This window comes from Nicotiana tomentosiformis, chromosome 9 (assembly GCF_000390325.3).
Source record: "Nicotiana tomentosiformis chromosome 9, ASM39032v3, whole genome shotgun sequence".
Lineage (NCBI taxonomy): Eukaryota > Viridiplantae > Streptophyta > Magnoliopsida > Solanales > Solanaceae > Nicotiana > Nicotiana tomentosiformis.
In genome coordinates, this window is record NC_090820.1 from 85875283 (window position 1) to 86018283 (window position 143001).

Consider the following 143001-nt stretch of genomic DNA (forward strand, 5'->3'; position numbering starts at 1 on the left):
TGGATTGTTATGCCGGATATCACCAAATTCTGATGGATAAAGAAGATGCAGAAAAGACCGCCTTCACAACTCCATGGGGAACTTATTGTTATAGGGTCATGCCATTCGGTTTGAAGAATGCAGGAGCAACTTACATGAGAGCCATGACTACCATATTCCATGACATGATGCATAAAGAGATTGAAGTGTACGTTGATGATGTGATCATTAAGTCGAGAACACAAGCTTACCATGTGCAAGACTTGAAAAAGTTCTTTGAAAGGCTACGAAGGTACAATCTCAAACTCAATCCAGCTAAATGTGCATTTGGAGTTCCTTCTGGGAAGCTTTTGGGTTTTATAGTTAGTCGAAGAGGCATTAAGTTAGATCCCTCCAAGATAAAGACCATTCGAGAGCTGCCTCCCCCGAAGAACAAAACAGAAGTCATGAGTTTACTCGGGAGGTTGAATTATATTAGCAGGTTCATCTCGTAGCTTACAACCAAATGTGAGCCTATTTTTAAGTTGTTGAAAAAGAACGCCGCTATCAAGTGGACAGATGAGTGCCAAGAAGCTTTTGCTAAGATCAAGGAATATTTGTCAAATCCCCCTGTTTTGGTCCCGCCAGAACCTGATAGGCCTCTGTTTTTATATCTGTCAGTAATGGATAGTTCCTTTGGTTGTGTTCTGGGTCAACATGATGCCACAGGCAAAAGGGAACACGCAATATATTATTTGGGCAAAAAGTTTACCACTTATGAGGCCAAATACACTCTTTTGGAAAAGACATGTTGTGCCTTAACCTGGGTCGCCCAGAAGCTTAGGTATTATCTTTTGGCCTATACAACTTACCTCATATCCCGAATGGATCCCCTGAAGTACATCTTTCAGAAGCCGATGCCAACAGGCAAATTGGCAAAGTGGCAAATCTTGCTCACAGAGTTTGATATTGTTTATATCACTCGCACTGCCATGAAGGCACACGTTTTGGCTGATCATCTGGCAGAAAACCCGGTTGATGATGAGTATGAATCTTTGAACACATATTTCCCAGATGAAGAGGTTAATTTAGTTGAAGAAGTAGTCCAAGATAACAGTCAAATCTGGAAACTATACTTTGACGGGGTTGTCAACATCAAAGGCATAGGGATTGGGAAAATTATAGTATCACCTACTGGGCAACATTACCCTGCTACGGCGCGACTTTGTTTTTTCTATACAAACAACACAGCAGAATATAAAGCTTGCATCATGGATCTGAACATGGCAATAAATCTAAATGTGCATGAACTGTTGGTGATGGGAGATTTAGATTTGCTTATTCGGCAGGCTCAAGGTGATTGGGAGACTCGAGACATCAAGCTCATTCCATATAGACAATGTGTGGAGGATCTTAGCAAAAGGTTCAAGTCCATCGAATTCATGTACATTCACAGGTTTCACAATGAATTAGCTGATGCCTTGGCCACCCTAGCCTCAATGCTTCCATATCCAGGTAATACTCACATTGACCCATTAGAAATTCAAATTCGGTATCAACATGGTTATTGCAATACAATTGAAGCAGAACCAGATGGTGCACCATGGTATCGTGATATTAAACAGTTTCTGAAAACAAGAGAATATTCGGAACATACTAACAGGGATCAAAAGAGAACTATCAGGCGACTCTCTAATGGTTTCTTTTTGAGTGGAGAAATCCTATACAAAAGAACTCTGGATTTGAATTTGTTGAGATGTGTGGATGCCAAAGAAGCTGAAATGATTATGAATGAGGTGCATTCGGGAGTTTGTGGTCCGCACATGAATGGATATGTTCTAGCAAAGAAAATCCTTCGGGCAGGATATTATTGGCTTACTATGGAACGAGATTGCTTTTGTTTTGTTTGCAAGTGCCACCAGTGTCAGATTCACAGTGATTTGATTCACTCGCCACCTTCAGAGTTGTATCCTATGTCGGCTCCTTGGCCTTTTGTTGCTTGGGGAATGGACGTCATTGGCCCAATCGAGCCAAAAGCTTCAAATGGGCACAGATTCATCTTGGTTGCATTTGATTACTTCACCAAATGGGTGGAAGCTATTACATTGAAAGCAGTTACTAAGAAAGCAGTAGTAGACTTTGTTCACTCCAACATCATCTGTCATTTCGGTATTCCAAAAACCATTATTATAGATAATGCTGCTAATTTGAATAGTTATATGATGAAGGAGGTATGTGAACAATTTAAAATTGAGCATCGCAATTCTACTCCTTACCATCCCAAAGCTAATGGAGCTGTTGAAGCTGTGAATAAGAACATCAAGAAGATTCTTAGGAAGATGATCCAAGGGTCTAGACAATGGCATGAGAAACTGCCTTTTGCTCTTTTGGGATACCGGACAACTGTCCGTACATCAGTTGGTGCAATTCCCTACTTATTGGTTTATGGAACTGAAGCGGTCATACCTGCTAAAATTGAGATTCCCTCTCTCCGAATCATTGTTGAAGCAGGGATTGAGAACACTGAATGGGTGAAGTCCCGATTGGAACAGTTGAATTTGATTGATGAAAAGCGTTTGGCGGCAGTTTGTTTTGGTCAGTAATACCAACAAAGAATGGCACGCGATTACAATAAGAAAGTGCGCCCAAGACAATTCGAGGTAAGACAACTTGTTTTGAAACGTATCTTTCCGCACCAGGAAGAAGCAAAAGGAAAGTTCGCCCCGAATTGGCAAGGTCCTTACCTCGTCAAGAAAGTATTGTCAAAAGGAGCTCTACACTTGGCAGATATAGAAGGAAAGGTGACTGATATATCCGTCAACACAGATGCGGTCAAGAGATACTATGTCTGACATGGCTCTGTTGGGGCATTCTTATATTTAGCATTCTCAGGTTAGGATGACAAAAGGCTATCATTCTCGCTACCCAAACACTGGTCAACCCTAGTTATCCCTTTGAAGCCTTGTTTATATTTCTTTGTTTTTCCCTCTTTTGGAACCAATGTATCTTAAAAAAAGAAGAAGAAGAAAAACAAAACAAAAATCAAAACAAGTTCAAGTTAATTGAACTACGTTCGACCTGATTCCGAAAGGATACGTAGGCAGCCTCACTATGGGGTTCGGTCACACCAAAACAAAAATCCACATTTTTCCAGTATTCAAAGAAACTGGGGCATGATTTTATTTTATTTTCGATGGTTGTTCCATCAAAATGGTTTCAAAAGTTGTAATTCAGTTGAATAGTTCTTTTTACCTTTCCCTGCTAAGACCTTCTGATCAACTTTCGAGAATGCTAAGTCAGTATACTACGGGTAATGCCTCAGCCATTGAAGAGATAAAAAATTAAATGAGAGAGTCTTATTAGTGAAAACCTTCGCGGGCACTATAAGGCAATAGTGAGTTGAGAGAAAGGCAAATGCGAGAGGTCAATTGGTGAAAACCCACAAAGGGCATCATTGATCGATTTAAGGCTTCGTACATCCCGACACAAGCATGGTTAAGACAAAGAACTCAGTTTCAAAGTAAAGATTACAAGAGATTTCGAGAATTACACGATTCAAACGGATCGGGCATCCAGTCCAAAGTGCATGTCATGTTCATTGAAGTCAGCATATTCCTCCAGATAAGTCCTTTCTTATTTTTTCCTCTTAAAGGGACACTTTCTGATTAAGTTGTAATACATTTGAGTCCTTTTCAGTCTAATTTTGTCAAAGCAAAGCAAAGAAAAGGCCACAAAATTGGTTACAGTTTCCCCATTATATAAAGCAAAGATAGCTGGGCATACACCGTATGGGCAAAGACATAAAGCCATCTGTGATTTTCCCTGGCGAGCAAAAGGCTTGAAGGACTGAATAATGCTTCAAGGTTCAACAAAAGTTACTCAGTTAAAAGTTATTTTTGGAGCAAGGTTGTTTGCATCATAAACACAAGTGGTGATAGGCACAAAATAGTCTGGTTTTGATGTTGAGAAAGAAGATCTCTAGAAAGTAAAGACAGAATCTCCCGGCGATTTGTACGACCATCGACAGAGTCAACTTTTCTAACAAGTGTAATGGACTCAAGGTCAAGTCACCCAATAAATCAAGGCAACAAACTGACCACCATTTTAAAAATAACAAATCTTTCTTTGTTCAGAACATGAACATAACAATTTTAGGAAACAGTTCGTGAAAAGACAAACACCACCAAGTGAAGTTCTCAAATACTTGATTTCCTTCCAATATACATGGAATCATGTTAATTTTAGTTTTATTATAGGGAATCAATACCCTATCTTCACCTCAGGGTACTACATCCCCTGGTTGCATTTCTTATTGCTAACATAGGGTACGTCGTTCCCTAGTAGCATCTTAGAGAGCCATATTCCTCATCTTTTTGCCAACATAGAGTACGACATTCCCTAGTAGCATCCCAGAGTGCCACATGCCTCATTTTTATTGCCAACATAGGGTACGACATTCCCTAGTAGCATCTCAAAACGCCATGAGCCTCATCTTATCACCAACACAGGGTACTATATCCCCTGGATGCATTACTTTCTCCCAATATAGGGTACAACATTCCTTAGTAGCATCCCAGAGTGCCGCGAGCCTCATTTTTACTGCCAACATAGGATACGACATTCCCTAGTAGAATCTCAGAACGCCATGAGCCTCATCTTATTTCCAACACAGGGTACTACATCCCATGTCTGCATTACTTTCTGCCAACATAGGGTACGACATTCCCTAGTAGCATCCTAGAGTGCTAAGAGCCTCACCTTATTGCAAATACTGGGTACTACATCCCTTGGCTGCCTTACTTTCTGCCAACATAGGGTACGACATTCCCTAGTAGCATCTCAGAGTGCCACGAGCCTCATCTTATTGTCAACATAGGGTACTACATCCCCCGGTTGCCTTCCTTCTTATTAACATAGGGTACGACATCCCCTATTATTAAAAAAAAAATGTGTCTTTTTTTAATTCTTTATTCTGCAATAGCAAATATAGTTTAATGAATTTTCAATAACTCACAAAAATTTCCTAGAGCAAACTGGGGCAGAAAAATTTTGTTCGTTTTGTTTGTTTTTGATGGTTTGCAGGTTTTTCTACAAAGTACGGATTTGATGTGCAAAAATAAGATTCCATCTCTCGCCAGAGAAAGTGAAACATTTGATCTCAATACCAGCCGAACCAGCTTTGACGTAATGCATGCTGAGACATAGGATTTCAATATCCATCTTTTTATCACCTGATCAATAAGCAGATCTGTGAGAATATTTCATAGTCTTTTACATTGAGAGCATCAAGTTTCAGTCTAAAGTCAATGGGGGAAGCAGGTCAAGAATCAAGACAAGATTCCAGATGGCATTTAGATAGAAATTTTGTAACTCCTAGATTTCAAGAGTATGTAATTTTCTTTTCATTTGATGTAATAGCAGAAACCGCAGATCGGAACCTCGACGGAACTTCGCTCGAATCTCCATCTAAGCATAATCTATCAGTCATTTTTTACTTGAACTACACGTGAACTGATTCCCTTATAACCCGGGATATGTAGGCTGCCTATAACCAAGGCTCGGTCGTACCTTTTTCTTTTATCTTCTTTTTTTTTTAAATAATAGTGAGGTCAAAAATCAGTCACCTTGTTCATTTTCTTTGCCTAAAAACTATTCATGTTTCCAAGCAAAGAGGGGCATGCTGTGAACAACTAATTTTTGACCACACCCAAATTCTATACTATTTTAATGTAAATATTTCTTTTAGGTCTAATCTTGATATTTTAAAACTTTATATCACTTTTAGTAGAGTTTATAAAAATACAAAAATATTCACACTTTTAGAATACAAAGTTTATTTCTATTTGTAAAGAGAAAAAGAAAATTTACAAACAAAAATATTTTATTTCTTTTAATTAGAATTTTAATAAGTAAATTATGGTATATTTTCTTAGTATTGTTTAAAGTACATGTAAATATTTAATGTTTCTATATTGTAAGAAATGTTGGTTAATCTTATTATATTTATAATTTAATTTATCTTTTAAAATATGAGGCAAAAAAAATAAGTAAAAAAATGAAGTTACGTTAAAAGAGATAAAGTTTGTTATCTCAAAACTTGATCTCAAAAATCTGATTTAACAGTCCCATTACCCACTCCCTTCATCTCTCTCACTCCACACTCCCGCTCCCTCACGTCATATGCACACACAATGCACGATCTCCATAATTCCCATTCAATTATCCATCACACAGTTAAAAAATATATGGAGTAATGTATAAATAATGGACCAAACACATTCAGAAAAAAGAAGGAAAAAAAAAAGGAAAAACGAGATTGAGAGCAATGTAAATGAAGGGAATCTAAAAAAAAATCAACATAGGGAAGGGAACACAAAAAAAGAGAGGAGAAAACCTAGCAGCTAGAGGAGAAACGGAGAGATGACAACAACTTCATGGGATAAAAATGCAGCAGCCACTGCTTCTTTTCTTTTTCCTTAACCTCGAGTTGAATCCGTTCGAGGTTGCTAATTTCGGTTCGAGTTCTGATCCGTAGCTTGCTTGAAGATTAATATTTTAGATCTTGTTTCACTGTACCTGTTGGGAAAACTATCAGCAATAAAGGTTCCATTCTTACCTCGTCAAGAAAGTATTGTCAAAAGGAGCTCTACACTTGGCAGATATAGAAGGAAAGGTGACTGATATATCCGTCTGTCGTAGAACATCAAGAAGACTTTGTTCACTCCAACATCATCTGGCACTTGGAAGCTATTACATTGAAAGCAGTTACCAAGAAAGCAGTAGTAGACTTTGTTCACTCCAACATCATCTGTCGTTTCAGTATTCCAAAAACCATTATTACAGATAATGCTGCTAATTTGAATAGTTATCTGATGAAGGAGGTATGTGAAAAATTTAAAATTGAGCATCGCAATTCTACTCCTTACCGTCCCAAAGCTAATGGAGCTATTGAGGCTGCGAATAAGAACATCAAGAAGATTCTTAGGAAGATGATCCAAGGGTCTAGACAATGGCATGAGAAACTGCCTTTTGCTCTTTTGAGATACCGGACAACTGTCCGTACATGAGTTGGCGCAGTGCCCTACTTATTGGTTTATGGAACTGAAGCAGTCATACCTGCTGAAATTGAGATTCCCTCTCTCCGTATCATTGTTGAAGCAGGGATTGAGGACACTGAATGGGTGAAATCCCGATTGGAACAGTTGAATTTGATTGATGAAAAACGTTTGGCGGCAGTTTGTTTTGGTCAGTTATACCAACAAAGAATGGCACGCGCTTACAATAAGAAAGTGCGCCCAAGACAATTCGAGGTAAGACAACTTGTTTTGAAACGTATCTTTCCGCACCAGGAAGAAGCAAAAGGAAGCGCGTCAACGCAGATGCGGTCAAGAGATACTATGTCTGACATGGCTTTGTTGGGGCATTCTTATATTTAGCATTCTCAGGTTGGGATGACGAAAGGCTATCATTCTCGCTCCCCAAACACTGGTCAACCCTAGTTATCCCTTTGAAGCCTTGTTTATATTTCTTTGTTTTTCCCTCTTTTGGAACCAATGTATCTTAAAAAAGAAGAAGAAGAAAAACAAAACAAAAATCAAAACAAGTTTAAGTTAATTGAACTACGTTCGACCTGATTCCGAAAGGATACGTAGGCAGCCTAACTATGGGGTTCGGTCACACCAAAACAAAAATCCACATTTTTCTAGTATTCAAAGAAACTGGGGCATGATTTTATTTTATTTTCGATGGTTGTTCCATCAAAATGGTTCCAAAAGTTGTAATTCAGTTGAATAGTTCTTTTTACCTTTCCCTGCTAAGACCTTCTGATCAACTTTTGAGAATGCTAAGTCAGTATACTACGGGTAATGCCTCAGCCATTGAAGAGAGAAAAAATTAAATGAGAGAGTCTTATTAGTGAAAACCTTCGCGGGCACTATAAGGCAATAGTGAGTTGAGAGAAAGGCAAATGCGAGAGGTCAATTGGTGAAAACCCACAAAGGGCATCATTGATCGATTTAAGGCTTCGTACATCCCGACACAAGCATGGTTAAGACAAAGAACTCAGTTTCAAAGTAAAGATTACAAGAGATTTTGAGAATTACACGGTTCAAACGGATCGGGCATCCAGTCCAAAGTGCATGTCATGTTCATTGAAGTCAGCATATTCCACCAGATAAGTCCTTTCTTATTTTTTTCTCTGAAAGGGACACTTTTTGATTAAGTTGTATTACATTTGAGTCCTTTTCAGTCTAATTTTGTCAAAGCAAAGCAAAGAAAAGGCCACAAAATTGGTTACAGTTTTCCCATTATATAAAGCAAAGATAGCTGGGCATACACCGTATGGGCAAAGACATAAAGCCATCTGTGATTTTCCCTGGCGAGCAAAAGGCTTGAAGGACTGAATAATGCTTCAAGGTTCAACAAAAGTTACTCAGTTAAAAGTTATTTTTGGAGCAAGGTTGTTTGCATCATAAACACAAGTGGTGATAGGCACAAAATAGTCTGGTTTTGATGTTGAGAAAGAAGATCTCTAGAAAGTAAAGACAGAATCTCCCGGCGATTTGTACGACCATCGACAGAGTCAACTTTTCTAACAAGTGTAATGGACTCAAAGTCAAGTCACCCAATAAATCAAGGCAACAAACTGACCACCATTTTAAAAATAACGAATCTTTCTTTGTTCAGAACAGGAACATAACAATTTTAGGAAATAGTTCGTGAAAAGACAAACACCACCAAGTGAAGTTCTCAAATACTTGATTTCCTTCCAATATACATGGAATCATGTTAATTTTAGTTTTATTATAGGGAATCAATACCCTATCTTCACCTCAGGGTACTACATCCCCTGGTTGCATTTCTTATTGCTAACATAGGGTACGTCGTTCCCTAGTAGCATCTCAGAGAGCCATATTCCTCATCTTTTTGCCAACATAGAGTACGACATTCCCTAGTAGCATCCCAGAGTGCCACATGCCTCATTTTTATTGCCAACATAGGGTACGACATTCCCTAGTAGCATCTCAAAACGCCATGAGCCTCATCTTATCACCAACACAGGGTACTATATCCCCTGGATGCATTACTTTCTCCCAATATAGGGTACAACATTCCTTAGTAGCATCCCAGAGTGCCGCGAGCCTCATTTTTACTGCCAACATAGGATACGACATTCCCTAGTAGAATCTCAGAACGCCATGAGCCTCATCTTATTTCCAACACAGGGTACTACATCCCATGTCTGCATTACTTTCTGCCAACATAGGGTACGACATTCCCTAGTAGCATCCTAGAGTGCCAAGAGCCTCACCTTATTGCAAATACTGGGTACTACATCCCCTGGCTGCCTTACTTTCTGCCAACATAGGGTACGACATTCCCTAGTAGTATCTCAGAGTGCCACAAGCCTCATCTTATTGTCAACATAGGGTACTACATCCCCCGATTGCCTTCCTTCTTATTAACATAGGGTACGACATCCCCTATTATTCAAAAAAAAATGTGTCTTTTTTTAATTCTTTATTCTGCAATAGCAAATATAGTTTAATAAATTTTCAATAACTCACAAAAATTTCCTAGAGCAAACTGGGGCAGAAAAATTTTGTTCGTTTTGTTTGTTTTTGATGGTTTGCAGGTTTTTCTACAAAGTACGGATTTGATGTGCAAAAATAAGATTCCATCTCTCGCCAGAGAAAGTGAAACGTTTGATCTCAATACCAGCCGAACCAGCTTTGACGTAATGCATGCTGAGACATAGGATTTCAATATCCATCTTTTTATCACCTGATCAATAAGCAGGCCTGTGAGAATATTTCATAGTCTTTTACATTGAGAGCATCAAGTTTCAGTCTAAAGTCAATGGGGGAAGCAGGTCAAGAATCAAGACAAGATTCCAGATGGCATTTAGATAGAAATTTTGTAACTCCTAAATTTCAAGAGTATGTAATTTTCTTTTCATTTGATGTAATAGCAGGAACCGTGGATCGGAACCTCGACGGAACTTCGCTCGACTCTCCATCTAAGCATAATCTATCAGTCATTTTTCACTTGAACTACACGTGAACTGATTCCCTTATAACCCGGGATATGTAGGCTGCCTATAACCAAGGCTCGGTCGCACCTTTTTCTTTTATCTTCTTTTCCTTTTTAAATAATAGTGAGGTCAAAAATCAGTCACCTTGTTCATTTTTTTTGCCTAATAACTATTCATGTTTCCAAGCAAAGAGAGGCATGCTGTGAACAACTAATTTTTGACCACACCCAAATTCTATACTATTTTAGTGTAAATATTTCTTTTAGGTCTAATCTTGATATTTTAAAACTTTATCTCACTTTTAGTAGAGTTTATAAAAATACAAAAATATTCACACTTTTAGAATACAAAGTTTATTTCTATTTGTAAAGAGAAAAAGAAAATTTACAAACAAAAATATTTTATTTCTTTTAATTAGAATTTTAATAAGTAAATTATGGTATATTTTCTCAGTATTGTTTAAAGTACATGTAAATATTTAGTGTTTCTATATTGTAAGAAATGTTGGTTAATCTTCTTATATTTATAATTTAATTTATCTTTTAAAATATGAGAACAAAAAAATAAGTAAAAAAAATGAAGTTACGTTAAAAGAGATAAAGTTTGTTATCTCAAAACTTGATCTCAAAAATCTGATTTAACAGTCCCATTACCCACTCCCTTCATCTCTCTCACTACACGCTCTCACTCCCTCAGGTCATATGCACACACAATGCACGATCTCCATAATTCCCATTCAATTATCCATCACACAGTTAAAAAATATATGGAGTAATGTATAAATAATGGACCAAACACATTCAGAAAAAAGAAGAAAAAAAAGGAAAAACGAGATTGAGAGCAATGTAAATGAAGGGAATCTAAAAAAAATCAACATAGGGAAGGGAACACAAAAAAAGAGAGGAGAAAACCTAGCAGCTAGAGGAAAAACGGAGAGAGGACAACAATTTCATGGGATAAAAACGCAGCAGCCACTGCTTCTTTTCTTTTTCCTTAACCTCGAGTTGAATCCGTTCGAGGTTGCTAATTTCGGTTCGAGTTCTGATCCGTAGCTTGCTTGAAGATTAATATTTTAGATCTTGTTTCACTGTACCTGTTGGGAAAACTATCAGCAATAAAGGTTCCATTCTTTCATACTCTATCTCTTTATTTTGTTCTTATCTGATGCTTGAATGAAAATGCTTGAACATTGTTTCATGTTTAATCATAGTGTATCGAGTTGAAATTTTATTTTAGTTACCTCTGTTTGGTTATCTAGACATTAAAATGAGAAGGTCGTTGGTATATTATTCAGTACTTATCATCATGATCTACTGGCTATTTGTCAATATGATTTTGTGCAATCAAGATTATACTATTAGCTTTGGTGTTAAATTGGCATATGTGTTGTAGATATAAGATAAGCTGACATGATTTTTTATATGTTTCAGCTTTGGTTTCCTTTAAGTTAAATGTTTGTTGTTTTCGACTTCTTTTCCTACGCTCATTGAATGATGTTTTGTTGCTTTGTGTGTTATCACTAATTTTAATTCATTATTCTCCATTGTTGTGCTTATATTTTTTAATGTTGTTTCAAATATATACTTCTGAGATAATATTTTGAGCCATGTGAAGTCGAGGGAACCGTTTGATTTATTAAGTTATGACATTTTTTAATAGTCTTCTTAATTCCAAGTAGTCAAATTTTACACCTCCTCTACAACTATTTCCATAAATCATGACCTCATAACGATCTCAAATTAGTTTAGGAAAATAACTCTAAATACACTAGAAAAAGTTTAGACGCACTTTTAATATTAGCCCATGTGTTCATGCCCGAACCTTCGATTGATATGCTTAAACAATAAAAGGATCATGTGCGCATTTCGCGTCTCGATACCTTTAAATTTAAAATAATTATGTTATAACCATGTGTATATTCCATACCTTGGTTTAACATTTAATTTTAAAGAAGTACCTTGTGTGCGTACCGCATCTTGGTGAACACAATTAATAAAATATAATTATTAATTAAGCGGTAATAAATAAGCCATAATCAATAAAATACAAGAATAGCTAAAAATTGATTTAAGCCTTACATTAGTCAATAAAGCGACCGTGCTAGAACCACGGGACTCGAGGAGTGCCTTACACCTTTCCCTCAGTTAATAGAATTTCTTACTCAGTCTTCTATTTTCATAGACCATAAATTAGGAGTCAAATCTTCCTTTTGATAAGGGATTCAATAAAAGGTGACTTGGAACACCAAAACTCAATTCCAAGTGGCGACTCTAAATAATAAATTATTCATTTTCAAAACGTCACTTTAATTGAAAAAACTCTTCTAACTCAGCCTCGTAATAAGGGTTGCGGGAAAATAGAGGTGTGACAGCTCTGGCGATTCTGCTGGGGATAACTACTAATAAGAATTCGAGCTTTATATATTGATTCTTGTTTGGGTTTTATCATGCTTTGGATATTATTGTGTTTGGAAGCCTAATGTACTATTTGTCACTTATTTACCGCTTTAATATTTATGTGAACTCTGATATAAATTGTATCATCTCTCGCACCCCTCCGAGTCTTCTCATAGGTAGTTATGTTGTGTTTGCCTACCAGCATCATAAAATATCTGTCTTGAGATAAAGCCAGTTAGCCTACCAGCTTCTGGTGAAGGATTTAGTCACACATGTTTAGGCGGGAGAGCCGTTAGCTAGCCAGTGCTGTTCTACTACTGGTGACGCTTGACGCTCCTCGGCTCGGGTCGTCCACCCGGGTAAGCCAGGTCTAGATACTATCTCCTTTAGGATTTGAAAACTTAGAAGAACAAGCCACCAACAATGAATATCTCTAGTAGGCTACGCTTTATTTGCATCATGTGTATTGGACTTAGCGGGACTCGGCACAGGGGCCGGGCCCGTCTAGGACAGGTATCAATTTTTCAGACCAACATGTTCATTTTTCTGTGCTACATGTAACATTATTTGATAGGCTTTACTGAAATATTGACCGGCTTTAGGATAGATTGATTGAATAGGGAAGAGAGAAAGAGAAAATTTCCTCAAAATTTTCATAAAAAAACCATTTTTTACAAAAATAAAATTTTAAAGGGTTCTAATGTGTAAAATCACAATTTTCAAAATAGTTTTTTATTTTATTTTATTTATTTAGACCGAACTACGCGGGTTTGATTCTCACCGGATGTGAGATACGTAGGCAACCTTCATCAGGTTCAACCCCCAAAAAACAAAAACAAAAGTGTCTATAGACTATTATTGTTTTTTTTCAAATAATAATAATAATAATAATAATAATAATAATAATAATAATAATAATAATATAGTCACTTTGTCAGTTTTATCTCTTTTGACTAGTTTTTTCCTTGCATCCGGTCCTTTTGTCGAAATAGCCTTGAAACCTTCCTTAGAAATGCGAAATGGCTGTTTTAACAAAAGAGGCCAGTTTTTTTTCTGTTCACTTGTTTTTAAGAAAAAATAGTCATTTTGAGCCTTTTCTTTTTTTAATTTCATGATTATTTTACTAATATAATTAATTTTTTTAGTCCCACAGTTTGGCTTTTATTTTTTTATTTTTATAGAGTCAAAACCCATGAAATCAGATTTTTTGTGTCAATAATATATTTGATTAAAGCCTAACCTCGTGTCTGGGTAAACAGGTACACCATGAGTGGGGAAAGAGGTAAATCTGAAAAGAGGCCCAGATCAGAAGGGATACCGAATTTTCTGATTGTCGATCAGATATCATAGTTGTTGTGGGATTGGTGGAGAGACTTTAAGGAATATGAGCGAAACCAAATAAAGAAGTACTTGGGACATTTGGTTCACATGATGATGATCAAGCCCAGTAGGGATGTGATCAAAGCTTTGATTCCGCATTGGGATCCTAAAAACAATGTGTTCCGTTTTACCGACTGTGAAATGACTCCGACCTTGGAGGAAATCGCCCATTTTCAGGGGTGGGGCCGCAATCTTCGCCGCCAAAGGCCCATAGTACCAAAAAATGTGAATGAGGGTAAGTTTCTGAAGCTCCTGAACATAAATTACGGACAATATGAAGGTTTAGGAGGCAAGTGGGTTAAGTTGGGATTTCTGTTTCACTTGTATGGCCTAGAATGCAATTTTGAAAGGAATGTGGGAAAATTGAAATCAAAAGAAAATAAGGAAACATGGAAGGTTCACAGAAGGTTTGCATTTATGGTTGCTTTTTTGGGGGCGCGTAGTTTTCCCGGAAAGGGAAGGACGCAATGACCTCCGCTTGGCAGGTGTAGTTGAGGCTCTGACTTCAGAAGGGGATGATTATACTTTGGTCCCTATGATTCTTTCTTGCATTTTTCTTGCTTTAACTAGATGTAAATTGGGCGCGCGAAACTTTGATGGTGCAATATTTTGCTACAGATATGGTTTTTGGAGCATTTTTATCGTCATCCTACGATCTTTGATTTTAGGGAGCTATGGCCTAATCATACTTATGATCACCAGAAAAGAATTAACGAATGTGACTTACCAGAAGGGATAGATGCCTGGAAAGAATTACTTCTTACTCTGTATGCCAAACGGATTACTTGGAATTACGATTGGTTTTCCTCTAAAGAGGTCATCTGTGAGTCTGCATACCATTCTTATTTGGTACTCATAGGATTGGATGGTGTTCAGCACTATGCTCCACTTCGGGTAATGCGCCAGTTTGCACGACTACAAGAGGTGCTACCAACACGAGATATGAGCAAGTTCTATTATGATTTTGGTAAAGATCAACCTCATGACGAAGAAGAAATTATAAAAATTTGGTATGCAAGTAAAGTCTCGGAGTTGAATGAGATGGTAGAAGACCGAGATCGTGGAGAGGTGATCCCTGAATATATTACCTAGTTTAATGATCCTTCGTTGTTTTGAGATAGGCCTGAGGGGTCGAACAGGAGGAGAAATGATCAAAGAACTATAGAAAGGCTGAAAGAGGAATTGGAGCATGCTCAGATGACCATAGCCAAACAACAGCCCAGCAGCAAGCCGGAGTCGCTCAGATTCGTTTAAATATTGAGAAAGATTATCGACTTGCCTTACGGGTCATGGATAAAGATCTAAAACATGCTAAAAATGAGGCGGCCCGCTTAGAAGAAGAACTGGCAAACACGATTGGTTTAGTTAGAAGAGTTGAGGCGAACAAAAATGCTGAAATACATAAGCTGCAAGAAGACTTGAGTATCATTGAAGAAGATGCGAACCAACAACAATTGGAGTTTGATCAGCAGAAAGCGCAGTTTGAAAGAGAAAGGGCCCACTGGATACGCTCAAAGGGTCGGCTTCATGCACAATTAGAAGAAATAAAAAGGCAGAAGAAGGGTCATCAACATGCAGATTTCGAGGCAGAGCGGCGCCAGTGGATGATTGAGAGAGGTGTGCTAAACCGTCGCATTGAAGAACATGAGGGATGGGAGGCTCAGATGGGGCACGCCCTCAATACTACCCAGATGTGGTTGCAGAATTGTCACGTGAATATGGGGCAAGCTAGAGAGCAAGTACTTCGATTGGAAGAAAAAGCAGCATATATTCATGATGATCATCGCCATCTAAACAATGAGAAAGTTGGTCAACAGGCACGTACCCTAGTCCCACAGTTGCCAGTGGTGTTTCAAAATTTGTACGAGACTTTGGGGGGAGAATGGAGGCCAAGAGATACAGATCATTGATGATATCAATTTAAGCAAGAAGACCATTGAAGACTAAAGTTTTAGAGCAATCAATTAGCTTTTAGTTTCATTTTCATTTATCACATTTTAATTTTATATTTGGAGTCTTTTATTCTTATCAATATTTATTTTATTCCAGTCATGTTCATGTCTTTAGAGTCAGTAGAGTCAGTTTCTATATATTTCCTTTTATCTCATTGTATATAAAAAAATAATTTGTTGAAAATGAATGAAAAATATTTTAGTCTGTTCTATTTTATTTTTTATTTTATTTTTTTTAAAAATAAAAAATAAAAAAATCAATATTGTTATTATTTCTCCCCTGAACTACGTAATGGTCTGATTCATGCGGCGTCATGATACATAGGCAATCCTCATCGGATGCGATCATAGCCATAATTAATCTTAAAAGAAATAAAAAAAAGAAAAAAAAGAAGAAAAAAGCGTTAAATTCAAGAGAAAATAAATCAATAAGCCGGGATGAAGCATAAAGCCTTCCAAGATCATTTTAGAAATGAAAATGGCATTAGGTGCATGACATATAATGTGTGATTAATATCTACAAAATGCCTAACTCTAACACGTTTGTTGTTTATCATTTTAAAAGATAAAGTAAAACATAGGTGGTTGGTTTGTGGTTTAAACTGGCGACTCACCCTTACAACACGAGATCAAAAGGAAAAAGTAGAATGGCAAACAACAGTGAGAATGAGTCAGATAATGATGATGTCCATGGACAATTGGTTGAACAAGGTTCGGGACTGGTTGAAGAAGTAAGAGTGTTGAAGCAACAATTAGCAGAAATGTACCATGCCTGGGTGAATGGACAAGCACCGCCCTCACTACCCATAGGGCCCTCGGATAATATTCATAATGAGTCAGTTGCCACTCAAGTGCCTATCTCCATAACAAGTAACCCATTATACCAACCTGGATTCAGTTCGAGCATTAACCTTCCCACTATCCCCAGTACCTCCATTCCACGTCCTCCAACCGCACCCCTCAGAAATGACCCACCTACTATACCCATTGTCCATACTTTCACTGTCCCTCAACCGGTTCTTGCTCAAAAGTCCAATAATGATCCACAACTGGATGCTCATGATGCCCAACATTACTCTCCAGAACTGACTTTAAAGGTTCCAGATTCATACAAGCATACTCCTCATAACGTGTTCCCAATTGAGATCGAAAAGCCCGAAAAGAATACGGAACAAGAGGAAATGACCAGAAAAATGAAGAGCTTGGAACAAACCATGAGAAACATACAGGGTTTGGGCGACCACAAGAGTGTTTCGTTTACTGATCTATGCATGTTTCCCCATGTTCATTTGCCACCCGACTTCAAGACCCCCAAGTTTGATAAGTATGATGGGCATGGTGATCCCGTTGCCCATTTGAAAAGGTATTGTAACCAATTAAGGGGAGCGAGAGGCAAAGAAGAATTGCTCATGGATTATTTTGGGGAAAGTTTGACAGGAATTTCTTCAGAGTGGTTCATAGATCAAGACATTTCTCACTGGCACGTTTGGAATGACATGGCTCAAGATTTTGTCCAACAGTTTCAGTACAACATTGATATAGTGCCAGACCGCTCCTCTCTCGTCAACATAAAGAAGAAACCAACAGAAAGCTTCAGAGAATATGCAATCAAGTGGAGAGAGCAGGCTGCTAGGGTCAAACCACCAATGAAAGAGGCAGAAATGATTGACTATTTTCTCCAAGCTCAGGATCCTGATTACCTCCATTACATGTTGGCCGCCATTGGTAAACCTTTCACTGAGGTGATTAAGATTGGTGAAATAGTTGAGAATGGCATGAAGTCGGGCAAAATTGTGAGTCAGGCAGCCTTTAAGGCGACCACACAAGCAATTCAAAGCGTGTCAGGCAGTTTCGGAAATCGAAAAAAGAAGGAGGAAGGATCCATGATGGCATCTGGGTTCGGGGGAGTTCAAAGAGGAATAGCTCCTTCTTACGTTCAATTCCAACAAGGACAATCCAATTCTCCTCAACATTATTATCCGCCTCAAGGTCCCCGATACTCAGTTCCCCTGCAACAATACACAGTGTTTAATGCTCAGGCTTACGCTAGGCCTCCCAATCACCAACAATGGCGGGCACCGATTCCACAAGGCTCCCGTCAACTCCGGCCGAATTTTCAGGCACCATATAATCCTCGTCCCCGACAAGAATATGTGAGAGAACAGGAGCCAAAGAAAGAGTTCACCCCAATTGGAGAATCGTATACAAGTCTATTTCGAAAGTTGATGCAGTTGAAGTTGATTGAACCTATTATGCCACGTTATGTGAATCCAAATTCAAAAGGTTTTGACTCAAATGCAAGATGTGAGTATCACTCTAACACCCAAGGGCATAGTACTGAAAACTGTTGGACATTAAAGAAAGCCATTGAAAATTTGATTGAAGCAAAGGCAATTGTGGTAACAAATAATGAGGATACTCCTAATATCACAAACAATCCGCTCCCAACTCATGATAATACACATTTTATTAGGATGATTTGTGATGATCGGGATTATAAGCAGTCTGGCAAGACAGAGATGGTTGTTAGAACCATAGGGCCAGAACTAAAAGTGATAGTGAGCCCGCCGCAATTGGCACTGTTGATGGTGAAAGGTGCGAGTTCTAGTTTGAACTTGGCATGTTCTGAAAAAACGATTCTCTATGTTCCTGGAAGCACAAAAAAGGTTGAGGTTCAATTGGGTGGGCCAAAACTTTACATCCCCGGGGGCATTCAAAAGATCATTTCGAATAATGGTTTGAGGAATATAATAGAGCCAGTCATGATCCGACCTGTTTCCCAACTCCTAGTGACAAACACAAAAGCTATTCCTTGGAATTATAACAAGACTGTCATGACTTACAAAGGAAAAGAGATAGTTGAAGAAACAGGTGAAATGGGGGGCTTGACCCGCTCTGGAAGGTGTTATTCACCAGAGGAATTGAGAAAAGCTAAGCAAGCCAGGGAAAGTCACTTGCCAGTGAAAGAACCCCCTGCAGAAAAAGAAGCAGAGGAATTCCTTAAGAAGATGAAAATGCAAGACTACTCAATCATTGACCAACTAAGGAAAACTCCTGCTCAGATATCTTTGTTATCTCATCTTTTGCATTCAGAAGAGCATCGTCGTATGTTGATCAAAACTCTGAACGAGGCATATGTCTCAGAAAAGACAACGGTGAATCAGCTAGAAAAAATAGCTGAAAGATTCTTTGAAGTAAATAGAATTACTTTCAGCGATGATGATTTGCCTGCGGAAGGGGCGGGCCGCAATAGAGCTTTGCATCTTATGGTCAAATGTGAAGGGAACTACGTAAAAGGAGTCATGATTGACGGAGGCTAAAGTGTAGATGTGTGTCCTTTTTCTACTCTACAACAGCTGAACATTGACATTAACAGAATTCGAACCAGTAATGTCAGCATCAGAGCTTTTGATGGTTCAAAAAAGACACTATTGGGGAAATCGAACTCACCATGACAATCGGCCCGATTGATTTTAACATTGTCTTTCAAGTGTTAGATATGGAAACTTCCTATAATTTTCTTTTGGGAAGGCCGTGGATCCATATGGCCAGAGCTGTACCATCCAACCTACATCAAATGGTCAAATTCGGGTGTGACGGGCAAGAAATTATTGTTCATGGGGAGGACGACTCATCCGTCTATAAAGACCCGTCCATTCCATATATCGAGGCCAAGGAAGGATGTGAATCCATCATATATCAAGCATTTGAGGTGTTTGAGGTGGACCAAGTGGAAGAAGGAAAACCAATTCTGCATCCCCGTCTTTCAGCCACATCTATTATGGTAGCTTTGCTGATGTTGAGGAACGGCTATGAACCAGGAAAAGGATTGGGATCCTCTCTACAAGGAATTGTGAACCCCATTGCTCCCTTTTCGAAGAAAGATACCTTTGGATTGGGCTTTAAACCAACATCAGCTAACATAGACAGAGCCAAGGCCCGCAAAAAGAATGGTTGGAATCTGTCCAAACCAATCCCTCACATTGCCTACTCTTTTGTCAGGCCATAATTTAAAGAAGTCCAAAATCCTTCTACTCAGGATGACATTGATGGAGTTTGCCAGGGTCTCAAGGAGATGTTCTATGAGATCAATATGGTTCAAGTTGGGGAGGGCCCTAGCCGAGCAAGTGTTCAGCTGATTGGTCCAGATACCTCGCTCAGCAACTAGGAAGCAACTCCTCTTCCCTTCAGGAAGGAGTCTTGGTAGCCTGTTTTGTTGTTTTTTTCTGTATTTGGATTATTTTAAGGGTTGTAATCCAGATATTTTAGTTTAATTGCTTTGCTGTGATGTTAACCCTTCTATCCTTTCAAATTTAATGAAATGAAGTTCCATTTTCGTAGTAAAATTCTATCTTTTTATTTCCCTATTTTTTGTTAATTTCTTATCATTTTCAGTTTCGATAATGCTGTCTTTAAAAACATGACATGCACGCGGAATTCATGCCCAGATCTTAAAAAGCTGTCTAATCTCGAAATAATGAATCAAGAAGTTGAGTATGACGAAGATGAGGCTTTTAGAGAAATAAAATGGGAATTGGATCAATTTGAGAATAAGCCTAAGCCTAACTTAAATGAAACTGAGGCAATTAACCTGGGAAGTCCTGAAGAAACCAGAGAAACAAAAATAAGCATTCATACTGAACAAAAGACGAGAGATGCCATAATTCAAGTTTTGTTCGAGTACAGAGATATATTTGCTTGGTCGTATGATGACATGCCGGGTTTGAGTGTCGATCTAGTGGTCCATAAACTTCCCACACATCCTAATTTTCCACCAATCCAGCAAAAACAAAGGAAGTTTAAGACAGATATGAGTGATAAGATTAAAGAAGAAATCACGAAGCAACTAAGTGCAAATGTGATCAGGGTCATCCAATACACTACATGGTTAGAAAATGTTGTGCCAGTGCCAAAGAAGGATGGGAAAATCAGAGTTTGTGTTGACTATAGGGATTTAAACAAAGCAAGTCCAAAGGACAACTTTCCCTTACCCAACATTCATATCCTTGTTGATAATTGTGCTAAACATGAAATCCAATCTTTTGTGGATTGTTATGCCGGATATCACCAAATTCTGATGGATAAAGAAGATGCAGAAAAGACCGCCTTCACAACTCCATGGGGAACTTATTGTTATAGGGTCATGCCATTCGGTTTGAAGAATGCAGGAGAAACTTACATGAGAGCCATGACTACCATATTCCATGACATGATGCATAAAGAGATTGAAGTGTACGTTGATGATGTGATCATTAAGTCGAGAACACAAGCTTACCATGTGCAAGACTTGAAAAAGTTCTTTGAAAGGCTATGAAGGTATAATCTCAAACTCAATCCAGCCAAATGTGCATTTGGAGTTCCTTCTGGGAAGCTTTTGGGTTTTATAGTTAGTCGAAGAGGCATTGAGTTAGATCCCTCCAAGATAAAGACCATTCGAGAGCTGCCTCCCCCGAAGAACAAAACAGAAGTCATGAGTTTACTCGGGAGGTTGAATTACATTAGCAGGTTCATCTCGTAGCTTACAACCAAATGTGAGCCTATTTTTAAGTTGTTGAAAAAGAACGCCGCTATCAAGTGGACAGATGAGTGCCAAGAAGCTTTTGATAAGATCAAGGAATATTTGTCAAATCCCCTTGTTTTGGTCCTGCCAGAACCTGATAGGCCTCCATTTTTATATCTGTCAGTAATGGATAGTTCCTTTGGTTGTGTTCTGGGTCAACATGATGCCACAGGCAAAAGGGAACAAGCAATATATTATTTGAGCAAAAAGTTCACCACTTATGAGGCCAAATACACTCTTTTGGAAAAGACATGTTGCGCCTTAACCTGGGTCGCTCAGAAGCTTAGGCATTATCTTTTGGCCTATACAACTTACCTCATATCCCGAATGGATCCCCTGAAGTACATCTTTCAGAAGCTGATGCCAACAGGCAAATTGGCAAAGTGGCAAATCTTGCTCACAGAGTTTGATATTGTTTATGTCACTCGCACTGCCATGAAGGCACAAGTTTTGGCTGATCATCTGGCAGAAAACCCGATTGATGATGAGTATGAATCTTTGAACACATATTTCCCAGATGAAGAGGTTAATTTAGTTGAAGAAGTAGTCCAAGATGACAGTCAAATTTGGAAACTATACTTTGATGGGGTTGTCAACATCAAAGGCATAGGGATTGGGACAATTCTGGTATCACCTACTGGGCAACATTACCCTGCTACGGCGCGACTTCATTTTTTCTGTACAAACAACACAGCAGAATATGAAGCTTGCATCATGGGTCTGAACATGGCAATAAATCTAAATGTGCATGAACTGTTAGTGATGGGAGATTTAGATTTGCTTTTTCGGCAGGCTCAAGGTGATTGGGAAACTCGAGACATCAAGCTCATTCCATATAGACAATGTGTGGAGGATCTTAGCAAAAGGTTCAAGTCCATCGAATTCATGTACATTCACAGGTTTCACAATGAATTAGCTGATGCCTTGGCCACCCTAGCCTCAATGCTTCCATATCCGGGTAATACTCACATTGACCCATTAGAAATTCAAATTCGGTATCAACATGGTTATTGCAATACAATTGAAGCAGAACCAGATGGTGAACCATGGTATCGTGATATTAAATAGTTTCTGAAAATAAGAGAATATTCGGAACATGCTAATAGGGATCAAAAGAGAACTATTAGGCGACTCTCTAATGGTTTCTTTTTGAGTGGGGAAATCCTATACAAAAGAACTCTGGATTTGAATTTGTTGAGATGTGTGGATGCCAAAGAAGCTAAAATGATTATGAATGAGGTGCATTCGGGAGTTTGTGGTCCGCACATGAATGGATATGTTCTAGCAAAGAAAATCCTTCGGGCAGGATATTATTGGCTTACTATGGAATGAGATTTCTTTCATTTTGTTTGCAAGTGCCACCAGTGTCAGATTCACAGTGATTTGATTCACTCGCCACCTTCAGAGATGTATCCTATGTCGGCTCCTTGGCCTTTTGTTGCTTAGGGAATGGACATCATTGGCCCAATCGAGCCAAAAGCTTCAAATGGGCATAGATTCATCTTGGTTGCAATTGATTACTTCACCAAATGGGTGGAAGCTATTACATTGAAAGCAGTAACCAAGAAAATAGTAGTAGACTTTGTTCACTCCAACATCATCTGTCGTTTCGGTATTCCAAAAACCATTATTACAGATAATGCTGCTAATTTGAATAGTTATCTGATGAAGGAGGTATGTGAACAATTTAAAATTGAGCATCGCAATTCTACTCCTTACCGTCCCAAAGCTAATGGAGCTATTAAAGCTGTGTATAAGAACATCAAGAAGATTCTTAGGAAGATGATCCAAGGGTCTAGACAATGGCATGAGAAACTGCCTTTTGCTCTTTTGGGATACCGGACAACTGTCCGTACATCAGTTGGTGCAACGCCCTACTTATTGATTTATGGAACTGAAGCGGTCATACCTGCTGAAATTGAGATTCCCTCTCTCCGTATCATTGTTGAAGTAGGGATTGAGGACGCTGAATGAGCTCTACACTTGGCAAAAGGAAAGTTCGCCCCGAATTGGCAAGGTCCTTACCTCATCAAGAAAGTATTGTCAAAAGGAGCTCTACACTTGGCAGATATAGAAGGAAAGGTGACTGATATATCCGTCAATGCAGATGCGGTCAAGAGATACTATGTCTGACATGGCTCTGTTGGGGCATTCTTATATTTAGCATTCTCAGGTTGGGATGACGAAAGGCTATCATTCTCGCTACCCAAACACTGGTCAACCCTAGTTATGCCTTTGAAGCCTTGTTTATATTTCTTTGTTTTTCCCTCTTTTGAAACCAATGTATCTTTAAAAAAAAAGAAGAAAAACAAAACAAAAATCAAAACAAGTTCAAGTTAATTGAACTACGTTCGACCTGATTCCGAAAGGATACGTAGACAGCCTCACTATGGGGTTCGGTCACACCAAAACAAAAATCCACATTTTTCCAGTATTCAAAGAAACTGGGCATGATTTTATTTTATTTTCGATGGTTGTTCCATCAAAATGGTTCCAAAAGTTGTAATTAAGTTGAATAGTTCTTTTTACCTTTCCCTGCAAAGACCTTCTGATCAACTTTTGAGAATGCTAAGTCAGTATACTACGGGTAATGCCTCAGCCATTGAAGAGAGAAAAAATTAAATGAGAGAGTCTTATTAGTGAAAACCTTCGCGGGCACTATAAGGCAATAGTGAGTTGAGAGAAAGGCAAATGCGAGAGGTCAATTGGTGAAAACCCACAAAGGGCATCATTGATCGATTTAAGGCTTCGTACATCCCGACACAAGCATGGTTAAGACAAAGAACTCAGTTTCAAAGTAAAGATTACAAGAGATTTCGAGAATTACACGGTTCAAACGGATCGGGCATCCACTCCAAAGTGCATGTCATGTTTATTGAAGTCAGCATGTACCTCCAGATAAGTCCTTTCTTATTTTTTTCTCTGAAAGGGACACTTTTTGATTAAGTTGTAATACATTTGAGTCCTTTTCAGTCTAATTTTGTCAAAGCAAAGCAAAGAAAAGGCCACAAAATTGGTTACAGTTTCCCCATTATATAAAGCAAAGATAGCTGGGCATACACCGTATGGGCAAAGACATAAAGCCATCTGTGATTTTCCCTGGCGAGAAAAAGGCTTTAAGGACTGAATAATGCTTCAAGGTTCAACAAAAGTTACTCAGTTAAAAGTTGTTTTTGGAGCAAGGTTGTTTGCATCATAAACACAAGTGGTGATAGGCACAAAATAGTCTGGTTTTGATGTTGAGAAAGAAGATCTCTAGAAAGTAAAGACAGAATCTCCCAGCGATTTGTACGACCATCGACAGAGTCAACTTTTCTAACAAGTGTAATGGACTCAAGGTCAAGTCACCCAATAAATCAAGGCCACAAACTGACCACCATTTTAAAAATAACGAATCTTTCTTTGTTCAGAACAGGAACATAACAATTTTAGGAAACAGTTCGTGAAAAGTCAAACACCACCAAGTGAAGTTCTCAAATACTTGATTTCCTTCCAATATACATGTAATCATGTTATTTTTAGTTTCATTATAGGGAATCAATACCCTATCTTCACCTCAGGGTACTACATCCCCTGGTTGCATTTCTTATTGCTAACATAGGGTACGTCGTTCCCTAGTAGCATCTCAGAGAGCCATATGCCTCATCTTTTTGCCAACATAGGGTACGACATTTCCTAGTAGCATCCCAGAGTGCCACGTGCCTCATTTTTATTGCCAACATAGGGTACGACATTCCCTAGTAGCATCTCAAAACGCCATGAGCCTCATCTTATTACCAACACAGGGTACTATATCCCCTGGATGCATTACTTTCTGCCAACATAGGGTACAACATTCCCTAGTAGCATCCCAGAGTACCGCGAGCCTCATTTTTACTGCCAACATAGGGTACGACATTCCCTAGTAGCATCTCAGAACGCCATGAGCCTCATCTTATTTCCAACATAGGGTACTACATCCCCTGTCTGCATTACTTTCTGCCAACATAGGGTACGACATTCCCTAGTAGCATCCTAGAGTGCCAAGAGCCTCACCTTATTGCAAATACTGGGTACTACATCCCCTGGCTGCCTTACTTTCTACCAACATAGGGTACGACATTCCCTAGTAGCATCTCAGAGTATCACGAGCCTCATCTTATTGTCAACATAGGATACTACATCCCCCGGTTGCCTTCCTTCTTATTAACATAGGGTACGACATCCCCTATAATTAAAAAAAATGTGTCTTTTTTTAATTCTATATTCTGCAATAGCAAATATAGTTTAATGAATTTTCAATAACTCACAAAAATTTCCTAGAGCAAACTGGGGCAGAAAAGTTTTGTTCGTTTTGTTTGTTTCTGATGGTTTGCAGGTTTTTCTACAAAGTACGGATTTGATGTGCAAAAATAAGATTCCATCTCTCGCCAGAGAAAGTGAAACATTTGATCTCAATACCAGCCGAACCAGCTTTGACGTAATGCATGCTGAGACATAGGATTTCAACATCCATCTTTTTATCACCTGATCAATAAGCAGGCCTGTGAGAATATTTCATAGTCTTTTACATTGAGAGCATCAAGTTTCAGTCAAAAGTCAATGGGGGAAGCAGGTCAAGAATCAAGACAAGATTCCAGATGGCATTTAGATAGAAATTTTGTAACTCCTAGATTTCAAGAGTATGTAATTTTCTTTTCATTTGATGTAATAGCAGGAACCGCGGATCGGAACCTCGACGGAACTTCGCTCGAATCTCCATCTAAGCATAATCTATCAGTCATTTTTCACTTGAACTACACGTGAACTGATTCCCTTATAACCCGGGATATGTAGGCTGCCTATAACCAAGGCTCGGTCGCACCTTTTTCTTTTATCTTCTTTTTTTTTTTAAATAATAGTGAGGTCAAAAATCAGTCACCTTGTTCATTTTCTTTGCCTAAAAACTATTCATGTTTCCAAGCAAAGAGGGGCATGCTGTGAACAACTAATTTTTGACCACACCCAAATTCTATACTATTTTAGTGTAAATATTTCTTTTAGGTCTAATCTTGATATTTTAAAACTTTATCTCACTTTTAGTAGAGTTTATAAAAATACCAAAATATTCACACTTTTAGAATACAAAGTTTATTTCTATTTGTAAAGAGAAAAAGAAAATTTACAAACAAAAATATTTTATTTCTTTTAATTAGAATTTTAATAAGTAAATTATGGTATATTTTCTTAGTATTGTTTAAAGTACATGTAAATATTTAGTGTTTCTATATTGTAAGAAATGTTGGTTAATCTTCTTATATTTATAATTTAATTTATCTTTTAAAATATGAGACCAAAAAAATAAGTAAAAAAAATAAAGTTACGTTAAAAGAGATAAAGTTTGTTATCTCAAAACTTAATCTCAAAAATCTGATTTAACAGTTTCATTACCCACTCCCTTCATCTCTCTCACTCCACACTCCCACTCCCTCACGGCATATGCACACACAATGCACGATCTCCATAATTCCCATTCAATTATCCATCACACAGTTAAAAAATATATGGAGTAATGTATAAATAATGGACCAAACACATTCAGAAAAAAGAAGGGAAAAAAAAGGAAAAACGAGATTGAGAGCAATGTAAATGAAGGGAATCTAAAAAAAAATCAACATAGGGAAGGGAACACAAAAAAAGAGAGGAGAAAACCTAGCAGCTAGAGGAGAAACGGAGAGATGACAACAACTTCATGGGATAAAAATGCAGCAGCCACTGCTTCTTTTCTTTTTCCTTAACCTCGAGTTGAATCCGTTCGAGGTTGTTAATTTCGGTTCGAGTTCTGATCCGTAGCTTGCTTGAAGATTAATATTTTAGATCTTGTTTCACTGTACCTGTTGGGAAAACTATCAGCAATAAAGGTTCCATTCTTTCATACTCTATCTCTTTATTTTGTTCTTATCTGATGCTTGAATGAAAATGCTTGAACACTGTTTCATGTTTAATCATAGTGTATCGAGTTGAAATTTTATTTTAGTTACCTCTGTTTGGTTATCTAGACATTAAAATGAGAAGGTCGTTGGTATATTATTCAGTACTTATCATCATGATCTACTGGCTATTTGTCAATATAAATTTGTGCAATCAAGATTATACTATTAGCTTTGGTGTTAAATTGGCATATGTGTTGTAGATATAAGATAAGCTGACGTGATTTTTTATATGTTTCAGCTTTGGTTTCCTTTAAGTTAAATGTTTGTTGTTTTTGACTTCTTTTCCTACGCTCATTGAATGATATTTTGTTGCTTTGTGTGTTATCACTAATTTTAATTCATTATTCTCCACTATTGTGCTTATATTTTTTAATGTTGTTTCAAATATATACTTCTGAGATAATATTTTGAGCCATGTGAAGTCGAGGGAACCGTTTGGTTTATGAAGTTATGACATTTTTTAATAGTCTTCTTAATTCCAAGTAGTCAAATTTTACACCTCCTCTACAACTATTTTCATAAATCATGACCTCATAACGATCTCAAATTAGTTTAGGAAAATAACTCTAAATACACTAGAAAAGGTTTAGACGCACTTTTAATATTAACCCATGTGTTCATGCCCGAACCTTGGATTGATATGCTTAAACAATAAAAGGATCATGTGCGCATTCCGTGTCTCGATACCTTTAAATTTAAAATAATTATGTTATAACCATGTGTACATTCCGTACCTTGGTTTAACATTTAATTTTAAAGAAGTACCTTGTGTGCGTACCACATCTTGGTTAACACAATTAAGAAAATATAATTATTAATTAAGCGGTAATAAATAAGCCATAATCAATAAAATACAAGAATAGCTAAAAATTGATTTAAGCCTTACATTAGTCAATAAAGCGACCGTGCTAGAACCACGGGACTCGAGGGGTGCCTTACACCTTCCCCTCAGTCAATAGAAATCCTTACTCAGTCTTCTATTTTCGTAGACCATAAATTAGGAGTCAAATCTTCCTTTTGATAAGGGATTCAATAAAAGGTGACTTGGAACACCAAAACTCAATTCCAAGTGGCGACTCTAAATAATAAATTATCCCTTTTCAAAACGTCACTTTAATTGGAAAAACTCTTCTAACTCAGCCTCGTAATAAGGGTTGCGGGAAAAAAGAGGTGTGACGCCAGGTCAACCTAAAAATGTCAAACTCTTAGTTGGCTCACTTAAACGTTGACGCTGAGTCAGGCCATCAGGGCAAAAATAATAATGTGGTGCTCAATAATGATGTGCTTCCTGCCGATCCCAATGGCGTCCCAGCCGCCGACTCGGTCGATGCTAACTCACGAGTGGCCCTCAACATCAATTTTCCAAATGATCTCGGAAACACTGTTCACGGGCGGCCCCGACCAACAGCTCGAGAAGCGTCCAAAGGTGAAGGTGATAGGGGTGAGCCTACGGCTGATTTTCGAAATGTTGCAGGCTCAACAAACGGCAATAGCACAGTTATAGTATCAAAGCCACGCCCCAACACGGTCAAGCCTGAACAATCCCGGAAAAGCACTCGAAAGGGACGAACAAGTTACCGAGAGACCAGGTGGAGCCGAGCCCGGGGTAACTTCAGAGGAGATGAAGATGCTCGACGCGTTGACAAAACAAGTAGAGTCAGGAGAGAAAAGATTGAGGCCAATAACAATAAGGTGAAAACATACAACTCCAGGGTCGATCAGATCCCGGGAGCACCCCCGATATTGAAGGGACCAGACTCCAAAAATTTTATCCAGAAGCCCTTTCCTCCGAGAGCGGCACCAAAGTTGATCCCAAAGAGGTTTCGTATGCCCGATATTCCCAAATATAATGGGACCACGGATCGAAATGAGCATGTGGCCTCCTATACATGCGTGACCGAAGGGAACGATTTGGAAGTTGATGAGATCGAGTCGGTGTTGCTGAAAATGTTTGGGGAAACTTTGTCCAAGGGAGCAATGATATGGTATCACAACTTGCCTCCAAATTCCACTGACTCGTTTGTTATGCTTGCAGATTCTTTAGTAAAGGCTCATGCCGGGGCCATCAAGATCGAGACCAGAAAGTCAGATCTTTTCAAGGTCAAACAAAGGGATAACGAGATGCTCAGGGAGTTCGTGTTAAGATTCCATATGGAACGGATGGACCTTTCACCAGTTGCAAATGATCGGGCCGTTCAGGCATTCACTCAAGGGCTCAACCCCTTATATTTTGTGGCCTCTCCATAGCTAAAACAAAATTTGGTGGAGTACCCGGTGGTAACCTGGTCCGACGTCCACAACAGGTACCAATCGAAGATCAGGTCGAGGACGACCAACTCAGGGCCACTTCTGGATCTGTTTACCCTATCAGAACCGATGATAGACCTAAGAGCCATCAATCAAGAGCCAAGATCGGTCCGAGATCGATATCAACCATACAACGCGGATCAAAGGGGAAATGGATCCGGGCATCACCCTGCAAGGAACGAGAAGATAAGCGATCGAGGGCCTAATGGCCGGGGCTTGATAATCAAGAATGGGTTCGACAGGTCGCTCGAGAGTAGGGAGGCACCAAGGTTATCAGAATATAACTTCAACATAGACGCAGCAAGCATCGTGATGGCCAGAGGGATCCTAACTTGATGTGTAAGTATCACGGCACTCACGGTCATAGGATTCAAGATTGCCGACAGTTAAGAGAAGCAGTTGCTCAACAATTCAACAATGGACACCTCCGAGAATTCCTAAGTGAACGAGCCAAAAACCACTTCAGAAATAGGGACGCCAACAAACAGGTCGGACAAGAGGATCCCCAGCCCGTGATCAACATGATCATTGGGGGAGTCGAATTCCCCCAGGGGCCAATGATAAAACATACTAAAGTATCTATTACGAGGGAAAAATGCACCCGGGATTACGTTTCGGAGGGAACCATTTCGTTCAGTGACGAAGATGCCGAGGGCATCGTACAACTTCACAACAATGCACTGGTAATATCTGTACTTATAAATAAATCTCAGGTTCAACGTGTGTTGATGATCCAGGTAGCTCGGTCAACATCATCAGATCAAGGGTCGAAGAGCAATTGGGGTTACAGGATCAAATCATACCGGCAGTCCGGGTATTGAATGGATTCAACGTGGCGTATGAGACCACGAAAAGATAAATAACTTTGCCGGTAAACACTGCCGGGAAAATCCAAGAAATAAAGTTCTATGTGATCGAGGGGGATACAGGGCGGTACCTTCGAACTTGCACCAGGCGTTGAAATTTTCCACACTAGGGGAAGTCAAAACGGTCTACAGAGAACAGTCGGCCGCAAGGGAAATATTTGTTGTCGACAAAGTGATCCTGGTGCCCGCATTTTCAACATCGAGGAGCGTGAAACCGACCAAAAAAGAAGAGATTAAATAACAATCACTAATATTGGCCTCAGCCGAACCGGAGAAATAGGAAGAACAAGGAGCGGACAATGAGTACGATTACAGTGTCCTAAGATCATTCATAGCTCCCTATGACACTGACGCTACCAAATCAACGGTTGAAGAGTTGGAGCAAGTTATATTAATCGAACATCTACCGGACTGAAAGGTATACTTGGGCACGAGATTAACCCCCAAGCTCAGGAAAAACTTATTGATTTTCTTAAAGCTAACATCGATTGTTTTGCTTGGTCTCATCTTGACATGACAGGGATCCTGCTATAGGTAACCACTCACAAGCTGAGTTTGGACCCGAAGTTCTATCCGGTTAAGCAGAAGAGAAGGCCACAGTCCGAGATCAAACACGCGTTCATCAAGGATGAGGTATTAAAACTTCTAAAAATAGGATCCATCCAGGAAGTTAAATACTCGGATTGGTTAGCTAACGTAGTGGTAGTACCTAAAAAAGGAAACAAACTAAGGATGTGTATGGATTATAAAGATCTAAACAAAGCATGCCAAAAGGATTCTTTCCTATTGCCTAACATCGATCGAATGATCGATACGACGGTCGGACACGAGATACTCAGTTTTCTCGATGCCCACTCCGGGTACAACCAAATTTGGATGTACCCGGATGATCAAGAAAAGACTTCTTTCATAACAAAATTCGGCACCTACTACTATAATGTAATGTCGTTGGGATTAAAGAATGTCGGTTCCATCTAATAATGCCTAGTAAACCGGATGTTCGAAGAACAAATAGGGAAATCAATGAAAATTTATATTAACGATATGTTGGTCAAATCCCTGTGAGCATAGGACCATTTGAAACATTTGTAGGAAACCTTCGTCATACTAAGGAAATACAACATGAAGCTAAACCAGGAGAAGTGCGCATTTGGGGTCGGTTTAGGCAAATTCCTCGGGTTCATGGTATCTAATTGGGGGATAGAGATCAACCCCAGCAAAATAAAGGCCATAGAGGACATCACTGTAGTAGACAATGTCATGGCGGTTCAAAGACTGACCGGGCATATAGCCGCATTGGGCTGGTTCATCTCGAGGTTGTCGGACAAGAGCCATCGTTTCTTCTCACTATTGAAAAAGAAGAATAATATTTCCTGGACCTGGGAATGCCAGAAAGCTTTGGAAGAACTCAAACAATACATGTCGAGCCCCCCTTTGCTGCATAATCCGAAAGCGGACGAACAACTGTACCTCTACTTGGAGGTTTCCAAGATGGTGGTAAGTGGTGTCTTAGTCCAGAGGAAGAAGGTACACAATTTTCTATTTACTATGTTAGAATAACCCTAGGCGATGCTGAAACAAGGTATCCTTACCTAGAAAAGTTAGTGCTCGCCTTGCTAAGCGCTTCCAGTAAGCTAAAACCATACTTCCAATACCACCCCATATGTGTCGTAACCTCTAACCCGTTGAGGAATATCATGCATAAGTCCAAACTCTCGGGCTGGCTGGCCAAATGCGTTGTGGAGATTAGCGAGTATGATATCTAGTACCAACCCCGGACTACCATTAAATCTCAGATTTTGGAAGACTTTGTGGACGACTTTACGCCAGCCTTAATACCTGAAGTTGAAAAGGAATTATTGCTCACCTCGGGGGCTAATTCGGGAATCTGGACACTATTCACGTACGGTGCCTCCAACGCGAAGGGGTCCGGGCTCGGTATCATGTTAAAACCACTTGCGGGAAGCATAATTAGACAGTCTATTAGAACCGTAAAATTGACTAATAATGAAGTCGAGTATGAAGCCATGATTGCAGGTCTAGAACTGGATAACAGCATCGGGGCCGAAGTGATCGAAGCCAAATGCGCCTCCCTCCTCATAATAAATCAGGCCAACAGAACATTCGAACTAAAGGAGGAACGAATGAGAAGATACTTGGACAAATTTCGAGTAACCCTGCACCAATTCAAGGAATGGACTCTGCAGCATGTACCTCGAGACCAAAGCAGTGAAGCCAACTTGGGGTCGTCCGTCAACTCCGATGAATTTAGTTCGGGGGCAGTAGTGCAACTGATAAACTTTGTGTTAGAAGAAGGTCACGCCGAAGTAAACTCGACAAGTTTGACTTGGGATTGGAGAAACAAAGATATAGACTACGTGAAGGGAGGAAAATTAGCTTTGGATCCCAAGGAATCGAGAGCCCTGTGCACCAAAGCTACCAAATTTAGCTAAGTCGAAGGGGAATTGTTCAGAAGATCCTTGTTCGGCCCACTGCTAGATGCTTAGGTCTGGGAGAGACCGAATACGCCATGAGAGAAATCCATGAGGGAACTTGCAGAAACCACTCGGGAGTAGAATCCTTAGTTCAAAAGTTAATCAGAGTCGTCTACTACTGGAATGAGATGGAGAAGGATGCAAACCACTTCATACAAAAATGCAACGAGTGCTTGAGACACGCCCCGATGATTCATCAACCAGGAGAGATGCTCCACCCTGTCCTGTCACCATGGTTGTCTATGAAGTGGGGAATGGACATCGTCAGTCCCCTGCCATAGGCACCCGGTAAAGTCCAATTCATACTATTCATGACCGATTATTTTTCCAAATGGGTCGAGGCTCAGGCGTTCTAGAAGGTCCGAGAAAAAGAAGTCATAGACTTAATTTAGCAGTTGGGATAACATAATATGTCGATTTGGGATACCGGCCGAGATCGTTTGCGACACTGGAAAATAATTCGTCGGTAGTAAGATAAGTAAGTTTTTTGAAGATCAGAAGATATTATCAACGCCTTACCACCCTAGTGAGAACGGGCAAGTGGAATCGATGAATGTTCTATACTCCAAAACCTAAAAAAGAGGTTGATCGGTTTGAAAGGAAAGTGGAAGAAAATCTTGCTCAAAATCCTGTGGGCATACCGTACGACTTCGAAGTAGAGTACCAGGGCAACCCTGTTCTCTCTGGTCTATGGAATGGAAGCCTTAATACCAGTCGAGGTAGGTGAACCGAGCATCAGTTTCCAGTATGCTACCAAAGATTTAAACAGCGAGGCCATGACCACGAGCCTGGAATTATTGGAGGAAAAGGGAGAAGCCGCCATGGTTCAGTTGGCTACCCAGAAGCAATGAGTAGGGAGGTAAAAAAACCAAAGATCCAACCTCTGATATTTCTAAGTCGGAGACTTGGTATTGAGAAAGGTAACACCACACACCAGGAACCCAAACGAAGGAAAACTGGGCCTGAATTGGGAAGGACCGTATCGAGTCATCGGAATAACCGGCAAAGGCTCGTATAAACTCGAATCGAAAAATGGTGTACAACTACCGAACAACTGGAACGTGGCACACTTAAAGCGGTACTACTACTAAGGTACAAAATTATTTCCTTTTTAATTTAGTTACATTGCGGACTAACGTATGAAGGTATTCAGCTAGGGGCGAATGCGATTATTAGGTTTGAAAGCACGTGTTATACTCTTTTTTTCTTAAACCGATTTTGCCCCGAAGCGGGTTTTTTGGCAAGGTTTTTAAAGAGGTAACAGTAAAACATGCTACCTTAGTTTTGAAGACTGGCCTTAGACTGAAATTGATGATCATTAACACATAGTCAACAATATCCGAGCCCTCACAAGTTTGACCTTACACTACTAAAAAAGAACTAGGAAACCTATGTCTAATCTTTGATGGGGCTCGACTCAGCATCGGCACCATTAGAACCTTAGGAACCGTCGAAGCCTTCGGGCTCATAAAGTTTCTTCGTCTCGGCCTCGAGCCTCTTGCCTTCTTCGATATCGACCGATAGGTCAAATCCTTAGGCGTGAATCTCTTCAAGGGTCTCTCTCTAGTATAGCCGCTTTACATACTCAGTCTTCATCTTTAAGCAGGCCTCGGCTATCTCCATATCAACCTTATATTGGGCTAGCATTTTCTCAACTTCGGAGGAATCATTCGAAGTTGCCACCAATTAGGATTTTAGCGCAGTGTATTCCTGGCCGAGGGCATCCCATTCCGTGACGATTGAGTTCAGTTGTACCCGGAGTTCATCATTCAGGCATGACCACTTGTCAGCATTTCCCTTTGCCACCCAGAGCTGGTCCTTGACCGACGCCAGCTCCTCTTTTGTAGCCTCCTTTTCTGAAGCCAGCAGGTCCATCCTGCCCTTCATCACCTCGGCCGTGGTCTTGACCTCGTCCACCTCAGCCTGAAGTTGGTCAATCAGGTCTATCTTCTCTTGGACATGCGAAGTTGCATCATTAGTCATCACAAGTAGCTTTTAGTTTTTAGCCTCAAAGATCTTTACCTTCTCGACCAGTTCAGCAAGTTCTCATTCCACGGATGAGGCCTCTAATAAGTGAGGATTTTGACTGCTTATTAGTACCTTTTTGCTTTTATTTTAGTCCGAAAGTATTAATTTATGTTCCCGAAACTAATAAAATTATGCAAATTGTAGGAATGTTGGAAGTTTGGTCTCCCATGATGAAATCCGACTCAAAAAAGAGAGTTCCGAAGTACAAGGCAATAAAGGGCACAGAAGCAAAGAAGTGCGGTCCACAGAAGGAATTCTGCGGCCACAGAAGAAATTGCGGACCGCAGAATTCCATCTGCGGCCGCAACCCAAGATAAGGAACCCAACATGAATTTGACAAATGTGCGGATCGCAAATGAATTGTGCTGCCACAGAACATGGCTTTTACTAACAAAACAAATTCAAAATTCAGAGAATATGCAAAAAGACAAAGTCCTAAAGCTTTGCTGAAGTGCGGAGTGCACAAGAATGTGCGACCGCAAAATTTGTTTTGCAATCGCAATCCAAAAATGTGTTGCTGCAAAACCCACTCTCCTGCCAGCTGAAGAAATCTGCGGACCGCACATGGAATTGTGCGACCGCAGAACCTCTCCAGGGGCATTTTTGTCAATAATTTTTGGCCCACTATAAATAGACGAGTTTCACAATTTTAAGTCAAGTTTTGAAGTTTAAAGCCATTGTAGCCATTACCTTTTGACATTTTTGGACGTTTTTGATTATTTTAGTGTTTAAACATTATACTTCATCACTTTAATCTTTGATTATGGATTTTATTTCCATTTCTTCTTTATTTTCTTTAATACCCACTATGAATAGCTAGTTTTTTACTAGGGTTGTTGATGTTGGGTATATTTCCATATGTTGTAATGTTACTTTACCCATATTTTAACCGCTTTGTGGAGCTATTTGGTCTTTAAAATGCCCAACATGCGTTAATTATTGATTTTATGACTAATTAAGTTATATGTGATGATTTAAGATGTTTGGAGTGCCAAAATATGAAGAAAAACCTTGCAAAAAGGCTACTTGGTTCACCCTTAGCAGTGAAGTCGGGAGAAGGCATACACCTTAGCATCCGCACCGAGGCGCAACAAGGTTAAGGGAACAGAGGGTGGACGTGAAGCATCCACCCCAGCATCCGATGCTGAGAAGTTCAAGCTGAGGCGGACGTGAAGCATCCACCCCAGCATCAAATCCTGAATATGACTCGGAAAAAGAAAAAGGAAACTTTGGCCCACGACTTTTGTACGCAATATATAAGCAAAAAACGCCTCTTTTAGGTCATGGAACACACTCTTTGAAGGGGATTCAACCTAGGGAGAGCAAGCAGCAGTCGTGGAGGCCAGATTTCATCTTCATCCGCCAAATTTAGTAATTTTTATGTTTCTTTGTATGATTTGTTTCTTGGCTACCATGTCTGTGTAGAGCTAAACATCACGTTCTAGGGTTGTGGTTCTTTCATGACTATTGTTATTCGAATATTGATTTTGGTTTCTTGATTTATCATATTAGTTTATTTATTCAATCCTATGCTTAATTATTTGATTGCTTGATCACCAATTGAATACTATCTACGAATCTAGAGTTGAACTCGAAAGTGAGAATTCTAGGTTGCACATAGGATTGAGTAGAGAAGGTTCTTGAACCTGGGCATCAGGGAATAGATTAGCGGTTAGGATAGACATATACATGATTACCTTGCTTGGTTGATTTACAGGAATTACAAATGCGTTCTTGCTAGTTTTAACTCTATAGACATATAGGCGTTTGGTTAGCTTGAATAGGCGAGTAAGAACTTGACAGATTCTTATGAGCAATATTAACCCTGTCAACCAATAAGCTAGATGAATTAGTTAGTCAATTCAATTGAAGAATACAACAGGAATGTTAGGTAGCCCATAAACCCGGATCATTTTTATTACATTGATAACATAAAAATGTACTCTTCCTTTGTTCAGACTTCATTATTTATTTTCTTTTTAGTTTAATTACTTTAGCATCACTACTTTTGGGTTTAATCCTTGTTTAGATAATTAGGATAGTCTGATCTAGATAGTAGTTGATAACAAGTCCTCGTCGGTTCGACACTCTATCTTATCACTTTATTACTTGACGACCGCGTATACTTGCATGTGCGTTTGGCCGCATCAAGTTTTTGGCGCCGTTGCTGGGGACTTAGAATTAGCTATTTTCTAGATTAGACTTTTACTTTTATCTTTACAAGTTTTATTTTTGTTTTTTCTTTTTGTAAATATTTTTAATTTTATAACTATTTGACTTTTCTCTTAGAGTGTTTCCAGTTCTCTCAACATGACATCTGGGGATGAAGTATCCGGAGGTAAGATTATTGATAAAGACGCTTGGTTGACGGAAGGCTTTTATGGCCCGTCATTTTGGTCTTGTCATGCCCTGAGCTCTGGGATGTCTGAATTTGAATATGGGAGTAAGGGTTGGTATTGGGACAGATATTCTCGATTAAGCGAATATACGGAACGTCGTTGTCTTTTAACAATGTTGGTGAATGACTGGTCTAAGGAGAGAGTTGATCTTGCACATGAAATTGACATTTTTGGCTTGTTGTGCATAACTTGGATATAGATTTGAGTGCAAAGGTTGATGCGTGTAACACCCGACAACTTAATTATGAGTTGTGTGAAGCTGAAAAAAATCTTCTAGACCAAATTGAGGAGCTAAAACGAGAATACCAATCATTAGACCTTCTTTTTCTAAAGGATGCCAATGTTGAGAAGAGTGTTCTAAAGTCATATGAGGGAGTAGATAACATTACTTTGGGATAATTGAGTATGTGTATTTATGGGAATGTAAATAGTAGTACAATTCAGGAGTTAGGGTGCATTAGGCCTCATTTCAATCATTTTTCCACATTGTATTTAGATAGTAAGATAGTAATCGAGCCATCTGAGCCTATGGGAGAGTCAAAGGGTGAGGATGAGAGTTCCTATATTCTTGAATTTGTTGTGCCAAAAAGTAAAAATTACATTCCTCATCTAAAGGCCGAAAAGTGTAGAGTAAAAAATTTATTACTTGGCCTGGTTACCTTTGTAGCCCCACCACTGGAGCATAGCCGCAGACTGGATGCCATGTTAGGGGTACAATTCATAATTCGAGATGGAGGCAAAAAGTGATTCACGTCGTGCCGCAACGTTAAATTAGGCGCTTGTTGGGAGGCAACCCAACTTTACTGCTTTCTTTTATTTTTGTTGATTTTGTTTTTATTATATTATTTTTGTAGTATTTATTTTTATTTTGTAGTATTAAGAGCATAGGAAGAAAAGCCACTGGAAGTGTGTAAAAGCGAGCCAATTGGTTGGAACTATTGTGAGGTACCCGCACAAAGGATCATCCTTGGGAGAAGTCTGAGTACCTCGAGAGTTGCTATTGCGTCGGCCTTTGGCCACTCAGGGAGTTTCTTGTCCACCCTCATTATTTTTACTTTATTTGTTCATTGGGGATACTACATTTTTTTAAGTGTGGAGTGAAAAAATTTCTCTAAATAATTAGTAGTAGTATGTTAGTAAATTATTAATTTCTTATTTTGATTTTAGCTTTTTATTTTTATTTTTATAGTTGCATAGTATTTTAGTAGTAGTTTTAGTAGCTTAATTTTCTTTTTTAAATGTGGAAAATTAGAAAAAATGAATTTTGTTTTTGAAAAATTTGGACCTTTCCCGACGATGGATCTCCTAGACAGTTTTCTTGAGGGATTAAAGTCTAACCAAAAAATTACAAAAAAATTGAAAAACAGAAAAATTGAAAAACATATCTAGCTTAATTTTCTTTTTTAAATGTGGAAAATTAGAAAAAATGAATTTTGTTTTTGAAAAATTTGGACCTTTCCCGACGATGGATCTCCTAGACAGTTTTCTTGAGGGATTAAAGTCTAACCAAAAAATTACAAAAAAATTGAAAAACAGAAAAATTGAAAAACATATCTTTTATTTTTCTTTAAGTAGTAATAATCCCCCATGATTTTTCTTTGTGACTCAGTTCTTTTTCATGGGATGTAGTTTGAACCGGGAGGTAGTTTTTCAATTTTTAGAGTAGATTAGAATTAAGAAAATAAATGGAGGAAGAAATATGAGATTATTAGGCACCTTTGACTTGTTTGATAGTAGCATATTTAGGCTTTGGCATGTGTAATATCTTCCCATGTGTTTGAATTTGAGCATGATGCCTTTATATATTTGGATTGCATGTCTTGTGACGCCTATGTCTCATTTTCTTGACTTATGTTCACTTTGTGATTAATACTTAATATCTCGTGGCTTTATGAATACTTGCATTAGTTGAGAGTCGGAATGGGACTGTCTCTTAGTGAGTCATGTGTCATGTGTGGTAAGATTTTTGTGTAGTCTATGTATTGTACTTGTGTCCAGAACTTGCCCGGTATGTGAGTTGAAGCGAAATTTTAGGTGATGCTTGATTTGAAAAATGATTTTAGGCTTTCTTTGATCTTTTTGAGCTTAATTGCTTATCACAAATAAAATCTATCCCTAGTTAAACCTTTTGAGTCTATAGAATTTTATTTGGCACCCACATTACAAGCCTATATCCCCTTTGTTCTTAATTGATACTTTTTGATCCTTTTACCTTTTAAAGCACTTTAATTGTGAAATGAGCACTAAAAGAAGTAAGGAAGGGATTTGGGGGGATTTCGAGTGGAACCAATGAAAGGGAGAAGGGTGCACTTATTTTGTAAAATAATACGCCACTAGCAAAAATTGAAAATAGATTCGAATGTGTGGATTTAACTAACTCTCCTTGATTTTGTTGTGAGGGCACATGGTTTCACGAGGGATGGTTAAGTTATTAGACTTCTCTATGATGTTGGGTGCTCAAGCCATGAGTGCATTGTGACATTGAGTCGGGCTTTGAGACTAGGATTGTTAAGAGCATGTTGCTTTTGTTTAGAATATTTTTGAAATATGTCATAAACTAAAGGGAATTGTGTGTTGAATGCATATGCTAGAGTTTAATTGTTGCAATCAACCATGGTCATAGGTGTGGTGTGCTTTGAATGATATGAGTTTAATTTTGTTTCGTCTGCTATAGTTATACTTTGTTCGAGGACGAACAAAAATTTAAGTGTGGGGTGGTGATGTTGGGCATATTTCTATATGTTGTAATGTTACTTTACCCATGTTTTAAATGCCTTTTGGTGCTATTTGGTCTTTAAAATGCCTAACATGCGTTAATTATTAGTTTTATGACTAATTAAGTTGTATGTGATGATTTAGGATGTTTGGAGTGCAAAAATATGAAGAAAGAGTGCTCCAGCTATAGGAGAAGAGGGTGGATGAGTCGTATCCAACCTTGCAAAAAAATCTAGTTGGTTCACCCATAGCAGTGAAGTCGGGAGAAGACATCCACCTTAGCATCCGTACATGGGCACATCAAGGTTGAGGGAACAGAGGGTGGACGCGAAGCATCCACCCCAGCATCCGATGCTGAGAAATTCAAGATGAGGCGGACGCGAAGCATCCACCCCAACATCAATCCCTGAAGCTGATTCGGAAAAGGAACAGGGAAACTTTGGCCCACGACTTTTGTACACAATATATAAGCAAAAAACGCCTCTTTTAGGTCATGAAACACACTTTTTGAAGGGGATTCGACCTAGGGAGAGCAAGCAGCAATCGTGGAGGCCGGATTTCATATTTATCCGCTAAACTTAGTAATTTTTATGTTTCTTTGTATGATTTATTGTTTGGCTACCATGTCTATGTGGAGCTAAAATTCTCGTTCTAGGGTTGCGGTTTTTTCATGACTATTGCTATTCGAATATTGATTTTGGTTTCTAGATTTATCATATTAGTTTATTTATTCAATCCTACGCTTAATTATTTGATTGTTTGATCACCAATTGAATACTATCTACGAATCTAGAGTTGAACTCAAAAGTGAGAATTCTAGATTGCACATAGGATTGAGTAGGGCAAGTTCTTGAACCTGGGCATCGAGGAATAGATTCGTGGTTAGGATATAGATATATTTGATTGCCTTGCTTGGTTGATTTACAGGAATTACAAATGCATTCTTGCTAGTTCTAACTCTTTTGACATATAAGTGTTAGGTTAGCTTGAATAGGCGAGTAAGAACTCGATAAATTCTTATGAGCGATATTAACCCTATCAACCAATAAGGTAGATGAATTAGTTAGTCAATTCAACTGAAGAATACAATAGGAATGTTAGATAGCCCATAACCCTGGATTGTTTTCATTACATTGATAGCATAAAAATATACTCTTCCTTTGTTCAGACTTCATTATTTATTTATTTATTAGTTTAATTACTTTAGCATCACTACTTTTGGGTTTAATCCTTTTTTAGATAATTAGGATAGTCTGATTTAGATAATAGTTGATAACAAGTCCTTGTAGGTTCGACACTCTATCTTATCACTTTATTACTTGACGACCGCGTATATTTGTGCGCGCGTTTGGACGCAATAGTTGTGACCCAACCCTAGTGTGTAAACCTTATGAGTATTTAATATAATGTTTGTTTATGATTGAGTGTTGATTATTTAGCGTAGTTCATGCTTCAATTTTAAAATTAATGGTTGCAAACATTGATTCATGCCTTTTTGACTTAGTCTCTACTTAATAATGAGGGACCTAATCTAGGATAACTTGGCTAACGAGGAATTGGATTAATTGAGAGTTCGATTAGCCTAATTAAAGGGGTGAAACTAGAGAAAGTAAGAACCCCACTTGAGCTCATATCAACTACTTTGTTTGATACCCATTTGGACTTGAGAAAGCCAAATTGGGCAAAATCACTCTTTGACCGAGAGGTATTGAGTGGGTAATGTAGAGTTGAGAGCTATAATACACCCCAATCAACAAAATAAGTATTAACGTCTCTATCCCATTAGGCGAACACCTAGGTTATGGTCACATCTCTAGGCTTTTAAACTATTTGGAAAAACACCAAAAACATTCATTTCTAGTTTATTTTCCTTAGCTCACAATTGTTAGAGTAATAGTAAAAGTAGAAATCAAAACTCTTTGTGGAAGTGCAAATTTAGTTAATCCATTCGCGTTCTTCAAATATATACTCCTAACACCCCTTATAACTCTCTGTTGATTCGAACCCGACTCATAGTTGGATAATTTATATTGCATACGACCGTATCATATCTCTTATCGAGGTGTGTTGTGGACGTCATCAATTTTTGGCGTCGTTGCCGGGGAGTTAAAACGGTGTTAACTATATATTTGGATTTTTTTTGGTATATCTTTTTTTCCTTCTGTGTTACTAACTTGTTTGAAATAATTTTAGGTACAACCGTGGCAGCAAACAATGATCTCGAAAATATGCCTTTGGGGGATGTGGACGTCGAGGATGAGCAAGTTGAGGAGGTACCTCTTAAACCTCAATCCAATCGAAGAGGTCGGGCGCCTCATGACAATGTACCCGCTCCACGGCTCCACCCCCACCTCCACCACGAGCGGCTCCACATCGGGTGTTACCCAATGAAGGATATACTAGTGCAATAGTCCCTCCCCATAATAGGGCAGGAAACTTCCAAATCGCCAATGTAATGCTCATTTTTCTTGAGCAACAGGGTTTCTTCACCGGTGCTCCAACTCAAAATGCGTATAAACATTTGAAGGGGTTTATGTATACTTGTTGAGGGAGAAAACAAACAAATATCTCAGAGGATGCATTGAGGCTAAGGCTTTTTCCCTTCTCTCTACGGGGGAAAGCTTTAGATTGGTTGAAACGATTACCGAACCATTCCATTCACACTTGGGATGAGTTGGCGGAAAATTTTATTGCTAAGTTCTTCTCTCTCAGGTACATAGCTATACTTCGAGATGAGATTTTGGCATTCAAGCAAGAGCCAAATGAACCACTACACAAAATATGGGAGCTATATAGAACTATGGTCAAGGAATGTCCCAACAATGATATGACGGAAAATATGATTCAACAAACATTCTATCGTGGGATTAACACAACCAACCAATGTGTAGTGAATCAACTTGCCGATGGGAACTTTATGACTATGCCTTATGCGGAGGCGTGTGAGATTTTGGATGAAATGGCAGAAATGCCATTGGCTTGGCAAACCCGGGCCAATGTTCCACAAGGTGATCCGAATATGATCCACCTTCACAAAGAAGTGCATGACCATGGGCAAGCCATTGCCGAATTGACTACTACCATGAATCAACTAGCAAAGGCTCAACTTCATCAAGTGTAAAATCCTAAGCAAGTCAATGCTATGGAAAGAGTGAACATGATGGTGAACAGGAGAAGGACCAAGGGTATGCAAGTGCAGAATCGAGTGGAGAACTATGTGCAATAAGATAGTGGCTTTGAGCAAGATGATTCCTATAATGAACAATAAGAGGAAGTGCAATATGTGAACAATTTTCAAGGGAAAATAAACAACTTCCAAGGCCCAAACCAACAACAATGGCGACCTCAAAACAATCAAGGCAATTGGAATTCTAACAATCATGGAAATTGGAGTGGTGGCAACAATCAAGGGAATTGGCATAACAACAACAATCAAGGAAATTGGAGTGGAAATAATCAAGTAAATTAGGGGGGTAACAATCAGGGCGGATGAAACAACAATCAAGGAAACCGGGGGTCGATATTTCAAGGCCCCCGATGTACCAATAACTGAGCAACCTGCCTCCATATCCTTCCCATTATTCAATTTCTTCAAACAATAAAATGGGATGTATTGAAAATATGTTCAAGTAAATGATGGAAAAGAATGCCGATTCAGATGCCCAATTTGCCTCACACAACACATCAATTCGCAACTTAGAAGTTCAAATGGGGCAAATCTCTCAAGCTCTGAATTTTCTTCCTAAGGGGGCACTACCAAGTGACACTGTAGTAAACCCAAATAGTGGAAGCAACATGGGACATGCCATGGATGTTTCCACAAGAAGTGGAAGAGGTGGAAATGCACCCACCTCAAATAAAAGGCAACTTGTTGATGATGATCGAGTGATGCAAGAATACAACAATATGGTGCAACCTAATGATGAAGTTTGGATTGATATTTATGATAGTGTGGAAGATACTCAAGAGGAAGTAAACCCGTCTAGGGAACACTTTATTGACATACTGGAGCCGGTAGTGCAAAAGGCTAAAGCACCATTGCCTAAGCCTCCACCTTCATACCCTCAAAGACTTGCCAAAAAAATAGTGAGAATCAATTCAAGAAGTTCATTCAAATGATATAGAGTCTCTCAATCAATGTGCCATTAGTTGAAGCTTTGGAACAAATGCCCGGTTATGCAAAGTTTAGGAAGGATCTTGTGACAAAGAAGCGGTCAATAAATTTTGAAACTATCAAAGTCACTCATCAAGTGAGTGCAATTGTGCATTAAATGTCTCCTAAGTTGGAGGATCCCGGTGCTTTCACGATTCCGGGTACAATTAGAAGTGCCGAGTTTGCTAAAGCTCTTTGTGATCTTGGGGAAAGTATCAATTTGATGCCCTATTCGATTTTCAAGACTTTGGGAATTGGGCAACCAAGACCCACCTCTATGATATTGCAAATGGCCGAGCATACTATGAAGAGGCCTTTGGGTGTAATTGAAGATATTTTAGTTCGTGTTGATAAATTCATTCTTCCGGCGGATTTTGTCATCCTAGATTGTGAGGCTGATTATGAAGTGTCGATTATTCTTGGGAGACCTTTCCTTGCTACGGGGACGGCTCTTTGTGATATTGAAGCCAGAGAACTTACCTTCCGGGTTGGTGATGAAAAAGTGGTATTCCATGTGTGTAAGTCCATGTGGCAACCAAATAGCAATGCTACAATCAATGTTGGTGATATGTTGGAGGCCGTCTTGGTCAACTTTGGTGATGACGAGATGGATGGCTTCATGGAATGTGTGAACTCTTTTCAAGGAATGAGGTCGTACAATTATGCACCCCGAAAGTTATCCTTGGATCTTGAAAATAGGACAACTCCTCCTATAAAGCCTTCTATTGAAGAGCCTCCTACCTTGGAGTTGAATCCATTGCCTCCACATCTTTGATATGAATTTTTTGGTCCTTGTTCTACTTTACCGGTTATTCTTTCCTCTTGTTTGACTAACGTGCAGGTAGATTCCTCTTTGGCGGTGCTACAAAAGAGGAAGAAGGCTATTGGATGGACCTTGGCAGATATTCGGGGGATAATCCCCGCATTTTGCATGCATAAGATCAATTGGGAGGATGGCACAAAACCATCTATTGAACATCAAATGAGATTCAATAAGGCTATGCAAGAAGTTGTCAAAAAGGAGATGATCAAGTGGTTGGCTGCCGGAGTTGTCTACCCCATCTCCGATAGTTCGTGGACTTCTCCGGTTCAATGTGTCCCAAAGAAGGGGGCATGAAGGTGGTCACCAATGACAAGAATGAGTTGATTCCTACAAGAACGGTGACCGATTTGAGGGTGTGTATGGACTATCGCAAGCTCAACAAAGTCACAAGGAAGGATCACTTTCCACTTTCTTTCTTAGATCAAATGCTCGATAGATTGGCCGGCCATGCTTTTTATTGCTTTCTTGATGGGTATTTGGGATAAAACCGAATTCTTATTGCTCCGAAAGATCAAGAGAAAACAATCTTTACATGTCCCTATGGTACTTTCGCATTTAAGCGGATGCCATTTGATTTGTGCAATGCACCGACAACTTTTCAAAGGTGTATGATAGCTATTTTTACGGATATGGTAGAGGACTACCTAGAGGTTTTCATGGATGACTTCTCGGTGGTTGGAGATTCTTTTGATGACTGTCTTGCAAACTTGGATAAAGTGTTGGCTAGATGTGAAGAAACAAATTTGGTGCTCAATTGGGAGAAATGTCATTTCATGGTTGAGGAAGGAATTGTCCTTGGCCACAAAATCTCAAAGAATGGAATTGAAGTTGACAAGGCAAAGATTGAGGTGATTTCTAAACTTCCACTTCTAACTTCGGTGAAGGATGTGCGGAGTTTCTTAGGCCACGCGAGGTTTTACCGGCATTTCATCAAAGATTTCTCTAAGGTGGTGAACCCGTTGTGCAAGATTCTTGAGAAAGATGCTAAGTTTAACTACAACGATGATTGCATGACAACATTTGAATTGTTAAAGTTCAAGTTGACAACTACTCCCATCATCACCGCTCCAAATTGGAGTGTGCCTTTTGAACTCATGTGTGATGCAAGTGACGTAGCGGTTGGGGCTGTTTTGGGGAAACGCATCAACAAGATTTTTCATCCAGTCTACTATACTAGTAAGACCATGAATAGTGCAGAAGTCAACTATACCGTTACGGAGAAAGAGCTCATTGCCATTGTGTTTGCAATTGAGAAGTTTCGCCCGTACTTGATGGGTGCAAAATTCATTGTCTACACGGATCATGAGGCGCTTCGTTACCTTATGGGAAAAAAGGACTCCAAATCTCAATTGGTGAGATGGGTATTATTGTTGCAAGAATTTAATATTGAAATCCAAGATAGAAAAAGTAGTGAAAACCAAGTGGCGGACACTTGTCCTGTTTGGAGGAGGAGGGGAGGCTGCATGATGGCCTTGAAATTAATGACTCCTTCCCCGATGAACAACTCTTGGCAATTTCAATAAAAGAAATGCCATGGTTCGCGGATCTAGAAAATTTTCTTGTGTGTGGAATTATCCCGGACGAGTTCTCATCAAACCAAAGGAAGAAGCTCAAACAGGATTGTCAAGATAATTATTGGGATGAACCATACCTCTTCCGGATTTGCACGGATGGGCTGATTAGAAGATGTGTACCGGAAGAAGATCAAGGTGAAATTCTTTGGGCTTGTCATTCTTCGCCATATGGTGGTCATCATGGTGGAGCAAGAACGGGGGCCAAAGTGCTTAGTTGCGGTTTCTATTGGCCTACTCTTTACAAGGATGCAAGTGAGTTAGTGAAAAGATGTAATGAATACCAATGGGCCGGTGGAATCTCAAAGAAAAATGAAATGCCTCTCACTACCATTTTGGAGATTGATATTTTTTATGTGTGGGGTATTGACCTCATGGTCCCTTTTGTGAGTTCTTGTGGAAATACCTACATCTTGGTCGTGGTGGATTATGTGTCCAAATGGGTTGAGGCCGTTGCTTTACCCAACAATGAGGCGAGAAGTGTGGTGGCTTTCTTGAATAAGAATATTTTCACAAGGTTTGGTACTCTGCGTGCAATTATAAGCGATGGGGGTCACATTTTTGCAACAAGGCTTTCGACACTTTACTTGGCAAGTATGGTGTTACTCACAAAGTAACTACCCTCTATCATCTACAAGCTAGCGGGAAAGTGGAAGTCTCCAATCGGTAAATAAAGAGTATTTTGTCCAAAACGGTGAATGCTAATAGGACGGATTGGTACAAGAAGCTTAATGATGCATTATGGGCTTATCGGACGTCTTACAAAATACCTATCGGAATGTTGCCATACCAGTTGGTGTTCGGGAAAGCTTGTCATCTTTCGGTGAAGCTAGAGCACAAGACCATATGGGCTCTAAAAAAGTTGAATCTTGATTGGGATGTAGCCGCTAACTTGAGGGTTGCACATTTGAATGAATTGGGTGAGTTCTGGTACCATGCTTATGCAAGTTCGTCCTTGTACAAAGAAATGATGAAATATATTCATGACAAATACATTTGGAACAAAGAGTTCAAGGAGGGCGATCTTGTATTGTTATTTAACTAAAGGTTGAGAATGTTTCCCGGGAAGCTAAAGTCTAAATGGAGTGGTCCCTTTGAAATTGTAGGTGTGACACATTTTGGTGCATTAGACTTGAAGAACAAAAATAATGAAGTATTCCGAGTCAATGGTCACCAGGTAAAGCACTACTTAGAAAAGGTCGGAGATAGCCACATGGTGGCGATCATTCATTTCACTTGAGGGTATAGCCGCGACGTTAAATCAGGCACTTCTTGGGAGGCAACCCATGTTTCGCTTCCTTTTTCTTTTGTAGTTAGGTGTTATTTTTGTTCTAACTTGATTTGAAGTGTGCTACATGGTGAGTGTGATGTATAGGAATTGTGGACGAAAATATGTCTAAGTGTTCTTAGGGATGCAGACCGCATTTGAATTATGCGGACCGCACATTTGATGGTTCTATAGCAAAAGAACATTGCGAACGCACATTTAGCTTGCCAACCGCACAATTGAGATGTTGAAAATACCAACTCTCTGAAGTTTTTGTCTGTCAGTGCGGAGGTCGATCTGCGACAGCACATGAAATCTGCAGCCGCACATGAAAATATGCGGACCGCAGATGAAAAGCTGAGATGAGGTCCCCAGGTAACAAAGTGCGGACTGCACATGAAAATGTGCGGCCACACTCGTCCTTTTTCCCCTTAGCAGACAAATTGGTATAAATAGAGGAACAGGGCCATTTTTACGCTTTTCACTCTCTGAACTAAAAAAAATTATACTTTGTTGAATTTTCTTGGAGATTTCATCTATCCACACACATAGCCACAATTGATCATTCACTCATTACACTCATTCTATCTGGTATGCTTCAACTTCACATTTTTTTTAGTTAGTTTAATTTGTAGATTTTTAGTTCTTTTTAGGCCATTTGCTGTTAGAGTTCAATTGTGTGTCCATGTGGGAAAAATCTGAAGTGGGTTAACTTGATGCATGCTCTATAATGACCGGGTTAGTATAATTTACTGTTTTTACAATGTTTCCATGACTAATTGTGCACGAAATTTAAAAACCTAGATAGTAAAGTTTGATCTATACGTAATTTTTGAAATCTGCGGCCGCACTTGAATTTGAGCAGTCCGCAGATGTAGAATTTAGGGAAACTTAGTAAAGAATGGATCTGCAGCCCCAAGTTAAAATGTGCGGACCATAGAATTCCCATCGCGGCCGCAGAACAGCACATTTACTGTCATCATAGAGTCCTTACTTTGAGACTTCAATGTTCAGCCGCAAGTTTAATTGTGCGGACCGTAGAAATCCTGTTGCGGCCGCACATTAGCCAATTCTCTGTCATCAGAGAGTTGGCATTTTTGGGTTTCAGAGGTGCGGCCGCATGTCAAATTGTGCAGACCGCACTTCACTTCTGCGGTCGCACAACAATAATGTGTGGTCCGCAAGTCCCCACCTTTGGCCGCAAGTGAAATTGTGCGGACCGCAAATCACTTTTCCTGCAAGCATGATCTAACTGTACACCATCACTATATCCTCTGGTTTATCTTTTACTTGCATATCTCCTGTGTATGTTTGAATATTGAATTGCAAATAACAATCGCCTTTGCTTGATACAGACAATGGTTCGATCCAGAGAATGAGGAGACACTTCAAAAGAGAGAGGTAAACCTTCTCGGGGCCGAGGCAAAAAGTGTCTTGCCCCTTGGCTAGCAAAAGACAATAAAAAAGAAAGAACCAGCAGGCAGAGGGAGAGGTGCAGACATCTCCGAGACTAGCTCATATATCCCATCTAAGGAAGTGTCAGAGGGTAACTCAGCCTCTGTTCAGGAGCAGTCGGCCATACAGTCGAGGCTGCAAGGGAGATACCAGCTCAGGTACGAGCCATCTTCATCCCACAGCACTTCTGAGGGATCGTAGAGTGCTAGTAAAGTTTCTGAGCCATCGGCTACACCAGTCCCTCAGACACAGGATACACCGGTTCATGATATCCCCGATGATGGCTGAGGGGGAGATGCTACAGCTGCCGGCTTTAAAAGATCAAAAAAGAAAGTGGTTTGGGAGGACCACTTTGTCAGCCTAGCCGCCTTCACCAGCTTCCGTATGTGGTGGCCAGTGAGGTCTCTAACTCTTGAGCAACAGTTTCTGTTGAAGGATTTGGAGAGGTACAACCCAGCCATTTTGAGACAGTTCAGGGCACGCAAGGGGTGGATGTGGTTCACTTAGAGTGTAGTGGATGCCAAAGAATACATTGCCCGTGAATTCTATGCCAATGTGGCTCATATAAAAAGGGGACGAATGTGACCAAAGTACGTAACCTCAAGGTGAGGTTTGATCAGCATACACTCAACTTGTATGTGGACTTCGAGGATGTTGAGTCGAAGGAGTATTTGGAGAAGTGCGCACTGAGAGAGGAAATCCGACCTTGGCTGGCTGAGATTCTAGCACCACCAGGGCCACCACCATCATGGATTACCGATGGAGTTCCTATTTAGCGGAACACTTTGAGTTTTGAGGCAAAGGGGTAGCAGACATTTGTGTGCAACAGGTTGGATCCGTGCCAGAACAAAACTCGCCTTCCTATTACTCGTGCAGTTCTTGTGGCATCTATTATGGCCGGGGTACCCAATCAATGTGGGTGCTGTGATTTCAGCCAACATCTCAGTGATCGCACGACAAGATAAATCGTCCTACCCATATCCCAACACTATTACAAAATGTCTCACTGATGCAAAGGTAGAGCCGAGGGATTATGACACAAAGGTGAAGCCGAAGAAGCCTTTTACTTGGTACTCACTAATGGATGCGAGTAACCCGAAGAAGAAAGTTCAGCCTCCTACCACCATAGGCCAGTCTGATGAGCCAGTCGTGGTAGTTTCTGAGACAGTTGATGTTCTATCCACTTCGGCTGAGTCTTCCTCTAGTGCCGCAGTTATGCCTCCGCCATCATCCACAGCCCCTACTACAGCGCATGCCACAGTTCCCACCTCAGCTCTAAAGCCAGTGCCTATGCCTACTGTCCCACTATCTACGCTGCGAGTCTCCCAAATACTGGCGAGTCTCAATAACTGGATGCAGATATCTACTGCAAAGCTATCTGAATTGTCCAATACTGTTGCAGCGCAGTCCACTTCTCAGATACCTCAGGTTCCCTAGACCATTGATGAGACACTAAAGAAGATTTTGAGAACTAGAAAACAATTATGAGCACCTTGGTATAGCACAGGTCGGTGATAGAAGAGCTGGGAAAGAAAGTCAAGAAGATGAGGAAGTCCCAGGACAGCAAGAAGTCAGTGGATAAGCTCCGGAGAGAGGTGAACATAATTGCTACAGCCGGAGACCTTCCCTTTGACATGCTGCTTGACCTGCACTAGTCTGCCTCAGATCTTTCAGCCCCATCTGCACAGGTAGTACCAGATGTCCAGTCTAAAGAGCCAGACCTTGCTGCCGACACTGCTGAGGCAGTGCGTCAGATGTTCGCCAACCCAGCCACAACTAGATTTGAGAATGATGAGATTCAGTTGGATGATCCCGAGGGCAATGACATTGCTGGGAATACAGAGATGTCCAAGGAGCCATAGGGAGTTTTCTTTACCCTTCCCTCCTTTACTCTTATTTTACTAAGCATTGGGGACAATGCTTACTTTTATTCGGGGTGGTGGGGTTTCTTTGACACATTTGGTACACTTTGATACATTTGGCATGTAATAATTCGATGATCTTCTCTCTTTTATTATTTGTATGTATATATCGTCTCTCTCTTTCTCTCGTTATGTATATTCATTCTATCTTTAGTAGTTTTTGCTCATCAACTTCTTGATTGTAGTTTTTTTCTTATTAGCTTCTTTATTTTTTCCAAGTAGATAATAAGACTTTGGTTTTCTTAACGCCACGGTTCATTCCAAAGGTAGTTGTTGTGTGAACCGGGTGACTCATCCCAACGATGGATGGTGTGACAACCTTCTTAAGAAAATTAGTTTGTTTTGTGTTTAGGTAATAATAGTAGTAGTAATGAATAAAAAGACCTAATTAAGTCATGCTCGAAGAGTCAACCATGCTTCAATTGGCACCTACACACTTAACTACGTGCTTATGGTTAGAGACAAGGTTTTTAAAAGAAATAGCTCTAGTTAGTGACTTTGTGACTCTTGAGTTGACTTTGGTAATCATCAAGTGGTTTAATTGGACCATAGTGATATTTAAATTTGAATGTGGTCGTTGTAGGCTTTCAACTCTATCCTCTTTTACAATCTAGTTGTGTGAGGGGTGAGATGAATTATTGCTAGTCCAAATATTCGTGTGAAGGGTCTAGAACTTGCACCGAATGTGTTTCAAGGAGAAATCCTAAGTTTTGCTTGGTTTGATAAGTGATTGTAGGCTCTCCTTGGCCCGTTTGAGTTTTCTATTACCAACCAATGTCATTATCCCTAGTCAACCCCTTTGAGCCTCTAGCCTTTCTCATTTGATAATCATGTTATAAGCCTTTACCCATTTTGTCGTAACCCTCTCTTAGCACTCGGACTTTTCGTAACACTCTTGTGAAACAAATAATTTAAAACATAAGTTTGGGGAAGAGAAGAGGAATTTGAAAAAGGTATCAAGGCACAAAAAGAGAAAAGAAATGATCTCTATGAAAGAGAAGGCAAGAAAAGAAAAGAACAAAAAGAAAAATGCAAAACATGAATAAGTGGAAGGGTTGAATAGATTCAAAAAGAGGTAATGATACCAAGCATTGAGAAATCAAAAAAGAGAGAAAAAAAGAATAAAATGAACAAGAAAGAGTGATGTTAAGTCTCTCTAGTCCCCAATGAAAAGAAAGTGCCTCTAAGGATTGGCAATTGTGAGCTGAGGAATGAAAGTGTGGAGTGCTTAAGGAAAGGTGAAACCACTAACCCATATGGTATTATACCCTGATCCAAAAGCCTTCATTACATCCCGAAAGAATTCCTACTTGATTTCAAACCGAGTGAGCTTACATTAGTGGCGATCTACATGAGGGGCAAGCCTATGGTACTTGAAGTCGTACTTGTGACATTCTCTTTTGAGGGATGAGTGTACCTTTTATGGATTTTTGGATTGAGTTCTAACTTCTTAAGTGATCTTGGCAAATGGAAAGTAGAGGAGGAAGAGTTTGGAGTCCACCATAACCTACATGATAGAACAAGAGTCCTTGATGAGTAAAGTCAATTCTTGAAGCTCAAATATCACATTAGAACTATATATGCATTGAATATTTGACTTGTCACCTTGTTGATAATGCATGAGTAGTGTGGGTAATTGTTGGTCCCAGCTGATGTGTGAATGGCGCACCTTTGACTCGCTGAAATGACCCTTAACTTTAGCAGGTGGGAACTAATTTATTTGCTTGAGGACAAGCAAAGACTTAAGTTTGAGGGAGTTGATAAGTGGGGATTTTGACTGCTTATTAGTACCTTTTTGCTTTTGTTTTAGTCCGAAAGTATTAATTTGTATTCCCAAAACTAATAAAATTATGCAAATTACAGGAATATTGGAAGTTTGGTCTCCCGTGATGAAATCCGACTCAAAAAGGAGTGTTCTGAATCATAAGGCAAAAAAGGGCGCATAAGCAAAGAAGTGCGGTCAACAGAAGGAATTCTGCGGCCACAGAAGAAATTGCGGACTGCAGAATTCCATTTGCGATCGTAACCCAAGCTAAAGAACCCAACAGGATATTGACAAATGTGCGGCCGCAGAACAGGGCTTTCACTAAAAAAAAAAATCAAAGTTCAGCGAATATGCAAAAAGACCAAGTCCTAATGCCTTGCTGAAGTGCAGACCGCACAAGAATTGTGCGGCCGCAGAAGTTGCTTCGCAGCTGCAATCCAAAAATGTGCAGCTGCAAAACCCACTCTCCTGCCAGCTAATGAAATCTGCGGACCGCACATGGAATTGTGTGGCCGTAGAACTTCCCGAGGGGCATTTTTATTAGTGATTTTTGGCCCACTATAAATAGACGAGTTTCATAATTTTAGGTCAAGTTTTGAAGTGTAAATCTCCTGTAGCTGTTACCTTTTGAAATTTTAGGAAGTTTTTGATTATTTTAGTGTTTAAACATTATACTTCAACAATTTAATCTTTGATTATGGGTTTTATTTGCATTCTTTCTTTATTTTCTTCAATACCCACTATGAGTTGCTAGAGTTATACTAGGGTTGTGACTCAACCCTAGTGTGTAAACCTTATTGGCATTTAATTTAATGCTTGTTTATGATTGGGTATTGATTATTTAGCCCAGTTCATGCTTCAATTTTAGAATTAATGGTTGCAAAGATTAATTCACGCCTTTTTGACTTAGTCTCTACTTGAGAAAGAAGGACCTAGTCTAGGATAATTTGGCTAACGAGGAATTGGGTTAATTGAGAGTTCGATTAGCCTAATTAAAGGGTTCAAACTAGAGATAGTAAGAACCCGGCTTGAGCTCATATCAACTATTTTGTTTGATACCCATTTGGGCTTGAGAAAGCCAAATTGGGAAAAATCACTCTCTGGCCGAGAGGTATTGAGTGGGTAATGTAGAGTTGAGAGCTATAATACACCCCAATCAACAAAATAAGTATTAACGTCTCTATCCCATTAGACGAACACCTAGGTTATGGTCACATCCCTAGGCTTTTAAACTATTTGGAAAAACACCAAAAACATTCATTTCTAGTTTATTTTCCTTAGCTCACAATTGTTAGAGTAATAGTAGAAGTAGAAATCAAAACTCTTTGTGAAAGTGCAAATTTAGTTAATCCATTCGCGTTCTTCAAATATATACTCCTAACACCCCTTATAACTCTCTGTTGATTCGAACCCGACTCATAGTTGGATAATTTATATTGCATATGATTGTATCATATCTCTTATCGAGGTGTGTTGTGGACGTCGTCAGCCTCATTTTGTGCCTTTTCCAGCTCGGCTCGGAAAATTGGGAGGTCCTTGAGGGACTCGTCTTGTTGTTCAATCCTCATCGCTATCTTCCTAGTAATCATATAAGTCTTCATCATCGCATGTTTCACTTTCATCTAGTAATTCTTCCCCATCACTTATTTCATGTTCAACACCTCTATCTTCGTCCTCATTTGGTCCAAGGACAGAAGGATCAAATTCTTCATATATCCTTTCATGATACTGCAATTCATCTGCTAATTCATCATCCACTATTGATTCAACATTTGAAATGTCATTCTAGTACGCCACATCTAATGCATCTTCGACTACCACTCTACCCACAGGCTTTGTTTTCAAAACTACCCCCCATGCAGACTTATTCTTGCTCAAAGGATAAGGAGCATAATACAGTTGTTTCACCTTTTGTGCAATGATAAAGGGATCATAAAGTCTATACTACCCCGTGTGTTTAATTTCAACTATTGTGTACTGAGCGTGCACCTTTGTACCTCTATTCGATGTTGGATCATACCATTTATGATAGGATTAAGCTAGTTTAATTATCTGATAAGCTTAGCGAATCACTTGTTTACATAAAATTTAAATTCGGGCTTATGAGTGGACATGTATTATTAACATATTCTTGTTTAACCCAAAATTTCAACCATACCTAATTCAACATATTCTTATCTCTTTTTGTTTTATATTAAGTATCATTAAAAAACTAAAATCCCTAAAATTTCAACCATACCTACTTCAACTAGCTAGGATGTTCATATATAGAAAATTACTACAAATGTAACAATAAAAATAAGATATATATGTCAACTAAATACTTACCTTGACGGAAAAAATGCCGAAGAAGTCGACTGAGGAGTTGTTGCCGCCGCCGCCACCAACCACTGCTGCAAAATAGATAAACAAAATTAATAAATTAAGGAAAAAGGGGAGGAGGAAGGAGAGGGAGAAGGGAGGAGGAAACGAGAGAGAGAGAGAGAGCAAACATACATTGTTCTTGGGGATGGGGGAGAATGAGAGAGGAACTTCTGTATTTTGGGGACGAGAGAGAGAGATGAGAGAAGAAGGAGGAAAAAAAGTGAGCTTCAATTTTTTAGGGACGGGATGTAGGGGTTTTTAAAAAAATTCCGACCGATTCGGTCGGAATAGTTATTTTAATTTATTTTTAAAAAAAAAAACTACCGACCAAATCGGTCGGAAATGAAGTCAAACAAGTCAAAATAAATTTTTCGCCAAAAGTTACGACCGATTTGGTCGGAAATGTGGTCGAAAAAAATTTAAAAATATATAGGAGATATCTTTTTGAAAATTCTGACAGATTCCGTCGGAAATTTCCGGACAAAAAAATTCAGTCGGAAATTTCGGTCGGAATTTAGCATTTTTCTAGAAGTGCCTGTACATGTCCTTCTTCCGAATTTTCTCTTTGAGCTCGAACTCGAGCTGGCTGATTTCCAAGTGGGACTTAAGGAAGCTTTCATCGTGAAGCACCGAAGCCTGAAAGACAATGAGATCATTAGAATATGCTAAAACTAAGTAAAGTTCGCAAAGGATACGAAGAATATACATCTTACCCGGTTTAGTGCATGTTGCGCCTCGTTGAAGAGGCTCGATGTGCCCTCCTCATTCATCTTCGTCTGATCCTCCTCGGTCACCAAGCAACGAAGATATCTGGCCACACCCACCAGAGCAGACATCACCCGGGCATCCGCTGGGATAGTAAGAACGACCGTTCTCTTGCGGTCACGATCCACACTTGGGGAAGGAAATTGCCTCACTAGCTTCGTGCTCGAGCTCGACTGGCCCGCTCTCGATGACATGTCCTTTTTTTGGACCTCCAGGTGACCAAGCCTGGAGTAGTCCTCTAACGCACTCATGTCCATGCCGTCAAAAAATATGGTGAGGGCATCATCTGGGCCCGACGTCATCTCGTTTGACATCTCTTTACCGGCTTGAGCCTCTTCAAACATGGACTCTGTGTGGGATGGCGTCTTCGCAATGTCAATGACACAGGCTACTTCTTTTGGGGAAGGAGAGGTTTCTCGGGAGGTCGTGGCCTCCGATTCTCCTTCTGGTTCCCGAGATAGAGGGAAATCAACCTCTCGGTCACCTTCCTCGGTCGTTGCCTGCTCTCCCTTATCGATGGTCGACCCATGAGCAATGAACACAAGATCGTCATCCGCAAGGTAATCCCTGAGCCGGAAGAGAGAATCGGGATCCAGTACCCTAGATTTGGTGTTCTTTTTGTTGCTTTTCTGGACCTGGACATCAACCCTCTTCTTCTTCTTCACCTCGGCGTCCAGGGAGCCAGAGGATTTCCTCTTTTTCTTCTTCTCCTCCTTTACGGCAGCTCCGGGATGCCCCGAAGCGGAGGGTTCAGCAAGCAAGGATGGGGCCTCGTCCTCGTCCAATGGCCGAAGCTCGGTGGTCTTGGGCAAACCTGTGAAAGGAAAAAGACTTAGCGAATATAAAAGTTAGGAATATAAATGCCATTATTCGGGCAGAAAACTCACCATGGGAACGGGCCTCCCACTTGCCCCTCGAGAGCTTGCTTCATTCGCATTCAAAGTAGGACATTTATTTACAAATCCCCTCGATCCACTCCTTGAAGCGGGGGATTGCATTAGGGACTTGGGCGACCGATGGGCATCGGTAGACTCGTGTAATTAGAAAAAGAACAAAAGGAAATAGCGAGCATCCGAGAAGGAGAAGACATACAGGATGAGTTCCACTTTTCAGGGAATGGTAGAAATTATGGGGAATGAGGCCTTCAGTTTTTACCCGTACAAACCTCCCATGCCAGCCTCAATTCCAATCTTTCATCGATGCTCGAGAATGGGGCTTTACTTGCTCGACGAACGAGCTTGATCAGCCATCCTCGGAAGATTCGAGGACTGTAGAGACGAAGTAGGTGGTTGAGGGTGAACCAAGCGGTTTCGGTGTTGTTTACGAAGTGGCGGAGGAGGATCATGATCCTCCAAAAGGACGGATGAATCTGCCTAAGGTAGACCTCTTACCTTTTGCAGAAATCAAGAATTATGGGGTCCACAAGGGCGAGCGTGAAGGGGTAAGTGTAAACACTTAAATACCCCTCTACGTGAGTGGTGATGTCCTTGTTGGACCCAAGAACGACCACATCCTTGCCCTCCCAGTTACAATCCCCCCAGACTGTGGGGAGTATATCTTCAGTGATGGAGGATATATACCTCCATACCCCTCGCCTCGATCTTGCTTACTGGAAGCCTTCTCGACTTTGAAGTCATTTTTGATTGAACATCTCTTAGGTACGAAACTCTTTAAGGGAGGATCCGAGACCACCTCAGGAACAGATACCTCGATATCCGCGACCAGGTTAGAAATTAAAGGGGCGGTTTGCTGAGGCACAGATTTGAAAGTCTTCGCCATTGAATTCTGGAGAATATGAAGATTTGAATAAAAATATGAAGATTTGAAGATGGGGATAAAGATATGAAGATCTGATTTAAAGGTTTGAAGATTTGAAGATCTGGAAAGTGACGTATGAAGATTTGAAGAGTTTAAAGTTAATGGAAGAATTCTCGGGTAAAGTCAAACAGCTCTAAAAATCGAAAAGAGGAAAACTGAAAAAAAGGTCAGGGTTTTTATAGAGGAAAAGAGTGATCAATGCGTGACGTTTAACGTTCAAGGACAGTCAACCGGCGGCTGACGCGTGTCCGAAGTTAGAATGACGCGACTGATGGGATATTTCGTTGACCCGTCAACCCGGTTATAACGTACGAAGGAAGGAACCGGGGTTCATTTATCGCTTCACGTCGCTTCGATAAATCTACTCTCCGGCAAACGAGGAGACTATCTGTGTACGGGGGGCAATATCTTCCCTGATTCCCCTATAGAAGAACGAAGGGAAGTACGAGTTGACAACATAATCGAAACCCGGGAAAACTGAACGGTGTGTCCGACATCGGACACGGTTAAGCGATGCACCCCGGACCAAGTATAGCTTTTTGACCTCGGGAGACGCGGTGAACGGTTATGCATGATGGATAGGGGGTCGTAATATTCTCTCTCAACCGGATATTACGGTGTGAATCCCGCTCAGTGTCGATTATGGATCAACGGTTACCGAAAAAAAAAGATTTTTACCCTTTTTAGACTTATACTAGGGCTAAATCTTTCCTACTATATAAAGGAGAATTTTTTCTTTACTCTGACACAATATAACTCGCAATTCAAAGCAATAAAAGTTTACTTTTGTCATCTAGCTACTGTAAAAGGCATTATTCGTTGTTTCTTTTCTTCATTCGCGACTGGGCTTGAACCGGGGCCCGGGGTCCAATCGAGGACGAGCTCACTGTTCAATCTAAGATCAGTCTTGGTTATAACATTGTGATTGGTTTGATCGTTTATTTCGTCTTTAATTCATTTATCTATTACTCTTAATTATTCGTATTGAATTAAACCACGTATTATTTAAGCCGCGTAAGAATTTAATTGTCGACCAATTTTGCTTAAATAATTTGATACCCCCAAGTACTATCATAGTTGTACAGTATTTAATATTCAATTCCCAACAACCACATGACTGTGAAAAATGTTTGAATACCTTCCCTAAACGAATCTAGCTTGTTTCTGTGACTTGATGCTTGACAATCGATATAGAGAGTCCCACAAATTAAAGTCTATTTCTCCCCTTCTGTTTTTACCACACATCATTAATTCTCTCTTTCTTTCTTGCTAAATTCTGGTTGTAAGCCATTGATTTGATCTCCATGCTATTATCCAAGGACACATGATTATTACATACACGAATAAAGAATATGTCTCTTTAGCACGCCACTCCCACTTCACCTTCTTTACGTAATTTTTCCATTCTGAAATCTTTCATTAGTGAAGCAATGGAGCTAGTGGAAACATAAACACGTCGTCAAGATTTGCCAACTAAGTTGTCTTCTCTTTACTTCTACCGTTTAGTACTTTCTTTTTTGGGTCTTCAATTGATCATAAACAACGCCTTTTCGCCGCTTATTTGGTATTTATTAAGGAAAAAATGGGTCTATTACGACCGGAAAAGTTGGTTATGAGCTAAAAGTCTTGTCGTTAAAAGTATACGATCGGATTTGACTGCATAAGAATTTTTCCAATGCTAAAACTAAATTATGGATGGAGTTTGGGAATGGGGAAAAAATATGATCTTTTCATTAGGGGAGGAGACAATTTTTTGAGAATTGAGGGGAAGAGAAGAAATGAAATACAGAGGAGTCGTTTGAGCTGCTGCAGTAGCATTGACTGTGGGCGAGTTATAACTGCGACTGAAAATAGTTTTAGTTATAGTTTGCCAATGGCAGCTGCTGCAGTTGAAGAAAATGAGGGAGAGGAATTTGTGAAGAAGATGAGAGAAATTCAGCCATATTTTCTTGCACACAGGGGTAGAACATTTGTCCTTGTTCTATCTGCTGAGATCATTGACAGTCCTTATTTGTCTTCTTTACTCAAGGTATGTTAGCTTCTTTAATTGCTAGTCTGATTTTGAACACCTAACTTTTTTTTCCCCAAGGAAGAGTTAATTCTACAGTATCGTCTCAATATTTTACTGTGAATTTAAGATAAATATAGTAATTTTTATAGTATTTATACATATATTTTGAGTTTGGCATGAAAACAGTAAATATCTTGTTCTCAAATCAAACTCTATCATCAGTGAAATCTCCTCAGAAGTACGTTAATTTTGCATTTTCAATCAATTGATGCAGAACCTACTTATTCTTTCACAAATTAACTCGCGTAGTGATCCTTTTCATCATATAAAATGGTAAGGAGTATTTCTCTCTTTTATGGATTGAGGAGTGCTTCTTATCATATAGTAGTAGGATGTATTTGCGCTAAATCTAAGCAATAGAAGTTCCACTATTTTTGTATGCTTTCGTTGTTCTTACTTCTCTTGTTTCTCGACCCGACCAAGGATTTTAACGTAACGGGAGCACCACTATTTTGCTCAATCAGTTATCTCTAAATTAAGGCTTTTAGTATTCAGGATGTCATTATATAATTAATTTTAAAATATATATATATATATATATATATATATATATATATATATATATATATATCTTAAAAATAAAAGATTTTTGCCAAAATTTAGGGCCCACAATACTATGACTGACTCTTAGAAAGTTGTAGATTGTGGCTACTCTTGTGCCCACTTCAATTAATTTCTTTAAAAAATACCTATAAAATTGTTATAGGATCATAGTTAATTTTTCCAAAAAGGGATGGACTTCCTGTGAATATGTGCGTGCATGTGATTCACGTGTAATACTATTTTCAAATGTCTGAAAACAAAATAAGATTCTCGTAAGAGCTCGCTTCCAATTAACAGCACCACTTGGTGTGTCAGCTTTGTCGTTAATGATCACAAATTAAACGTGGCCCTTTCTTAGGAGATTATTAAATTGAAAAAGAGCGAGAATAAAACAAAAACAATTTAGATTTAGATTATAGATGTATTTGGTAGTAATCGGTAGGTGAAAATATGTAATTGATCAGAATATCATGAAACTTATTACTAGAAAAACAATGTAAATATTTTTAATTTGGAAAACTATTTTTTTATCTACTCCTATTTACTACACATTGAAATGTAAGAGAAAAATTCACTTACTTTTCAAGAAGATACTTTTTATGAAAATATTATCGAGCGGAGCTGGAAGACCAATAACTTCAAACTTTATTTTTATAATTTGAAATATAATTAAAAACACATAATATTGCTATCGCGAAACTTAAAACTATAATAAAGCGCATATCAATATATACATTCTGGACTGAGAATATTTGCAGCACCGTTCAATATTATGGCTAATAATTAAGAAGAAAACCGGTCGGACTGGACAGACCGGGTCGACGGTTAACCAGTTGCCGGTTCATGTCTGTTCCCGGAAAATCTCTTCTTCACTTCTCCATTCAGTAGCCGCAAAATATCAGCTAGTAGTATTACTCATTTTCATTTTGTTGCTAAAACCACAAAATTCCCAATGTCAGCTTCAAGCCCTTGTGCTCCAATTTCAATAAAACAACGCAAGCAACCAATTATTTTGACACCTCGAATTGGAAATAAATTCCAAGCGAGACGAAAGCTGTTATCATTTGGAGTTAATTTGGCGAAGAGATTTTCAATTAAGTGCAACGTTTTTGGTGAACCGGAGAGTGCCGGTTTATTTGACGTGAGTAATGCAATAAAGGACGATATATTCGTGGGGTTTTTCCGAGAAGCTTGGCCTTATTTTCTAGCGCACAGAGGCAGCACTTTCGTTGTTCTAATCTCAGCTGAAATTGTTGATAGCAGCCCTCATTTGGATCCTCTTCTCATGGCACGTTCCTAAATTTAACTTTGTCTTTCCATTTATCCATATTACTAGAGTTTAAAACAGAATTTTGCACTATCAGGTCATTTAAAGTGAAATTTGTAATTAGGTAAATGTGGTCGGATAGTATAATTTTTTTTGTATATAACTTAAACTTTATTACTATTCCTAAGCTTTTATTCTACTCCATCTATACCAATTATGTAATATTCTTTCTTTTTAACAAAAATGGTGACTTTCTTTATTTAGAAATAGTTACTAAACTTTCTCTTTCAAGTTAGAGGTAAGTTTTGCTTATATATTAACCTCCTTAGACCCCATCTATGAGATTCTACTAGGCTTGTTGTTGTTGTTGTTATTAAACTTTCTATTTTAACCTTAATGAGATTATTTTTATAGCCCCACAAATATTTATGGCTTAAACTTCGTGCCAAGTCAAGCATGTCACATAAATTGGGGATGGAGATTTTTTCACTTTCAGTGTAATTTAGAGAAGTTTTAATTTTAAAAGAACTCTAATTCACACAAATGTTAAGATTTTCAACATAAAGCGAAATAGATGTAGAAGATTCATATAGTCGATTTGAACTAGTTTGAGATTGAGTAGTGATTTATTTTCTGTAATAGCAAGTTCTTTATTTTGTTGATTTTACTTTACTTTCAGTAATGTGTGGTGCTTGATTTTAAGGTGAACAGCTGGCTTTATGCTATTTACTCATAAAATTTACAGGATATTTCTCTACTTCATGGCTTGGGAATCAAGTTTGTTCTTGTACCTGGAACTCATGTCCAGATTGATAGCTTTCTGGCTGATAGGGGTGAGAAAAATGCTGTTATTTTCTTTTCTTGTTCATTTTGTTATTGCCAATTTGTCGCTGCTACCTATCTTTTCTTCGCCGGGAAGCCCTTTCCATGTGACCTATAGGTTATGGATTCGAGTCGTGGAATAAGCCACTAGCAGTTGCATTAGGTTAGGCCGTTAGGCTGCCTATATCACATTCCCTTGGGTTGCAGCCCTTCCACGGTTCCTACGTAAACGGTGATGCTTCGTGCACGGGCTGCCCTTTACCTCAAATTTTTGTTTTGCTTAAGAATGTTGATTTTCCTTGTCTTAGTGTTATCATCCTATAGATGGTGTTCCTGCATTGGTACATCTATTTTCCTATTAAATGAGGAGAAGTATCTAAATATGTAATATAACAAACTCCGAAGACATTAAGCCGATGAAACTCAGGAAAGTCTAAAATGGTATTTTTCGTCCAATCTGGCTCGGCTGTTGCTTGGGGGAAACTGCTTTTGTTTTGCTCTAAACAGTGAAGAATTCAGGTTAAAGCTTGATCAACTAGCTAATGATGAGCTGGAGCTCATAATCTAGTAAATAGCTTAGATGCAAGATCCTATTTTCAATTACGTTGACTATAATGCATTCCCAAATATTTCTACAACAATTAACAAGGAGAAACCCAAAGCTACGGTTATTCCTTTTCTTTCATAGAAGAAAGAGAAAACAACCACCTTATGCATTTCAAAATAACCAATCGTTGCATGCAAAGGAGTTTAACAGCGTATGCTATTTACTATTCAAATCTTCTACTTTTTCTCTTTTTAGTTATCACTATTATGTTAATTTTATTTTCCCTTAACTACAATTTTTCTCTATTCTATGAAGCATATTCTCAGAGGCAAGTGATTTGATAACTCTTTCTCACAGGAAGTGAGCCCAAGTATGTAGGCCGCTACAGAGTTACAGACCCTGATTCACTGATGGCTGCAATGGATGCAGCTGGGAGAATTCGTCTTATGATAGAGGCAAAATTGTCTCCTGGGCCGTCATTGACTGGTGTCCGCCGACATGGAGAAAATAGTCGCTGGCATGATGGTGTTAGTGTTGCCAGTGGTAATTTTCTCGCAGCAAAGGTGAGAATATGACCTCATTGCATTACGTAAATATATGAAATGCATTTGTCATTCTTTTTGGGTTTTAAATTTTCTGGCATCAAATATGACAATGAGATTGACTTATGATTTTCATTATAATTTTGATGCAGAGGAGGGGAGTTGTAGAGGGAATCGATTATGCAGCAACGGGTGAAGTAAAGAAGATAGATGTTTCTCGAATTCGTGAGAGGCTTGATCAGGACAGCATCGTGCTATTGAGCAATCTTGGTTATTCCAGCTCTGGAGAAGTTTTGAACTGCAAGTATGCTTTATGGATTTTGATATGTATCTTTATTGATGTTATGCATCATTATACTTAAGTCATTAAAATCAGCAAATAAACGGAGTTATACTAAAGCGTGGTGATACATAAGACTACAGCTTCGTGTAGTTAATTTCCCTGTTCTACCCTCTCTTTCAATCAAACTTGTAGTTGCCATTTTCATGCTTACTTTAACTTATGTGACATTCTCCTTTTTCATTCTTCAACTGTTTGACAGGCACAAAATGTTCCTTTTCTCTTTTTTGGTGAGACTCGTGTACTTGGAAGATTGCAATACTTAAATCTCAGTGATAGGATCAATATCCAGAAGTCAATCCAAAAAATCAAAATAAAGTCTTCTAGTGATATCTTAACATGAAAAAAAGAGGAAATAACAAGCAACAATGTGATATATGCCTAGGGTGCACGTCGTCAAGTGTTATCAGAAAGAAGTGTAAAATTAAGTATTGGAAAAGAAATGTTACTTCAGGTTGATCTCATTCAGGTCACACATTTGGGTTTCTGGTTACTTGATTGAATAGGTGTTAACACCCAAATTGTGTGTTTTCTTATAGTACTGTTTATTTACCTATCAATCGATTTTTTCAGGATACATGTACATTTAGATAGAAGTTCAAAGACACTCAACTGAGTGATAAGGAAGTACACCAACAACTTTCTGTGCTTGTCCTTCTTTTTGTTACAAGATAGTACGGTTTTCTTATAAATAATATTGTGTGCGCACACGCATATGTGGGACAAAAAAGATTCCACTCTGTTGGACGGGTGATATGGATGGGCTTGTTGAGTTAAAATTAGCTTAGCGCTGGACTATGAACACATCTTTATCCCTCATTACGGATAGAAGCCAATAATTTCACGATTTTATGTTGGAATGCTATTCATTGTATCAATCTTTTATTCTTGGGAACTTAGCTTGTTTTACACAGTGGTCATCTGTTTGCAGAGATTACTTCATTTTAGTTCTTAAATATGTACTATTTTTGCATTTTTCTACAGAGTGTCAATTAAGCTAGATGCTCAGTACACAACATTTTTCTGAGACTACAATCCTGAGTCAGCTTTTTGTGGATATGTTTGTGCGTCACAGCCCTCAGTGTGAATGCTTGTCTTTTAAATCAATCTACTATTCTTGGGAACTCGACTTGTATTACACAGTGGTCATCTGTTTCATGATGCCATGCCGAGTTACTTCATCTTACAGTTCGTAATATGTAACAAGTTTTGTTTTTTCTATAAGCAATTTCTGATTGATTAAACTTAGATGCTTAATATACAACATTACTGACACTTCAATCAAGAGCCAATGTTTTGTCGATATGTTTTCTCTTTCCTTCTTTATTTTTCCTCAAGTTTTAAGACTGATAATGTGTTCTATTTTATTGAAGCACATATGAAGTTGCTACAGCTTGTGCATTGGCTCTAGGAGCAGAAAAACTGATTTGTATTATAGATGGTCCAATTCTGGATGAGTCTGGCCGTCTTATTCGTTTCCTAACTCTTCAAGATGCTGACATACTGGTTCGCAAACGAGCAGAGCAAAGTGAGACAGCAGCTAATTATGTAAAAGTTGTCAGTCAAGAGGACTTCAATTGTTCAGGTCACAATGATTCCAATGGATCAATCCCCTACAATATGAATGGTTTTAGCCAACAATACAGTGTCACATTTCAGAACGGTGTTGGTTTTGACAATGGGAATGGGCTTTGGTCTAGTGAACAGGGTTTTGCCATTGGAGGACAAGAGAGACTAAGCCGATTAAATGGTTATCTTTCAGAGTTAGCTGCGGCTGCTTTTGTGTGCAGGGTAAGATCCTGGCTGTCTAATCTCTATATCTGCAGATTCATAAAATTGTCTAAACTGGTCAATAATTGTCATGTTATTTACCCAAACCCTAATTATACAACAGAAAATTGCATATTCTCTAAACTTGATCCTTGATGGCAAAAGGGGTAGATTTTGGAAGACATCTTCTCTTTGCTGTAAAACTTATTTAATAGCTTGTGCAGTTGAGATTATGTAATATTTACAGAATATCTAACTGGTTTCGTGTCCCCACTACATGCTATGGCTATATGGTTTGCGGTATCTAGTAAATATCAACTTTCACTGTGATCTTTCATCTCACTTCTTCACTTGAGGGAATTGTCATGTCTCTAATAAATTGAAACCTCGTTTATCAATATGATATATATATATTGGCTTATTGGTTAAAACTTTTGCCAATTATGTACTCCATTTGCCATCAGGGAGGTGTTCAAAGAGTTCACCTGCTGGATGGTACTATTGGTGGAGTTTTACTAAAGGAATTGTTCCAAAGAGATGGAGTTGGGACAATGGTAGCTAGGTATGCAAATCTTGATGAATATTGATTGTAATTTCAGTCAAGGCATGTTGATTTAGTTTTCCACATTTTCGTTGTGTCCTCTTTAAGTTGATCAATGGATTCACTTTTCTTTGAGTTTTTGAACCGTCAATCCCCACGATTTGGTATATGATCATTAGAAGTCATTTCCAGAATTTCTTGAGATGTTTAGCCAGCTACTTATGTTGCTAAAATAAACCGAACCTCCTTTTACATTGATGTATAGAACTCCACGAGCAGTGAGAATCTGCATGTTTCTGATCCCTCCCAATTTGACATTATATTTCTAACCAAAGAAGTTCATGATCGCCCTATCTCTAGAATTAACAGCTGTATTCTCAGTTTTATAAATATGTTAGAACATAGTTAGTTGATATTTGCTATACCTTTTATGACTATCCTTCAACTAAGATGTGCATGAATCTCTCTTCCTCAGTGATCTTTATGAAGGAACACGAATGGCTCGGCTGTCAGATATTCCCGGGATCAAACAATTATTACAACCTCTAGAAGACTCTGGAACATTGATCAAAAGGAGTGAGGAAGAGGTTACAGTTGATGCGTCTTATTATATTCTACATAGTTATTAAATCAGCTTATATTTGGTTAATGTTTGTATATCATTTTTCTTTTTTCATAATTGCGTATTTTTAACTTGTTCTAGCTGGTGGAGTCGTTGCACTCATTCATTGTTGTGGAGAGAGAAGGCCATGTTATAGCTTGTGCTGCTCTCTTTCCTCACTTTGAAGAAAAATGTGGAGAGGTTGCTGCTATTGCCGTTTCTCCTGATTGCCGTGGCCAAGGACAGGGAGACAAATTACTTGGTATAGTAACTCTTTTCTCGTTGTAAAACCATTTTGTCCTCACAGTATATAATGCATGTAAGCAGTTTCAGGACGTTGTGATTATTTGCTTTAGTCCTTATGAAGTTGCAAATGCATTAACAAGAGAAATCACAACAATTGCTTCAGTCTTTACGGAGTTGATTTAGTCCTTATGAAGTTTAAGATGTTTCCTGAAGCCTCTAGGCACTTGGATATGCACGTAGTAAAAGAAATCACTTTAATTTTGTGTACTTTTTGGTATTTTATGTATCCATCAAGTGGCTTAGTGCTCGGAATAAGCACTTTCAAATAACAGCATGATGGGTCTAAGCATTTTTCATTTTTGAGTTGTCAAGAAACATAGCAATCTGTCCAAAGATAGATACTATCTGCCCTTCCGACCTAAGTTGCTCCGACACGGCAGTTTAGGTGCCGCACCCGTGTCGACACGACACTAGTATGGGTGTGGATATGGGATCTGTACCAGATCTGGTCAAACAATTTTGGGTACTTTGACCACAACGGACGGAAAAATTCGAAACAAGATACAATTTGATTCTAGAAATCAAAAACAAAACTAGGATAAATTTGAAGAAAATAGCATACTTTATCTAGGAAATCAATCTTTTACTTATCTACAACTTGAAAATAAAAAAGAAATCCACACTATACAAGCTAAGTATTCCATGAAATTTCTCATAATTTAGATATATTTTTATTTTATTGAATTATTTTTAGCCGGATCCCGCACCCGTATCCGTACTAGTATTTGTATCCCCGAATCTTAAAATTTACGTCTAGAATGATCCGACCTCTAGATCCGCACCCGTGTCCGAGCAACCTAGCTTCCGACCCATGATCCTTATTTTGGTCTAAGTTCAAACTAGAACTTTGTAACTTTTATAAAATTGGTCTACAAATTGTAAGAAGATAATGAGGGAGCTTAAAAATCTAGTGATAAGGACAAACAATTTGCATATGGTCATGTTCATAGTATTACTACCAACATCCATATGCTGAATGTGTCTGTTTGTGCCTATTAATTGATTTACTCGGAAACATGTTGAGAACTAATTTCTCATAGTCGTGCTTTTTTGGTCTGGTGTTTTATTGAAGAATTTGAGTTCTAGTTGAGACAAGTAGTTATATGTTTACTTCCGATATCTACCTAAACACAGTTGGTGTCCTTGTACTTTTTGGTCTGAATTAACATTCTGGGCATTTTATCGCAATAGCCAATAACATTCTATTCCCAAAAAACACTTGCAGATTACATTGAGAAGAAGGCATCTGCCCTTGGATTGCAAATGTTGTTCCTCCTTACAACTCGCACAGCTGATTGGTACATTCTTTTCCACTTTCCTCTTCCCTGGCCAATATATACATTGTTCGTCCTATTGGGCGAGTAAACATTGATTGCTGAACTAAAATGCAATGGACAAAGGCAGCAATAATTAAACTGAATTTGAGAATGTAGGTCCTTAGTCATCTCAACAAGGAGATAAAGCTAAGATGCTATTTCAAGGTAAAGAGAATCAAAAAGGGGAAAAAGTGTTTCTTTTGATGGACTCTTATTAGTATTTAGGATTCATGAACACTCTCAAGGAAGCGACATGTATGTCTTAGGTACATGTGAAGTACCAGAGATAAATACTAAAATTGGATATGTTGGCTCCTTGATGGACACTTGTTTATTACCTGTTAGATTGTGGTTTAAAGTCGCATTTATATGATCTGCGCGATCATTATTTATTTACTATGCATTTTATAAAGAGAATTTAAAGTTGGAATTTTTGTAGAAGATAAAAGAATGTGTAGTTTGTATTGTTTTAAGTAGAGTTACAGCACTTAACTTGTCAAATAATAATGAAAAAAATTACCTTGTTGTTATCAAGTTATTTATTTATAAAGTGGGGCCGAATGCCCTCAATCTAATTCGTTTGTGCTCAAATCAAAGTACTCAACTACCCAAAGTAGCGATAAGATTAATTATCACCGAGGTATTGTATTCGGTTGAGCTTCCCTTCTATGTTAAAAGAGAGCACTTCTTGTGTTCTACCTTCTAACAAATAATTATCTAATAGCATGTTTTTATTTTCTTTTTCTTCTATTTTGCCATATATGTCATTGATCAAGTTTCCTTCTATTATCCATTTTTATTCAATATGTGCACACTAGCTGAATTATATTGACCTTATATCCAGTTTATACGGAGTGCAAAACCACCCTTCTAATTCTTTAAACTATTTTACAGTTCCCAGTCCTTAGTAGACCTTGTTTTAAAAAACTTGATGAGTCCCAATCCTTGATAGACTTATGCAAAAAAACGTCACGCATATTTATTAAAAGTTTGATTCATAAAATGTTCAATGTTGAGATTGAATTTGGTCCTTGAACAAGAAAAATATTATTGACCATCGGTCTGTTGACTTGGGGAAAACGTCACGCATTTCCCGGTTGTTATGTGGTTACACCAAGGCTCTGCACTTAGCCCGTTCTTAGTTGCATTGGTGATGGATGCACTGACATACCATATTCAAGGGGATATGTCATGGTGTTTGTTATTTGCTAATGACATAGTTCTAATTGATGAGACGCGGGACGGTGTTAACGATCGGTTGAAGGTTTGGAGACAGGCCCTCGAGTTTAAGGGTTTCAAGTTGAGCAGGTCTAAGACAGAGTACCTGGAGTGCAAGTTCAGCGCTGAGTCGAGGGTAGTAGGCAGGGACGTGAGGCTTGGATCACAGGTCATCCCCGAAAGAGGTAGTTTCAAATACCTTGGGTCGGTTATTCAGGGGGACGGAGAGATCGACAAGGACGTCACTAACCGTATAGGGGCGGACTGGATGAAATGGAGGCTAGCATCTGGAGTCTTGTGTAACAAGAAAGTGCCACCGATAATCAAAGGTAAGTTTTATAGAGTTGTGGTTAGACCGGCCATGTTATATGGGGCAGAGTGCTGGCCGGTTAAGAACTCTCATATCCAGAAGATGAAGGTCGCAGAGATGAGGATGTTGAGGTGGATGTGCGGGCACAATAGGATGGATAAGATTAGGAATGAAGTTATCTAGGAGAAGGTGGGCGTGGCCCCTGTGGATGATAAGATGCGGAAAGCGAGGCTCAGATGGTTCGGGCACGTACGGAAGAGAAGCCTTGATGCTCCGGTGAGGAGGTGTGAGCGATTGGCTATGGTGGGTACGAGAAGAGGTAGAGGGCGGCCTAAAAAGTATTGGGGAGAGGTGATCAGGCAGGACATGGCACGACTGCGGATTTCCGAGGACATGGCCCTTGATAGGAAGATCTGGAGGTCAAGCATTAGGGTTGTAGGCTAGCGGGTAGTCGAGCTTTTCCTACTTCATACTGGGGGTGAGGCGGGATTGGATAGGGTTGATCTTAGACGACTTGTGGTTAATATCGAGTCCACACTATCCTTTCTATTTTTCTTAGCCTCGGGACTTAATTACTGGTTATTGTTATTGCATGTCATATATTTTTGGGTTTTTATGCTTCTGCTACTATTTCTACGGTTTCTGCTGACTTTACTGATGGATTGTCTCTTCTTATTTTATTCCCGTCTTCCTGAGCCGAGGGTCTATCGGAAACGGTCTCTCTGCCCCATCGGGGTAGGGGTAAGGTCTACGTACACACAATCCTCCCCAAACCCCACTTTGTGGGATTTTACTGGGTCGTTGTTGTTGTTGTTGGTCTGTTGACTTGATGTCCAAGTATGTGTTTGCCTCCACAGGTTTGTGAGGCGTGGCTTTTCTGAATGTTCCATCGACCATATACCAGCAGAAAGAAGGAAAAAGATCAATCTTTCTCGTAGGTCGAAGTATTACATGAAGAAGCTGCTACCTGATAGGAGTGGTATACGTTTTCATAACAACACAAGGGGTTTCTGATTGTATATGTAGTGCCTCTGCAATAAGCTGGATTTAATGGACAATCCTTGTTATTCTGTGACAGTTTAAGTGTAAGAATCATAGCAAACAAGTGTAAAATAATTATAAACATAAAAATTTTACATCCCCAGGTATGTAACATTATCTGCCTTGCTTGTCTCTATTTGATTTATGTCCAAATCTGCATGGAGATATTAATTTTTGTTGTTAGTTTTGAAATGAGTTTTTTCATTCTTTATGGGTCCAAATTCGATATATTGATCATCCTAAGCAGCAGACTGCTACTATGCTTCAAATGAATTGTGTAATTCAACATTAACACATTTGTTAAGGTTTCTATCTACGTAGAGGTTACACTTTTATGGCCGAACGTGTGGAGTCATATTTTATTTTAGCTTAAAATCGTACACTTTGTGAAATTAATTGCTAAATACGAAACTTTCTTTGGCCAAACCTTACATTAGAAAAGTTTTTGAAGTGCTACTGTGATCTTTTGCATTCAACTATCTGAATTTGTAGTGGAAAAAGTAAAAAGTATAGTTATTTTTATTAGAAGATACCGAAGATTTAACCAAAGAACGGACAGGCCTGAGGGCGTTCAGACATAAGAATTGTAAAATTACGGAAAAAGGTAAAAAAAAAATATTCAAAATGATATTTGAAAATTAGAATTGTGTTTGGACATAAATATAATTCGGAACTGTTTTTGAATTTTTGTGAGTGGTTTGAAGTGAATATTTTGAAAAATAGCTTTTTGGAGTATTTCAAATTTCTGCAAAATTCTGAAATTCTACTTCAAGTAAAATTTGAAATTTTCATAGCCAAACACTGTTTCCGAAAAAAAGTAGAAAAAAAAAATCGAAAAAAAAGTGTTCTCTTTTTTTATGGCCAAACGGGTACAATCAATTGTGAGCATATTCATTTGTCTTGCTTTCATTACTACCACATAATCCTAAAGCTCATTTTTCAAGCAGAGGAAACGAATACCTGTCATTCCAAGGGGGTAGGAAGTTACCAGACTGAAAAATCCTTGAGAGCAACTCATACACGGTTTAAAACTTCGTAGATAATGGACTCGCCCCTCTACTCTTCACACTTAAATACCAAGTTTTTGTATGCGGCAGCTTTCGAACGATGGTGTGCGCTTCATCCACACATCATGCGCTGTATTACTAAAGGCCTAAGGGCAATTTGCTCTGATAATTTCAAGCTCGCATAAGTGGATATACATACAATTTGGCATCAACTGCTGAGACTGTTGTACATAAGCAGGAAAATCAAATCAATTTAGTACCTTCTAATTAATCAGTGAAGTACCTCTCAAAACACATTAGCGAATCATATCTCCATAAGAGGGAAGAGGCATACACAATTGCAGGCTGAGACAATCACAAACTAAAATACAATACCAACTCCTTCAATTGGGAAAAGAAAAATAATTTACATACAAGAGAACTCTGGAAAAAGCAGCAGCAGGAATAGCCTCACAAATTCAACAAACTGAGCAGTAGTACAAGAAAGAGTATTATGCTCAACTCTTTGATTTTGAGTGCTTAACAAGCCAATCAAGGACTGAATCAATATTGGTGGAATTCTTGCATGAGATCATATAGCAACATACCTCTCTATCAGTTACAGATTTCAAATCCCTGCAATATAACAGATCATTCAGAAAAGACTCCAAATGAAGAAAACATGTAATACAATGTCTCGTTGAAGTAAAAATAGAAAAGACAAAAAAAAAAAAAAAAAAAAAAAAAGGAGGGTTAGCACGAGGGATAAGTCTAGTCCTGTTCAAAACTAAAACAGGAACAGAAGGAAATGCAGTGGAATTTGCTTCCTACCACAAGCTTTTTCAACCATTTAGCCAAAATGAAAGAAGACAATATTTTTCGCCCGTGGAATTTTATCTGCTTACATCTGATCAGTCAAAGCCTGCTTGGAAAGAGCTTCAGGCTTGTCAATCTTGTTACCCAATACCAGCAACGGAATACCACTCAATGATGGCTTGCTCAACAGGTCATGGATTTCACTTCTTGAAATACTAACATTATCATGGTCAGCAGCATCAACAACATAACTGCAGGGAAAGACATTTAAAGAACTCAAAAACAAGATATTACAATGGCTACCAGGAACATTAGTAGAATCCTTCAAAATTTGTTAAGGGCCCAGGACCGCAAGCCCATATGGGCGGTTGGCCTAAACGGTCCTAACCGGGACCGTTAGGAGGTGGGCTGGGTAGTGGGCCGGTCCCATTGGCGAGACCCGCGAGACCGGGACCGTCTGGGAAGTGGGCCAGTTCAAGCGGTCCTAAACGGGCCTATCCGAGCCCAACTGCTAATTTTAAAAAAAAAAAAAAAATCTGCCACATTATAGCCGTTATGGCATTTAAAATCTAGCCGTTTCCTCTGCCAAAAACAAAATAGTCATTTAACCCCCTAACTTTGTTTTAACCCCAAACTTTTTATAATTATAACATCCTAAATTTTAATATTCAATATTTAATATCGAATATAGCTTAAATATATATATACTATATTATATGTACATCTTATATCGAATATAGCTTATTATATATACACTATATTATACTATATGTACATCTTATATATCTTATATACTTTTTGGGATAACCTCTGAGTTTATTAAACTCTGACCAAATTTCATTTTTATAATCAGAATTGGTTTCTAATCTATCTGCAAAATTTTTTGATAAATCAATTGGTTTGACATTTAAACCAGATAACTTTTTGAACTTCTAAATCATTTAACGATTTGAATTTAAAATCTTGAATCTCAGGAGGTCTTTGAACATGAGTAAGAACAATTTGAGTGTCTGATTTATTTCCAGAAGTAGAAACAATATCGGTTTTGTTAGTACTCATTCCTTTTATCAAAACTGTTAATTCGCCAAATTTTTTATCAAGAGAATTTATATGTTCACCCAAAACTTTGACAAATAAACTCAAATAATTATTTTGAGAAATCAGTTTATTAATTTCGGCGATGCTGACTGCGGCAACATCTTCTTCAATAAATTTTTGAAATACAGTGAAAGTAATACCTGTATTATTAGGTAAAACAAAAGGTGATTGAGGTGGGTATATGGCTTTAAAAATATTACCACTCCCATCTTTATAAGATCTTTCTAAAACCTTTATGTATAATGGTAAATAGGTGACTATAAACCAAGGAACAAAATACATAATTTAATTATGTAAAGCACAAGTTTCATAAAACTCTTGTGAAATATTATTCAAATCTTCTTTACTATAAATGTCAAAAAACCAATTTTTAAACCGGTTCCATTTATCACTAAAGAAATCCTTTTGAACATAATTTCTTGCCTGTGACCCTGGACTAAAATCAATTTTGTGAGGAATCATTTAAACTTCATTTGGGTCAAAATCCATTTCGGATGCAGAAGGAATATCCTTATCAGAAATATTATCATTATCCTGAACAATATTTGTTTGAGGGTTAATTTTAACCCTTTCAATAGGCTTATCACTAATTTTAGTAGAAATAGTGTGCAGAGATGCAGCACGATTTCGAGCTGGTCCATAGACTGGTTCAACAGGAGAAATATGTTGAATTGCAGGCAACAGTCTATTATTAGAAAATGAATGCCTATTATAATTAGGACTAATAGTAGGCAAAAGTCTATTATTAGAAAATGACTGTCTATTATAAGTGGAACTATTATCATCAAATTGAATGCAAATCCTACCATCCGGATTTTGAGTAATATGAAAATATTCAGTATTAGTGACGACATTTGTTATTTGACTTGGGGATACAACCGAATCCAAAGTCCAAGTAGTTGGGAAATTAATTTCTTCCCACTTAATAGGTCTCCTCGTGGTGACCTTAGACTTTGCAAAATTAGTTTCCACCAATATAGTCTGATTGGATGTATCATATAATTTACATCTAGGGTTTAACGTAGATAGTAATTTAAAATAAATTCTATAAGATAAACATATAAGTTCATTTCCACCAATTTTGTCTAATCGGATGTATCATATAATTTACATCTAGGGTTTAACGTAGATAGTAATTTAAAATAAATTCTATAAGATAAACATATAAGTTCAGATCCAGGCGCATAATTATAACCATGCGTTTTCACATTTAATGTCAATGCATCAAGTATATTAACATCAGAAAGAGATAATTGAAGATTGGGTTGAGTATTAAAATATACTGGACCATAGGCCACAGTAGATTCAATCGAACCCATCAGAGACTGTCTAAAATTCAAGTTTCTAGCATCTCTAAGAGCCGCCAAAAATGTCTCTGGTAACCCTTTAAGGGTTAATGGTTTAAAAGCAATTTGAACCATACCAATATGCAGATAATTATACTGATTTTTATATAAATCAACATCTTGTTTGTTTAACAAGCGAATAGTCTGTTCGGACGGGTTTAAAGCTAAAGATTGCTCAGTAGTTTTTATCAATTGTTTTGAAGATAATTTATCAAACCATCCATAATCATAAATTGTTCTAATTGGGACTTTAGGAATTGTCCATTTATTTAATAAATCAAGATTTTGAGGTATATCTACCTTCAAGTCTAGTATTTTTCGTACTAGTTTCTCCCAAATTCATATTAAGAAAACATATCTATGCCGAATATTTTAGATCTATCTCATATATACCATGAAAGTTCCTAGACTCTGATACCAATTTAACAGAATCGAGTAGGCTGGCGGTAATCCGCACGGCCATCCAGCTCTAGCTAAATTGTACCCTTTTGTATTAGATACATAAGAACCGAAATATACAAGAATTTTTGTATAGCTTGATGACTGTATGAAAGGGTTACCCCCTTTTTACCCAAGCAAGGGGCCTGTCTAGATCTAATACATACTCTTATTGAGCCCATGTGTCTAGCGGTTCTAACCGTGAAAAAGGACTCCCTTTTTAACATCTTCAACGGGCTAAGGTCCACGGCTTGCTAGACGGAGCCACTAAGGCAAAGCCAATAAGAGTAGTGCTAGATCCGACTGTACCACCATCCCGGAACCAAGCCAAGAAACTATATAAAATTCCTTTATATTTTGATAGAGGAAAGATCTTTCATGGTGTATATAGGAGAGAAGTTAAATATTCAACATAGATATGAAATCTCTTAGCCGGACATAGTCACGACTGGAGAGGAGAGACTTGAAATATCTAATACAATAAAATAAATACCTCTTAAGGCCGGAATACAAGGCCTGAGTCCGATGAACAGGGGATTTTATTTACTTCAGGGAAATAAGTACAAGAGAGAAATTTACAAGAGAGAGAGAGAGTCTAAAGCCTGATGCCTTCTCTCAAATGAATGCGTCTATAAATAAGGGGGAAAAAAAGAATCTTAAAACAGTAAAAGAGGGTCACAGATTCTGGGTCCCTGTACAGTGTTTCTATTGTACAAACAGTGTTTTTACTATTGAAACAGTGTACCTACTGTTAAGCGGGGTCCCCGGCGGCTTCACTGTGTTGTAGGTCCCGGGCGGCTATTACTATAGTTGACCATAAATATCACAGTCCAGGTTGTTTTTCTAACTCCTTCATCCTTTGGAGGAATTCTTCCGCATTATGTATGGCAACATCAGATAATATCTTTTCTGATTCAATAGGCTGAGAATCATCCGCAATATCATCGTTGCTAGTCTCACTCCGCATCGAAATGTCAGATTTTTCATATTGGTTTATGGAGCGAAGTAAATTTCTTTTTACTTATTCTAGATAATCATTAATCATCTCATCTTTATCTCCTTGAAAAGAGATTCTTCTGGCAATGTGCCGAACTGAGCTATCATCAATTTTTTCTTTTTGGGGTTTGTTGGAATATTCTTGGATTTTTATTTTGATGGAATCCAAGAGTTCTTGACCGTATAACATCTTTGTTTTGGGATCTTTTTTCATCAATTTATCCCATAAATTATTATAAAAAGTCCTGTATAAACAAGGAATTTGTTCTTCAGTGAATCCCAACTTCGGAGTCCACTTATGAATCCAGGGAATAAAGAATTCTAGAAAGAAATATATTTGGTCATTTTTTTCTAAATAACAGATATGATCTGTGTGGTATAACTCATTTAAATTTGGTGAAACTTTTGTCCATTCTTTGTATAACATAAGAAATGGATCAGGTAATATTCTGACTGTTGGACCGTGGTATGACCACCAATTTAAAAACAAATTAGGAATTGGTTCAGTAAATATTTTTGCAGATACCTTTATGAACCAAGTGTGCTTATGTCTATCATTATTATAATAGAGCACTTTATCAAAAGCTTGGATATAACCCCAATAAGTAAAATTCATACGAGATTTGTCAAGGCTTATCTGCCTTTCTTTCATTGTAGATATACCCCAATCTTCAACTGATATAATCTGTTTGATAATAATTTTTGAGAAGTTATAAACATTCTCGTTTGTGTTATAACCGGAAAAGTGCTGAAATTCTGCATTGCCTGTACTGGTGAGAATAGTCTCATAGTAAGAACGGGTTTTGTATGACTCCCACGGATAATATAATCCATTTATCAAGTACCTTTGGAATATCTTCCATGACTCTTCTTTCCTCTAAATCTCAGTATTTTCTAAAAGAAATATCATTTCTTTTTTAAGTAATTTTTCATAGGACTTAATATCATCATTGTCCTCTTTGGTAATTGAAGCAAAAGTATCACTTTGCTTTTGAGCAGCCAAATATGCTTGCAAGTGTGCGTATAACGGATTATCTTCTGGAATATCTTCTAGATGAACAGATGGACCTGGCGAAGATTCGCCTTTGAGAGATATCTTCTCATTTATTAAACTCTTCTTTCCCATTTGTATAACTGAGGAGTTTGATGAGGATCCGTATGACGATCCTTGAGAGTATGATGGAGATGATCTCCCTTGGGAATGTGGGGACGATCTTCCTCTGCCTCTACCTCTACCTCTGACCCATGGAAGACTCTCTCTCTCTTGTAAATTACTCTCTTGTACTTATTTCCCTGAAGTAAATAAAATCCTCGTTCATCGGATTCAGGCCTTGCATTCCGGCCTTAAGAGGTATTTATTTCATTGTGTTAGATATTTCAAGTCTCTCCTCTCCAGCCGTGACTATGTCCGGCTAAGAGATTTCATATCTATGTTGAATATTTAACTTCTCTCCTATATACACCATGAAAGATCTGGCCTCTATCAAAATATAAAGGAATTTCTATATAGTTTCTTGGCTTGGTTCCGGGATGGTGGTACAGTCGGATCTAGCACTACTCTTATTGGCTTTGCCTTAGTGGTTCCGTCTAGCAAGCCGTGGACCTTAGCCCGTTGAAGATGTTAAAAAGGGAATCCTTTTTCACGGTTAGAACCGCTAGACACATGGGCTCAATAAGAGTATGTATTAGATCTAGACAGGCCCCTTGCATGGGTAAAAAAGGGGTAAACCTTCCATACAGTCATCAAGCTATACAAAAATTCTTAAATATTTCGGTTCTTATGTATCTAATACAAAAGGGTACAATTTAGCTAGAGCTGGATGGCCGTGCGGATTACCGCCAGCCTACTCGATTCTGTTAACTTGGTATCTAGAGCTTTATCACTATCAGATAAATCAGGTAAATCAACTTCATCTTCAGATGCCGAATAAGAATCATAATCTGATTCTGATCCAGATGTGTATAACAAACCATAAATCTTATCATGCAACTCATTATCAATCTCTAAGGTTTTCAACTTTTGAAGCTTACAATTTGAAGCTATGTGACCAAATTTTCCACATTTATAACACTTTAGGTCAGCAAGATCCTTCTTAGACCTATCTTTCGTAAATCTCTTTAACTTACGATAGCCTTTTCTAGTATCACGTTCTTCCTTAGATCTATATCTAGACCTCTTTTTTTTATATGGACTATCAGGGTTAGGGTATCTATGATACTTGTGTTTCTTCTTCTTGCTATGAGCAGAAGTCTGGGGTAAACCGAACTGGGTACAAAAGTCTCCTAATTGAGATTTTTTCTTAAGCTTATCTTTCTTAAGTTGTGTAGACAATTTCAACTCATTACACAAGTTTAATCCTTCTTGTGTGCCAACTCCTATCAGTTTTCCATAGGTATAATCCTTATACGGAATTTCACCGTAGCTACCCCTTAGAGTTTTTCTTACTCTTTCAGCAAATAAGGAGGGAAGGCCATCTATAAACTTAGCTTTCCAATGTTCATACTTATTTTCGGGTAATTCCATAACCCTACTCATAAAGGTATCTTTATACCATCTAAACTCACCTAAGGTCCTACATCTAAGACCATTTAGTAAAGTACAAACTGTCTCATACTGATTGGTAAATCTACCATTGAAATGTTCTAATATAGTAAGAATAAGGGTATAGACAACATCTTCTCTATATTTCACTAGAGACATGCCTAAGTTATCAACTCCTTCGTCAGTGGCTATTGCATTAATAACCGAAGCCTTTTCATCAATAGTTAAATAATTATCCCACCAGCCACGAAGTTGGCCAGTAAAACCTGCAACAATCATTTTGCAAATAGTTCTATCTGTATTTTTTACACTTTTACAGATAGTTGCATACATAAGCATTCTATGCACAAGAATAGTCAATTGTCTATCAGTCAAACCATCAAGATTCCATTCATAAATTTCGGAACCACTATAAGACGTATTAGTCTGATTCCAATCTCGTTCTTCTATTAACACATCTTGAGGAGTAGGACGATTATAATAATAAGTTTGCATCATGGGTTTATCAGCATACTTATTATTCTTTTTGGGATAACCTCTGAGTTTATTAAACTCTGACCAAATTTCATTTTTATAATCAGAATTGGTTTCTAATCTATCAGCAAAATTTTTTGATAAATCAATTGGTTTGACATTTAAACCAGATAACTTTTTGAACTTCTAAATCATTTAACGATTTGAATTTAAAATCTTGAATCTCAGGAGGTCTTTGAACATGAATAAGAACAATTTGAGTGTCAGGTTTACTTCCAGAAGTAGAAGCAATATCGGTTTTGTTAGTACTCATTCCTTTTATCAAAACTGTTAATTCGTCAAGTTTTTTATCAAGAGAATTTATATGTTCACCCAAAACTTTGACATATAAACTCAAATAATTATTTTGAGAAATCAATTTATTAATTTCGGCGATGCTAACTGCGGCAACATCTTCTTCAATAAATTTTTGAAATGCAGTGAAAGTAATACCTGTATTATTAGATAAAACAAAAGGTGATTGAGGTGGGTATATGGTTTTAAAAATATTACCACTCCCATCTTTATAAGATTCTCAGCCTATTGAATCAGAAAAGATATTATCTGATGATGCCATATAAAATGCGGAAGAATTCCACCAAAGGATGAAGGAGTTAGAAAAACAACCTGGACTGTGATATTTGTGGTCAACTACAGTAATAGCCGCCCGGGACCTACAGCACAGTGAAGCCGTCGGGGACCCCGCTTAACAGTAGATACACTGTTTCAACAGTAAAAACACTGTTTGTACAGTAGAAACACTGTACAGGGACCCAGAATGTGGAACCCTCTTTTACTGTTTTAAGATTTTTTTTTTTCTTATTTATAGACGCATTCATTTGAGAGAAGGCATCAGGTTTTAGACTCTCTCTCTCTCTTAAATTTCTCTCTTGTACTTATTTCCCTGAAGTAAATAAAATTCCATGTTCATCGGACTCAGGCCTTGCATTCCGGCCTTAAGAGGTATTTATTTTATTGTGTTAGATATTTCAAGTCTCTCCTCTCCAGTCGTGACTATGTCCGGCTAAGAGATTTCATATCTATGTTGAATATTTAAATTCTCTCCTATATACACCATGAAAGATCTGGCCTCTATCAAAATATAAAGGAATTTTTATATAGTTTCTATGCTTGGTTCCGGGATGGTGGTACAGTCGGATCTAGCACTACTCTTATTGACTTTGCCTTAGTGGCTCCATCTAGCAAGACGTGGACCTTAGCCCGTTGAAGATGTTAAAAAGGGAGTCTTTTTTCACGGTTAGAACCGCTAGACACATGGGCTCAATAAGAGTATGTATTAGATCTAGACAGGCCCCTTGCTTGGGTAAAAAAGGGGTAACCCTTCCATACAGTCATCAAGCTATACAAAAATTCTTGTATATTTCGGTTCTTATGTATCTAATACAAAAGGGTACAATTTAGCTAGTGCTGGATGGCCGTGCGGATTACCGCCAGCCTACTCGATTCTGTTAATTTGGTATCAGAGCCTAGGAACTTTCATGGTATATATGAGATATATCTAAAATATTCGGCATAGATATGTTTTCTTAATATGAATTTGGGAGAAACTAGTATGAAAAATACTAGACTTGAAGAGGTAGATATTCCTCAAAATCTTGATTTATTAAATAAATGGACAATTCCTAAAGTCCCAATTAGAACAATTTATGATTATGGATGGTTTGATAAATTATCTTCAAAACAATTGATAAAAACTACAGAGCAATCTTTAGCTTTAAACTCGTCTGAATAGACTATTCGTTTGTTAAACAAACAAGATGTTGATTTATATAAAAATCAGTATAATTATCTGCATATTGGTATGGTTCAAATTGCTTTTAAACCATTAACTCTTAAAGGGTTACCAGAGACATTTTTGGCGGCTCTTAGAGATGCTAGAAACTTGAATTTTAGACAGTCTCTGATGGGTTCGATTGAATATACTATACTATATATAGCTATATATATATATATATATATATATATATATATATATATATATATATATATATATATATATACTATATATACATCTTAAGATATATACTATACACTTAGTATGTGTGTATATATATATATATATATATATACACACACATACTAAGTGTATAGTATATATCTTAAGATGTATATATAGTTTTTTGATAAGGTAAATTGTATTAATCAAAAGGGAGAGAACTCCCGTGTACACGAAGTATACCCAAGACGTAGAGAATTTACATCAGAACATGATTCTCTACAAAAAACGCCCAATCTTCTATACAAGTAGGGGCTAAATGAGTGCACCAAAAAGCGATCAAAGATAAAAGGCTATTCTTAAGATGTGAAAAAGGAGACTCAATCTCCTCAAAAGCTCTCCTATTTCTCTCCCCCCATACTACCCACATGAGAGCTAACGGAGCGAATTTCCACGCCTTTTGCTTTCTTCTTCTACGAAAACCACCCCAACTATATAACATTTCCTTTACAGTGCTTGACATCACCCATTGAACACCAAAAAGATTCAAGATTGACCTCCACAATGCAGAGGACACAGGGCAATGCAACATAAGGTGATCAACTTCTTCCCCAGAGCTTTTACACATGTAGCACCAGCTAACAAGTGTAATTCCCCTCTTTCGGAGATTTTCAGCAGTCAAGATCAATCCCCCCCCCCTCTTCATGCTCTTTACGAATCTGTTGGACCATCAGTTCCTTCTGGTTTGAAACTCTGAAGACGTGGGGAAGGAGACCCTCAGAGTATCCTCTCCACACCACCTATGATTCCAAAAGCTGATTCTCCTTCCATCTCCCACCCTGTAAGTGATGTTGCCACTGAATACTTCCCAATTCTTCGTGATACTCCTCCACATGCCACACCCGAAAGGTGTTGTGATCGCCTTGGTCCTCCAACCCCCTCCCGTTGAATCGTACTTTTCTACTATGACCTCCCTCCATAGAGCATGCACTTCTACCCCGAATCTCCACAGCCACTTTCCCATTAAAGCTCTGTTAAATACCCTAAGATCTTTCACTCCAAGTCCACCCCACTTCTTTGGGGAAGTGACTGTCTGCCAATTCAGTAGATGAAACTTTCTAGTTCTATCCGCCGCATCCCACAGAAAGTTCCTTTGAAGTCGCTCCAGTTTTTCTGTGATGCTCACCGGTGCTTGCAACATGGATAAGTAATAGGTGGGCATACTCGATAAAGTGCTTTTGATAAGCACTTCCTTACCTCCTTTTGACAAATACCGTTTCTGCCACCCTGCTAATCTTTTTTCAACCCGCTCGATCACTGGATTCCAAACCATAGTATCCTTATATGAAGCGCCCAAAGGGAGGCCCAGGTAAGTAGTGGGAAGGGAACCCACCTTGTATCTGAGAACACCAGACAAGGCATCAATATTAGTAACCTCACCTACCGGAAAAATCTCACACTTGCCGATGTTGATTTTGAGTCCTGATACTAACTGAAACCACTGCAGGACCTGCTTCAGGTAGGTCAACTGATCCATATCGGCATCACAGAAAACCAGTGTGTCATCCGCAAAAAGCAAATGTGAGACTCTTCGGGCACTGAGCACCCCAATCGGAGCTGAGAATCCTCTCATGAAACTTCCGCCCGCCGCACGATCCATCATTTTGCTAAGAGCATCCATCACTAGAATGAATAACATGGGGGATAGGGGGTCACCTTGCCTGAGACCCCTGGAGCTACCAAAGAAACCACACGGGCTACCATTAACCTGGACAGAGAATCTGACTGAGGAAATGCAGAACTTTATCCATCCCCTCCATCTTTCCCCAAACCCCATCTGCATCATAATAAAGTCCAGGAACTTCCAATTGACATGGTCGAAAGCCTTCTTAAGATGTATATATATATATATATATATATATATCGAATATAGCTTTTATATATATATACTATACTATATATACATCTTAAGATATATATATATTATAACGCATTGCTTTGAATATCTCTTTACAATATTTTTGTCTTTAAATTTGAATTAAAAATTTTAGGTCACAATTCTATAATATAATTTACAAGGAACTGACTTAGATATTTTTATTATCATTTTTTTTCTCTAACTTCTATAAAAAAATTTAAAAAATAAAAAGTATTTGTTGGGCCCACTTAGGTCCGGGACCGGCCCACTTAACCCGGGACCGTTAGTTCGTGGTCCCGGTCCCGGGCCGGTTCCAACAAGAATCCCGTGAAGCCCGAGACCACTTAGGACCGGGACTATGAAGCCCACTTAGGACCGGGCCCAGCCCACATGCCACCCTTGGGGGAAAAAAACTGGCTAAAAGGAAAGAATTCTCCCATGCCTAAGGTTAATTAGAAATAAATCTGTCAAAAGCCTGATCAGGTAATTTGAACTAGCAGCTGTTCTTTAACAAACCATGGTTGGAGAAAACTAAATGCAGCTCAACAATAAGAAGACCACTGATCTACTAGGAGTTGTATCCCGTCACTTCCAAAAGTATTATGGTTATGCAAAATGATGAGCACTCAAAAAACACAAGCAGCGGAATTTACTTGTATAAGTGAAAGTAATAACATCTATAAAAAATCAATGAGGAAGGAATATTAACATCTACACAATGTAATTAAATAAGCTGAAGATAGATGCATACACTATAGCAGAAACTGCACGACAGTATCTTTCCCACATACTGCGGAATCTGGGTTGACCTCCAAGGTCCCACAATTTTATAGTCACATTTCCTTTAGTCACTTTCCGCATGTTAAATCCCACCTAAACATCCAATAGATTTTGTATTATTATCACAGATAAAAATGACGCATTAAAGTTGAAATTGGATTTGGCTTACGACTAGGAGCTAGGAAGATGACAACTTACAGTTGGTATCATGTCTTCACTGTATCCACCAGTCTAAGAATAACAGGTCGAACAAATATGAATAAGGCACCAGATTCCATCATAGTACATGGAAGCAAAAGGATACGAAAAAAATAAGCATACAAGAACAATCACTACTTATCTACTTACTGCAATGACATTTACAAGGGATGTTTTTCCTGCATTCTGCAGCCCTATCAAAGAAAGCTCCATTTCCTGCTGAAAGAAGAGGCTGAAGGAAAAACAAGTTTAATGAGCTGATATGAGGAGTCTTTTCATAAGAGAAGGGGAGGCAAAGTAATCAAATTACAAGTGCATATGCAAACGGCAACTCCGGCTCGTGTTATAAGCCCTTTGAAAATAAAGATACAATAACTTCCAGTTCTCAAACTTTAAGCCACAGTCGAAAAGCTGAAGTAACAATTACACACAAAGGCTAAGCCGAGGGACAGAAAACAAATAGCAAGTAAGAGGTCCAGGTTGAGCAACACAGAGTGAAACTACTAAGACATGATGGATAGAAAATAATCGAAGATCTGCCAACAATTAGTCTGCTGAACCAGTTCATCTCCCGAGCCAACCCTTCGAGCTCTGAAAGTTCAGGCATAAGATGGAAGCACACAGCACACCCTCAACTGCCAAAAATCTATAAAAGGAGTGGGGCCACCAAACATTTATTTATAGATATATTTCACATTCTCACCTTTGGTCATCTAGTCCTTTTGCTATAGAGGTGTCCAATAGGTGAACTGACAGATCATTCGTCACCCACACAGATAAATAATGCTTCTAGTGAGAGAGAGAGAGAGAGAGAGAGAGAGAGAGAGAGAGAGAGAGAGAGAGAGAGAGAGAGAGAGAGGGTGCAGGGGATGAGTCTGAACAATGACTGAAATACATTAGGAAAGTTGACAAACCATATTGCTCTTGATCCCCTTTTCCACAGGTTCGGCTCTATCTGTGTGTTTTTCATGTCATTAACTTAGAAATATAGAGTTTTGAATCGAATCTATTTAGAAATAAGATCTTTTTTCTCATGGTAGCCTGCTCCAGTCCCTTTACAAAACTTTTGTTATTGGGTTATCCACACACTTCACATGTTTCTAGCGACTCATATGGCATCATCAAATTATACAAGTCTTGCATAAGAATCTACAATGCACTAGAACACCCTTGTTGACGATCCTTTACTCTTTCTAAGATATGAGACTATGTGATCACCACAGTTCTCCAAGTTTCCCGATAAAAAATTCACTGTAGAGCCCTAGTCAAAATCAAAAATGTGTCTATTGTCAATAACAATTAACGCCAATCACAAAGAGTTGCAGCCTCATCTCATTCAAGTTACTGAAACAAATGGGAGAATAGAACACAAGTATTAGATATCATAAATCAACATTCAACTCATAAAACTGGTAATTCCAAATCACCATAGCACGAAAAAGTTCCCTTCAGAGGAATTGTTTGATAATGATCAAATTAACAATAAGGAGCTCGCAATTATTTCAATTGTTACTACATATAAAGAGTGAGGAGGGAGTAGGAGAAATTACACCAATCAATCACTTAACTCTCAATCCCAAACCAGTTGAGTTGAAGTTCACTATATTATGAATCTTTTATATCTTATTCCACTCTATTTGGAGCCATGAAGGAGATTGATATTGCTCTCTCTGTTCCAATTTACGTGACATAATTTGATTGCGCATAAAGTTTGAAAAAAAATAAATTAAACTTGTGATTTTAAATATGTCAAAAAGCAAGAGATTGGAAATATACCTTCGAAGCCAATTGAGCAAAGCTTCCCAAAGACCCATGGCTAACGCGAGGGTTCGTAAACGAGAGCGAGAGAGATCTGTAAAAATGTCAATATAGCTGAGAAATCTCTCTCTCTCTCTCTCTCTCTCACACACACACACACACACACACACACACCCAAAAAAACAATGTTTCTGTCTATTTTTCTTTCTTCAATTGAACCTTTGGGAAGAATCGTAATCGTACATTGGCGATGGAATCAGATGATTATGATAGAAGATAAAGCGAGAGTCACGGATTTGCCCTTTGAATAACATGAATTTACGGGACAGCCATTGCGATTGTCGAATGTATTTCACTGCAGGTGTGGGACAATACAACTGGCTAATTAGAGTTTAATTTCGATTGGTGGGTAAATTACCAAAATTGTTGGGCGGCCCCACTATTCTCTGTTTTTTGTCCTGCATTTTGATTGGTCTCCAATGGAATAATTGTTTTTCTTTTTTTAAACGAAAAAACTACAAGAATAGCCATAAACATGCAATACTTACCAACCAATTAGCCATTAAGTCATACTACCAAAATTAGCCCTAAAAAATTATTAATAATATACAATATTCAACAAATCTAAGGAAAAAAGTTTTTTTTTTTAATGTGTATGGTTGGGATTCGTCGAAAACATATAAATAGGACAATATACAAATTTTTAAGAAGGATTAAAGGTGATTGTGATTGGTTTGGAGTCAAAATCATTATTAATGATATACAACATGCAAAAACCTAGGCAAAATAGTTTTTTTCAAAGGGTATGGTTAAAATTTATTGAAAACGCAAAGATGAAACAATATATAAATTATTAGGATGATTGGAGGTGATTTGGATTGGTTTAGAGTCAAAAATCTTACTTAAAATCGAATTTATAAATTTATTTGCGACATATGTATCTAACATGTACCCCACATATATATACATGGATATACATGAGATACACAAAAAATACATATTTAATTCATGTGGGAATATACAAATGATACAACTGAGATACAGCGAGATATATATATCATCTTCTTCCATGTACCTCTTCTTCTTTTTGGAATTCGGCTCAAATTTCAATTCAACCCACTTCCAAACTCCACTAGATCATCCTAAAATTAAGATTCAAAGAGTAGACAAATGAGACATATAAAGGACTTTTTCTTTGTATAAACCATGAAGTTAGACAATATCTTAACTCAATGCATACAATTTCTCGAAATTCGCTGTTGAATTAGATAATTAATAATACTAATAGTCTTTAAATCATTTTTAATATAATACTAATGTAATTGTACTTTGGAGGGGGGGGGTTATAAGAAGCATACATAACAAATTGCGCTAATATTGATAGCATTTTATGACAATTAACTAATATTGATAATATTTATACTGTTAAGGGCCAAACTGGATAGTTCGTTCTTTTAAAACTTTCTTTCCTAATGATGTGATGATAAACAAAAGACGCTACGATATTTTGCAAGATTGAAACCTTACATCAAATCAAAGTAGTGCAAAGTATGTTATATTCACATTGCACTATTTGGATTCTTACTTAGGTCTTGATTTTAGTTTTAATCCAAGATCTCATCCTTAATCGTGTTTTGTGTTCTTAATCTTAATTCACATTTAAGATAGACTATAAGGGACTGTTTGGTAGGATATATTAGGGAAAATAATATATGTATTAGCTTTAATGAAATGGAAAATGTATAAGTACCCTCGACCGAAGTTTCAACTACATATTTTCTATACCCCTCGAACTATTCTAACATGGAATAAATGTCTTCTTGAATTGTTATGACAAGATATTTCTTGGGAGGTGAAACACACTCGCATACCATGTGTATATTTTATTACTCCTTTCTTCTCTCATTATGTTCCAAGTTTTGATTTATTATTTTATTCTTTCATGACTAATAGCAACAACATGACAACAATGAAGACCAAAATTTTAATTTTCCGATTTCGATTTTGGTTCAAAAGATGATGTTCCCATATGATAATATTTTTAGCATCGTTACTACCGATTTTGTAAGGAAAGAACTGTATATTTTCAAAAAGAAAGGAAACAAATATTAGTTTAAGTTTATGTCATAATTAATTAAGTGTAATATCCAATAAAAAGATGACACTTGTACATACAATCAACTTTAAATTTATTTTTTTGCTAATGCAAAAATAAGAATAAACCATAGAATTTTGAGAAATAGTCATTTAACATAATGGTATTGTAAATAGAGCCCAACGCCTTTCAATGGTGGCTTTGTCGGAAGAAGAAAAGAAATAAAAGACAAAAGACTTTTAAAAAAAAGAGTAGTAAGTAAATGTTTTGGCTTCTCACACTCTCTTTGAGACACTCTCTCTTTGATATAGTAAAACACACAATTTGCCCGGTCAGTATTTAGGGTGGCAATAATTCCACTGCAAAAAAGCTCATAGGTGTAATAAGACCACCGAAAAGGAAAAGTGTATAATTGAACTTTGGTCATATATTTGAGGGGATACTTATGCCTTTTCCTGTATTATTAATCTACAGTTTGGTAGTGTCTTTTAATATATGTATTGTCTTTTAATATATGTATAACTAATACCTTTATTAGTTATATATCATATTCAGTATTATTACATACATAGTAAACTATGACATTAGTAATACCATAATTTTTAATAAATGGATAAGCATGTATAAAGATAGAATTGCCCTATCAAAACCTTTAATAGACCAAACCAAACAATTGATAAGAAATAATCATATCTTAACTAATCTCAGCATAACTAATTATAACATTACTAATATTCCATATTCAATATTAACAACTCCAAGGGCTGGCCAGACCCTAAAGCAAGGCCCCAAGAATTTAAGGGTCCCAAAATTACTATTTCTCAATATATAGTATAGTATAATTTATATAATTATTTCTTATTGTTGATAATTTTGTTTCTTTTCATATTAGTGTTTAATAACTTAATTTCTTCCTCTAATTAATGTAACCAAAATAGTTTTCTGCCAATCTTATTTTACGTATTTACTGAATTATTTTTCTCTATTCATTAGTTAGTCACATAACTATATCTAATAATCTAACTTATCATTTATTTTTCTCGTATAAATTATACTCCCCCCTCCTCCCCGAGCCCAATTTATATGAAGGTATTTGACTGGACATGAAGATTATGAAATAAAGAAAGACTTTTGAAACTTGTGATTTAAAACAAATCATAGGAACTTGTATGGCTAGAAATCATCTCATTAAGGATAAAAAAAAATATTAAAGTTGAATTATTACCAAATATAAAAAGGGGACTAATTAAAAAAAATATCACATAAGTTGGGACGGAGGAAGTATATTTCTGGGTTCTCTCATTTCAGTTGTGATGCAATCAATGTTAAGTTAGTTTGTACTTTATAAAACCAAGTTCTCATTTTTTCCATTTCACATACTCGACTAATTTTTCAAACAACGATGCTATACATATATATACCAAAAATCTCTTATTAAGGCTTTGCTTTAGGAAATAAGTATTACGTGTAGTTCGTGCAAATAACAAGAGGCTGTTTTCGACAGACCCTCGGCTCTCTCCCTCCAAGAATTTTCTACCTCGCTCTTGAGGTGACTCGAACTCACAACCTCTTAGTTAGAAATGGAAGGTGCTCGCCACTAGAGCAACTCACTCTTGTCTGATAATTTGTGCAAATACTTAACAAGATTTGCTCAAATTATATATACTAAAAAGAAGTTAAAAATATCATTGGCTACTTCATTGGCGCTAGATGCGCCTTTGCACTAGTTAACTTAAAAATCCAACTACCACCAAATGTATTTAGAACGAGGGATATTTTCTTACCCTTAATAGAAGCTTTGAGTTTGAAGTTAAAAAGATTTTAATTCAAAGTTTAAACTAGCGTTTGGATATAGATTTGATTGAAACTTAAAAAAAGAGTTTTTGAAGTTGTGGTGAAAAATAATTTTTGAAAGTTGAAGTTATATTTGGACATGCATTTTATTTGAAGAAAAGTTAAAATTTTATAAGTGGAAGAAAAAATTTCACTCAAAAACTGCCCTAAACCAAAATTTGGGAACTTGAAAATTTTTAAATTTTTTTCTCCAAAACATCTCATATTTAATGTTTTTAATTTAAAAAAATAAAAAAATAAAGTCAAAATATATGAACAAACTGGAGCAAAAAGTTCAATGCCTATGAACGAAGAACCTTTTTATAGGGAGTTTTTATTCTTGGGGCCCAAAATGGAATTAGATTCACTAGTAGGCAGTATGAAACAAAAAGAAAACTTCAAATTCCAACAGCCTTATAGCTTGTTTGGCCGACCCGAAAAAATCAGTATATTTTGAGAAGTATTTTTTAAAAAAATCGGAAAGAAACGATTTGTGTTTTGGCTAATCACTCTAAAAATCACGTTTGAACAATAATTTGTGTTTGGCCAAACTTTTTAAAAAGTATTTTTAAGTATCAAATTACAAATAAGGACATGAATAGATTTATTTAATAGTTAATATTATTAGTAAATAAGTAATCTCAAAAATTTATTATTACAGGTAATAATTAAATCTTTTCATTTTATTTAAGTAAAATATGAAAATAAAATTAAAAAGTACTTTAATTCTTTTAATATTATTCAAATATATTAAAAATCATTCACCCCTAAAGTTACTATATATTAGAAAATTATCCTAAAAATAAGAAAAAATATTTATACATTAATATCTTAAGTATTAGATTTAACGGTTATTTTGGTATATACAATATTTTGTTAAGGATATTTTTGGTAAGAAGAAAAGTCAAAACTACTTCAACTTTTATTTTTGGCGGAAGAAACTACTTTTTTACGCTTATCAAAAACTGCTTATTCTTCTTCCCAAAAGTATTTTTTTCTACCAAAAATTTTGGCCAAACATCCTAAGTTAAGAAAACAAAGTGTTTTAGGGAGAAAAAAAATACTTTTGGCCTTTGGAGAAACTTGACCTAACGTGCTATTAGCCTTGATAAAATTATCAACAAGAGTGTTTACACCAATTTAATAAATTAATTATACATATCTTTACAAGCATGAGTATTTAATAAAACCATGTTTTCACATAAGTATATTTTATTTTATTCGCAACAAAATATTCTTCTTAGGGAAAATCCCATGTATGTACTAATTTGGGAAACTTTTTGTGTGTGTAAAGTTTAGAGAAAGTGCTGAAGAGAGAGGGGAAAGTAGAGGGCCGACACAGGAACTTTGGTCTGAAGTTTCCTTCGTCATCATTATTATCCTCAAAGTATTCATGAACATTAATTCAAGATCCAACAAAAACACTTGTACTCAACCTCCCTTTATTCTCTTTGTTTATTGGTACAAGAATTCACCGGAATAAGTAACCCAAAATTGGGTTCTTTTGAAATTCTATAGCTTATTTTGTGAAAACTCTATACAGAAATGAAATACCCCAAAATGGTTTCTTAACAACTTATATCACTAGATGTTTTTGTGAAATTCATATACCCAAAAGGGATTCTTGAGGACTGATTTTCTGAAAATTCAAATACACAGAACTTGATGATTAGTTTAACTTTTGCTCAGCAGAGTAAAGATTGCTGTTTGAGCTGACACGAGCATTTACCAAAGAAACATATGTCGAGAGACTTTGTTCAATCCACGACTAGGCTGTGTTCTGGTAAGTTTTTTCTTGTAGTTTGTTTGGCTCATATTTTTCTGAGGTTGGCCCAATGGTGTTTGTGGATTTATGTTATGCCTATTTGGCCGGGTTAGTTTGTGTGCTACTCGAAAAATAGCTAGCTAGCTTTTGCACATAGATTGTTGTGTTTTGACCTTCATTTTATTTGATAACACGCTCACGATTTAGGAGAGAGAAAAAATTTAACCCAAAAATTGCCCTAAACTAGTTTTTGGTAACTTAAAAAAAATTTAATTTTTTATTTTTTTTTCAAAAACTTATCATATTCCATGAACAAACAATATTTTCAAAAAATAATTTGAAAAAAAATTGCCAAAATCTATGGCCAAACCGGAGTCTAGTATCTTCGACCTGAGAGGAAATCACTGAACCTTTTTTTGTCTATCAGGATTTAAACCCTGGTCCTCTGTGGTGTTTATTTTGGATCTTTAGCCGAACAATGTTGCTTTTCTATGGTCTCTGCTGAAAATTTTGTTTTTAGATTAAAGATAGTTCTTATAGTTATTCCTATACTGGCATTAAAATTGCATACTTTAGATGATATTCTTGGTTAGTGTAATATTTATCTAAAAAAAATTGGTTAGTGTAATGCTTGACATGAATTTATTCCAATCCGTTAAGATAGGGTTGATTTTGGTAATTTTCTCATCTGGTTATCATTTGCTCCAAAGATGTCATTAGCTGTTGGGACAAAACTGGATAAAAAAATATAAACTTGGAGGCTGTTTATGTTCAGTGTCAGATAGATCAACTCTTGAACTTAAGGGACCATTTAGGTCAAGAACTCATTGATTACACTTGTATATAGTGTTTTAAATGTCTCATCAATTATCTTCTTATGGACTCCAGGACACTCGATGCACTTTTTCATTTTCTGGCTGTTCACTTTTTTATTCATACAAGTTTTGCACTTTCATATATGATAAACTAGTAATGTTTGCCGAGATATATATATTGTATTGAGATGTGTCCTTACATTCATGAGCATATGCCTGTTGTCTCAATTATGCGCCACATATATCTTTTGTGGTTGTGACTTTAGCTTGGATTTCCGTAGCTCTCATTTTCTTAACTGCAGAATTTTGTTGATAAAAAGGGTACATCGTGAGGTCAAGACCAAATCCAGGAAATCAACCTTTTTACGTTGCAATGCAGGGGGCAGATTGTTTCCAATTGTCATATGGAGCCTAGTAGGGTGCCTTCTTTTACTTCAGCTGTGCTCCTTTACTTATCAAAGAAATGTGCAAAGCGGCGGGACTCACTTAAGTATAAGCCAGCAGACACAGTTTCGGGAGCTTGAAGAGGTTGAGAAGGAGAATATACAGCTTCCACCACCCAGGAAGCGATCCCCACGTGCTGCCAAACGGAAGCCTAAAAGGCCAACGACCTTGATTGATGAATTCCTAGACGAGTCTTCCCAGCTAAGGCATGTGTTTTTCCCTGGTCAAAGAACTGTTGTGGATCCTAGGAAGAACTATGGGAATGATACCTATTACTACCGGCCAGGAAGAATGTGGTTGGATACTGAGGGAAACCCTATACAAGCTCATGGGGGAGGCATTCTTTATGATTCAAGGACAAAAATGTATTATTGGTATGGAGAATATAAAGATGGCCCCACTTACCATGCTCACAAAAAAGGAGCAGCAAGGGTAAGTTTCAGAATGGTGCATGGTTATGGGTTAATCAGTTTATATTAGTTAATGCCAATTTACTCCGTGTTTTCCAGAACTTCAATTCTACATCTTGTTCCCTAGGCCCTTCTCCTCTCTCTTCTCTTATATTGTTTGTGCTTGAATAAACGATACTGAAAATGAGAACAAAAGAAGACCTTCAGCCATTCCAAGAGCACTCTTTAAACAGAAATCATCATGGCTTTGTCTTGCTCGTGTTCTTCCTTAGACAGTAACGAAAATATTCAGTTACGTTGCCGCATTCTGTCCTAGAGCTCATATGGTCCTTTCCTCCATTCTATTGGTTAATGATTCATCGGCATATTTATGACTTCCTTTCCTCCATTTTCTATAAGTTTATGATCCATTAGTGTGCTTTATGAAATAATATGACAATTATGCAGTAAATAGTATTTTTTGGGATAAGATTATCATCTATTGGTTCTCCCTATTCTATTATCAGTCTGAATGCTCTTTTAGTTGATTCCATCTGTTGATAAACTTACACTCATGAAAGCTGTGCAATTGATACACCGACCCACCTTTTAGGTTCTCAAGCATGTTTCTTATCTTTTAGATGTCAGCAGCTCGATGGCCTTGTATGCTCTTTATGGGTGTTTTAAAGCAATGACAGTGCTCTGTAAAAAGAAAAACCTATTTGCTTCTCCAAAATTGACAGGGTAAACTGAATAGGAAAGAAGAAGATGATAGACTGAGTGAGAATGAAAAGACATGGAGGCATTTTAGTATTCCGGTCAGATAGGATGATAGATGGAATAGGAAGAAATGAAAAGAAAAGGAGAAATGGCAGAACAGAGTGAATATGAAGAGAGATTTATGTGTCTAGGATCCCATGGTCTATGATATCAGTATCCTGATCAAATAAAATCATTGTAGAAGAAGAGATTATTTGCTGTTTGTCCCTGAAAACCTTAAATCGAACATTATTCCAGGCCTTTTTAACTGCTGAAACTTAAGAGATTTAACAATTGAATTTGGAAGATAAGTTCTATTGTCTCTTTGCCTCATCGACTTACCCTATGAATTTGTGAGTTGTAACTTGATTATGGTAGGAGATGGATTTTCTCTCAAAAATTCCCCCTTATTGCAGCTGTGTCTGCAATTATAGTCTAGTAATACTGAGGAAAAGCATTACGGAAGTGCCTGCCTATGAAGATAAAAGGTACAGCACCTTATAGTCAGAAATAAAGGAACATGTACTAGTTTTGTGCTTAGGTTGTAAAGTCTCTCATTTTTCATGCTAAAATGAGATAACTTGCTAATCCAAATGTATGCATTCTTGTTGTGCCAGTTAGGACTTTAGGAATCATTGGCAGGTAGGATATGAGCATTGGAAAATGTGTTCGGGAATCTCAGACATGGTAGAGATATAGTTCTCAGGCAACTGTGACATATATGAAATGTGACTTAGTTGTTGTTAATGTTGATCATGATTAGACTAGATTTTTCTGATGTCGACCAAAATTTTGCACAGGCCATGAAGTGCTTTAGTGAAACCATGACAATATATTTTATGTGCATAGCCCATTATAAAACCTTCCTGATCTTCTTTTCCTCAAATACTGTTGAATCAGGTAGGTACTGGGAATTCATTAGTTCCTTCAAAAATGATGTCTTATCCATTATCTGACATTGGTGGTCATATCAGCTTTTTTGACTAAGGCCAAATATCTTTTCTTTGTCGATAATCATTTGTGCCTTAACATTTGCAGCTTTTCATCTCCGTGCTTTTGTCTTTCAGGTTGATGTCATTGGTGTCGGTTGCTATTCATCAAAAGATTTGTGGACATGGAAAAATGAAGGCATTGTTTTAGCAGCTGAAGAAAAAAATGAGACACATGATTTACACAAATCGAATGTGCTAGAGAGGCCAAAAGTAATTTACAATGAGAAGACAGGTAAATACCTAATGTGGATGCATATTGATGATGCGAACTACACTAAAGCTTCTGTAGGTGTTGCCATTAGTGATTTCCCCACTGGCCCCTTCAATTATTTGTATAGCAAACGACCTCATGGATATGATAGTAGGGACATGACACTCTTCAAAGATGATGATGGCGTTGCATATCTTGTCTACTCATCCGACAAAAACAGTGAGCTTCATATTGGTCCACTTAACAAAGATTATGTAGATGTAACTGAGACAGTGAGAAGGATTCTTGTCGGACAACACAGGGAAGCACCTGCTCTATTTAAGCACCAAGGGACATATTACATGATCACGTCCGGCTGCACTAGTTGGTCTCCGAATGAGGCCCTAGCTCATGCATCCGAATCGATTATGGGGCCGTGGGAGACCATTGGAAACCCATGCATTGGCGGGAACAAAATATTTCGGCTAACTACTTTCTTTGCTCAGAGTACATTTGTGCTTCCATTGCCCGGAATACCTGGTCTCTTTATTTTTATGGCTGATAGGTGGAATCCGGCTGACTTGAGGGATTCGAGGTATGTGTGGTTACCATTAACAGTGGGCAGGCCGTTAGACCGTCCTATAGAGTACAATTTTGGGTTCCCTTCGTGGTCTAGAGTGTCAATATATTGGCATAAGAAATGGAGACTTCCTTATAGGAGGTGAAAAATGTAAATAGGGGTTTTACACTCTGATTTCTTTGTAAAATATGTTTTCTTTTCTTTTCTTTGTGTTTTTTAATATTCTTCCACATCATGTGTTGTAGTTAATATTGTTGATTTTTGAAAAGATCATCATAGGTGTAAGTATGCAGAGGCTGGACCCAACATTCATTATATGTAAATGTAATGTACACTGTAATTTCTTCAGCTGTAATCATTTTTTTCTGAGTGAAAGTGAAACCAGCTCCGTCATTTGTTTGTTCCCCTGTTAATCTCTTTACACAATGTAGTTTCTGTAAAATTGTCAATGTAGATAGAAAATGTAGAGATCTTCTAATGTTAAGAGAAACTAAAATTTTATAGTATCAGACTGAGACTATATTAATTGGAGTGATCTGAATTGTAAAAATACGAATAGCCGACCCGACCTAAACTTGCTTGGGATTGAAGCGTAATTGGTGTTGTTTTGTGCATCGTTAATACAACTTCAATTGACTATATAATAGAACTAGAATGTGATATTTAGAAATCTATCCAACACTATCTTTGGTTGCACCATGCATGAGAGTGAAGTTAAGGCTAAATGAGTAAGAGCACATTGATTTATTTTTGTTATTGGACTATGTGTACTGTGTCATTTGCTTCATGGCTTGTTACAATTTCAAATAACACTATTCTCGATTATAATTTTCCCAAACAATTTTTAACATTCAATTATAAGAACTAGTTATGGTGTCTCTTAGTACTCTCTCTACTCCACTCTTTCATTTTTCGTTTTTTTTTTTTCAAAAACAATAGTGATATATTTATATTGGAAGCCCTTTCACTTTAAATTTTTAATTTTACATTACTGATGTATTTTTATAGCTATAGAAATATCATGTGATGTTTAAGATCACAAGTTTTAAAAATATTTTTGGTACATGCTAGAAGTCTTTCTTTTTTAAGTTTTGTGCCTAGTCCAATATAAAATGAATCGACGAAAAACCTTTTTGGGGAAGCTAAATTTTCTGGTTTCTACTTGCAAGCTAAAAAGCAACTTCTCCTATTACTCAAAAATACCTTTCTTCATAAAAAAAAAAAACTTGGTCAAACACCTCTATTTTCTAATAAATATTTTTTCCAAAAACAAAATATGCAATTTTGACCTTTTAGAAGTGTCACGACCCAATTTTTCCCTATAGGCCGTAGTGATACCCAACGTCGCCGCTAGGCAAGCCAACGGTGAACTAGTCATGTATTTGTTCGCTTTAATAATTTCAAAGTAGTTGATTTTTATTTATTAAGAAAATGATTAGTGGAAAATTATACTAAAGTAAAGCAAAAACTAACGAAAACGTAAATACAATGAATTTAATACTAAAAAATCAGAAAGTGTCTACTAGAATATACCAAAGATCTGGTGTCACAAGTGTATGAGCAACTAGTAGAATATACAAAAACCATCTATACTACTGCCTGGAATAGATAGACAGAAAAATAAATACAAAAGAGAGACGGCGGGAGCTGCAGAACGGACACAGAGAACAACTTACCACTACGCCTCGGGGTAACAGGGGTATGCACCTGAATGACTGCCAGATGCACCTGCCTCAGATCCTGTACGATTAGTGCAAAAGTGTAGCGTGAGTACATAAACAACATGTACCCAGTAAGTATCTAGTCTAACCTCGAAAAAGTAGTGACGAGGAATCGACATCGACACTTACTATGGGCGAATAAATAAAGTACAGAAATTCTAAATAGCCATGGAATACATCAATAATAATAACGCAATAATGAACAGTAAATATGTGACTCTTTAACTAGATGTCAATGAAAAGCTCCTAATTAGCACCTATTAACTTCAACAAATACGAGCCATCAAGTAAATCATTATTTCTCTAAGTCATGAAAGTAATATCAAGTGTAATCGAACTCCGAGTATTATTACGCACAATTTATGCTGAAGTCATATGATTCGATCTAGAATAATGTGTACACTACCGAGTGTCGACCGACATGAACCATAAATCATCTATTATACTGTTGAGGCGTTCGACCTACTCCAGAAGAAGAGAGAGTACTCTACGAACTCCTATTTAACGGCTACTACGAGAGTAATACACAAGGAGGCACAATTTCTACCAACAGTTAAGTAAACCGCCAAAAACTCAAAGTAAATGAAGTTCGGTCTTTACAAATTCTTTATCAAGTTTCAATATAATTTAAGCACTTAAATTAACAAGTAGAGTGCAAATAATATAAGTATTACATGATAGAGTTCTAAAATTACTCTGACATAAGCATGATTTGTAGCTACGGACAGACTCTCGTCACTTCGTGCGTACGTAGCACCCACAATTAGCAGCACATAGTAATTAAAATACCTTTGGGGTAAATTCCCTCTTACAAGGTTAGGCAAGAGACTTGCCTTGTTCCCAAGCTCACTTTTCGGTCCACAAATTCGCTCTAAAAGCCCCAAGTCGATGCCGAACAATCTGAAACTAGTCAAATATTATATAAATTAATTAATATATATACTCAAAAGTTCATAATTTAGTATCTAGAGTCATAACCCAACCCAAATTGGTAGATTCCTAAAATTCGTCCTCGGGACCACGTGCCCGGATTCCGAATTTTTTTGAAGATAAATATTACCCATAGCCTCACGAACCCAAATATATAATTTTTACTCAATTCCATAATCATTTTCGTGGTCAAATCCCATTTTTATCAAAGACCTAGGCTTTTCACTAAACTTATAATTTCCACAATTTCTACGTTAAAATCTACCCATAATGCATGATATAAACTCATATTGTATAGAAATTACTTAACTCAATGTGCTTGGTGAAAATCCCTCCTCAAAGAGCTTTAAATTCGATCAACAAGTGAGAGAAATGAAGAAATGAGCCTAAGTCTCGACTTAAATGCACCCCTTCTACCCATCGGTTTTTCGCACCTGCGGAAGAGTCTCCATTTCTGCGGGACCGCTCCCGCGGTCGATTCTCCGCATCTTCGGAACACGCACGACAAGACGTACATGCGGCCAAGTCCCGCATCTACGAGACCGCTTATGCAGCTTGCCTCGCGCACCTACGACCATGGCCAGGCTGCCTCTCGTGCATCTGCGGACCCCTTCATCTCAGAAGCGAGTTCGCTTCTGCGGACCTCGCTGACTCCCCTCCATTTCACTTCTGCGAACAAGACGCCGCACCTACGGTCGTTCCTATCGTAGGTGCGAACGCACCAGATGCCAGCCACCTTCAGCTTTTCTCCAAAGAGCAATCAAGCTCCGTCGACCCTCTGAATCCTACACGGGGACCCCAGGGCCTTGACCAAACATACCAACAAGTTCGTAAACATAAAATGGACTCACTCAAACCCTCGAAACTTGTAAAACAACATCAAAACTAAGAATCGCACCCCAAAACCAAATCGAATCAACTTATGAACTTCAAGTTTTTTTTCTAACTTATTCCGAACGCGCCGAATCATACTTAAACTACTCGGAATGACACTAAATTTTGCGTACAAGTCATAAATCACCATACGGAACTATTCTCAGGCTCAAAATCCCAAACGGACCTCAATAACACCAAAAACTACTCAAAACCAAACTTAAAGAACTTAAAAACCTTTAATGCGTCAACTTTCAACATTAAGCGCTGAAATGCTTCCGGTTCATCCGAAACCCAATCCGAACACACACCCAAATCAAAAATCATCATACGAACCTATTAGGACCGTCAAATCCCGATTCCGAGGTCGTTTACTCACGTCAAACTTGGCCATTATGGGCCACTATCAAGGAACTAAGTGTTCCGATTTCAACCCGAACCCTTCCAAATCCGAACCAACCATCCCTGAATGTTATAAAGCAGTAAAGGCACGTACGAGGAGTCTTAATTAGGTGAACCGAGATTTAAAAAGAAAAATTATCGGTCGGGTCGTTATATTCTCCACCTCTTAAATAAACGTTCGTCCTCGAACGGGTCTAGAATCATACGTGGAGTGTTGAATAGGTGTGGATATATGCTCCGCATGTCCTCCTCGGTATCCCAAGTTGCCTCATCGAGTGGTTGACCCTTACACTGGACCTTTACCACATAAATCTTCTTAGACCTCAACTGGCAAACCTGCATATCAACAATGGCAACTGGATCCTCCTCAAAACCTAGGCACTCATCTAGCTGAACCATGTTGTAGTCTAACATATATGACCTGTCGGCATGATACTTCCTGGGCACAGTCACATGGAAGATCGGATGAACTCTCGATAGACTGGGAGGCAAAGCAAGCTCATAAACAACCTCCCCAACTCGCCTCAACACCTCAAATGGACCAATAAACCTTGGGCTCAACTTGCCCTTCTTCCCGAACCTCATGATTCTCTTCATCGATGACACTTTCAAGAGAACCTTCTCGCCCACCATAAATGATAAATAACGCGCCTCATGATCCGCGTAACTCTTCTATCTGGACCGTGTTATGCAAAGTCACTCCTGAATTAACTTCACCTTCTCCAAGGCATCCTTCACTAAATCAGTGCCATATAACCTAGCCTCGCCGGGCTCAAACCATCTGATAGGCGAATGACATCGCCGACCATACAAAGCCTCAAATGGAGCCATCTCAATGTTGGACTGATAACTGTTGTTATAAGCAAACTTGGCCAAAGGCAAGAATCGATCCCACTGTCCTCCGAAGTCAATCACACATGCTCTAAGCATATCTTCCAAGATCTGAACCGTCCGCTCCGACTGCCAATCGGTCTACGGATGAAAGGTTATGCTGAGCTCTACTCGGGTACCCAACTTGCCCTGTACTGCACTCCAGAAGTGCGAAGTGAACTGAAGGCCTCTATCTGAAATGATGGAAACAGACACACCATGCAACCGAACAATCTTCTGAATGTAAATCTTGGCCAATCTCTCCGAATAGTATGTAGTCACGACCGGAATAAAGTGTGTCGACTTAATCAACCTGTCGACAATGACCTAAATGACATCAAGCTTCCTCAGCGTCCGCGACAACCCAACTATGAAGTCCATGGTGATGCGCTCCTATTTCCACTCAAGTATAACCATCTGCTAAAGTAGGCCACCTGACATCTGGTGCTCATACTTAACATGCTAGCAATTTAGGCATCTCGTTACATACTCAACTATGTCCTTCTTCATCTGCCGCCACCAATAATGTTGCCTCAGGTTGCGATACATCTTCGTAACACTTGGATGAATAGAATACCGAGAATTGTGTGCCTCCTATAGAATCTTCTCCCTCAATCCATCAATATTAGGAACACAATAGATGACCCTGGAGTCGCAGAACACTATCATCACCGATAGTAGCCTCATTAGAACCACCATGTAGTACCGTCTCCCTAAGAACCAGCAAGTGTTGATTGTCATACTGACGAGCCTTGATCTGCTCGAATAATGAAGACTGAGCGATGACGCATGCAAGAACTCAACTGGGCTCTGAAATATCCAATCTCACAAGTCTGTTAGCCAAAGATCTAATGTCCAAAGCCAATGGTCTCTCCTCTGCTGAAATGAATGCCAAACTACCCATACTATCGGCCTTTCTACTCAAGGCATCCGCAACCACATTCGCCTTGCCCGAATGATAAATGATGGTAATATCATAGTCCTTTAGTAACTCAAGTCACATGCGCTGCCTCAAATTGAGATCCCTCTACTTGAACAAATGCTGCAAGCTGTGATGATCGGTGTAAACCTCACAGGAACCCCCATAAAGATATTGCCTTAAGATCTTGAGAGCATGAACTATCGCGGCCAAACCCAAATCATGTACGGGGTAACTCGTCTCGTGGGGCTTCAGCTGACGTGAAACATATACAATAAATCGCCCATGCTGTATCAATACACAACCTAGGCCAATACGTGAAACGTCACAATACACAGTATACAACCCTAAACTGGAAGACAACACTAAGATCGATGTGGTAGTCAAAGCTGTCTTGAGCTTCTGAAATCTCACCTCGCAATCATCGGACCATCAGAATGGAGCACCCTTCTTGGTCAATCTAGTCAAAGGTGCTACAATAGATGAGAATCCCTCCACAAACCGGCGATAATAACCAGCTAACCCCAAGAAACTCCTGATCTTGGTCGCTATGGTAGGACGAGGCCAACTCTGGAATGCCTCGATCTTCCTGGGATCTACCTTAATACCCTCGCCTAACACAATATGCCACAAGAATGCCACAAAATCTAACCAGAACTCGTACTTGGAGAACTTAGCATATAACTTCTGTCCTCGCAAGGTCTGAAGCACAACTCTCAAATGTTGCTCGTGCTCCTCCATGCTACGTGAGTAGATCAATATGTCATCAATGAAGACAATGACATACGAGTCAATATATGGCTTGAACACTCGGTTCATCAAATCCATAAACGTCACTGGGGCATTGGTCAAGCCGAAGGACATCACTAGAAACTCATAGTGACCATATCTAGTCTGGAAAGCCATCTTTGGAATATCCGAAGCACGAATATTCAGCTGATGATACCCCGATCTCAAGTCGATCTTAGAGAACACCCTGGTACCCTACAACTAGTCAAACAAATCATCAATACGCGGCAATGAGTACTTGTTCTTAATGGTAACTTTGTTCAACTGTCGTTAATCAATGCACATCCGCATAGTCCTATCCTTCTTCTTCACTAACAACATCGGTGCACCTCAAGGTTACATACTCGGCCTGATGAACCCCTTTGCTAGCAACTCCTTAAGTTGTTCACTCCATGTGGTACGATGGAATAGAGATAGGCTGGGTACCTGGAGCCAAATCGATATCACGATCTGGTGGCATGCCTAGTAGATTAGAAGGAAACACATAGGAGAACTCCCACACCTTGGGCACTGAATCAATCGTTGGAGTCTCTGCAGCAGTATAACATAGGTTACATAAGCCAAATAACTCTTCTCGATCATGTGTCGAGCCTTTAGGAAAGAGATAACCCGACTAGATGCACTGATAGATGAGCCATTCCACTCCAATCTAGGCAACTCTAGTATCGCCAAGGTAACAGTCTTGGCATGATAGTCAACGACGACATGATATGGGGACAACCAGTCCATGCCCAAGATGACCTTAAAGTCGGTCATGTCGAGCAATGAAAGATCCGTTCTGGTCTTATAACCACAGAAAGTCAAGTTACATGACTGACAAATCTGATCCACCACAACAGAATCGCCTATTGGCGTGGACACATATACAGAAGTACCCAAGGACCCGCGAGGAACACCCAAAAAATGAGCAAACAGAGATGAAACATATGAATACGTAGACCCTAAATCAAATAGTACCGAAGCATCCTTACCGCAGACAGAAATAATACCCGCTGCCACAATCTGAGGCTACTCTATCTGGTATGGCTGGAAAGGCATAGAACCTAGCTGGTGCGCCACCTGACTGACCTCCACCTCTAGGGCAGCCCCTACCCACCTGCCCTCTGCCTATGGGCAGCTGGATGGCTGGTGCGGCAGCTGGTGCAGTAATCATGAGCCGATGACCCAGTTGTACTGCCTTGACCCGAAGCTTGGGGTAGAATCTCCTCATATGACCAAGATCCCCGCACTCAAAGCAACCTCTCTGTGCGGAAGATGACTGACCCTGAGTCTGACTCTGGGGACATGAACTCCTACTGGAGGAACCCTGAATAGCAAGTGGATGGTAGGAGTTCTCTAGAGTGGCACTGAAATAGGGCCGCACTAGAGCACCTCGAGAAGGTGGCAATGCTGGATATGTGGGCCTGCTAGACTGACCTCTTACAAACTAATCTCTGCCCCAGACGGAGCACCACTGAACCCTCCAAAATATCAAAACTACTTGTCCCTCGGTGCCTGCTCTCGGCCTTGCTGACGAATACCCTCGATCCTCCAAGCTATCTCCACAACCTGCTCGTAAGGAGTCCCCTTCTCAATATCTCGGGCCATAGTGACCTGGATACCATAGTGCAAACCCGCAATAAACCTCTGCACTCTCTCTGCATCAGTGGGGAGTATCATAAGTGCATAGCGAGACAACTCAGAGAATCTCGCCTCATAGTCGGTCACAGACATCTGACCCTGCTGGAGCTGCTCGAACTGACCCCGTAACTCTTCCCTCGAAGAGGGTGGGATGTATCTCTCCAGAAAGAGACGTGTGAACTGGTCCCAAGTTAAGGGAGGAGAACCTGCATGTCTACTAAGAAGATAGGACTGTCACCATCTACGGGCCCTACCCTCCAGCTGAAAGGTGGTAAAGTCCACCCCGTGGGACTCCAATATCCTCATGTTGTGCAGTCTGTCCATGCAACGATCAATAAAGTCATGGGGGTCCTCATATCGCTCACCGCCAATAGCAGGAGGACGTAGTCTGGTCCATCTATCCAATAGCTTCTGCGGCTCGCCGGTTGGGGTTGGTCTGGGCTCTAGTATAGCCGCTACAACTAGCTGAGCTCCGCCCATGGGTAGTGCACCCGGGGTCTGATATACGACAGTAGCATGTCCTGGAGCCTGAGCGGTAGGGATATGTGCTCCCCCTCCCGCCTGAGATGTGGCTGGGTCCACTGGAAATAAAATAACATATGTTATAGAGTCCATAAACCACAACATACGACCCATAACCTCCTGGAATCATGGTGCATACATGAAATCCGCTGGGGATGGCTCAGTTGCAGGTACCTCGCCCTGCTTCTCAATAACAGGATCCTCCACTGGATCCACTGGTGGCACGACTGGAGCAACTCTAGGGCGCCCTCATCCTCTGGAAATAGCTGGAGCCCCCCCCTCCCCCCCCAGCCTCTACCAATAGGGGGAGCAGCTCCTCCACGGCCTAGTACATCTGATGCGCGTGTTCTCACCATCTGTGAGATAATAAGAGAAAGATACTTAGCATAACATTAACTACACTATAGGAGATGAAGAAAGAGAGGTTTCCTAACACCCTATAGCCTCTCGAAGATAAGTACGGATATCTTCACACCAATCCGCAAGACTCTATTAGGCTTGCTCATGACTTGTGAGACCTACGTGAACCTGGTGCTCAGATTCCAAGTTGTCATAATCCAATTTGTCCTATAGGTCGTGATGGCGCCCAACGTCGACGCTAGGCAAGCCAACGATGTACTAGTCATGTATTTGTTATTTTTAATAATTTCAAAGTAGTTGATTTTTATTTATTAAGAAAATAATTAGTGGAAAATTATAGTAAAGTAAAGAACAAACTAACGAAAGAGTAAATACAATGAATTTAATACTCAAAACCAGAAAGTGTCTACTATAATATTCCCAAAACCCCGTATCACAAGTGTATGAGAAACTAGTAGAATATACAAAAACCATCTATACTACTGTGTGGAATAGATAGACAGAAAAATAAATTACAAAAGAGAGACTGCGGGTGCTACAGAACAGACACAGAGAGCAGCTCACCACTACGCCTCGGGGTAACGGGGGTATGCACTTGAATGACTGCCAAATGCACCTGCCTCAAATCCTGCACGATTAGTACAGAAGTGCAGCGTGAGTGCATAAACAACATGTACCCAGTAAGTATCTCGTCTAACCTCGAACAAGTAGTGACGAGGGGTCGATATCGATACTTACTATGGGCCAATAAATAAAGTATAGAAATTCTAAATAGGCATGAAATACATCAATAATAATAACGCAATAATGAACAGCAAATAAGTGACTCTTTAACTAGATGTCAATTAAGAGCTCCTAATTAGCACCTACTAACTTCAACAAATATGAGCCATCAAGTAAATTATTATTTCTCAAGTCATTGAAAGTAATATCAAGTATAATCGGACTCCGAGCATTATTACGCACGATTTATGCTAAGGTCGTACGGCTTGATCTAGAATAACGTGTACACTGCCGAGGGTCGACAAACATGAACCATAAATCATCTATTATACTGTCGAGGCGTTCGACTCGCTCCACAAGAAGAGAATACTCTACAAACTCCGATTTAACGGCTACTACGGGACTAATACACAAGGAGGCACAATTTCTACCAACAGTCAAGTAACCCGCCAAAAACTCAAAGTAAATGAAGTTCGGTTTTTACAAATCCTTTATCAAGTTTCAATATAATTTAAGCACTTAAATTAACTAGTAGAGTGCAAATAATACAAATATTACATGTTAAAGTCCTAAAACTACCTGGACATAAGCATGATTTGTAGCTACGGACGGACTCTCGTCACTTTGTGCGTACGTAGCACCCACAATTAGCAGCAAATAGTAATTAAAATACCTATGGGGTAAATTCCCTCTCATAAGGTTAGGCAAGAGACTTACCTTGTTCCCAAGCTTACTTTCCGATCCACAAATTCGCTCTAAAAGCCCCAAGTCGATGCCGAACAATCCAAAACTACTCAAATATTATATAAATTAATCAAAATATACTCAAAAGTTCATAATTTAGCTTCTAGAATCATAACCCAACTCAAATTGGAAGATTCCTAAAATTCGGCCCCGAGCCCACGTGCATGGATTCCGGAAATTTTCAAAGATAAATATTATCCATAGCCTCACGAACCCAAATATATAATTTCTACTCAATTCCACAACCATTTTCGTTGTCAAATCCTATTTTTATCAAAGACCTAGGTCTTAACACTAAACTTATAATTTCCATAATTATTACGTTAAAATCTACCCATAATGCATGATTTAAACTCATATTATATAGAAATTACTTACCTCAAAGTGCTAGGTGAAAATTCCTCCTCAAAGAGCTCTAAATCCGATCAACAAGTGAGAGAAATGAAGAAATGAGCCTAAGTCTCGACTTAAATGCTCCCATTCTGCCTAGCGGTTTTCCGCACCTGCGAAAGAATCTCCGCTTTTGCGGGACCGCTCCTGCAGTCGATTGTCCGCATTTGCGGAACATGCACGACATGTGACTAGCCGTACCTGTGGCTAAGTCTCACATCTGCGAGCCCGCTTCTGCGGCTCGCCTCGCGCACCTACGACCATGGCCAGGCTGCCTCTCTCCGCATCTGCACACCCCTTCATTGTAGAAGCGAGTTCGCTTATGCGGAAATGCTTCACTTTTGCGGACCTCGTTGACTCCCCTCCATTTCGCTTTTGCGAACAAAACGCCGCACCTGTGGTCGTTCCCACCGTAGGTGCGAATGCACTAGATGCTAGCCACCTTTAGCTCTTCTCTAAAGAGCAATCAAGCTCCGTCGACCCTTCAAATCCTACACGGGGGCCCCAGGGCCTCGAACAAACATACCAACAAGTTCGTAAACATAAAACGGACTCGCTCGAGCCCTCAGAATGCGTAAACAATATCAAACTAAGAATCGTACCCCAAAACCAAATCGAATCAACTTATGAACTTCAAGTTTTTTTCCAACTTACTCCGAACGTGCTGAATCATACTTAGACTACTCGGAATGACACTAAATTTTGCGTACAAGTCATAAATCACCATACAGAACTATTCTCAGGCTCGGAATCCCAAACGGATCTCGATAACACCAAAAGCCTACTTCAAATCAAACTATAAGAAGTTGAAAACCTTCAATGCGCCAACTTTCAACATTAAGCGCCGAAATGCTCCCAGGTGATTCGAAAACCGATCCGAACACATGTCCAAGTACAAAATCATTATACGAACCTATTGGGACAGTCAAATCCCGATTCCGAGGCCGTTTACTCAAAATGTTGCCTCAAGTCAATCTTGGCCATTATGGGTCTATATTAAGAAACTAAGTGTTTCGATTTCAACCCGAACCCTTCCAAATCTGAACCAACCATCTCCGCAAGTCATAAAGCAGTAAATGCACGTATGAGGAGTCTTAAATAGGGGAACGAGGATCTAAAAAGCAAAACAACTGATCGGATCGTTACACAAAGTCTAGCCAAACAGGTTAAAAGTGTCGAATAGATACAAGGGTTAGTTAATGTATTAAAATGAAAATTGATGTTAACTTTACATGTTTAGACAAACCAAAAAAAGTTTCTATAAAGTTTGGTAAAAGAAAACTTAGAACCCTTTTTGATTGGCTTATTTTAAGTACTTTTAAGTCATAACTGCATTTAAGTCATTTTATAATGTTTGGATAAAGTAAAAAATGCTTTTAAGCACTTGTTTTAAAGCTAAAATAACAAAAATAAGCCAAAAGTTAGAATTTCTAACTTATAACTTATGCTTAGAAGACACTTAAAATAAGCCAATCTAGCGCAAATAGAGCAACATCATAATAATAATAATATAATATAATAATAATAATATAATAAGCGCCAATTGCAAATTTCAAATTCGAACCTCAGTGTCAACGTCTCCCATTTCCTCTCTCTCTCTCTCACACACAAGAAAGAACTCATCTACACCAGTAAATAACCACTAACAAGAAGTGCACCGGAAAAATTTGAAGATCTTGCATCACTTTCAATGGAGAAAAGACTTCGTTCTTCGCTCAAAACCTCAGCGCAAGAATTCCTCTCGTCAACGGCAAAATTAGGGTTTAATAAATCCATTAAACCCTCACTCAAAACCCTAATTCACACCCTCACTTCTTCGTCAGATCTCACTACTACTCTTCCTCTCGCCCTACACCACTCAATCTCGCAGTCTATCAGGAAATACAAAACCCTAACTGATTCTAACTCCACCGAAGACGCCGTTTTATCTCCTCAAACGCCGCCGACGAAACGGCTCCGTCGATCTGCGCGGAACAAGAGGAACGGCGAAGAAGAAAACGAAGATAAGACGCAATTGCTCGTTGAAAATTTTCGTTTTTATGCTTACATTTCGTTTTTATGTGTTTCTCATCCAAAAAAGGCCTTTTCTGATTCTGATTTATTGCCGGCGGTTCGAGAGTTACATGATAATTTGATTTTATTTGAGTCTGATTCTGTTTTGTTATCTGAAATTGCTAATTTATGTGAAGAGTGGTGGAAGGAGGATTTATGTGGGAAAGAAACTCTAATTTCTCAGTCATTGCCGTTTCTGTTGTCGAGGGCGTTGACATTGAAGAAGAAAGTGTATGTGCATAGGGTTTATATGCTAAGAGAGGCGTTTACGTTGCTAGATTTCGAGGATGAGAGTATCGAGGATTTGAAGCATTTAATGATGCGTTGTGTGATTTCGCCTCTGTTTTTGAAGACGGAGGATGGGAGGAAATTTATCGCGTTTACATTTGGTTTGAGTTTGCAGGTTCTGAAAGAGGCATTGGCTATGCTTAAATCCCAGATCCCATTTGGGCGTAAGTCTGTGTTGGAGGCATATGGAGAGGTTCTTTTTCGGGCGTGGCAGGCAGCCGAAGGGCTGTCTAAGGATGAGATTGAGAACAACTTCTTGCAGGGGTTGATAGATAGCTGTATACATGCAAGTTCAGGGGAGCTTGCTGTGTCTATTAGAAAAGTTTTAGGGGGTTTTGTTAATCAGAGAACTACAGAGGGTGTTGAGAAGCTCCTTTTTCGTCTTGCCGAGCCCGTCATTTTCCGATCCTTGCAGGTACTGGTTATAGTTTAACTGCCCTATGACACCGTAAAACTTGTGTATCGTACTCGACTATTAACTTATCCTAATGATCCTAGATTTCCACTTGAAAAGTTTTCAGCTCTATGATTGCATTTTAGAGTATTCAGATATAAGATGCCGTGCACCATTCATCACGAGTTTCATTGGGTTTGAGTTTTGTAAATAGAAAACTTTGTCAGAATGCATTTAACTTTATGTATTTCTAATTTCTTAGTGGGATTGAAGAGCTTAATTGACAATTGCTGTCTTGTTTTCCAAAGAATTGCCATTTTCAAAGGTTTCAAATTGTATCCTTTGTTTCTTTGTTTGGTCTTTGCCCTTTAGGATTCTGTCACTTGAAATTTTAGTTCAATAATATCTAAAGAAACTACCGACGGTGCAGCTCATTATTTAGTTTCTTCTCCCAATATGCTAATTCTTTGATGCTTAATGTATTACCAATGGGATGGATTAGAAAATTCATAGCATATCTTGAGCTATAGTGTTTTTCTTTTGACAGTCCAACTTCTTTATCCAGCACAAAGTTTTATGCCTATGAATAATTGAGACTCATAATACAACTGCTTTTCTGGTAGGTTGCAAACTCAAATGTCCGACAAAATTCATTGCACTTATTTCTTGACCTATTCCCTCTTGAAGATCCTGATGCTACAATGGAGGGGAAAGACACACTCCTTGATAAACAGTTCTTTCTGCTGGACAGATTACTAATGGATGAGTGCCCTGATGTGCGGGCTGTAGCAGTTGAAGGTTGTTGCCGCATTCTTCATTTGTTTTGGGAAATTATCCCTTCACCAACAATCACTAAAACTCTTACCAAAATCTTTGATCATATGATACACGATGAATGCACTGAGGTTAGGTTGTCAACAGTAAATGCTATGATATACCTACTTGGAAACCCCCATTCTCACGAGGTCCTTAAAGTGCTTTTACCTAGAATGGGTAATTTGATTCTTGATACTTCTCCTCCAGTTCGTGCTGCAGTTGTAGATCTCCTTCTCACTTTAACTGATTTAAGAAATTTTCAGTTTCACAAGGTATGGTCTGAACTTTATAACCTAAAACATACACAATCCCCGGATAATTGAAGTTTTCTTCTTAAGTCAATTTAACTTTTTGTTATGCAGGTTGTGCATATAGACCTTTTGTTGTCTACACTTGCAAATGACCAACCAATGATTGGTCAAAAACTCACTAAGCTTCTCCTTCCTTCATACTTCCCCTCAAAAGTAAACCTGAGAGAAGCATGTAAGCGTTGTGTCACACTTTTAAAAAGGTGTCCTTTGGCTGGTGCAAGGTTCTGTGAATTTGCTGTGTCGGAAGGAATCTCGTTACAGTCATGGATGGAACTTTTGAAAATTCTTATCAGTTTGGTTGTATCACCTGGCAAGCTGGAGGAGGAGCAGATTGATGGTTCAATTATTGCAGCCTCCCACCTCTGTATCTATCTTGTACGTGATGGATCTTATCACACTAAACTTAAAGAGGAATTGTCTGGTGAAAGACTCAAGCAATTGTTTGGTGTTGCAACCTCAGCACGTGCCCAGGCCTCTGTCTGTAACATTATTTCAAGTATCTGTCCAGATGCAGTTGATGACCTTTTCGATGAATGCATGACCTTGGTAACAAATTGCGGAGATTTATCCAATTCTTTAGAAAAGCAAGCTGAGGTGAGGTCTGTCCACAAGATGATGCTATCTTGCAGTTGGTTTGACGAGATGTTTGAAATTCTAGCTAGGCTTCTGCAAAGAACTGCCTCCCAATGCCACAAAAAATTTGGAACAGAACTGGTAAAATTCAGTGTTCCGTCAACTAAACGGGGGAATACTAAGTCCTCCATCAAGCTCTCCTCTAAATCAAAGCATGTGAAGGAGAAAAAGATGTTCGGTAAGGTTAAATGTAGCTTCAAGGAAGAGTATGAAATCACTGTAGGAGTGGCTTGGCAGATAAAGGACCTCCTTTTATCTGAAAATACAAGAAATGCTATTCTACGCAGTGGAAGCTTAGAGACTATATTCCTTTCTTTGAAGGCCATATCTGAAGTTAGCATTCTACAATGTACACGATGTGATTATATGAGATTGTCACCAATTTTGGCATACACAGCTCTTGCTTTTCACATGTCTTTTCAGGACAACAACTTAGGTGGAGACAAAAATGTCAATAAGAAGCGTAGAACGGAATCTACTAATGAAGCATCAGAGGTGAGTTGTGCTTTTCTGTTGCTCTCTGCTTCAATGAAACTTTTAATAGATATGGTTCAAGAAATTAAAACCAGCATTTGCTCTTTTCTTTCCATTATTCTTTTATTCAGTACATAGTTCCATCTTGTGTTTCGTCTGTATTAAAGGGGTTCATATAATTGTACTGGGGCTTAAAGGATAAGTGGCACCGACTTTTTGCAGCATAAGTAATAGAGTAGATATTATTAGTTGGTGTTCAGATATATGCGTCAGATCTCATATTTATGTTTCCATCAGCATTTCAATGAACTGTTTCTGGATGCAGAAATGTCCCTGTTTCAGTTACAGTTGATCAGTTTCAAATTTAAGGCTTTCACTTAAGCTATCTATGCAGCATATTATTAATATTTTGAGAGTTAAAATATTGCTTTGAGTAATTGAACAGAAATATCATATTAATGCATAGCTTCATTTATAGAATGCAATTCATGTTTATTGAGATTGTTTTGTTTCAAAGTTTTCTTCTTGGTGAAAGTCTTTCTGCGTAAGGTCAAAATATCTGTTGATTAGTTCATTACATACAACATTAGCAAGTTTATCTTTCTTGCTCCATGTCCTTTGTTCATGAGAAAATCTATACTTAACACATAGAAATGACTTAACTTTACCTTTACATGTTGGTGATTTGATCTTCACACTTCTTTACTGGAAATGTTCGTCATATGCTTTGTTTGATTTTCCAGGAAACGGCATTGGAACTGACAATGGATCATCTTCTTGGCTGCACAAATAAGCTATTCGGGATACCATCTAGTGAATTATCTGACCTTGGCGGTGATGGTTAGCTTTTCCTTTCCCTCTAGTAGACTAGTTTTCGTGAGATGCAATTCAAAATAGAGTTTTTCTTTTTGTGCGTGGGGCTTAGAATGTGATGAATAAATCATCTGATATATTTGGTCTTGGAATTTTGTATATCTTTTGATCTCTCAATAATGTGTGCTTGTAGTTGTCAAAGCTGCCATTGGACCTTGATTATTACATATTTGGTGAACTTATTGGTGAATATTAGATTAGGCTTAGTTTATGATAAAGAGTTTGAGTTGTCTTGTTTGATTTAGAAAACCTCTATGGTAAGAAAGTCCCAATACTACAAAATGTTCGTAGTGTTTCTTATTCCCACTATGATGTTCTTAGTGGTCCTACATTCAGACTCTTACATTGGCCTTTCAGTATGCTAAAACTCTTAGCTTTCCTCAGATCAGAATGTGGCCCTGCATGAACATTTTAGTCTTAAACCACCTTATTTGCAAAATTGCTGTAGAACTTCAAAAGTTATGTCTAAATTAACAATCCTTTTGGCAGCTTATTCCTTTCTCTTTTGGCCTATGCATGAACTGAATTGATCTTTGTATACAACATGTACCCAGGATCTGATTTTGCTAAACAACAGAGGACATTGAATGTGGTGAAGATGCTAACTGCAGTGCTGAAGTTCATTGCTGATGCTCTTACGATGGATCTTGTCGATAAAAGCCAGGAGGAATGCCTATCTTTTACTCTGGAATACATTAAATTTATCATCTCAAGTTTGAGGGAACATTCTGGTGAGGAGCTGCAATTTACGGAAGACATGTTGAAAGAGATATATCTCTGTCTGAAGAGTTCCTTCACATATGTAGCCAAGTTGGTGAATGTAGTGCTTAAGAGTTTTTCTGAAGCGTCACAACCCTTATTGGGAGCTTTTGACATTGCCAATGAACTGTTAAACCTCTACGTTTCGATTGAAGAGTACTTGGGCTATGGATATGCAGTTCGTCTTTTTCCTGCAGTCAAACCATGGGTTCCTGATTTAATTCTGGCATTAGGATCTTTAAACCTGATGAAGCAGATTCCAGGAGGCAAATCTAGTTCTTTTAATCCAAAAGATGATCTTCCATTATGGGTATCCACATTAGCAAGGACTGAGCTGGCTGAACAACAAGATATAAGTTCTGATGAGGAGCCTGATAGAATTTCTAAGATGGAGGGCTTCAAGACATTCAAGAAACTTGTAAACGTAATGGTTCAGCTGTTGAGAGCTAACCATAATGTGCTGGATGCAGTTGGGCTGACTTTATTGAACAATTTGCTGGTTGGGCTGAAAAGCAAGAATTTTGATGTTGTGTTGGGGCTCCTGCATTTTGTGTGTGTTAAGCTAGTCAGACATGAGGAAAGAGAGTGGAAGGAACTTACATCAATGTTGACATCCCTCCAGCAGATCTACCATCAATTGGAGTTGGAAAAAGAATCATGTAACGGTGAGGATGCAAGGCAGGTGTTACAGCGTGCAAGGGCATTGGTTGAACCTGTTTGGAAATGTTATTTATCTGATGATAGGAGGAATTCCTTTGAAGAAGAGTAGGTTGCTTTCTCATCTTAAATACGACTTGTGGAAACATCTTGCAACTGTGAGACTGGAGAGCAATGGATAAGTGGACATTGGGCAAGGGACACTGGTCAGGCTGATAAAGGGAGAGCTTGATAGCTTTTTGAACAGCAGTACTGGATTTTGGTGTAAATCAACCAGATATATGTATATATGTTTTATATGGATGTATTTATTCGGAATGTGACAACACTACACTATCAGCCTATTTGTCTCTGCCAATACGAGCATACTAACACATCGCCTCTTGAAGATTGTTGATGCAGGATTCATATTGTACATAAAGGGAGGGAAAATGTGCAGACCAATTACCACGTTGCAAATTGGGCAAGGATGTGTTGTTTTTACCTTAAAGAACCAGCGGTGCGGTTGCCTGTGAGCCATTTGATATTTAGCTGATGCTGCGAATTTGTCTATTTATAAGCTGTTAGAATTTGAGTCTTGCTTTTCAAGCATATGGAAGGCTAAAAGAGTATAAAACGTATTTATTTTTGTGGATTATAGACACACTTTGCAAAAATGGGTCACTCAAGCTGGATCATGTTACCAAAAATGTCATAGATTAAAATATTTAGCTCACTGATGCCTTGCTATCTTGTGCAAGGTCAAAAAGGAAATGAGTAGCAAGTTAAAGAGCTCAGTGAAGCTCTTCTTTGTGTCTTTATAAAGTAAGGACGTTTACGTCTATGGCCATGACTATTTTCACTTTTGCCGTTAACTTAGTGTAACATTTCTTTTTCGATTCACATAAACTTAGTTAAAACATGTGTATGAAAAATACACAGTTGAGGGTTTTGTGCTACATTTTGTTTACCCTCAAAATTGGATAACAATTAAATTTGTAAGTGGTTTTAAGGATATGCGGATTAATTTGATATAAAACGATAAATTGAGTTAGATTGAGCAAATAAAGATATAGTAAATTCAAACCACGTGAGGAGAATGATTCCAGCCTTAGTGAAATATTCACCCTTGATTCGGGTTTACAATAGTCAGTACTGATGAACAAGAAAAAAGTTATGAATAACAGTGAAAATAATAGTGTATCGCTTTGGGATGCGTGTCATAATGTCCTTAATGAATAGTCAGACCCCTATTTATATAGTAGGGGAATCCTATTCTAGGTACAATTCTGTAAAAGGTAAATAATCTTCTGTTTAACTGAAGTCTTTTGAGATGTGGACCGATCCTGGATTACGACCCCGATATTCTCGAGGACAGGCGTCATGCCCTCGGACTCTAACTCGGTGAGACCCTTGCCTCGATTCCGGTGCCTCGTCATAATGTCTCGAGCTTTGTTTATCCTATTGGAAGCTGGGGTGCGCCATGAGCCCGGTTTTACTAGTATATAGATAGTCTCCTTGTTTCTCGGAGAGTAAGTTTGACGAGAAACGACATGAGCTCTCCGATTCCATCCTCAATACACCGTGACAGAAGCGACAAGAAACCCAAAATGTCTCGTTAGTCATGTCATTATGACTTCAAATGTGTGCCAGCCGTCGGTTGGCTGTTCCTGGACGCGAAGCGTCGTGAGGCCCCTATAAATATCCCCTCATTTGTTCATTTTTTACTTTACGTCCAAACCTTTACCCTCGTGCCTTTAGAAATTCAGTACCCTTTTTTATACTCTAGCATTTTTACCCCCGTTACTCAAGATCCCTCAGTACGTTGCAAGATTTTTACTCATTTTCTACTCAAGCCAACATATCTAAGCTTTCAACCTTTCCCATACCTTTTTCAGGCATTTCCAGGTAACAATGGCCAAAACCTCCAACTCCGTTCCCCAAAAAGATGCTCCTTCTTCTTCGCGGCCGACCACTGAGGCCGAGGAGACTGCCCCTGATGTGGTCTTCCTCGAGAAGTCCGTTCCAGGTGCGGCCGCTGATGAACTGGCACCTGAGCCTCCCTTGAGAATGTTCGTCCCCGGGGGATGTTCGATCAATGATGACTTCAAGGTTGAAAAACCTTCTTCTGTTCAAGGCCGGTGAGAGGCGGTGTCTCGGTACATCTGCTCCATCACTGAGGCCGTTCTCCCTACGGTTCGAAAGGACTGCGACTGGACAGATAATGACGTAGTGATTCCCGGGCCTGATGACGATATCACTACACATGTTGAGGGATATCTAAGTGTTTACACTTATCCCTTTACATTGGGCCCGCTAGACCCAGTCATCTTGGACTTTTGCAGGAGGTACGACATGTGCCTCGGCCAAATTAACCCATCACTGTGGAGGATCGTGATTCTCCTCCGATTCTTTGTGAATAAAATCGATCCGTGCACATTCACCATCGATCATCTGCTCCGCTTATACAGTCCTCGAATCTTCCGAGGGGGACTGATAAAGCTTATACGTCGGGCTAGCAAAGCCCTATTCTAAGCATCGACGAGGACTGGGATCGGGGTTAGCAAGGACGTTTTGTCTGGGTAAAGACCGCCGACCTGATACCCGCCGAGTGGAGGCCGTTTCCCGAGAAGTGGAACGTATGACGTAAGTACACCTCCTACCGAATGTCGATTTTATGTTTTATCTTCCCTTTTCTCATCGATGTTTGCTGTGGTGCAACCCTTGCTCGAGTTCCAAATGCCATCCCTCGGCTCAAAGAGTGAATCAATGCCATCTATTCGCAGATGCCTTATGCCGAACGCTCATGGCGCGAGCTCTCGAAAGGGCTGCTGGGAAGCCCGTTCTCATTGTAAGATTTCTCTCTTTGAATAAGCAGTTCTAGACGTTCCTTTTCAGCACTTATGTCCTCATTGGCTCTACTCTTTTTGCAGGCTTGCCCAAGACCATCGAGCTCAGTCCCTTGGTAGGGGGCGAGGATCAGCCCAATGATCCCTCTGCTTCGGGGCAGCCCCGAGCCACAACAAGGGAGAAGAAAAGGAAGAGGGCCCCGAGTTCTCCAAGCTCGGAGAAAAAGAAACAAAGAGGGAGGCTGATTCGTAAGACAAAGGAAACCTCCAGCTCCCGAGTGCTTGACTCGAACTCACTCCTTTGTCTCAGGGACGAGCCCGAGGAGGATGAAATCTTTGTGGACCATGAGCCGTCTATCCCTGAGGAACGGATGGCAGCCGAGGGGGAAATGACGGAAGCTAATCCCCCTCAGGTTCGTGAGGCTGATGCCGAAGTGAGGGCCGAGAACTCTCAAGATGCCGGCTCTGCCCCGCCCGACGTTATATATTTTTCGGGATCGCCTTCATTCACATAATCAATGTTCAATGAAGCCCGAACGACGAAGGAGCGATCTAATGAGGGGGTCCATGGAGTAGATGATCCCCTCCGAGGCTTCTTTGACGGTGTAGACTCATCCGCCCTGGAGGACTTCACGGGATTGGGTGACTTAGAGGTGCCGAGGAAAAGTCCATCCTTTGAGGTCGGCGGGTCGAATTCGAGCCCGAGGTTGATCAACCGATTTGCTTCTCCGAGCACGGATCGTGGCCGGAAGCGATCAATCGTTATCACCGTCCCGGAGGATGCTCGGGTTCTTTCCGCCCCTGTCAGGGTAGCCAGCTACCTCCGGTGCCTGGTAACCGATAAAGACCAGGCAAAAATTAATGAGGTAGATGCGCCATGCCTGTTCAACGAAGCACAACATGCGCTGAACCGGGTAAGGTGTTACCAAACATTTTTATTTTTCAACTTTAGTTCTTGATGATTCTAATATCTCTTCTCATATTTGCACGCCTCGGTGCTTCACCATTAAACCTTCCTCCGGTACCGGGATGAGCAAACAAATCGAGGCCGAAGTCAAAGAGCTTGCTGAGAAGAGAGGCATGTATAAGCTTCTCATCGAGCAACGTGGATGAGAAGTCAAGAGTCTTCGAGCCGAGTTGGACGCGACTCAGAAAGAAAATGCCGACCTGGTGGAATAGGTAAAAATCTTTGAAGTTAGTGATGACGAGCAATACACGGTAACTAACGATCAGAATCCGCAGGTCCAGCAGAAGGTTGATCGGGTCGACCAGCTCCGAGCTGAGATGGACGAAGTCAAGGCTATGGCCGAAGAGTAGATGAGCAAAATGGACCGATTGGCTTCGGAAAAGAAGACTGCCCAGGAGTAGTTGGCCTCGGCGGAGGCCTAACTTCAAGCGGTGAGGGAGATAGTTAAATCCCGGTCCCAAATAATTGAAGACCTCCAGTCTCAACTGGGCTCGACCGTTGCCGCACGGGATATCCTTGCCAAGGAGCTTGAAGCAGCCAAGTCAGTGGCTGAAATAACTAGGGCCGATGTTGAAGAGATGGTGGCCCAGTACAAAGCTGATGCTAAGGCAGCCCAGGACCGCCTGGAAGCCATTGTCGAATATGTGAAGTGGCAGTCCCGAAGGGAGGCTCTCGAGGAAGTTCATGCCCGGGGATTCTATTTATCGGCCGAGATAAAAAATGCTAAGAGGCTCGAGGCCGAGGCCAAGAAGTTGGCGTACCCCGAGGACGAGGAAGACTCTGAGGGTTCAGGCGGATCCGAGGACGGAGAAGACCCCGATGGCCCCGGTGATGAGCCGGGTTCTGGCGAAGATCAGGCTTCGTAGGTGCCTTGTAGAATTTTCTTCGTTTTTGTACTTTTGTATTTTTTGTCGAGGCCGTTTGTAAAGTTTTATGTATATATACAAGGCTCTTTGTTCCCTTCGACAATTTTCAAGTTTGTTCCTTTTTGCTTTTTCTTTACAATTGCAAAGATCTCGAATGCCTTAGCATGCAATAATAAGGTCTTGTTCAGAGGTTCGAATAAGGTTCATTTTCGATGTAATTTTGATTAAGACTCGCGGGGGCTTGGCATGATCGGAAACTTTCTCCGTAGTGCTTACTTAGAATTATTTAGGTTATAATTTTGTTGAGGGTAGGCTTTGAACCGGTTTAGAAATTTTGAAGGCCTTATGTTTTGGTTACGGATCTCGGACATCTCCGAGCCGTTCTAAGACGGCCATAGCCTTTTAAGTTCGAGTGTTGCTCAATGGGCTTATTACCCCGCTTCGATATCTTGAGCCGTCCGAGCTTTCCTTGGACGACAGTCCTTGAGTGAGGGCTTATTCTCCCTGACTTTTTCAAATGCTTGGGCTTCCACCCATTTAGAAAAATAGTCAGTCATAAATAGTAAAAATTGAGCCTTACCGGATGCCCGTGGCAGGGGGACGACGATGTCCATTCCCCATTTTATGAATAGCTAGGGTGACAAGACCGAATGCAGCAGCTCCCCGGGTTGATGAACAATCGGAGCATCACTCTGACATCTGTCGTATTTTCGCACGAACTCCTTCGCGTATTTTTCCATGTCGATCTAGTAGTAACCGGATCTGATTACCTTCCGAACCAACGATTCGGTGCCCGAATGATTTCCACAGGTGCCTTCGTGGACTTCCCTCAAAACATACTTAGTATTTCTCGGTCCTAGACATGTGGCGAGTGGGCCATCAAATGTTCTCCTGAATAGGGTACCGTCTTCGGACAAGCTGAACTGGGACGCCTTTGTACGTAGAGCTCTCGATTCTTTCAGATCCAAGGGTAGTTTTTCGGTCTTCATGTAATATATATATATATATATATATTTATTTCTCCAGTCCTGGGTTAAGCTTGTCAAATTTATCTCGGCGTGGCCTTTTTCCATGTCACGCCCCGACCTGGAAGCGAGACTGGCACCCGGTGACTCAACTAACCTAGTGTACCAAATTGCGACTAAGGGACTCAGAACATATAATGTCATAATTTGGCCAAGGGGCCACCTTGCAGGACAATTTGCGAAGCAAAATATAAAACTGAATGAAACTAGTGCTGACTAAACATCAATATAAAGTTGGGCCGACAAGGCCGTCATAACTACTACAACTGACAAACCACCAAAATATACATACCAGGCCTACAAGCCCAACATAATGCACTAACTGACAGGATATGTCTACAAGCCTCTACTGATAGATATATTGTGATCGGAACAGGGCCCCGACCTACCCATAATATATATATATATATACATACAGAAGATGTACACGAAAACCTAGACCCGATAACTCCGAAGGATGTGGAGCTTACCGATCAGGCTGAACTCTGGAAACACCTACTGAGGAGATATACCCGTCTGTCTATCTGAACCTGCATGCATGAAATGCAGCGTCCCCAGAAAAGGGACGTCAGTACAAAATAATATACCGAGTATATAAGGCAATAACATAACTGAAAGTTGAAATTGAACTGATAATATAATAACTTAAAGTAATTGGGAGTCAAAGATGATCTGGAGATATACTTACCTGTTGATACTGAATCAACTCTTTCAATATAGTAAGTAAAATAATTGTCCGGCCTTATAAGGCTCGGTATATATAACTGCTCTGCCGTAGTAGGCTCGCTCATAGGCGCTCGGCCATACTAGGCTATGTATCTCGACCATGCTGGGCTCGCTCATAGGCGCTCGGCCACAGTAGGCTCGGTATATAACTTTCCATCTGATCAGAGGTTGCCCAATAGGGGCCTGCCCATCGATTATAGCTCGATGGTAATGAAAATACTGTAATACTGTATATATAGGCTTGCTGCTCTCTTGACTGGAAGAAGACAATACTAAATTGAATATAGAGTCTCGATAAAGAATAATATTATAACTTATGAGACTAGAATAATGTGAATAAATTCATGAATACGAACTTCTCTTTATGTCTCATTACTAACACATGTAGCTACGAGATCATGCCAAAATGAAGGAAGGCTTAGCCTTAACATACCTTATCACACTCTTTTCAATCACCAAGTTTAACTCGCCTCTTCTCACCTTAATCTACAACAATGATAATAATACTATCGTTAAGTTATGAAACGTATAACTATCGCACAACGAACGACATGCTTATTTTGTATTAAAACGGACAGCATTTCCCCTATAATCCTTACTTCCTCCAAATTCAAGATAACACCAACAACACCAAAAACAACAATAACAACATATATACATTATTTTACAACCTTATGTACATATATATATATTATTTTCCAACCTTATGCACACCACACAATACTACAAAATAGCCCAACACACCCCAATCTCTTCATACACAAAATGACCACCGTAGTAGTGTCAACAACCCGAAAATGTTATGACGAACGACCAGCCTAACATCCTTCATTTATGTGGTGTTTCTCCACACCCTTCCTCCTCCAAAACTCCACAAAATAGTAGTAAAACACGTAGCCCAACAGCACTACAAAACAGTCCACAAAACAGTCCGCTACAAGTGAATAACTCGAACTCACGGCTTCCGATCACCGTCCCGTGAGTTCTTACAAATATATAACGACTTACTATACATCTACAACAGAAAAAAAATGGACGAAAGAGAGCAGTAAACTTACCTTATTTGTTGGATAACTCGGCTCCTATCTTGGTTCTTCAAACTCTAGGCTTTACCTCCGATTAGAACTTGAAAGGGGGAGAAAATAAATTGGGGTTTGGGGGAAATATTTGGGAGGAGTTTTGCAGAGAATGAGTCTGGTTATTTTTTCCTATTATCAGCCTAATATATGAAGGGGATAGGACTTTAAAAAGGCCTCTTTGAACGACCCGAACTGGCCCATTTTTGGACGACCCGAACAGGCCCAGTTTTTTATTCTCGTTTAAGCAAGTAGGTGACAGTCTGCGCAGTCTCACAAAAATGCTCATATCTCTCTACTCAGATATCATATTGACAAACGGTTTAATGCGTTGAAAAGTAGACTCATAGATCTTTAATTTGATGGGTGGAACACCCCATTACTCTAAGTATATTTGGAGAAAATTGTAGTTATATTTGACCCAAAGTTTCAGTAAAACTTATGAACATAACTTGTGATGACTTTCATCGACTTTTATTCCACCACTCGCTTGACTTCAAAACATAACAGACGACTATCATACGAATAACATAACTCGTAACATAACCTCCTTATCATGTAAAACACCCTGGTCTCATCCCAAAAGTACATGCTATAACATTCCCAATTTGTCGGCTTTCGACGAAACATTATTTTTTTGAATTCCTTTAGCTTCTAAACCTTCCAACCCTCTTGGTAATTGTTGTTCATGATATTCAATATTTGTAACTTCCTAGGTAACATGATTAACTTGGTTTATATATTTTCAAAGATGATCTCATTTTTGGGTCCTACATTAGTTTGCTCACGACGCAGTTTTACGTACAAAAAAATATAGGGTGTAACATTCCACTACCGATTTTATGAGTTGTATGACCATCCCGAGTTGAATTCATCGTCGTCGACCGACGATCCTAAGTTAGCAAGAGCATCGGCCTCGCTGTTTGATCCCGAGGTACATGTTGCAAAGTCCATTTCTTGAACCGATGTAACGTCACGTGTAGCTTATCTAAGTACCTTCGCATCCGTTCTTTTTTGACTTCGAACGTTCCATTGACCTGGTTCACCACGAGGAGGTCACACTTAGCTTCGATCACCTCGCCCCCCAAGCTTTTAGCCAGTTCAATACCTGCAATCATGGCCTCATACTCGGCCTTGTTGTTAGTCAATTTTATAGTTCTAATAGATTGTCTAACCACATTACCCGTCAGTGGATTCAACACGATGCCAAGCCCGGATCCCTTCGCGTTCAAGGAACCATCTGTAAAGAGGGTTCAAATTCCGGAGGAGGTCCCCGAGTTCAATAACAACTCCTTCTCGACCTCAGGAATTAGAGCTGGCGTGAAGTCGGCCATAAAGTCTGCCAAAATTTGAGATTTGATGGCGGTTCGGGGTCGATATTCGATATCGTACCCGCTGATTTCCATGGACCATTTGGCCACGTCTCAAGAGTTCAGGCTTATGCATTATGTTTCTCAACGGGTAAGTAGTCACGACACATATAGGATGGCATTGAAAATATGGTTTTAACTTCCTAGAGGCGCTTAGCAAAGCGAGCGCCAACTTTTTCCAGGGCTCGCCTAGAGTCCTGCTAACATAGTAGATAGGAAATTGCGTACCTTCCTTTTCCCGTATTAGGACTCCACTTACTACTATCTCGGATACCGCCAGGTACAGGTATAAGTGTTCATCTGCCTTCGGATTATGGAGCAAAGGCGAGCTCTAAAGGTACCACTTGAGTTTTTCCAAGGCTTGTTGACACTCCGTGGTCCACGAGAAATTATTCCTCTTCTTCAATAACGAGAAGAACCGATGGCTCTTGTCAGAGTACCTTGAAATGAATCGGCCTAACGCGGCTATGCGCTCGGTTAACTCTGAACAACCTTGACATTTTTCACCATGACAATGTCCTCTATGGCCTTGATTTTATCGGGGTTGATCTCGATTCTCCGGTTAGACACCATGAACCCGAGAAATTTCCCAGACCCGACTCCGAATGCGCCTTTCTCCGGGTTCAGCTTTATATTGTATTCCTTCAGTATGTTGAAGGTTTCCTAGAAATGTTTCAAATGGTCCTCTGCCCGCAGGGACTTAAGTAACATATCGTCAATATAAACCTCCATTAATTTTCCTATTTGTTCTTCGAACATTCGATTTACTAGGCGTTGGTAAGTAGCACCAATATTTTTTTAGTCTGAATGGCATTACGTTAAAGCAGTAGGTGACGTACTTAATGATGAAGGACGTTTTTTCCTGGTTGCCCGTGTCCATCCGAATTTGGTTGCACCCGGAGTAGGCATCGAGAAAGCTGAGGATCTCGTGGCCGGCCGTCGCATCAATCATACAATCGATGTTTGGCAGATGGAACGAGTACTTGGGGCATGCCTTATTCAAGTCTTTGTAATTTACACACATTCTTAATTTATTCCCCTTTTTAGGGGCTACTACTACGTTTGCTAACCAATCCGGGTTCTTAACCTCTCGGATGGACCCTATTTTAAGGAGTTTAGATACTTCGTCTTTGATGAATGCATGCTTGACTTTGGACTGGGGCCTACTTTTCTGTTAGACCGGGTGGAACTTCGGGTCCAGGCTCAACTTATGAGCAGTTATCTCCGGCGGAATCCCTGTCATGTCGAGGTGGGACCAAGCGAAACAATATATGTTAGCTATAAGGAATTTAATGAGTTTTTTTACTGAGCTTGGGACTTAACCCCATGCCCAGGTATACCTTACGATCGAGCAGATGCTCTATCAATATGACTAGCTCCAGTTCTTAGACCGTTGATTTGGTGGCGTTAGAATCATCGGGGGCTATGAAAGACCTGGGAACTCCGTAGTCGTCGTCCTCACCTGTCCCCTGCTTCTCCGGTTGGGGCAGGGCCGGTGTCGGTAATTGCTATTTGGTTTCTCCTTTGGTGACTGAACCCAGATCCTTTGGTGTTGGAAGTGCGGATATCGGGACCACCTCGTCAACCGCGAATATCTCCTTTGCTGTCGGTTGTTCTCCCTAAATTGTTTTAATCCCTCCTGGAGTTGGGAATTTCAATACATGGTGAAACGTCGAGGGTGCTGCCCTCATGTTGTGAATCCATGGCCTCCCGAACAGAGCATTGTACCTCATACCTCGTTCGATCACGTAGAACTTTGTTTCCTGAATGGTTCTGGCGGTGAACGCCGGTAATGTTATCTCTCCTTTAGTGGTCTTGCATGCCATGTTGAATTCGTTTAGAGCTCGGACTGCAGGCACGATTTGATCTTGTAGACCTAGTTGTTCAACGACCCTCGATCTGATGATACTGGCCGAGCTACCTGGATCAATTAACACACGCTTAACTCAAGATTTATTTATGAGCACATATATTACCAGTGCATCATTGTGGGGATACACAACGCCTTCAGCATCCTCGTCATTGAAAGACAAGGATCCTTTTGGCACGTAATCTCGAGTCTATTTTTCCCTTGTGATGGATACTTTGGTGCATTTTAACATCGGTCCTTGGGGGACGTCACTGATGATCATGTTGATGAGGTGCTGAGGTTCCTCCTACTCAATCTGCTTACTAGAGTCCCTATTCCTGAAATGGTTTTTGGCTCAATCGCTTAGAAATTCTTGGAGATGTCCATTGTTGAATAACCGGGCTACTTCCTCTCTCAATTGTCGGCAGTCTTCCGTCCTGTGACCATGAGTGCCATGGTATTTACACATTAGGTTGGGGTCCTTTTGGGCTGGATCAGACTGTAGAGGTCGAGTCCACTTGGTGTCTTTGATGCGTTCGATGGCAGATACGATGACAGCAATATCGACGTTAAAGTTGTACTCCGATAACCTTGGCGCTTCCTTAGGCCCGACGGGCCTGTCGAAACCGTTTTTGCTCATGAGTCCCCGATTATTTTGACCTCGATCACTCCTTATTTCATTTCTCACGGGGTTCCGCCCGGACCTATTACCTCTTCAGTCTCCATTGTATGGTTGATACCGATCCCTATTCAATCTTGGTTCACGATCGATGTCTCCCTTGGATCTGTCGATAGCTCTGACGGGATAAACGGACCCCGAAGGGGCCCCAAGCTGATCATCTTCGGCCCTAATTTTTGATTGATACCGATTATGTACGTCGGCCCAAGTTACGACCGGATATTCTATTAGATATTCTTCAACTACTATGAAGCCAACGAGCTTCGAGTATTGAGTCCCTAGGTGAAGGCCTGAATGGCCCAATCATCCGCGACCGGAGGCAAGTCCATTCGTTCCTTTTGAAATCGGGACACGAATTTCCTTAGCATCTCATTATCTCTCTGTTTCACTTTGAAAAGGTCTGACTTTCTGGTTTCGACCTTGATGGCCCCGGTGTGTGCTTTCATGAAGGAGTCTGCAAGCATAGAAAACGAGTCAATAGAATTATGGGGGTAAGTTATGATACCATATCATAGCTCCCTTTGACAAAGTTTCCCCGAACTTTTTCAACAGGACAGACTCGATCTCATCATCCTCCAATTCGTTTTCTTTGATGGCGCACGTGCAGGAGGTCACATGCTTATTTGGGTCGGTTGTTCCGTTGTACTTATGAATTTCGAGCATGCGGAACTTCTTTGGGATTAGCTTCGGAGCTGTGCTCGGAGGAAAAGGTGTCTGAACAAACTTCTTGGAATCAAGGCCCTTCAATATCATTGGCGCTCCTGGGATCTGGCCGACCCTGAAATTGTATGTTTTCACTTTTTTGTCACTGGCTTCAATTTTATTTTCTACCGAATCTACCTGTTTTGTCAGTTCCTCGAGCATTTTTATGATTTCGGGATTAGTCCCGGGTTCAGCTTCACTCGGCCTCTCCATAATTGGTTCGTTTCTGCGAGTGATTTTCAGGGACGGCTCGGGCTCAATTCTGCTCGGAGCACGACTTTGGTTTTGCAGCTGGCCTATCACTGCATGTTGAGCCTGTAGCATTCCGAAGATCACTCGCAAGTTGATCACATCTCCTCCAACATCGTGTGTAATTTGTGCTGTCGATCGGACTCCACCGCGGACGCTGTTCTCAGGATCGGTAGGCAGATTCACATTGATGGCCACATGTGAGTTAGCGTCGATCAGGTCCGCGACCAGAATTCCGATGGGATCGACAGGTGGCACCTCATCACTAGGTACCATATTATTGTTCTCGCTGTGGTGACCAGACTCAGCGTCCACATTTAGAGGTGCAGATTGGGAGTTCGACATTTTGAACTTTGACCTGAAATTAAAGACACTTCAAAGAATTAGTGTAAAATGGGGTGCGTTATAGAAATTTATATCAAATTGCCAATATTATCCTTAGCCCCACAGTGGGTGCCAAACTGTTTATCCTCAAAATTGGATAACAATTAAATTTGTAAGTGGTTTTAAGGATACGCGGATTAATTTGATACAAAATGATAAGTTGAGTTAGATTGAGCAAATAAAGATATAGTAAATTCAAACCACGTAAGGAGGATGATTCCAGCCTTAGTGAAATATTCTCTCTCGATCTGGGCTCACAATGGCCAGTATTGATGAACAAGAAAAAAAGCTATGAATAACAGTGAAAATAATAGTGTATCGCTTTGTGATACGTGTTACAATGTCCTTAATGAATAGTCAGGCCCCCTTTATATAGCAGGAGAATCTTGCTCTAGGTATAATTTTGTAAAAGGTAAAAAATCTTATGTTTAACTGATTGCCGGTTCTCCATCGATACATGACGAGATCCATGCCGTGATATCTGGCCGGTCGTGGATATTACGACCTTCTGTTGGTCGTGTTTGGTTGCTTGACAATGCTTTCCGAAGTCTTTTGGGATGTGGACCGATCCCAGATTATGACCCCGATATTCTCGAGGGCAGGCGTCATGCCCCCAGATTCTAATTCGGTGAGACCCTTGCCTCGATTCCGATGCCTCGTCATCATGTCTCGAGCTTTGTTTACCCTATCGGAAGTCGGGGTGCACCATGAACCCAGTTTTACCCGTATACACATTTGAGAACCACAAAGTAATGCACTATACGTTTTAGCTTATATAGCACTATTATTAATCAGAGTCAAACATTTCTCTCTTTGATCACAACTTTTTATCTGCTACAGTATCAATTATATAATGTTTCCAAACACCTCGTATCCTTTTGAACGGAGGAAGTAGTATTTATTTTTTGATTTTAATAAAACAAAAGAAATAAATTGCAAAATCCTAAAAAATGACATGGACGGTGAATAGTTGATGTTGGCGAGCATAACGGGTCACGTTTCTTGAGCTCATCAGCCTGTTTTCTTGGCCACCACGAAAACCCAAGCCTCAATATTTTGTTGCGCTCTCTCTTTCTCTCACTTCCAGATTCTCAATACCACTTCGATACAGTAATATTCTCTCTCTCTAGAATTGAATTTTCACTTTGCAGTGAAAGAAGATGAGCAAAGGACCTGGACTATTCTCTGATATTGGCAAAAAGGCCAAAGGTAATTTTTTTTTTCCTTTCATTTTTCTTAGCTATGTTTGTACTAAAATAAACGAAGTTGGTGAATAATGAAGTCAAATGTTGTGTTGTTTTAATTGATAGATCTACTGACGAAGGACTATATCTCCGATCAAAAGTTGTCTATTTCCACCTACACTGACACAGGAGTGGTATGACTTCTCGTTCAATTTTGAACTCTATTTGTTTTTTATTTTCTTCCTATTTGCAATTTTGAATTCAAGCATTTCTTTTGGTTTCCATGTCCTTTTGGAGTTTTATTCGCTTTTATTGAGTCGAGTGCTTTTTTAATGCTTTGATTTGCCATTGGAGCATATTTTTCCAGATTCAAGGCTTTTGCCCTTGTTTCTTTTCTATTTTTTTAGTAGCGAATTTCTGTTTCAGATGTAAGATATTAGTCTCTTAATCTCTGATTTTGTTTGTGAATTAATTGAGCTCTGATGAGAAAACAGTTGTACATATTATTATACATTAATTTAATGTCAGAGCTTGGTTTACATCAGCATCTATGTTGTTCGGCTCATTGTGTTATTTCCCCGCTTTTGGTACTGATATTACCAAAAGAAGTCAGTATGCCATGTCATAATTGGTTTAAGTGCAAAGCGTTGTATATTCTGCACTTAAACTCAATAAAGGAAAACATATAATCAGGAAATGCTGTTTAGCAAGGTTAGCAAAATCAATCTCCTTCACCAGGAAACCAGAGGCGGATCCAGGTTCGAGTTCGGGATTCTACCATAGTGCATTTCATTTACTGGGTTCAGAATGTACTATTTGTACTTATTTAGGGCTCGAAGAGTACTGGGTTCATCCGAACCCATAATTAATGAGCTAGATTCTCTCCTTCATGAAACTGGCCTAGGAGAGACGTGTTGTCAAACTGAAATGAATTCTAGTTTCCTGTTCTGGTGAGGATACCACTGATTCTATCAAAGAGGAGCGGTTCTCCATATGATTAGAGACAGATTGATTAGATATATACTATACCTTTGAATCTGAATCATATCTAAGCTTCGATTGTTCTCTTTGATTCACCTCGAGAAATGATCGCACTTCACCTCAATGTCAGGTCTCAATATTTGTATTCATGTGTTGGATTTAGCTTTGACGTTACACAGGATGCTTTTCTCATCACTTTTGTTGAATCAAGCAGCTAATACCGACTGTACACTTAAATAAAAGCGGAGAGTTAGGCCATTGTCTATGCCATTTGTTGGAACAATAAACTTGGCAACGATTTTCAACTTTTCATTCACTAAACTTCACATGACAGAAGCATTAACAAGTTAAAACTTGTTAACTCCAAAACTGAAACAAAGAGCTCTAAAGCTTTGATGTATTTTGCTCAATGTTTTGGTCTTCCTTGTTTGAAGAGACACAGAATATTTTGAATCTTCTCTTCATTCTTTATTTGCTATATCTATTCTGGGTGGGTACATAGTGTTAAGATTGCTCTTGCCTGTCCTAGCAAAATCACTCTCCATCACCTGGAAGCTGATCTTGGGTGAGACGGTTCTGTCAAAATGAATTGAATTCTACTTTCTTGTTTTTCAAAGACACCACTAATTCCATCAAAGTGGAGTGACTTCAATTTGACTACAGACAGATTATTAGATTCATGCTGTATCTTTTGAATCTGAATCTTATCTAAGTTCTTCATCTTCATTGCTTATCTGTAGTATGTACTATCTTTGCTGGGTGCATCTGCGTTAATGATTGAAGTTAAACTCATTCCTCTGTGTTTCTAAGAGGAACTGACATTTTGTGGGAATGTGTTAAAGTCATCCAATTTTACTTATGTACACGGAGAAATTGTGGATTTGTATAAAATCTTTTTTTGATCAGTAAGTAAGTATACATTTATATAAGACTTTTCTTGATATTCGAGAAATCCCAGTTTTTTCTTTATAACTGGGAAATCCCCTGTTGGTTAGCTGGCCCAATCCCAGGTTGTCTTTAGGTTCAAAACTCAGGGGAATATGGACCTGACCTCAATCCTTCTCCCACTTAAATACGATGCTTGGGTTAGCGACAAGGTTTGGAGTCCTGCCGTGCGCGCGCCCTATGACATTTCTACAAGATCTTATAATCATTTTCGTGCAGTTTCTTGCAAAACATGATCTTGAAATATTGGGCAAATGCCTGTTTTTAAAATACCGCAAGAAACATATGGAAGAAGCTTCTCCATTAAAGACATGATAATTCTTGAAAGTGCAAATGCCTCAAGTTTTTTGTCCTTTGAGTGATGCCTCATGTTTGATTGACCTGTTATGTTAATTTCCATAACATTGGTTTTTTTTTACTTTGTTATGCCTTATATAGTTTCAGCTCTTTTTTTAATGTCCAAAAGCTTTCTTCTAATTAAGTTCTTATATCACTAGATCTATGGCAACCGAATTTCATCTCTAATAGAAATTTCTTAATGTAGGCCCTTACATCAACTGCAGTGAAGAAAGGAGGGCTCTCAACTGGAGATGTAGCAGCTCAGTACAAATATAAAAACACTTTGATTGATGTCAAAGTTGATACAGGATCAAACGTGGGTTGCGCACACCTTGGTCTTTCTTAATCATGTTTGTTTTTGTTGGATATCCTTCACATTTCTATCTCCCTGCAGATCCTGACAACTCTTACTTTAACTGACATTGTCCCATCAACAAAAACCATTGCCTCTATGAAATTCCCTGACTACAGTACTGGCAAGGTAAGATCTTCTCATCTGTTTTTGGCTCATGGCTTTGTTCCATTACTGAAAAGTGAAAATGATAGAGTTTCCTCCTCTAAACTTGCTTTTTGCTTTCTTTTGCAGCTAGAGGCACAGTACTTTCACCACCATGCAACCGTCACCACAGCTGTTGCTCTGAAACAATCCCCTGCAGTTGATCTTTCAATCACACTTGGGACTCCAACTTTTGCTCTTGGTGCAGAGGCGGCTTATGAGACTGCAACTGGTAAACTGACAAAGTATACTGCTGGCATTAGCGTGACAAAACCAGATTCCTGTGCTGCTATAATCTTGTAAGTTTCAATGTTAAGGTCTCTAACTTCTGCAATTAGGAAGCAGAAATGATAAAAAGATTAAAGTTTTTGATACTTGCTGTTCTTTTCTCGCCTCAGAGGGGACAAAGGGGACACAATTAAGGCATCATATATACATCATCTCGATGCATTGAAGAGGAGTGCTGCTGTGGGTGAAATCACTAGAAGGTTCTCTACAAATGAGAACACATTTACAGTTGGAGGATCCTATGCTGTTGATAACCTGACAATTTTGAAACTCAAACTCAATAATCATGGAAATTTGGGGGCTCTCTTGCAGCATGAGGTGATTCCAAAGTCATTATTGACCATTTCTAGTGAGTTTGACACCAAGGCCCTGGATAAGACTCCCAGGTTTGGGGTGGCCCTAGCTCTTAAGCCTTGATAGCATTTTCGTAGCCGGCATCCTTGAACTCACACTGAGGAATTTTTTGGAGTATCACAGTGAAGGAGGCACTCAATAAGTAGTTCAAACACATTTTTTTCCCAGAATGGATCAATTGCGGATGGTGGTTTCCAAAGTTGGACCAGCCTGTGGCATTTCACTGTTTTCTATTGTCTTTCTCCTATTTTCCCCTGTTTTGAGAAAGTCTACAAAAGCAATTTTTCATGGCAAATCTAGAACTTGGTAGTTTTTAACTTTAAACCTGTGTAAGAGTTTTCTTTCTCTTTTATCCGGGCGATGCAATAGTTATCTAATTGCAGCAATTGCTTTAATTAACCCCCTTGGTTATCTGAAAATATGTGTGCTTCGTTTTGCATTGGACTTTCAGGCAGTTTTGCTATAATTTTTCCATGACTGACGAGTATGACCAATTTGATTTTGCCTGCTGAGAATGCACAACTGCGTGGTTTAAACCAAATCTAGTGGAAATTGAAGTACATGCAAAATTGAGTTACGTTTTGTTAAAGATTGGAAAAAGGTTAAGCTACTTTTCTGGTAATTTGTTCATCGGGTCTTTTAGATTTCTAGTGACTAAACATAACACAAATGACATTGCTTTCAAACTCGTAGTGTATCTAACCATATTCCTAGTACTGCCTTTTAACGTTTTCTTTCTTCCTTTTTTCCATCTCCATGAACCTGTCATCTATATTTGGGATAGCTGGTCGCAGGAGATGATTAGGAGCCATTTGTGTACTGTCTCTAATCAGACAACAGTCGTAGTGTCAAATCAAGATTACCAACAAAAACTAAGAGAACACTGATTAGTTAAAATCTTATGGTTCGGAAAGAGAGACACCATCGCTCAGTTCCTAATAATAAGATTATATGTTATAGAACAAGCCGAATTGGATAATAAGCAACAAGAACAATTGTGCACGTGACAATGGACTTAAAAGGCTGAATATTTTTGTAATCTCTTAAGTGAAAAGCATTGTGAAATTGGTAATCTTTGACAGATCATGCTCGTGCGCGCTTATCCAAACAGACAGATTTAGTGGTCTTTTAAGTCGTTCAATAGCAATCTTACTTCAAAATAGTTTAGTGACACAAACCAGTAAAAAATCATTTGGCAGCATATACATTCACACAATTAAACCTTTCCCGAGGTAGATGTATGTTACTTAAAAGCAACCTTGTACCAGAAGCAACGAACCACCTCCAAGTTAAGTGGCAAAAATTTATTCTGATACAGCTCCGGGCTGGAAAACAGGCAACTAATTTGAGAATTGCAAGCTCCACTTTCTATGAAAAACTAATTTAACTTGAGCAAACAACATAGGACAGCACCTTAAATGGTATGCATGCCAAGTAAAATGAGATGGCATCTATCTAAGGTTTTCCATATTCAGACTAGCTCTGGCGACTTTATGTCATATTAGCAACATCTCTCGTGGAAAACAAAGCAGCTCATCACTCGAGAGTGGAACAGCACTTCTTCCTCTAATAGGAAGCAACTGCAGCAGTATTGCGTCAACTATGCCTACTGGTTTTGGAACCAGACCTAGAGAGACTGAGAGACCTTAAAGCAGCCTAGACTCACTTTTCCAGTTTACAAGTTCATTGGGCGAAAGGCTAAGCTGTCATCGATCAAATTAAAGGCTAACTATTGTCAATCGCGACTAATCATTTTGTATCAGAAAAGATATCTAACTTCCAAAGCAACCTAAACCAACTCTTCAAATTTCAGGTCCATTGGAACAAATACTGCTCTGTTATGGTCAGTCAAACTAAATGCCGAATGGACCCAGAAGATAATGAGATCATGAAATATTGCTATTTCAAATATAGGATGTAAAAACATAAAGGTAAGGAAAAGGAAGAATGGTCCTCCTACTTACACCTCTTTTCTATTTGTGTTCCTCGCCAGTCGCCTCCTTTCAAGTCAATGATACATTCATCAACCCTCTCTTCCTAAGTGTTATTCTACTTCCTGACAAAAACAGAACATTCCTGTAAAACCGAGATACAAATTCTAGCAGCAAAGCCTCAAACTAGTTAGGGTCGACTCTATGAATCCTCTGTATCTATTCCCTCTATTTTGGTGATCCTCCTAATAGATAAGACGTAAAACTTAAAAACAATAGACACCACAGTGTAAATTAACATCTACTACGCTGTGGGAACTGGAAGTGAACAAGAAAGAAGTTCACAATGATTAATCAATTTGGCTCAACATACAGTTCCTCAACAGAGGACACAGGCCGAGGATAACTCTGATAAGTACATACCAAGAATACTACATATGAGACAAATCATAGCGGATATCAAATCCACCAATTTAGGCTTATGAATCGTTTGCATTCTTAGTTACGTCCAGACTACATATCTAGACCCTCAGAGTAAACAATGAACACACCATTGCAAACACCTCAACTATTTCACAGGTACCAAGTAATTCTGCCCAACAAGTTTTTAGGCAGACGGGACAAAATCACCACCTAGGAATTTGAACCTGAAACTTCATGCTAAACACAACGTTCCTAACAACCTTCAGCAGTGAACTTTCCACGTAGATATTCAAAGCACAAACTGGTCGAGCAATCATTCTAACACACAAAACAAAGTGAACAAACACACAAGTAAGAAGTTTAATGAAAGATATTAATCAACCCAAGATTACCAACTTTCACCAGAATGCAATTACGACAAAACCAAAAATGCTCAACAGAATTAAAGATCCCAAAAATCCTAATAGCCAAAACGTACTAAATTAGTAATATAACCTTTCGTTCAGCTGCCCAACAGAATTCTATAACAGAAACAAACAGGTGCAAAATTTAATCAACGGTCTGCATAATATCCTCAGTAGTGAACTTAGTACCCTTGTCTTTATCAGCAGCAGCACGTCCCTTAGCCTTACGATCAATCAAAGATTTACGGTCCTTATCAAGCCTGAGCTTAGTAATAACAGTCTTAGATGGGTGAATACCAACATTAACAGTGGAACCATTAACTTTCTCGCGTGTTATACGCTCAATGTGAAGCACCCATTTCTTGCGATAAACTTGGACAACTTTACCCTCACGCCCCTTGTATGTTCCTCGTACGACTTGAACCTCGTCGTCTTTTCTTACCGGCATAGATCTTACGTTGTACTTTGAACGTAAATCCGATGAAAGGGGTGCGCTCATTAACACTCGGCGGACGCTTGATGGGGCCGTGAAATGGGCCTTTCGGCTTTTCCGGCGAGAGGAGGATACTCTTGGATTGTACTTCATTTTTGCGAAGCTGGTTCACGCACTCACTCTGCAAATGCGGCTGATGAAGAAGATCTGATTTTGGGATTTTTGTTTTTTGGGGTTTTATATTGTAAGAGGCAAATTTATTGGGCCTTTATTTTGATGACTTACCTGTTTGGCCAAGTTTATTTTTGGGTCAAAAATATAATTTCTTTTTTAGCCAAAAATACTTTAGGCAAAAAATTGAGGTGTTTGGCCAAGTTTTTGGAAAGAAAAAAGTGTTTTTGAGGAAAAACAAAAGCAGTTTTTGAAAAGCAGAAAAAAAGAACTTCTCTCCAAAAGCACTTTTTTGAGAAGCACTTTTGAAAAAAATATACTTAGAAGCAGTTTTCAAAAGTTTGGCCAAACAAGACCAAAAAATTTCCGCTGTCACTGTAGCTGTGAACAGTGCCAAACAGTACCGTGAACAGTGACTTCGTCACTGTTCATCGCGGACAAGCTGGAGCTTTAGGCTTCAATGGCCACAATGGCCAGCGACCAGCTGGATTTTCCGGCTGATCTGCCCTCCCCCAGCATTGCACAACAACATAAAACAACTAACGCCAACCCAGCCCCTCTAGATTACTCTAAGATTTTGAAACCAAATTCTTTAAATCCTTCAGCGATGGCTATTGCTGCAGCTTCAATTCAACCCATTCCACTGCGACGAGCAGTATATTTGAATGGCCAACCAGTGGTTAAATTCACAGAGGCAGAAGTAGATAGAATGAACGTGATTGAAGGCCTCCAATATGCTGTCGTTGGCAAGCTTTCATATGGTTCTCCGGAGATTCACGAGCTACGCCGAATAATCCCAACTCAGTGTGGTATCAAAGGTGAGTGTAATATCGGATTCCTTAGAGATCGTCATGTGTTAATTAGATTAACTCTATGGCAAGATTTCCTCGATTTCACATCAAAGAGTACGTACTACATCAAAGCCAAAGATGGTTACGAATACCAATTGCGTACTCTTATCTACGATGCAAAATTTAAGGCAGGTGAAGAAACTCTGATGGCAATGGCGTGGATTTCTTTTCCTAGACTGCTGCCTACCTTTTTTGTAAAGGAAACTCTGTTTTCTTTGGCTACAGCTGTGGGAAGGCCAGTGTGTCTTGACGCAGCAACTACAAACAAAACTAGGCCGAGTTGCGCAAGAGTAAAAGTTCTTGTCAATTTGTTGGCCGAACTACCTAAAAAGGTGCGATTGGATATTGATGATGAAGCTTCTGGTGGTGTTCGAACAGAATGGGTGAGAATTCAGTATGACATGCTACCAAAATATTGTAAGGAGTGTAAACTACAAGGACATGATGAAATTGAATATTGGCATTTGCACCCCGAGCTTATTGAGAATCGAAGCAGCAAGAAAAGGAATGATCTTACTGAGTTGAACAACTGGAATTCTGCTGCTGATGAACAAGGAAAAACCAAAAATCACATTACCCCTTTAATGATTCTCACGAGTGGAAAAGTAGTTGGGAACATAGGTGCACAGTGGAAGGAAGTTCGAGATAATCGGGGAACCAACAAAAATAACAAAACCCAGGTATAAGGGCAAACTGGCAATGCAATCATGCCAGTGAATGCTGGTGTACAGCAGGTGCACAATAACTTTGCACTGATGGAAGTCTAAGAAGATCAGACAAACAAGGTTCAAACAAGGAATAAATTTGCATTATTAGGGGAGTAACAAAGTGATATAAACGAGAACAACCAACTGGTTTTGGTGGGAGAAAAACCAGTCTTCAGTTCTAAAGATGGTCCTACTCCTTTTGGGATTCAGTCCATAATCGACTAGGTTCATAAAAGGTTTAGGACTAGCAAAGAGGAGCTAAAACAACTCAATGTGACCACAAACCAATCTGGTCATGCGATTCCATCTCAAACTTTTAAAGATTCTGGGCAGATGGAGGATCTTGATGAGATAAACTCTACAAAGGTCTTATGGAGCGATGCAGTTAAGGTTAAGAATGATCAGCTGGGCAAAACAAAGACAATATAAGACAAGGTGAAGAAGGACAATAATACAAGCTCACCTGGCGATAGGCTGGCGACGCCAGGCCTAAAACCAGGCTCACCTGGAGATAGGCTGGCGACGCCAAGCCTAAAGCCAGGCTCCCCAGACGTTAGGCGGGCGACGCCAGGCCTAAAGCCAGGTTCACCTGATGAGGCAGCTACAGTAAACCCCAACCTCAGAGCCACTGGAGAGATCTTGGCCTATGTAGATGGTGTTCCGGCGTATGTCCATGAGCTACAATTCAAGGAGTATGAACAGGCTGATGAGCGGGAAATTGTTCCAAGAGCATCCGGGAAAATAGAGGAAGTGCCTATGGAATCTACCACTGATCAAATCATGCAACTACATCTTAATGTTCTAACTAAGACTCCTCTTCAACATTTACATGATTTAGTTACACACAATGTGACACCAATTGATGAAAACTTATTGAGACAAAATCCAATGGAGGATGAAGGAGATGATGAATCAACTGCCGAAAACTTCAAACAAGTGGCTAGGGAAGGGGATTTATCACCCACAACTAGTGCTAAAGGAGGTAAAAACACTAAGAAGAATTAGAGTAAAGATCCACCACAACCTTCAAGAATAATGCCCAAGAGGGCAGCTTCTCTATCTAGATGATGATCAAAACATTAATATGGAACATAAGGTCTGTGAATACATAACATGCCTTTCCTAGGGTGATCAATATGAATAGGGAGCATAATTTTTGTGTAGTTGCATTGATGGAGCCTTTTCAAAAGAAGGGACTCATTGATAGATATAAAAGGAGGTTGAATATGGAGACTGCTTTTACAAATATTAATTGGCAAATATGGTTGTTCTTCGATGCAGTTGTGGAATGGGAATTAGTGGAGGATACTGAGCAACAAGTGACCGTGAGAGTGTTTCACCATGACCTGGGGCAGCACATGATGATGACATTTGTTTATGCAAAATATTCAGCAATAGAGAGGTTGGATTTGTGGGATCACTTGTATTATTTAGCAAGTGATATAGAATTACCATAGTTGGTAGGAGGGGATTTCAATGTGATATTGCATGAAGACGAGAAAATAGGGGGACTTCTAGTACACCCTCCTGAATATGAGGATTTTGCATTTTGTGTAAACTCTTGTGGTTTGTTTGAGCAAGGGTACAAAGGAAGTCCATTCACATGGTGGAATGAGAGATCCAATGATGAGTGTATATTCAAGAGATTGGATAGGATTTTTGTGAATTTGCCATTTCATAACATGTTGCCAACTATTGAAGTTGAGCATCTAATCAGAACTGGATCAGATCATGCACAATTGCTAATGACATGTGGGGTGCAGACAACCAATTTTGTCAAGCCTTTCAGATTATTGAACTTTTGGACAAAGCATGCTACATTTATGGATGTGTTGAGGCAGAATTGGGAAGCGGATTTCATAGGGGATCAATTTTTGATGTTCAAGCAGAATATCAAGAGGGTGAAGGCAACACTCTCAAAATGGAATAGGGAAACATTTGGTGATATCTTCAAGCAATTGGCTATTTTGGAGGACATTGTTAGGGTGAATGAGATGTTCTTTGAAGAAGAGCCTACAACTGAGAATAGGATTGTGCTTCAAAAGGCTCAATCTGAATTAAAGAAATACTTGAATATTGAGGAGCAGTATTGGAAGCAAAAAGCTGGGATGACTTGGTTTGCTGAAGGAGATAGGAATACAAGTTTCTTTCACAACCATGTCAATGGCAAAAGAAAGAAATTGCAACTGAAGAGGATCAAAAGTGGCAGTGGGGTATGGATTGAAGACCAGGAGCAATTGGCTACAACTACAGTGGACTTCTATAAAAAACAGTTCACAAATGAAGGTGATGCTTCTGAATTTCCCTTGCTCAATAATGTACCTTCAATGGTCACTATGGATCAGAATTTGGAACTTAGCAGATTGCCAACAACTGAAGAAGTAAGGACAATAGTTTTTGAGCTTAGCGGGGAGAGTGCTAGTGGCCCTGATGGATTCACTGGCTTGTTTTATCAAACATGCTGGGATGTTATTTGTGCTGATATACACAACATGGTGCTACACTTCTATGGAGGAGTTGGATTGCCTAAATCCATCACTCACACCAATCTAGTGTTACTGCCCAAGAAACCTAGAGTCGAGACCTTTTCTGACCTAAGACCTATTAGTTTGAGCAACTTCATTAACAAGGTTTTGTCTAGGGTGTTACATGACAGATTGGAGAGTTTTTTGCCATCTCTAATAGCTCCTAATCAATCCGGATTTGTAAAGGGTAGGAGTATATTTGAGAACATCTTATTGACTCAAGAAATTGTCACTGACATAAGGTTAAGGGGAAAGCCATCTAATGTGGTGATCAAGCTTGATATGGCTAAGGCCTATGATAGGGTCTCATGGAAGTACTTATTGCATGTGCTAAGGAAGATGGGATTTTCTGAACACTTCATCAACATGGTGTGGAACTTGATGTCAAATAACTGGTATTCAGTATTGGTGAATGGGCAGTCCTCAGGGTTCTTTAAGTCGACAAGTGGTGTGAAATAAGGGGATCCCCTGTCTCCAGCATTGTTCATCATGTCAGCTGAGGTACTTTCCAGGTCTTTGAATAAGCTTTTTGAAGACAAGTCATTTGTGGGATTTGGAATGCCTAAGTGGTCTGATTCTTTAAACCACTTGGTGTATGCTGATGATACGATAATCTTTGCATCTGCTCATCCTCCCTCTTTGAGCAAGATTATGGCAGTGTTGGGGAATTATGAGAAGATATCAGGTCAGATGATCAACAAAGATAAGAGTTCATACTACATGTATTCAAAGGTCGCTAATGGATTGTTTCAGGCAGTTGGAGCTATTACAGGATTTGCAAGAGGTAAATTCCCCTTCATATATCTAGGGTGTCCTCTTTTTTACACTAGAAGGAGGAAGGACTATTATGAGGATCTTATCAAGAAGGTGAAGGCTAAATTGCATTCATGGAAAGGAAAACTGTTGTCATTTGGAGGAAAGGCAACACTCATCTCTAGTGTGTTGCAAAGTATGCTAGTTCACATATTATCAGTCCTTGATCCACCAAACAGTATCCTGGAGCATCTACATAAGACTTTTTCTAGGTTCTTTTGGAGCACAAAGGAAGAAGGGAGAAGCAGACACTAGGCTTCATGGCAAAATCTTTGCCTTCCTAAAGATGAAGGGGGCTAGGTTTTAGGTCCTTAAATGATGTCTCAAGGGCACTGTTTGCTAAACTATGGAATTCAAGTTAATGTGGAGTAAAGGTTTGCCATTCAAGATATCCTTCTTCTTGTGGAGATTGTGGAGGCAGAAAATAGCCACCGATGACATGTGGAGGAGGCAAGGGCAAATGGTGATGTCTAGGTGTTGGTGTTGTCAGCAGCCCCAAGAGGAATCCATTGAGCATATATTTGTCACAAGTCCTACTACCTCTAAGGTATGGAACTTATTCATGGGGGCTGCTGGAATTTCTGTGCAATTGATTCAATTGAAGCAGATTATAAGGCATTGGTGGTATGCTCAGTATTGTCCGAAATTAAAGCCACTATTTCAAGCAGTACCAGCTATCATCACTTGGGAGCTTTAAGAGAAGAAATGCAGGTAAACATGGTGGTTCAATATCCACAAATAGGGTGATTCATGAGATAAATAGAATATTGCATCAACTGGCAAGGGTGAGGTATGATTGGATCCCTAATATTCCATTGTTATGGCCAGACATGATTCAATACTTTGAAGGATATAAACCTATATTGATCACTACAAGAGTAACATGACAGCTTCCTTGTCATGGTTGGTACAAATGTATTACTGATGGAGCTTCAAAGGGCAATCCTGGACCTAGCTCCCTAGGCTTTTGTGCGAGGGATGATGAAGGTGATGCGGTGTATGCTAGGGCAGTAGACCTGGGAGTGACAACTAATGTGGTGGCTGCAGCTAAGGCTATTCTTCAAGGGTTAGAATATTATGTGGAGCATGATTTTCACCCTCTTATACTGGAGACTGATTCGTTGGTGATAAAGAAGGCGATAGAAGGGGAATGGGATCCTCCTTGGGTAATTGCACAGGATGTGAAGAAAATTATAGAGATGAAGGACAACTTCAATGTGATCTTTCAACATGTGTTCAGAGAAGGCAACTCAGTGGCGGATTTTATAGCTAACATTACGTTCTCTTTTGTAGGTACATCTGAGTTTCATTTATTCTCTGAACTTCCTAGTGCAGGGAGGAGGTTGATCAATCTAGACAAATCTCAATCACCTAACCTTAGGATTAGGATAGCAAAGAGAAGAACCCCAGACTGATGGCTTCACAAGATTGGACTCTACACAAACTGATATGTCCAAATGCGAAGGAAAATGCTGAACCCATCATATGGTATTTTTGGAGATTGTTGAATCATTTCTCAGTGGTATTAGCATGCTTTCAAGATCAATCTGAGGATGGTTTAGCAATGTTTTGAATGATGACTACATTAAAGGTTCTAGTGGGGAAGGATCTGAGCTTACAAGAACACAAAAAGGCACATTCTCAAAGGCTGGCCTTTGCCTTGCAAAGTCTTCTTAAAGCCAGATCATTCCTGGCTTTTGCCTTGTAAAGCCAGCCTAAAGCCAGCTCATGCCTGGCTTTTGCCTTGTAAAGCCTGGCTAAAGCTAGCTCATGCCTGGCTTTTGCCTTATAAAGCCTGCCTAAAGCCAGCTCACGCCTGGCCTTTGGCCTGCAAAGCCTGCCTAAAGCCAGCTCAAGCCTGGCTTTTGGCTTGCAAAGCCTGCCTAAAGCCAGCGCATGCCTGGCCTTTGCCTTGTAAAGCCTGCCTAAAGCCAGCTTAAGCCTGGTTTTGCCTTGCAAAGCCTGCCTAAAGCCAGGCTCCTCTTCTACACATTAATCTTGATGAGTGAGCACATGATTAATACTTGAACAAAATCAGTTCACTGCATATGGAGATCATTTAGTAGCGACACTTGGAGGACGATGCGGACTTCAACTCTGCGGTGGAGATGTTTGGAATTCATTTTAGCCTATGGACAATATACCCTGGTGCCTGGTGAGAGCTTGATAGATGCTGCTTAGTATTTGCCAATGACAATTGGATTCACATACACTAATAGGAGAATGAAGCATTCAACTTATCATGTTGTAGTAGTTAGTTCATTAGATTTTAGCTTTTCTATCTTTTTTAATAGCTAGTAGCTTCATGCAACTTCTATTTTGGTTTGGACATCTTGTAAGCATTGGACGTATTTTGGGATTTTATTTATATATTAGCCAGTAGGCAAAAAAAAAAAGTTTGGCCAAATACTAATTACTGCTCAAAAGTATTTTTCAAATTAATCAGCCAAACACAAATTGCTTCTCACCAAAAGCATTTTTTTAAAAAGTATTTTTGAGAAAAACACTTCTCAAAATAAGCTAATTTTTATAAGCTTGGCCAAACATGCTATAATATTGGATTCATCGGGCAGCCACCTGTGGGTTTGGGGGAAAGAGGGATTTTTTGTGCTAAAAATAGTATTGTAAGGGGTCATTTGGTTACAAGGAATAAATAATTAGGCGTATCAGAATAATATATGAGATTATTTTATGAGTGTTTAGTAGAATTTTAATTTAAATTTAGCAAGTTCGGGATTGTTTATATCACAATTGATGAATTAATTTTATGCCATAACTAATTTTTTTTGGGTAACTAATATTTTTTTATTATTAATCATCAAGTGAAAGCAATACATAACCATAAAAACCAAACGAAGCTGACCAAACTAAACAAAAGACCAAAGAAACTAATACACCCTAATAACAAAAGATCTATATCCATAGTATT

The 143001-nt window shown here is 39.0% G+C and overlaps 11 protein-coding genes and 1 pseudogene across 15 annotated transcripts; 8 read left to right on the forward strand and 4 right to left on the reverse strand.

The window, feature by feature from the left end:
• The first annotated feature begins 1229 nt into the window (after positions 1–1229).
• Positions 1230–9715, forward strand: LOC138899133 (uncharacterized). The gene is made up of 3 exons (XM_070185255.1): positions 1230–1957; positions 6824–7013; positions 9593–9715. Exons 1-3 carry the CDS (start codon positions 1230–1232, stop codon positions 9713–9715), a joined length of 1041 nt encoding a protein of 346 aa, XP_070041356.1.
• A 7650-nt stretch (positions 9716–17365) lies between these two features.
• On the forward strand, positions 17366–19039 carry LOC138899134 (uncharacterized). Its single transcript, XM_070185256.1, has 2 exons — positions 17366–17919; positions 18193–19039. Exons 1-2 carry the CDS (start codon positions 17366–17368, stop codon positions 19037–19039), a joined length of 1401 nt encoding a protein of 466 aa, XP_070041357.1.
• A 2850-nt stretch (positions 19040–21889) lies between these two features.
• LOC138899135 (uncharacterized) lies at positions 21890–23253 on the forward strand (annotated as a pseudogene).
• Positions 23254–43676: 20423 nt separating this feature from the next.
• LOC138899136 (uncharacterized) lies at positions 43677–44968 on the forward strand. The gene is made up of 2 exons (XM_070185257.1): positions 43677–44054; positions 44324–44968. Exons 1-2 carry the CDS (start codon positions 43677–43679, stop codon positions 44966–44968), a joined length of 1023 nt encoding a protein of 340 aa, XP_070041358.1.
• Positions 44969–59154: 14186 nt separating this feature from the next.
• Positions 59155–71314, forward strand: LOC104120360 (probable amino-acid acetyltransferase NAGS1, chloroplastic). Of its 2 annotated transcripts, none has more exons than XM_009632112.4 (10): positions 59155–59972; positions 62570–62657; positions 63551–63756; positions 63888–64039; positions 65449–65866; positions 66310–66407; positions 66862–66973; positions 67090–67249; positions 68519–68591; positions 70995–71314. In XM_009632112.4, the coding sequence occupies exons 1-10, from the start codon at positions 59619–59621 to the stop codon at positions 71149–71151; spliced, it is 1818 nt and encodes a 605-aa protein (XP_009630407.1). In that variant the 5' UTR covers positions 59155–59618; the 3' UTR covers positions 71152–71314. The 2 variants fall into 2 exon arrangements, with proteins under 2 accessions (XP_009630407.1, XP_009630408.1); XM_009632113.4 differs by lacking the exon at positions 59155–59972 and adding an exon at positions 61309–61845.
• Positions 71315–72428: 1114 nt separating this feature from the next.
• Positions 72429–86686, reverse strand: LOC104108595 (ADP-ribosylation factor-like protein 8b). The gene is made up of 6 exons (XM_070185708.1): positions 86543–86686; positions 84917–84998; positions 84767–84799; positions 84540–84661; positions 73070–73231; positions 72429–72800 (listed from the first exon to the last, which is right to left on the reverse strand). The coding sequence occupies exons 1-6, from the start codon at positions 86578–86580 to the stop codon at positions 72683–72685; spliced, it is 555 nt and encodes a 184-aa protein (XP_070041809.1). The 5' UTR covers positions 86581–86686; the 3' UTR covers positions 72429–72682.
• A 5056-nt stretch (positions 86687–91742) lies between these two features.
• Positions 91743–96779, forward strand: LOC104108596 (uncharacterized). Of its 4 annotated transcripts, none has more exons than XM_070185706.1 (4): positions 91743–92082; positions 92113–92249; positions 93366–93908; positions 95692–96779. In XM_070185706.1, the coding sequence occupies exons 2-4, from the start codon at positions 92193–92195 to the stop codon at positions 96529–96531; spliced, it is 1440 nt and encodes a 479-aa protein (XP_070041807.1). In that variant the 5' UTR covers positions 91743–92082; positions 92113–92192; the 3' UTR covers positions 96532–96779. The 4 variants fall into 4 exon arrangements, with proteins under 4 accessions (XP_070041807.1, XP_070041806.1, XP_033515165.1 ...); XM_033659274.2 differs by having other exon boundaries at positions 91744–92082; positions 92113–92235; positions 93412–93908; XM_070185705.1 differs by having other exon boundaries at positions 91743–92249.
• Positions 96780–100462: 3683 nt separating this feature from the next.
• Positions 100463–100945, reverse strand: LOC138899137 (uncharacterized). The gene has a single exon (XM_070185258.1). The coding sequence runs from the start codon at positions 100943–100945 to the stop codon at positions 100463–100465; it is 483 nt and encodes a 160-aa protein (XP_070041359.1).
• A 2330-nt stretch (positions 100946–103275) lies between these two features.
• LOC138899138 (uncharacterized) lies at positions 103276–105388 on the reverse strand. The gene is made up of 6 exons (XM_070185259.1): positions 105331–105388; positions 104876–105091; positions 104439–104716; positions 103959–104196; positions 103514–103831; positions 103276–103421 (listed from the first exon to the last, which is right to left on the reverse strand). Exons 1-6 carry the CDS (start codon positions 105386–105388, stop codon positions 103276–103278), a joined length of 1254 nt encoding a protein of 417 aa, XP_070041360.1.
• Positions 105389–108819: 3431 nt separating this feature from the next.
• On the forward strand, positions 108820–115329 carry LOC104108597 (uncharacterized). The gene is made up of 5 exons (XM_009617674.4): positions 108820–110004; positions 110607–111071; positions 111162–112238; positions 112961–113057; positions 113645–115329. Exons 1-5 carry the CDS (start codon positions 108940–108942, stop codon positions 114616–114618), a joined length of 3678 nt encoding a protein of 1225 aa, XP_009615969.1. The 5' UTR covers positions 108820–108939; the 3' UTR covers positions 114619–115329.
• A 12870-nt stretch (positions 115330–128199) lies between these two features.
• On the forward strand, positions 128200–132213 carry LOC104108598 (mitochondrial outer membrane protein porin 2-like). The gene is made up of 6 exons (XM_009617675.4): positions 128200–128436; positions 128538–128605; positions 130882–130992; positions 131071–131157; positions 131263–131471; positions 131571–132213. The coding sequence occupies exons 1-6, from the start codon at positions 128388–128390 to the stop codon at positions 131875–131877; spliced, it is 831 nt and encodes a 276-aa protein (XP_009615970.1). The 5' UTR covers positions 128200–128387; the 3' UTR covers positions 131878–132213.
• Positions 132214–134520: 2307 nt separating this feature from the next.
• LOC104108599 (large ribosomal subunit protein uL24z-like) lies at positions 134521–135225 on the reverse strand. Its single transcript, XM_009617676.4, has one exon. It carries the CDS (start codon positions 135156–135158, stop codon positions 134718–134720), a length of 441 nt encoding a protein of 146 aa, XP_009615971.1. The 5' UTR covers positions 135159–135225; the 3' UTR covers positions 134521–134717.
• Between the last annotated feature and the right edge of the window lie 7776 nt (positions 135226–143001).

What these genes read in the sequence shown, in the direction of transcription:
- LOC138899133 (XM_070185255.1), top strand. Translation starts at nt 1,230, where the DNA reads ATGGATCTGAACATGGCAATAAATCTAAATGTGCATGAACTGTTGGTG. An exon ending in GCTCCTTGGCCTTTTGTTGC is followed by an intron (nt 1,958 to 6,823) that starts TTGGGGAATGGA and finishes TAATTTGAATAG; the next exon opens with TTATCTGATGAAGGAGGTAT. An exon ending in TTTTGAGATACCGGACAACT is followed by an intron (nt 7,014 to 9,592) that starts GTCCGTACATGA and finishes GATGGTTTGCAG; the next exon opens with GTTTTTCTACAAAGTACGGA.
- LOC138899134 (XM_070185256.1), top strand. Translation starts at nt 17,366, where the DNA reads ATGAAAGAGGCAGAAATGATTGACTATTTTCTCCAAGCTCAGGATCCT. An exon ending in TTCACCCCAATTGGAGAATC is followed by an intron (nt 17,920 to 18,192) that starts GTATACAAGTCT and finishes ACATTTTATTAG; the next exon opens with GATGATTTGTGATGATCGGG.
- LOC138899136 (XM_070185257.1), top strand. Translation starts at nt 43,677, where the DNA reads ATGGAAAAGAATGCCGATTCAGATGCCCAATTTGCCTCACACAACACA. An exon ending in TTATTGACATACTGGAGCCG is followed by an intron (nt 44,055 to 44,323) that starts GTAGTGCAAAAG and finishes ATGTCTCCTAAG; the next exon opens with TTGGAGGATCCCGGTGCTTT.
- LOC104120360 (XM_009632112.4), top strand. Translation starts at nt 59,619, where the DNA reads ATGCTAAAACTAAATTATGGATGGAGTTTGGGAATGGGGAAAAAATAT. An exon ending in TAGCTTTCTGGCTGATAGGG is followed by an intron (nt 62,658 to 63,550) that starts GTGAGAAAAATG and finishes TCTTTCTCACAG; the next exon opens with GAAGTGAGCCCAAGTATGTA. An exon ending in ACAACTCGCACAGCTGATTG is followed by an intron (nt 68,592 to 70,994) that starts GTACATTCTTTT and finishes TTGCCTCCACAG; the next exon opens with GTTTGTGAGGCGTGGCTTTT.
- LOC104108595 (XM_070185708.1), bottom strand. Translation starts at nt 86,580, where the DNA reads ATGGGTCTTTGGGAAGCTTTGCTCAATTGGCTTCGAAG. An exon ending in CCCTTGTAAATGTCATTGCA is followed by an intron (nt 84,800 to 84,916) that starts GTAAGTAGATAA and finishes TGTTATTCTTAG; the next exon opens with ACTGGTGGATACAGTGAAGA. An exon ending in GTGAAGACATGATACCAACT is followed by an intron (nt 84,662 to 84,766) that starts GTAAGTTGTCAT and finishes TTGGATGTTTAG; the next exon opens with GTGGGATTTAACATGCGGAA.
- LOC104108596 (XM_070185705.1), top strand. Translation starts at nt 92,193, where the DNA reads ATGTCGAGAGACTTTGTTCAATCCACGACTAGGCTGTGTTCTGGTAAG. An exon ending in GTTCTGGTAAGTTTTTTCTT is followed by an intron (nt 92,250 to 93,365) that starts GTAGTTTGTTTG and finishes GTACATCGTGAG; the next exon opens with GTCAAGACCAAATCCAGGAA. An exon ending in ACAAAAAAGGAGCAGCAAGG is followed by an intron (nt 93,909 to 95,691) that starts GTAAGTTTCAGA and finishes TTTGTCTTTCAG; the next exon opens with GTTGATGTCATTGGTGTCGG.
- LOC138899137 (XM_070185258.1), bottom strand. Translation starts at nt 100,945, where the DNA reads ATGGTGGGCGAGAAGGTTCTCTTGAAAGTGTCATCGATGAAGAGAATC.
- LOC138899138 (XM_070185259.1), bottom strand. Translation starts at nt 105,388, where the DNA reads ATGGTGAGAACACGCGCATCAGATGTACTAGGCCGTGGAGGAGCTGCT. An exon ending in ACGTCCTCCTGCTATTGGCG is followed by an intron (nt 104,717 to 104,875) that starts GTGAGCGATATG and finishes GTAGACATGCAG; the next exon opens with GTTCTCCTCCCTTAACTTGG. An exon ending in AGGGGACTCCTTACGAGCAG is followed by an intron (nt 104,197 to 104,438) that starts GTTGTGGAGATA and finishes CTTGCTATTCAG; the next exon opens with GGTTCCTCCAGTAGGAGTTC.
- LOC104108597 (XM_009617674.4), top strand. Translation starts at nt 108,940, where the DNA reads ATGGAGAAAAGACTTCGTTCTTCGCTCAAAACCTCAGCGCAAGAATTC. An exon ending in GAAATTTTCAGTTTCACAAG is followed by an intron (nt 111,072 to 111,161) that starts GTATGGTCTGAA and finishes TTTGTTATGCAG; the next exon opens with GTTGTGCATATAGACCTTTT. An exon ending in ATCTGACCTTGGCGGTGATG is followed by an intron (nt 113,058 to 113,644) that starts GTTAGCTTTTCC and finishes ACATGTACCCAG; the next exon opens with GATCTGATTTTGCTAAACAA.
- LOC104108598 (XM_009617675.4), top strand. Translation starts at nt 128,388, where the DNA reads ATGAGCAAAGGACCTGGACTATTCTCTGATATTGGCAAAAAGGCCAAA. An exon ending in CCTACACTGACACAGGAGTG is followed by an intron (nt 128,606 to 130,881) that starts GTATGACTTCTC and finishes TTCTTAATGTAG; the next exon opens with GCCCTTACATCAACTGCAGT. An exon ending in AAGTTGATACAGGATCAAAC is followed by an intron (nt 130,993 to 131,070) that starts GTGGGTTGCGCA and finishes ATCTCCCTGCAG; the next exon opens with ATCCTGACAACTCTTACTTT.
- LOC104108599 (XM_009617676.4), bottom strand. Translation starts at nt 135,158, where the DNA reads ATGAAGTACAATCCAAGAGTATCCTCCTCTCGCCGGAAAAGCCGAAAG.